The 125522-nt window shown below is 44.8% G+C and overlaps 1 protein-coding gene across 1 annotated transcript; it reads right to left on the bottom strand.

Moving 5' to 3' along the window:
* Positions 1 to 18688: 18688 nt before the first annotated feature.
* On the bottom strand, positions 18689 to 96660 carry PNOC (prepronociceptin). The gene is made up of 3 exons (XM_060755114.2): positions 96391 to 96660; positions 43128 to 43274; positions 18689 to 20992 (listed from the first exon to the last, which is right to left on the bottom strand). Exons 2-3 carry the CDS (start codon positions 43254 to 43256, stop codon positions 20510 to 20512), a joined length of 612 nt encoding a protein of 203 aa, XP_060611097.2. The 5' UTR covers positions 43257 to 43274; positions 96391 to 96660; the 3' UTR covers positions 18689 to 20509.
* Positions 96661 to 125522: the final 28862 nt, after the last annotated feature.

Raw genomic sequence — 125522 nt, 5'->3', positions numbered from 1 at the left:
GTTACACAGTGTCATCACCTCTACTTTTCTGGTAGCCTTTCTACCAGAACATTAACATTAGAAAATGTTGACCATTTCCGCTAGCTTGGCAGCCACCTCTCCATAAAAGTCAATATTGACGCCAATATTCGTTTGAAATGCCAGAATGTCACTGATTTCTCCTTTGGGTGCCAGCTATAAAAACATAGATTCGGAAGGGACCTTAAAGGCCATCTAGTCCATCCCACTCTCATTCCAGTTGTGGAATTAGAATGATACAATCTCAAAGGACCATCTAGTCCATGTAAGTAAGTAGTCCATTAGAAAATGTTGACCATTTCTGCTACCTTGGCAGCCACCCCTCCACCAAAGTCAACACTGACACCAAAATACAACACCGGCTGAGCTCTGCGAGTGCAGCATTTTTCCGAATGAAGCAGAGAGTGTTTGAGGACCGGGACATCCGTAGGGATACCAAGGTGCTTGTTTATAAAGCTATTGTCCTCCCAACCCTGCTATATGCCTGTGAGACGTGGACTATCTACAGACGTCACATGCAATTCCTAGAATGATTCCATGAGTGTTGCCTCTGAAAAATCCCACAAATCTCTTGGGAAGAAAAATGGACAAATGTCAGCGTGCTGGAAGAAGCAAAAACCACCAGCATTGAAGCGATGGTCCTCCACCATCAACTCTGCTGGGCCAGCCATGTACATCTCCCAAAGCAGTTGCTCTACTCCGAACTCAAAAATGGAAAACAGAATGTTGGTGGACAGGAAAAGAGATTTAAAGATGGGCTCAAAGCCAACCTTAAAGACTGTGGTATAGATGCCGAGAACTGGGAAGCCCTGGTCCTTGAGCTCTCCAGCTGGAGGTCAGCTGTGACTAGCAGTGCTGTAGAATTTGAAGAGGCACGAATAGAGGGCGAAAGAGAAACGTTCGAAGAGGAAGGTGCATCAAGCCAACCCTGACCGGGACCGCCTTCCAACTGGAAATCAATGCCCTCACTGCAGGGGAACATGCAGATCAAGAATAGGGCTCCACAGTCACCTACGGACTCATTGCCAGGACATCGCAATTGGAGGACAATCCTACTCGGACAACAAGGGATCACCTAAGTAAAGTAAGCCTTTCTACCTATTTGCTGCCCTCATGTGGCTGTTTGTGAGCACTGCAGACATCTTTTGTAAGTTTTTGGGTCTTGATCCCCCAAAGGGCCAAGTTTGTAGTTGAAACCCCACAGTTATTTTAAGTTGGGTAATGAATGGTATGTGTGCCAAGTTTGGTCCAGATCCATCAAGCCAGCGAGGAACATTTGTGGTACAAACCAACCAACCAACACACATGCCTACCAAAATACTTTGACTTTTATATATAGAGATCACAAAATCGTGTTTGTTTGTATTACTATTGCCACTATATTATGGTTTTTCTTTCTCAAATAAAAATACCATAATAATAATAATAATAATAATAATAATAATAATAATAATAAGTGATGCACAAGGTGCTCCTTAATACTCCACTTTGGCAGAAAAAATGAAATGCAAAGATACAGAATGGGGGACAATGCCTGGCTCGAGAGCAGTACGTGTGAAAAAGATCTTGGAGTCCTCGTGGACAACAAGTTAAACATGAGCCAGGAATGTGATGTGGCGGCAAAAAAAGCCAATGGGATTTTGGCCTGCATCAATAGGAGCATAGTGTCTAGATCTAAGGAAGTAATGCTACCCCTCTATTCTGCTTTGGTTAGACCACACCTGGAATATTGTGTCCAATTCTGGGCACCGCAATTCAAGAGAGATATTGACAAGCTGGAATGTGTCCAGAGGAGGGCGACTAAAATGATCAAGGGTCTGGAGAACAAGCCCTATGAGGAGCGGCTTAGGGAACTGGGCATGTTTAGCCTGAAAAAGAGAAGGCTGAGAGGAGATATGATAGCCATGTGAGAGGAAGCCACAGGGAGGAGTGAGCAAGCTTGTTTTCTGCTTCCTTGGAGACTAGGACAAGGAACAATGGCTTCAAACTACAAGAGAGGAGATTTCATCTGAACATTAGGAAGAACTTCCTGACTGTGAGAGCCGTTCAGCAGTGGAACTCTCTGCCCCGGAGTGTGGTGGAGGCTCCTTTTTTGGAAGCTTTTAAGCAGAGGCTGGATGGCCATTTGTCAAGGGTGATTTGAATGCAATATTCCTGCTTCTTGGCAGAATGGGGTTGGACTGGATGGCCCATGAGGTCTCTTCCAACTCTTTGATTCTATGATTCTATGATTCTAAGTAGGCCTGGGTAACAACACAAAAATTTGTTTCTAAAATCGATTTGTATTTGGGGTTTTTTTTTGTTTCGATATTTAAAATAATTACAAAATTTTCCTTTTAAAAAGTTCAATATTTACGAAATTTCGTAAATGGTAAAAAATTAACGAATCGATTTCCGAAACAATAACGAATCGATTCGTTAATGGCGGACGCGACCGCGAAATACGCTAAAAAACCTCCAAAAACTTCTGAAGCTTCCCTCACCCTCTGTTCTTGACTGTTGGTGTGATATTATAATTTTTTTTCACTAATTAAACAAAAAACTTGCCCCAGACATGCGGAAATAATAACGAAACGACCTCAGAACAATAACGAAATGAATGCAATAACGAAATACGAAGCATTTACAAAACGTGTTTAAAAAATCGTTTTTTTAAAATGATTGCTCTAGAATGGTTCGTTATCGTTTTGTAATTGGAAAAATTAATGAATTATTAACGAATTACGAATTAACGAAACGAAACCGCCCAGGCCTAATTCTAAGTTTGCATTGTAAATGAGCTATCCATGGTGCTGAATCTCTTAGAAGGGCAGGATTTGCAAGCTGTCTTTCTTCTGTATTTCTAATGTGTGGAAATGTAATCAATTTCTGCAAATTTTGGTCCAGTCCAGCAATGGACCTTTTAATAGGGATACCTGGTACTTCTTTGGAGAAAACACTCAGCAGTAGTTGGAATGGATCGTCTTCAGGCTCCTAAAGTTCTGGAGACGTTGGAGTTGGTGCCCGTTGCAAATCTGTGCTCCAAAATCAGTTGCATAACTGGACAAACTGGTACCCAGGGAGGAATGGACTCATATCTCTATCTCGCAAGCCTGTCCTCTCTACAGCTATCCAATTCTCGCATCACACTCTTTCAGTGGATGATGCATTGTGACCTATACACTGACAAGCCAAGCCAGAGGTGGCATTCAGGTTGGTTACAGGTGCACTCAGGAAGGAGCATGGCACACCTGTATTAAGGTCTCTCCATTGGCGGCCAATGAGTTCTGGCCAAAGAACAACTGATAACTTTTTATTTATTTATATTTTAAAAAATAATTTAGGTAGGATTTATTCCTGTTATTGTTAGTAATTTAGTAGAGGGTGGTGAGGAGAGCAGGTAAGGAACCTTTTCAAACACTGTATTGCATTCCATTCCATTTTTGATCTCGCAGTTTGGGAGTGATCCTGGACTCATAGCTGAGCCTGGAACCCCAGGTTTGGGGGTGGTTAGGGGAGGTTTTGCACAATTAAAACTTGTGCACCAGCTGCGCCCGTAACTTGGGAAGTCTGACTTGGCCACGGTGGTCCACGCTCTGGTTACATCCCGTATAGACTACTGCAACGCTCTCTACATGGGGTTGCCTCTGAAGACTGCCCGGAAGCTTCAATTAGTCCAACGAGAGGCAGCCAGATTACTAACAGGAGTGGGGTACAGCGAGCATACTACTCCTCTGTTACGTCAGCTCCACTGGCTGCCAATTAGCTTCCGAGCACAATTCAAAGTGCTGGTGCTGACCTATAAGCACCTAAACGACTCCGACCCTGTCCAAACGGATTCTCCCCTATGAACCATCAAGGTTGTTAAGATCTTCAGGAGGGGCCCTGCTCTTGGTCCCACCACCCTCGCAATCACGTCTGGTGGGGACGAGGGACAGGGCCTTCTCGGTGGTGGCCCCTCGGCTCTGGAACTCTCTCCCGCTGGAGATTAGATCTGCCCCTTCTCTCCCGACTTTTAGAAAGCTGGTAAAATCTTGGCTTTGGAATATGGGATTTGCAGAATGATGACTGAGTCAAATAACTCTTGACCACACTGGCGGATGGTGATGAATTGTGGTTTCACTCTGACGACCTGGCCTTGTGTAATTGTATGATTGTATTTTAATGTATTTTATGTTTTAATGTATTATGAGACTGTGATGTTTTATACTATTGTCTATGAATTTCTGTTGTGAACCGGCCTGAGTCCCTCTTCGGAGGTCGAGAAGACCAGGTTATAAAAGCTCTAAATAAATAAATAAATAAATATTACCTGAACAGTCATTGCTTACACTATGCAGATGACACCCAACTCCATGACTCTTTTCTATCAGCATCCAAGGAAGCCACACGGATACTGGACCAGTGCCTGGCTGCTGTGACGATCTGGATGAGATGGAAGAGACCTCGTGGGCCATCCAGTCCAACCCCATTCTGCCAAGAAGCAGGAATATTGCATTCAAATCACCCCTGACAGATGGCCAACCAGCCTCTGTTTAAAAGCCTCCAAAGAAGGAGCCTCCACCACACTCTGGGGCAGAGAGTTCCACTGCTGAACGACTCTCACAGTCAGAAAGTTCTTCCTCATGTTCAGATGGAATCTCCTCTCTTGTAGTTTGAAGCCATTGTTCTACGTCCTAGTCTCCAGGACGCGGTTTAATCCTGACAAGACAGAGGTCCTCCAGATTAGTTGCTCACCTGACCTGGGTATTGGGTGGCAACCTGTGCTGGACAGGGTTGCACTCCCCCTGAAGTCATTGGTCTGCAGCTTGAGGGTCCTCCTGGACTCAGCGTTGATGCTTAATGCACAGGTGTCGGTGGTGGCTGGGAGGGCCTTCACACAATTAAAACTCATGCACCAGTTGCGACCATACCTTGTGAAGTCTGGCTTGACCACGGTGGTCCATGCCTTAGTTACCTCTAGATTGGACTATTGCAATGCACTCTATGTGGGGCATCCCTTGTTAAGATGTCCCGGAAACTCCAATTGGTCCAACGTTTGGCAGCCAGATTACTAACTGGGGTGAATTACAGGGAGCGGTCAACCCCCCTGTTTAAGGGGCTCCATTGGCTGCTGTTTATTTTCCGGTCCCAATTCAAGGTACAGGTTATCACCTATAAAGCCCTGAACGGTTTGGGACTTGCCTACCTGGGCACCACAATTCAAGAGAGATATTGGCAAGCTGGAATGTGTCCAGAGGAGGGTGACTAAAATGATCAACGGTCTGGAGAACAAGCCCTATGAGGAGCGGCTTAAGGAGCTGGGCATGCTTAGCCTGAAGAAGAGAAGGCTGAGAGGGGATATGATAGCCATGTATAAATATGTGAGAGGAAGCCACAGGGAGGAGGGAGCAAGCTTGTTTTCTGCTTCCCTTGAGACTAGGATGCAATAGAACAATGGCTTCAAACTACAAGAGAGGAGATTCCATCTGAACATGAGGAAGAACGTCCTGACTGTGAGAGCCGTTCAGCAGTGGAACTCTCTGCCCCGGAGTGTGGTGGAGGCTCCTTCTTTGGAAGCTTTTAAACAGGGGCTGGATGGCCATCTGTCAGGGGTGCTTTGAATGCAATATTCCTGCTTCTTGGCAGAATGGGGTTGGACTGGATGGCCCATGAAGCCTCTTCCAACTCTTTGATTCTATGATTCTATGATTCTACCTTTGTGATCACATCTCCTACTACAAACCTGCACGATCCCTCCGATCTTCAGTGGAGGCCTTCCTTTCACCCCTTCCTCCATCACAGCCATGACTTGTGGGAAATAGGGTGAGCGCCTTCTCTGCCGTGGCCCCCAAGCTGAGGAACTCGCTACCTGGTGAGATTAGGCAAGTCCCCACCCTAGCAGCCTTCAAGAAGGATCTAAAAACTTGGCTCGTCTGATGTGCTTTTGGAGAGTGACAATATACTTCTTTCGTATTGTTTCTCCCATATTGCATCTTTCGAAAGGTCTGTCTCCACTGTTCTATCATTTTATGTCATACATTTGGCCTGCCCATTGTGTTTGATTTTTCACCTTGTTATTTTGCACTGTTGTATTTTACTCTTATGTTTTGCTTTCACTGAATCATAGAATCAAAGAGTTGGAAGAGACCTCATGGGCCATCCAGTCCAACCCCATTCTGCCAAGAAGCAGGAATATTGCATTCAAATCACCCCTGACAGATGGCCATCCAGCCTCTGTTTAAAAGCTTCCAAAGAAGGAGCCTCCACCACACTCCGGGGCAGAGAGTTCCACTGCTGAACGGCTCTCACAGTCAGGAAGTTCTTCCTCATGTTCAGATGGAATCTCCTTTCTTTTCACTGATATGATTTGTTTTGTTGTTCTGTATTTATTTTGCTGTTATGCATTACTGGGTTTGGCCTTATGTAAGCCGCCCGAGTCTCCTTTGGGGAGATGGTGGCGGGGTATAAAGAAAGATTATTATTATTATTATTATTATTATTATTATTATTATTATTACACTACCATTTTTTGAAAGTCTTTATCATAGAGCAGTGTCCCTCAACCTTCCTAATGCTGCAACCCCTTAATATAGTACCTCATGCTGTGGCGACCCCCAACCATAACATTATTTTCGTTGCTACTACATTTTGCTCCTGTTATGAATCATAATGTAAATATCTGATATGCAGGATGTATTTTCATTCACTGGATGAAATTTGGCACAAATACCTGATTTGCCCAAATTTGAATACTGGTGGGGTTGGAGGGATTGATTTTGTAATTTGGGAGTTGTAGTTGCTGGGATTTATAGTTCACCTACAATCAAAAAGCATTCTTAACTCCACCAATGATGGAACTGAACCAAATTTGGCACACAGCACTCCCATGACTTGGGTTAGGCTTAGGCTAAATCTCTTGAACAAAAGTGTTGGTGAAAGACCCATTGTGTGTTTGCACAACTCAACAGAAGGTTTCCACTCTTGATCTGATATCGCTGGGCTGGTCCTTATCCTCTGATGGTCTCATTTGAGCAGACAGTTGGCTGGCTGTGGACATGGAAACCCAAAAATATGTGCACACATTGGATTCCTTTATTTGACATCCTAAGCTTGATTACAGAATATCACCACCATTTAATGAGATTCCCTCATCACCAGAGACTCACAATATACATTCAAGTCTGGACCCTTCATTTCAGAGACCTGGTGGATCTGTTCCTTAAACTTCAGGTGTTAGCATAAATGCTCGCCAGGCAGGACCCTCCTTATCTGCAGTCCACAGTCTCAATCCGACCTCAATAGGACATCATTTCAAATATGTAAACAGGGCTTCCATGTCTCTGCTCAGCCTTCTCTTCTCCATGTTAAAGATCCCAGGCTTCCTAAGCAATTCCTCACAGGGATTCATAGTTTTCAAGATATTTGACCATTTTGATGGCCCTTCTCCAGACACCTTCCATACTTGTCCATCTCCTCCTTGAACCGTTCTGCCCAGAACCGGATACAAGGTTATTATTCCAGGTGAGATCAAACCGAAGTAGAAAAGAGTGGGACTCTGACTTTCCTCAGTGTACACATTATATGTATTGATGCAGCCTGTATTTGGCCATCATCATATAGCCAACCAAAACAGAAATCAGAGAATCAGAGAATCATAGAATCAAAGAGTTGGAAGAGACCTCATGGGTCATCCAGTCCAACCCCATTCTGCCAAGAAGCAGGAATATTGCATTCAAATCATCCCTGACAGATGGCCATCCAGTCTCTGTTTAAAAGCTTCCAAAGAAGGAGCCTCCACACTCTGGGCACAGAGAGTTCCACTGCTGAACGGCTCTCACAGTTCTTCAGCATGTTCAGATGGAATCTCCTTTCTTGTAGTTTTAAGCCATTGTTCCGCGTCCTAGTCTCCAAGGAAGCAGAAAACAAGCTTGTTCCCTCCTCCCTGTGGCTTCCTCTCGCATATTTATACATGGCTGTCATATCCCCTCTTAGCCTTCTCTTCTTCAGGCTAAACATGCCCAGCTCCTTAAGCCGCTCCTTATAGGGCTTGTTCTCCAGACCCTTGATCATTTTAGGCATCCTCCTCTGGACACATTCCAGCGTGTCAATATCTCTCTTGAATTGTGGTGCCCAGAATTGGACAAAATATTCCAGGTGTGGTCTAACAAAGCAGAATAGAGGGGTAGCATGATTTTCCTAGATCTAGACACTATGCTCCTATTGATGCAGGCCAAAATCCCATTGGCTTTTTTTGCTGCTACATCACATTGTTGGCTCATGTTTAACTTGTTGTCCACGAGAACTCCAAGATCTTTTTCACACGTACTCCTCTCGGGCCAGGCATCATCGTCCCCCATTCTGTATCTTTGCATTTCATTTTTTCTGCCTAAGTGGAGTATCTTGCATTTGTCACTGTTGAACTTCATTATGTCATCCATGCTTGGGAAAGTTCCTGTTTTGGACTACAACTCCCAGAAATCCCTCATCTTTCATAGCTGTTTGGGGCGACAGTTGTAGTCCAAAACAGGAACTTTCTCAAGCTCCAGTTGAAATATATAGTTCTCTGATATTTATCCATCCATGCACCATACTTTGGGATTCTGGGAGTTGTAGTCCAAAACAGGAATTTTCCCAAGCTCCAGCAGAAATTCATAGTCTTCTCATATCCATACATCCATACACCATCCTTTGGGATTCTGGGTGTTGCAGTCCAAAACAGGAACTTTTCCAAACTCTCACTCGAATTGATGTTGCTCCCATATCTATCCAAATGCTTTCCTGGTTGCCTTCTGACCCATTGCCTCCCCCACCCCCAAAACCTTTGAATCCCTTGGGAGTTAATGCCACTCTGGAAGAAATTGGCAATTACAAAAGTGAGAGGAAGTGCAAAGCTCAATTAAGGGCTTGGTTATTTCTTCAAGCACATGATGCCCTCCGCTGCAATGTACTCATCTCAGGCATTTATTAGAAGTTATCTCCTGGAGGCTGACATTACAGGCTGATAAAGAGCGGGGCCGATGGAAGTGGCTTCCTCTTGAAGCAAGGGAGGCCTCTCTGCTCACATAGAGAGGAAAGTGAAGTTGCCCATGGAAGGAAGGGAGGGGAAAGGCATAAAAGGCATTGAGAGAAAAGGAAAAGGTATGGAAGGAAGGAAGGCAAGAAAGAAAGAAAGAGGAAGGTGGGCGGGCATGGAAGGAAGGAAAAGGAAGGAAGAGAAAAGGCATAGAGGGTATGGAGAGAAGGGGAAAATGCATGGAAGGATAGAAGGGAGGGTAAAGGCATAAAGGAATTGAGAGAAAAGGAAAATGTATGGAAGGAAGGAAGGATGGAGGATGGAAGGCAAGAAAGAAAGAAAGAAAGAAAGAAAGAAAGAAAGAAAGAAAGGAAGGAAGGAAGGAAGGAAGGAAGGAAGGAAGGAAGGAAGGCATGGAAGAAAGGAAAAGGAAGGAAGAGGAAAGGCATAGAGGGTATGGAGAGAAGGGGAAAATGCATGGAAGGATAGAAGGGAGGGTAAAGGCATAAAGGAATTGAGAGAAAAGGAAAAGGTATGGAAGGAAGGAAGGATGGAGGATGGAAGGCAAGAAAGAAAGAAAGGAAGGAAGGAAGGAAGGAAGGAAGGAAGGAAGGAAGGAAGGCATGGAAGAAAGGAAAAGGAAGGAAGAGGAAAGGCATAGAGGGTATGGAGAGAAGGGGAAAATGCATGGAAGGATAGAAGGGAGGGTAAAGGCATAAAGGAATTTAGAGAAAAGAAAAATGTATGGAAGGAAGGAAGGATGGAGGATGGAAGGCAAGAAAGAAAGAAAGAAAGAAAGAAAGAAAGAAAGAAAGGAAGGAAGGAAGGAAGGAAGGAAGGAAGGAAGGCATGGAAGAAAGGAAAAGGAAGGAAGAGGAAAGGCATAGAGGGTATGGAGAGAAGGGGAAAATGCATGGAAGGATGGGAGGGAGGGGAAAGGCATAAAAGGCACTGAGAGAAAAGGAAAAGATAAGGAAGGAAGGAAGGAAGGAAGGAAGGAAGGAAGAAGAGAAGGAAGAAAAGAAGGGCATGGAAGAAAGGAAAGAAGAAAAAGCAAGGAAGGAGAAAGGCATAGAGGGCATGGAGGGAAGGAGAAAAGGCATGGAAGGATAGAAGGGAGGGTAAAGGCATAAAAGGCATTGAGAGAAAAGGAAAAGATATGGAAGGATGGAAGGAAGGAAGGAAGGAAGGAAGGAAGGAAGGAAGGAAGGAAGGAGAAAAGAAAGAAAAGAAAGGCAAGGAAGGAAGAATGGGGAAAGGTATACAAGACATGTAGAGGCTGTTAGGAATTGTGGGAGTTAAAGTCCAAAACACCCAGAGGGCCAAAGTTTGCCCATACATGCGCTAGCTGGAACGAATCATAAGAACATCAGTGATATTTTTAATATGCTTTTAAATATTTACATGAAACCGCTGAGAGAGATTATCCGTAGTCATGGAGCGGGGTGCTATCCTTGCAAGCTCATCACAACTGTTGCTTCCAACACAGAGTTAATTCACCTTTAGTGCAATTCTCCTCTTTCCCCCTATTGCCCTTTACTTTAGCCAAGATTATTGTCTTCTCGGTGAGTCATGTCATCTCATGATACATCCAATGTATAATAGTTGAACCATTTTGACTTTTAGGGAGAGTTCACGCTTGGTTTGCTCTCAGACACATTTATTGTTCTTTCTTTTTTTGCGCTCCACGGGATACAAAGAACTCTTCTCCATCACATTTCAAATGAGTTTTCTTACAGTTGTGTTCTTCTTTGAGAAATTGTAAATACTATCGCGTGGATGATGCTGACCTTGGTATTTAAGTATATCCCCTTGCCCTCAATAACCTGATCTTCTTTAACCCTTTCTATTTTTTCCTTTTCTTCCCTTTCTTCCTTGTCTATTCCTCTTTTTTCCTTTGTTTGTTCCTTTGTTCGTTCGTTGCTTCCTTCCATGCCTTTTCCTTTCCTCCCCTATGCATTTCTCCTTTTATGCATTCCCTTCCTTCCCCTTTTCCCTTGCTTTCTTTCTTCATTCCTTCTTTCTGAGCATCCATCCATGCCTTTCCCCTCTTCTTCCCATATCTTTTCCACAATCTCCTTCCTTCCCACCTTCCTTCCTTCCTCTTCCTTCCTCTTCCTTTCTTTCTCTCCCTTCCTTCCTTCCATCCCTCCCTTCCATTCCTTTTACCCTTCTCCCCATGCCTTTTGTGCCTTTCCCCTTCCTTCCCTCCTTCCTTCCTTCCTTCCTTCCTTCCTTCCTCTTCCTTCCTTCCTTCCTTCCTTCCCTCCCTCCCTCCCTCCTTCCTTTCTCTTCCTTTCTTTCTCTTCATTCCTTCCTCTTCCTTTCTTTCTCTTCCTTCCTTCCTCTTCCTTCCTTCCTTCCTTCCTTCCCTCCCTCCCTTCTTCCTTTCTCTTCCTTCCTTTCTCTTCCTTCCTTCCCTCCCTCCCTCCCTCCCTCCTTCCTTTCTCTTCCTTCCTTCCTTCCTTCCTTCCTTCCTTCCTTCCTTCCTTTCTTTCTCTTCTTTCCTTCCTTCCTTCCTTCCTTCCTTCCTTCCTTCCCTCCCTCCCTCCCTCCCTCCCTCCCTTCCTTCCATGCCTTTTACTCTTCTCCCCATGCCTTCTGTGGTTTTCCCCTTCCTTCTTTCCTTCCTCAAATTCGGTTTACTCTCTATGTGGGCAGGATCATCCAATTCCCTAACCTTTCCAAGAGCCGGCCCTTGCTTCAAGAGGAAGCCACTTCCATCGGCTCTACTCCTTATCAGCCCATAATCTCAGCCTCCAGGAGATAACTTCTAATAAATGCCTGCGATGAGTACATTGCAGCGGAGGGCATCATGTGCTTGAAGAAATAACCAGGCCCTTAATTGAGCGTTGCACTTCCTCTCACTTTTGTAATTGCCAATTTCTTCCAGAGCTGCATTCGTTCCCTCTTCCAGGACCCAAGGGATTCAACCAGGATGGATGTGGGAGCAGCATCAATTCGAGTGTGAATTTGAGACTACAAATCCCAGAATCCCCCAGCCAGGTAGGGTAGCAAAGAAGGTGTGTTTATGGATGGTACTGCTTTGGCGGGATGGTAACGATGCTCCATGCAGTCATGGTGTCTACAGACAAAGCCAGCTCTTTTGCTTAGAAATGGAGATAAGCACCACTCCCCAGAGTCAGACACAACCAGGGGTGGCTCGTCCATTACGCGAAGTAAGCGGTCGCAGAACACTTTTTTTGCCAGGGGCGCAGAGGCGCCTCTGTAAATGCCCCTCGACCGCCACTTGAGGAGTGCCCCCTCGGCTCACAACAGCCCTAGCAGTCCTGGGGGAGCCTCGGCTTTCTTGCCTCGCTGCCAGGCAATCCTCTTCCCAAAGGGGCCGGACCCTTGAGCCTCGCCTAGCCCCTCTCGTTCCTGCTCCACCCGGCCACCGGGTGCGCGAGCAGAGCTGGCGCTCAATCGTTCTCCACATTCTATCCCTTCCCCATGACCGGCTCCCTTTCCCGATCCCCCAGCGCTCCATCCGCCTCCTCTCCTCTCCCCAATCAGCGGGTGGGCCAAGGGGCGGAGCCACCGCACCTGGCCCACTTCGGGTCCGGAGGCGTGTCTGAAGACCCCAGCGTGCGCACCAAAAGTCGCCTCTTCTCCTGACTTTCTCTTCAGCCATTGGGACCAAGAGAGAGAGAGAGAGAGAGAGAGAGAGAGAGCCCCTCCGGCTGGAGGTATCTCCCACCTCCGCTCCCTCCTTTGTTTTTGCGCCTACCTTCAGGAAAGGTGGGCATCTCCACCTCTGTCTCTCTCTCTCTCTCTCTTGGTCCCAATGGCTGAGGAGAAAGTCAGGAGAAGAGGTGACTTGGGTGCACACGCCGGGGTCTTCAGGCACGGCTCCAGACCCAAAGCGGGGCAGGCAAGGGAGCAAGTGAGGCAAGTGTAGTTACTGGGATGTATAGTTCACCTACAATCAAAGAGCATTCTGAACTCCACCAATGATGGAATTGAACCAAATATGGCACACAGAACTCCCACGACAAACAGAAAATATATATATCAATGATTGGTTGGGGGGGGGGGCAAAATACTGTTTGTTTACCGTTGAAAATTACCTAGGGCCGCCTCTGGACACAACTAGACTTAATGTCAAGGGGAAACCTTTACCTATCTATTTTCCAAGTCTGAAATGTGATTTTATACATGTGTAAACTACCTGACTCTTGCCAAAGGCCATTATCCAGGAATGCATTCTCAACCTCAGACAATAGACTTCCTGAAGATGCTCCTTTGTTTGCCTCGAAAAACCCATTTGTTTGCTTCCAGAAGCAGAAGGCTTGAACTGTACCTCTTTTGATGTTTTCTAAAACTCTGCCTTTGTTTAATATAAAACTGGATTAAGATATATTTCCAGGCTGTGCCCTTTCATAGGGGCGGCTCTGCAGCTTCCACTTTAGACCAATCCTGGCATGGATTCCTAGCAGAATCTTTTTCTGGCCAACCAGAGACGGGGATGATTCAAACTTGTAACCTGGTTGTATAAAACTGTTTTGCTTAACACATGTTCTCTTGTGCTTATAATTTTGGGGCAGGAGTCCACAGGCATCACTTCTTGTCCATTCATGCAATGAAATGCGTCTGTCTGTGTCTTCACCACCTGGTGAGTTTTTAATCTGGAACTTTGGTTATCAATTAGGGTTAGCTGTGTTGGCCAGTGTTAGAGTTCAACCTGTGATTGTGTTCCAGGATCAGGGTGCTTTGGATGTGCGGAATGATGTCAATGAGGGTCAAGATGGCAATGGTTTGGTCAACGATATTGATGCAGAGAATGACATGGAGACACCTGTTCATAGAATCATAGAATCAAAGAGTTGGAAGAGACCTCATGGGCCATCCAGTCCAACCCCATTCTGCCAAGAAGCAGGAATATTGCATTCAAATCACCCCTGACAAATGGCCATCGAGCCTCTGCTTAAAAGCTTCCAAAGAAGGAGCCTCCACCACACTCCGGGCAGAGAGTTTCACTGCTGAACGGCTCTCACAGTCAGGAAGTTCTTCCTCATGTTCAGATGGAATCTCCTCTCTTGTAGTTTGAAGCCATTGTTCCGCGTCCTAGTCTCCAAGGAAGCAGAAAAGAAGCTTGCTCCCTCCTCCCTGTGGCTTCCTCTCACATATTTATACATGGCTATCATATCTCCTCTCAGCCTTCTCTTCTTCAGGCTAAACATGCCCAGTTCCCTAAGCCGCTCCTCATAGGGCTTGTTCTCCAGACCCTTGATCATTTTAGTCGCCCTCCTCTGGACACATTCCAGCTTGTTAATATCTCTCTTGAATTGTGGTGCCCAGAATTGGACACAATATTCCAGATGTGGTCTAACCAAAGCAGAATAGAGGGGTAGCATTACTTCCTTAGATCTAGACACTATGCTCCTACTGATGCAGGCCAAAATCCCATTGGCTTTTTTTGCCGCCACATCACATTGTTGGCTCATGTTTAACTTGTTGTCCACGAGGACTCCAAGGTCTTTTTCACACGTACTGCTCTCGAGCCAGGCATCATCATCCCCCATTCTGTATCTTTGCATTTCGTTTTTTTCTGCCTAAGTGGAGTATCTTGCATTTGTCACTGTTGAACTTCATTTTGTTAGTTTTGGCCCATCTCTCTAATCTGTCAAGATCGTTTTGAATTCTGCTCCTGTCCTCTGGACTATTGGCTATACCTCCCAATTTGGTGTCGTCTGCAAACTTGATGATCATGCCTTCTAGCCCTTCATCTAAGTCATTAATAAAGATGTTGAACAGGACCGGGCCCAGGACAGAACCCTGCGGCACTCCACTTGTCACTTCTTTCCAAGATGAAGAGGAAGCATTAGTGAGCACTCTCTGTGTTCACTAATTCTGTTCAAAGTGTAGTTTCCCATGAGAATGTTCCTACAGAGTACAGGCATGATAGTTTGCTCCCAGAGAATACCCAGGATTTGGGGCTTGGGAACAACTTGGCACCTGCAGAAACTAATGAGCATATAGACAGGCGGGTGGAAATTGTCCAAAACAGACAGCGGTTCTCAACCTTTCTAATGCCATGACCCCTAAATAAAGTTCCTCATGTTGTGGTGACCCCCAACCATATTTTCATTGCTACTTCATAAATAATTTTGCTACTCTTATAAATTCTAATGTAAATATCTAATATGTGGGATGTATTTTCATTATTACAAATTGAACCTAATTAAAGCATTAATTAATCACAAAAACAGTATGTTTGGGGGAGTATGGACAACGGATGATGGGATTTGTAGTACCTTCAACCAATTGATCTCTGACTTATGGAAGATGTAGTTCACCTACATCCAAAAAACACCGTGAACCCAAATGACTATGGATCTGGACCAAACTTGGCATGAATACTCAATATGCCCAAATTTGAACAATGGTGGAGTTTGGGGGGAATGGATCTTGACATTTGGGAGTTGCCCTTGCTGGGATTTATAGTTCCTCAGCCATCAAAGAGCATTCTGAACAACAAAATGGAATTGAACAAGCTTGGCATTCAGAACTCCCATAAATAGCAGAAATTACTGGATTTTTTGGGGGTTATTTTCCTGACATTTGGGAGTTGTTGGGAGGTATAGTTCTCTCCCATCCAAAAGCATTCCCAACTCATGCAACCATGGAATGGACTCAAACTTGGCACAGAGAACTTCCATGATCAACAGTCAAGGCAGCTTCGCGACCCCCCGAAAATGGCTGAACGACCCCCCCAGGGGTCACGACCCCCAGGTTGAGAACCGCTGGCTTAACCAATGCCTTCAGCGTTCTGCCAGGCTTGAACAGAAAAAGATAAGAGGCGTTCAGGGAAAACAAAACCAATTTCTGAGCGCTTGGAATGGCTTAACGAAGGGGTATAAAGTTCCAAGCATGGGAAATATAGTCAGATGAAGCATCATTTAGAATCCTGCTAAGTTCTTGTTCTTGTCTCATGGAAGCCTTTGCTGGGAAGATTCATGTTTTTCTTGTTTAGTGGTTTATAGAATCATAGAATCAAAGAGTTGGAAGAGACCTCATGGGCCATCCAGTCCAAAGCCATTCTGCCAAGAAGCAGGAATATTGCATTCAAATCACCCCTGACAGATGGCCATCCAGCCTCTGTTTAAAAGCTTCCAAAGAAGGAGCCTCCACCACACTCCGGGGCAGAGAGTTCCACTGCTGAACGGCTCTCACAGTCAGGAAGTTCTTCCTCATGTTCAGATGGAATCTCCAAGTTTGACTCTGTCTCTTGTGATTACATACTCATGCCTTGGATAAACGTTTCCTGGTTCTTTGGATTTTGTTAGAGAAGTCTGGACTTTGCTTTTGGACTTTTCTGGACCTTAAAAAAGGTAAAGGTAGTCCCCTGACATTAAGTCCAGTCATGTCTGACTCTGGGGTGTGGTGCTCATCTCCATTTCTAAGCCGAAGAGCCGGCGTTGTCCGTAGACACCTCCAAGGTCATGTGGCCGGCATGACTGCATGGAGCGCCGTTACCTTCCCGCCGGAGCGGTACCTATTGATCTACTCACATTTGCATGTTTTTGAACTGCTAGGTTGGCAGAAGCTAGGGCTGACAGCGGAAGCTCACGCCGCTCCCCGGACTCGAACCTGCGACCTTTCAATCAACAAGCTCAGCAGCTCAGAGCTTTAACCCACTGCGCCACCGGGGGCCCTTTCTGGACCTTACCTTGGACTAATTTATTCCTGCTTATCTTCTTACCTAATTGGATTTACCTACTCCTTTAAAGTATTTTTTTTACTTTACTGCTTTTACCTATTTTCAATAAAAAGGATTGTTTTTCCCTGCTCAATGTGTGGTGTTTTAAAGTCAGAAGGTTATTCCTGTCCTGGAGTGCAACAGCCAGGCAGTTCCCTCCCGCTTTACTGCGGTCCAAATTCCATATCAATATGGGGTTGTAGTACGTATTGATGAACAAATGGACCAATTCTGGGTTAAGAAAGAACAAGGCACCTGGGAGTGTTGCAGGGTAACAACCTCAGATCCGTTGACGGTGCGCCGACCACAATGCGACAGTCGAAATAGAAAACTAATTTATTCATCTTTTCTCTTTGTTTTTTTCTGTTTTGCTATGTACAAGTTTAATGGAGGGATTTGTTTTGGGTCGGAAACAATGAAAAAGAGCAGGGCACATCTTCCATTCCCCCACCCACCCCCAACCCCCATTAAACATTCAACAGTTAACAGAAGAAATAGGTAGCCGAGACCATGGTGGTGGGGGCAAAAGGTATTATTACATTATTTGAAAAAAGGAATGGTGCCGAGACGGCAATTTGGACCAAAGGCATGCCATGGAGAGAGAGAGAAAGAAAGGATTGCAGGGGTCAAGGAAACCAGCAACAGAAACCCACAAACACCAAAGCTCTGCCGTTCTGAAGACGTCCCAACCCCGTTTGGGAAGATACCTGGATCCGCACTGCATCACCATATATAACTTTGATACCACTTTAGATGCAAGAGTTTCGTAATAGGACTGGGACACACCATCCTCATGTTGGAAAATGGGGTTCCATCCTGACCATTGAGGAACCCCATTAAGATTAGAGAGAACCTGGTGCAATTTTCTCCATGGCGGTTGAAGTGATATGGAATTGGTACGGTTCTGCAGTGCGGATGCAGCCATGGATCTTGATTCCAATGAAAAGAAACTTTTCCAAGCTCTGGGTAGAATTCTATATTGGGTAAAGATAGCTCAGGCATGGGCAAACTTGGGCCCTCCAGGTGTTTTGGATGTCAACTCCCACAATTCCTAACAACTCCCATATTGTATTGTCAAAGGCTTTCATGGCCGGAATCACTGGGTTGTTGTAGGTTTTTCCGGGCTATATGGCCATGTTCTGGAGGCAATTTTTCTCCTGACGTTTCGCCTGCATCTATGGCAAGCATCCTCAGAGGTAGTGAGGTGACCTCACTACCTCTGAGGATGCTTGCCATAGATGCAGGCGAAACGTCAGGAGAAAAATTGCCTCCAGAACATGGCCATATAGCCCGGAAAAACCTACAACAACCCAACTCCCATATTCCTACTAACTGTTAGGAATTGTGGGAGTTGAAGGCCAAAACACCTGGAGGGCCCAAGTTTGCCCATGCCTGAGACAGCTCATTCACAGACTTTTGGGATTTAAAACGATGCATACTTCCCCACATGGAGAAGACTAGCATGTGAAAGAGAAAGTGCTAGCTTACTATCAGAAGGGATATTCCAGCAATCATTTTTTTTATTGTTTATAGACAATATGTATAAGCCACCAAGGAAAGTGCTGGATGGCTCACAATACCAGCACAACACGCCTAGCTACAAATGGTGACATATAAAAGCCCAACATAAGATCAGGGTGCATCTACACTACAGAAGGTAAGTAGTTTGACACCACTTTAATGGGAGTTTTGTAGTTTGTAAGGGTCTTGAGCCTTCTCTGTCAAAGAGTTTGGTTGCCTCGTCAAACTACAAAGCCCAGGATCCCATAAAGTGGCATCGGACTGCGTTAATTCTACAGCGTAGATGCGTGCCAATATATATATACGAGAATGTGATGCAAAACAGGGTCATGTTCCTGAAATTCTATATCCCATTTCCTACACTTTGTTCTTTGTAATGTATAGACTGGCTCTCAGTCTTACCAAATCTTCGGATAAATAATGCTCTGCCCAAACGTGAGCAGAGATATTCAATCCATTGGGTTCATCCACACATTGACTCCGGTTTCATCCGCACTGCAGAATTATAGCCATTTGACACCACATTAGTTGCCATGGCTCCATACTGTGGAATTATGGAATGTGTAGTTTTGTCAGACATTTACCCTTCTCTATCAGATATGTCTGGTGCCGTCAAAAATTACAAACCAGAAGATCCCATAGGATAGAGCTATTGCAAGAGGTGTTTTTTAAGGAATCATTCTGCAGTATGGATTATGTTCTAATATTCAGTAATTAATTTGGGAGGCCCTCCACATTTGGTGGGGTTAGGAAACCCTTCCAAAAGTGGATAAACCATGAATAAAAGAAATTCTATTTGTTTCACCTGAGAATACACCTCTTTAGGATATCTAGTATTATTCCATGGTCCGTTTCTACTAGAAGTGGGCCAGAGTATTGCTCTGGAAGAACTGGACATTCCTAGAAATGCTCGGACTCCAGGTCTTCTAGTGCAGATCTGTGGCCAGTTTTGGCCAGAGGTTGACCACAAAATTGAATCAGAAGACCTAGAAATTATTTTTAGGACTCTTTAAGTCCTCCAGTGTGACTTTATGGCTGGTTTTGGAGAGAGGTTGACCACAGAATTGAACCAGAAAAATTAGAAATTATCTTTAGAACTTTTTAGGTCCTTCAGTGTGATTTTATGGCCCGTTTTAGCCAGAGGTTGACCACAGAATTGAACCAGAAATATTAGAAATTGTTTTTAAGACTCTTTAGGTCCTCCAGTGTGACTTTATGGCTGGTTTTGGCCAGAGGTTGACCACAGAATTGAACCAGAAATATTAGAAATTATTATTAGGACTCTTTAGGTCCTTCAGCATGACTTTATGGCCCGTTTTAGCCAGAGGTTGACCACAGAATTGAACCAGAAAATTAGAAATTATTTTTAGGATTCTTTAGGTCCTCCAGTGTGACTTTATGGCTGGTTTTGGCCAAAGGTTGACCACAGAATTGAACCAGAAGAATTAGAAACTATCTTTAGGACTCTTTAGGTCCTTCAGTGTGACTTTATGGCCCATTTTAGCCAGAGGTTGACCACAGAATTGAACCAGAAATATTAGAAATTATTATTAGGACTCTTTAGGTCCTCCAGTGTGACTTTATGGCCAGTTTTGGCCAGAGGTTGACCACAGAATTGAACCAGAAGAATTAGAAATTATCTTTAGGACTCTTTAGGTCCTTCAGTGTGACTTTATGGCCAGTTTTGGCCAGATGTTGGCCATAAAATCGCATTGGAGAACCTAGACATTCCTACAGGTATTCTTTGTAGGCTCTCCAAGTCTTCTAGGGTGATTGTATGGTCAGATTCCACCAGACACTGACCATTGAAGTGCACTGGCAGACCTAGATATTCCTAGAGGTGTTCTCTCTCGGACCTTTGCATGGTCTGCTTCTGCCAGAGGTGGGCCATATAATTGTATTGTTAGACTTAGACATTTCTAGAGGCGTTTTCTCTAGTTCCTCCAATGGGAGTCCTAGAAATTTTAACTAAACCTGCAAAATTAAACCTGCAAAGATGGAGGGCCCAGTGTATTTTGAGCTGTGACGAATCAACTAGAATATAATCTGTGTATAAGTTGGGTTGTAATGATGGAGGAGAATGATTATCAACTGGAGCAATTTTGAGTTGCTTTTTTCTGAAGAGCAGCTGGACTTTCCTTTCAATGGGTTATGGACTTTGTTTCTTTTTTGGACACTGTGGGTTGGAACGGGGTTGGTCCCTTGGGCCACGGCAGGCCGGCAACCAATTCACGATGTGTTGGTGGTACGAGAAATAAAGGGGAGCGACAACCCGAAGGAAAGTCCGTGTGGGCCTAGACCTCGTTCTGTTCCTTCAGGTCACCATCGGCCAAGCCATCGTACTCCACCGAACGCGGGGACATCCCCAGGTATTGCTTCAGGAACTCGCTGAACCGTTTCTGGTTGTGCCACTTCCGAGCTGACTTCCGAACCCCGATGAACCCCCCGAAACGCTTCTGGAGGTCTTGCACGCCTGGATCACTCAGGAGGTCCCCTAAGAGATCTGGTTGGCTGCTGTGGCTTGGCCCATCTTCCAAATCTGGTCGACGCATGACTTGTTTCTCATCTTCAACAGCCCGGGGGAAGTCACCGAAGCGTTTCAGGGTGCCTCGGCCTCTTGGCGAGGCGACGTCCCAAAACTCGAAGGGCCAGGTGACTTCGTCATCTAGGCCTTCGAAGCCCAGCAGCCAAGAAGAAGGCTTCCTACTGATCGCTTTGTGGCAGAGATCCCAAGTGGCTCTGGACAACAGCTTCTTCTCACACTCCATGACGCAGATCTGCAAAGACAGAAGCAGAATAATACACTGAAGGTCAAGGCAGCCATTGTGCATCAACTATCATGCCAGATGAAACATCTCTCATTTTTGAGTTACAAACCTGGTAGATCAGTGTTTCTCAACCTGGGGGTCGGGACCCCTGTGGGGGTCACGAGAGGGTGTCAGAGGGGTCACAAAAGACCATCAGAAAACATAGTATTTTCTCTTTGTCATAGGTGTTCTGCGTGGGAAGTTTGGTCCAATTCTATCATTGGTGGGGTTCAGAATGCTATTTCATTCATAGAATCATAGAATCATAGAATCATAGAGTTGGAAGAGACCTCATGGGCCATCCAGTCCAACCCCATTCTGCCAAGAAGCAGGAATATTGCATTCAAATCACCCCTGACAAATGGCCATCCAGCCTCTGTTTAAAAGCTTCCAAAGAAGGAGCCTCCACCACACTCCGGGGCAGAGAGTTCCACTGCTGAACGGCTCTCACAGTCAGGAAGTTCTTCCTAATGTTCAGATGGAATCTCCTCTCTTGTAGTTTGAAGCCATTGTTCCGTGTCCTAGTCTCCAAGGAAGCAGAAAACAAGCTTGCTCCCTCCTCCCTGTGGCTTCCTCTCACATTGTGGGTGAACTATGAATCCCAGCAACTACAATGCCCAAATGGCAAGGTCTATTTTCTCCAAACTCTACCAGTGTTCACATTTGGGTATATTGAGTATCTGAGCCAAGTTTGATCCAGATCCATCACTATTTGAGTCCATAGTGTTCTATGGATGTAGGTGAACTACAACTCCAAAAACTCAAGGTCAGTGTCCACCAGACTCTCCCAGTATTTCTCTTGGCCATGGGAATTCTGTGTGCCAAGTTTGATTCAATTCCATCATTGATGGAGTTCAGAAGGCTCTTTGATTTTAGGTGAACTATAAATCCCAGCAATTCCAACATTCCCAAATGACAAAATCAATCCCCTCCAACCCCACTAGTATTCAAATTTGGGCGTTTTGGGTATTTGTGCCAAATTTGGTCCAGTGAATGAAAATACATCCTGCATATCCAATATTTATATTACGATTCACAACAGCAGCAAAATTAAAGAAGTTGCAACGAAAATAACATTATGGTTGGGGGCCACCACAACTGGGAACCTGTTCTAAGGGGTCGCGGCATTAGGAAGGTTGAGAACCACTGTGGTAGATGAAGGGAACACTGAGGATGTGGCCAATCTCAATTTCGGTTAGGGTTTTATGAGGATTTCCCCATGACATTCTCACAAAGAAGCTAATAAAACGTGGACTGGGCAAAGCTACTCTTATATGAATTATTAATTGGTTGACTTGCTAAACTTAAAAGGTGCTTCTCAATGGTTCCTCTTCGTCTTGGAAAGGAGTTTTGTCGAGTCACAGCACACCCCCCCCCCCCCAATAGTTATAGATCATCAAGAGACTCCAAACAAAATATATGCTTTGTTATTTTGAATTTGTCACCACAATTCAAGAGAGATATTGACAAGCTGGAATGTGTCCAGAGGAGGGCGACTAAAATGATCAAGGGTCTGGAGAACAAGCCCTATGAGGAGCGGCTAAGGGAACTGGGCATGTTTAGCCTGAAGAAGAGAAGGCTGAGAGGAGATATGATAGCCATGTATAAATATGTGAGAGGAAGCCACAGGGAGGAGGGAGCAAGCTTGTTTTCTGCTTCCTTGGAGACTAGGACGCGGAACAATGGCTTCAAACTACAAGAGAGGAGATTCCATCTGAACATTAGGAAGAACTTCCTGACTGTGAGAGCTGTTCAGCAGTGGAACTCTCTGCCCCGGAGTGTGGTGGAGGCTCCTTCTTTGGAAGCTTTTAAGCAGAGGCTGGATGGCCATCTGTCAGGGGTGATTTGAATGCAATATTCCTGCTTCTTGGCAGAATGGGGTTGGACTGGATGGCCCATGAGGTCTCTTCCAACTCTTTAATTCTATGATTCTATGATTCTATGATTCTATGATTTATTGTTAAATATTTTCCACAGCTCCGAAGTTGTGAAATGTAAAACGCAAGAGGCTCTGGAATGGACTTAGCAGCATCTGCACCCCACAAACTTTATCAAATCTAATCTTTTAATAAAATATAACAATTTGATGATTTTTGAATACCTTGTATGTTTTACATCCTGTGTCAATTCCTAAAAGTACAAATGTGTAAACTGTATCAAATGGAATGTATCAAAATCTAGAAGGCAGCTACCTCTCCATATCCCCAGTTGGCATAATTCCTTGGGAAAGGAAATCACAGCCAGGATCCCTCCAGCTATTTCCCAAGCCACATCAATACCAAAATCTTTGTGTGTATGCAGATAGATGATCCTTTTTGTCACCAGGATAAGCTGAATCATAGAATCAAAGAGTTGGAAGAGACCTCATGGGCCATCCAGTCCAACCCCCTGCCAAGAAGCAGGAATATTGCATTCAAATCACCCCTGACAGATGGCCATCCAGCCTCTGCTTAAAAGCTTCCAAAGAAAGAGCCTCCACCACACTCCGGGGGCAGAGAGTTCCGCTGCTGAACGGCTCTCACAGTCAGGAAGTTCTTCCTAATGTTCAGATGGAATCTCCTCTCTTGTAGTTTGAAGCCATTGTTCCGCGTCCTAGTCTCCAAGGAAGCAGAAAACAAGCTTGCTCCCTCCTCCCTGTGGCTTCCTCTCACATATTTATACATGGCTATCATATCTCCTCTCAGCCTTCTCTTCTTCAGGCTAAACATGCCCAGTTCCCTAAGCCGCTCCTCATAGGGCTTGTTCTCCAGACCCTTGATCATTTGAGTCGCCCTCCTCTGGACACATTCCAGCTTGTCAGTATCTCTTCAGTTGTGGTGCCCAGATGTTTGTTCATTCAGCTTGAGGCTGAGAGTCTGCTGCTCCCCCGAAAGAAGGGGCTCAGCAAACATTAATCCATGAACTCTTGATAGGCGCAGCCAAGCCTTTGCTTGTTTGGAATCACCACCTTTGTCTTTTGGTTTTTGTTTCACGTGGAACTAGACACTTGATTAGGGATTATATAATAACAGTTTGATGTATTTCTCAAAAGTAAAAGAGAGATGTAACTGAAATAAAGTACTGTGTAAAAAATATGCTTCATGTGCATAAGAATTCATAAATAAATATTTCTTTGTTTCAACTAATATATTAAAGACTCGTGTCAAGTTACAGGATTGAAGTTACATTTCTAAAAGTTGGCTGGAGATTACTTTACTTAGGCAATCCCTCGATGTTCGAGTAGGATTGTCTTCCAATGTCAACATTCTGGTGGGTCCGTAGGTGACTGTGGAGCCCTTTCTTGATCTGCATGTTATCCTGCCATGAAGGTATTGGTTTCCCGGTGGAAGGTGGTCCCGGTTGGGGTTGGCTTGACGTGCCTTCCTCTTGGGACATTTCTCTCTTTTGCCTTCCATTAGTGCTCCTTCAAATTCTACAGCACTGCTGGTCACAGCTGACTCCCAGTTAGAGTGCTCAAGGGCTAGAGCTTCCCAGCTCTCAGTGTCTATGCCAGAGTTTTTAAGGTTGGCTTTGAGCCCATCTTTCAATCTCTTTTCCTGTCCACCAACATTCCGTTTTCCATTCTTGAGTTCAGAGTAGAGCAACTGCTTTGGGAGATGGTGGTCGGGCATCCGGACAACGTGGCCAGTCCAGCGGAGTTCATGGCAGAGGACCATTGCTTCAATGCTGGTGGTTTTTGCTTCTTCCAGCATGCTGACATTTGTTAGCCTGTCTTCCCAAGAGATTTGCAGGATTTTCCAGATACAGCACTGATGGAATTGTTCCAGGAGTTGAATGTGACATCTGTAGACAGTCCACGTCTCGCAGGCGTATAGCAGGGTTGGGAGGACAATAGCTTTATAAACAAGCACCTTGTTATCCCTACAGATGTCCCGGTCCTCAAACACTCTTTGCTTCATTCAGAAAAATGCTGCACTCGCAGAGCTCAGCCGGTGTTGTATTTCAGTGTCAATGTTGACTTTTGTGGAGAGGTGGCTGCCAAGGTAGCGGAAATGGTCAACAGTTACTAATGTTACACTATTAAGCAACAGTAAGAACTGACCACGGAACAACAGACTGGTTCAAGATTGGGAAAGGCGTCCGGCAAGGCTGCATACTCTCACCCAACCTTTTTAACTTGTATGCAGAACACATCATGCGAGGATGTGCGGGGCTGGATGAATGCAAAGCTGGGGTGAAAATTGCTGGAAGAAACGTTAACAACCTCAGATATGCAGATGACACCACACTGATGGCCGAAAGCGAGGAGGAGCTGAGGAGCCTTCTAATCAAGGTGAAAGAAGAAAGCGCAAAAGCTGGGTTGCAGCTAAATGTCAAAAAAACCAAGATTATGGCAACAAGAATGATTGACAACTGGAAAATAGAGGGAGAAAACGTGGAGGCCGTGACAGACTTTGTATTTCTAGGAGCAAAGATTACTGCAGACGCAGACTGTGGCCAGGAAATCAGAAGACGCTTACTTCTTGGGAGGAGAGCAATGTCCAGTCTCGATAAAATAGTAAAGAGTAGAGACATCAGACTGGCAACCAAGATCCATTGCCTAGTCAAAGCCATGGTCTTCCCTGTAGTCACCTACGGATGGGAGAGCTGGACCTTAGGGAAGGCTGAGCGAAGGAAGAGAGATGCTTTTGAACTGTGGTGTTGGAGGAAAGTGCTGAGAGTGCCTTGGACTGCGAGAAGATCCAACCAGTCCATCCTCCAGGAAATAAAGCCCTCCGATTGGAGGGAAGGATACTAGAGACAAAGTTGAAGTACTTTGGCCACATCATGAGGAGACAGGAAAGCCTAGAGAAGACAATGATGCTGGGGAAAGTGGAAGGCAAAAGGAAGAGGGGCCGACCAAGGGCAAGATGGATGGATGGCATCCTTGAAGTGACTGGACTGACCTTGAAGGAGCTGGGGGTGGTGACGGCCGACAGGGAGCTCTGGCGTGGGCTGGTCCATGAGGACACAAAGAGTCGGAGATGACTGAATGAATGAACAACAACACACTATTAAGCTGTATTTCTGGCTGGAGATTATATTGATGTAACCTGTGAGGGGAAGTTGGAAGCTACACACTAACTACAGTATTGGGTTACACATTAAAGAGACATAAACAGACATTTAAAATCCAATCCTGTAACAAACATATAAAGAAAGGGTGTCTGGCTTCACAAACGTGAACTACACGTGGTTTATTTTACATTACGCCACAATCCATTAGTAGGAACCGACTTGAAGGCATGTAACACCAACAAGCAGACATGTTCTTTCAATGGACATCTTTAAGCAAAGGAATGCATTATAGTTGTGGATCCTGCACTGGTCGAGGGTGGGACTAGATGACCTCTAGTTGTCCCTTCCAATTCCATTCTTCAAAAAACAGGTCTTCCACATTTATTTTCCGGCTCCTGCTAGTTTACTGGAGGAAAATCAACAGAGCTAAAAGAGAAGTTTATTTTCACTGAGTAGGCGTTCAAATATCCGGGAATGAGATGTCTAGTATACCCATAGAGACATACCCCCAGTGTCGAATTAGCCGCCCATCCAGCTGCTAAAAATTACAAAACAATTCCCCTTGGCAACGCTGCTGCGGTGACGGTGATGGGAAAGCGAATGGTTTTGCCATCTGAGCATGAACAAAAGAGCGAGGTTCATCACACTTGACTTTTAATGGCCTCTCACTGTGAATTCAATTCCCTTTCGACAAAAGAGACACAAAGAAGGTTCAGGCTGTTGAACCCCAGCTGATGGAAGCCAGGGACTGCGACCCCATTTACGGCAAATTGGCTACAAGAGAGCAAGGCCTTACGGACAAGGAATGGCCGGGGTCGGAAATGGCTCCCACCTCAACAATCACCAGCTGGAAAAAGGAGTAAGAGGCCTGGCTTTTTGGACCCAGAGAGCGAGATGAGCGTTCGTTTGAAATGCCAGAATGTCACTGATTTGTCCTATCTAAAAACATAGATTAGGAAAGGAACTTAAAGGCCATCTAGTCCATCCCACTCTCATTCCAGTTGTGGAATTAGAATGATACAATCCCAAAGGGCTATCTAGTCCATGTAAGTAAGTAGTCCATTAGAAAATATTGACCATTTCCGCTACCTTGGCAGCCACCTCTCCACCAAAGTCAACATCGACACCAAAATACAACACCGGCTGAGCTCTGCGAGTGCAGCATTTTTCCGAATGAAGCAGAGAGTGTTTGAGGACTGGGACATCCGTAGGGATACCAAGGTGCTTGTTTATAAAGCTATTGTCCTCCCAACCCTGCTATACGCCTGCGAAACGTGGACTGTGTACATCGCTATGATACCTCATCTTGTTGATGGGAAGCTTCCCACTGGAGTGGAAATCATCTATTGGACAGATGGCAAGCTATTTAACCTCAGCAGACTGAAAGCCAAAACCAAGGTTACAACAACGTCTGTTATAGAACTCCAGTATGCTGATGACAATGTCGTCTGTGCGCATTCAGAAGAAAACCTACAAGCCACTCTAAACACCTTCGCAGAAGGATACGAGAAGCTCGGCCTGTCACTGAACATCGAGAAAACCAAAGTGCTCTTCTAGCAGTCACCAGCCAATCTCTCTCCAAGGCCAGAAATACAGCTTAATAGTGTAACATTAGAAAATGTTGATCATTTCTGCTACCTTGGCAGTCCCCTCTCCACCAAAGTCAACATCGACACCAAAATACAACACCGCCTGAGCTCTGCGAGTGCAGTTTCCCCCCCGAATGAAGCAGAGAATGTTTGAGGACTGGGACATCCGTAGGGATACCAAGGTGCTTGTCTATAAAGCTATTGTCCTCCCAATCCTCCTCTATGCCTGCGAAACGTGGACTGTCTTCAGATGTCACATGCAACTCGTGGAACGATTCCCTCAGCGCTGCCTCTGGAAAATCCTGCAAATCTCTTGGGAAGGGAGGAGGACAAACATCAGTGTGCTGGAAGAAGCAAAGACCACCAGCATTGAAACGATGGGCCTCTGCCATCAACTTCGCTGGACCGGCCACGTTGTCCGGATGCCCGACCACCGTCTCCCAAAGCAGTTGCTCTACTCCGAACTCAAGAATGGAAAATGGAATGTTTGGTGGACAGGAAAAGAGATTTAAAGATGAGCTCAAAGCCAACCTTGAAAACTCTGGCATAGACACAGAGAACTGGGAAGCCCTGGCCCTTGAGCGCTCCAGCTGGAGGTCAGCTGTGACCAGCAGTGTTGCAGAATTTGAAGAGGCACGAATGGAGGGTGAAAGAGAAACGTGAGAAGAGGAAGGTGCGTCAAGCCAACCCATACCAAGACTGCCTTCCACCTGGAAACCAATGCCCTCACTGCGGGAGAAGATGTAGATCAAGAATAGGGCTCCAAAGTCTCCTATGGATCCACCAGAATACTGATACTGAAAGACTATCCTACTCAGCCAATGAGGGATCACCTAAGTAAGTAAGTAAGTAGTCCATCTCCCTGACATTCCACCCTTGGAATTATACTTATGAGACTAATTCCAAAGATGGAATGGCAGGGGGATGGACAGGATGGTCTTTTGGACCCCCACGATTCTATCATTGTAATTGGAAGGGACCTTAAGGCAATCTGGTCCAATCCCTTGCCATTTCACCTGTGGAATTAGAGCCGTAGAGTCAGAAAGGGATCCTAAAGATCATCTAGTCCAACATCTTGCCATTCTGTCCATGGGATTGGAAAGGGAGCGGAAAGGTCCTGTAGTCCAGGGCTTCTGCAGTATTAGAACCATAGCTGGAATCTTGCTTTTGCCTTTAGGAGTGTTGCTACAAAGACTCTCATCAAAATATCTGAAAGGAGGACAAATGGAGCCAGATGGAGAAAGCCAGATGCTTTGGAGACCAGGAGACAACAGCAATGGATTCAAACTCCAGGAAAAGATATTCCACTTAGCCATTAGGAAGAACCTTTTGATGGTAAGATCTGTTTAGTTATGAGATGTGATGCTGGCATCTCCTTCTCCTTAAGCAGGGACTGGGTGGCCATCTGTCAGGAGGGTTTGGATTGTGTTTTCCCAACTCACAGAACGGAGTTGAGATGAATTGCCCTTGCAATCTTCCCCAATGCTGCGATGCTCTGTTTCCAAACTTGCCACCACATTGCTTTGCCTGGACCAGTGATCCCGAAAGTGGCCAGCTGTTCCTGCCCTTTCGGCATGACGCTCACGTCCCACCTCTGGATGGAACGGAGCTGGGCAGCTTGCGGGAAGGCTGTTCTTTCTGCAGCGACCTTGCGTCAAGGTGGAGGCAGTTGTGGAGGATTTGTCATGTGTCATGTAAGGGAGTCTCCGTGCAGCACAGAATGGAACATGCCGGCCTTGCTAATGAGTCTGAATGACTGGACCGTTGGGGACACGCATTGTGCCGCGGGGTTTCCGTCTGCACCATGCGGAGGAAATGGGTCTATCTAACCGGAGCTAGGTTCATTCATTTCGTTTGAGCATTCATTCCTTTCATTCATTCATAGAACCACAGATCCCTAAAGGGTCACCCATTCTAACCCCTTCAAAGCTCTCCGAATAGATAGCTATACCGACTACAGAAAACCTACACACACAAATAGTACGAGGGGTATTTTTAAAGTAAGGTCCGTTTTGTTGTAGACACTAGTAGTTTGCGTGCATACTGCAACGAGAGTGTGCGTCGTGTACTGGCATGCCTCGGGAACAACTGTGCTCTGTTTCCGCTCTGTAGCTCACCTGTACGGTTCTGTTCTGTGCTTTAAAAATGTTTAAGACTATCAAGAGAACAAGCCCTATGAGGAGCGGCTTAAGGAGCTGGGCATGTTTAGCCTGAAGAAGAGAAGGCTGAGAGGGGATATGATAGCCATGTATAAATATGTGAGAGGAAGCTACAGGGAGGAGGGAGCAAGCTTGTTTTCCGCTTCCCTGGAGACTAGGACACGGAACAATGGCTTCAAACTACAAGAGAGGAGATTCCATCTGAACATGAGGAAGAACTTCCTGAGTGTGAGAGCCGTTCAGCAGTGGAACTCTCTGCCCCAGAGTGTGGTGGAGGCTCCTTCTTTGGAAGCTTTTAAACAGAGGCTGGATGGCCATCTGTCAGGGGTGATTTGAATGCAATATTCCTGCTTCTTGGCAGAATGGGGTTGGACTGGATGGCCCATGAGATCTCTTCCAACTCTTTGATTCTATGATTCTATGATTCAAATTCACCCTCTGCATGTCAGGTTCGCTCAGTGATATGGTTTTTGTCAGCAAGTAACCTGCCTGCTGCAGAAATTCATCGACAGATTTGTGAAGTGTACGGTGATACTGTTATGAGTGAAAGCAAAGTGCGTAAGTGGGTACGACAATTCAAAGATGGCCGTGACAACGTTCATGATTAGGACCTATCCGGTCACCCTTCTTTGATTACAGACGATTTGGTGGCGGCAAGTTTTTATGAAGAGGGTATTTTAAAATTGGTTCAGAGGTATGATAAGTGTTTGAACAAACTTGGCAACTATGTCAAAAAATAGAGTGAAGTATGTACTTTCTGAAAATAAATAAATACTTTTTTGAAATAAAATTTCGTTGTGTACTTATGTTCCAACGGACCTTACTTAAAAAATACCTCTCGTACCTACATAACAACTCTAACCATCACCCAAGTCAAAAAAGAAGCACCATTAAAGCCTTGGCAGACAGTGCAAAACGAATCTGTGCAGCCCACCTCCTCCGAGACGAATTGAACCACCTCAACTGGGCTCTCCAGGCCAATGGAGACTCCACCTCAGACATCAGAAGAGCTGCAAGACCGAGAACAAGCCACGAGAGTCAAGACGAAGATCCACTCAGAGGAAAAGTGTTTTTGCCACATATCAAGGGAACCACTGACAGAGGGAAGCTGATGAGGAAACACAACATACAAATTATCTACAGACCCACCAAGAAAATCCAACAAATGCTACGTTCAGCCAAGGACAAGAGGGATCCTCTTGCTTCTGCAGGAGTCTACCGTGTACCATGCAGCTGTGGACAAGTCTACATAGGGACCACCAAACGCAGCATTGCTCAAACACAAATCAAGGAACATGAAAGGCACTGCAGACTACTCCAACCAGAGAAGTCAGCCATAGCAGAGCACCTGATGAACCAACCTGGACACAGCATATTGTTTGAGAACACAGAAATGCTGGATCACTCTCACAACCACCATGTCAGGCGATACAGAGAAGTCATTGAAATCTACAAGCATGTGAACAATTTCAACAGAAAGGAGGAAACCATGAAAATGAACAAAATCTGGCTAGTGCTACCGGTATTAAAAAACTCCAAAATTATAACAGGGAGAGGTCAACCCTCCTGTTCAAGGAGCTCCATTGGCTGCCGTTCATTTTCCGGGCCCAATTCAAGGTGCAGGTGCTTAACTACAAAGCCCTAAACGGTTTGGGATCCATCTACCTGCGTGACCGCATTTCCGTATACGAACCCACACGATCTCTTCGTTCATCTGGAGAGGCCCTGCTCACGATCCCACCTGCATCACAAGCACGATTGGTGGGAACGAGGGACAGGGCCTTCTCGGTGGTGGCCGCACAACTCTGGAACTCCCTCCCCAAGGACATCAGGCAGGCCCCAACGTTGGCAGTCTTTAGAATGAGCTTGAAAACGTGGATGTTCCAGTGTGCCTTCCCAGAATAAGGAATCCTAAGCAATATGTCCCAAATGCACTTTATGAGAGACTTAGACGTATCTGCATGTCCACCTATCCCTAAATATCCATCCTATTTCCCTTGGACATGCCCAGCATTTTAAAATTTTAATCCTTACATTTGGCCCTGCCACAGGTTTTTAAAATGTATCGCGTCATTATTGTATTGTTTGCTTTGTATGATTTATTTATTGTTTTTGTTGTTGTTGTTGTTATGTTTTATGATGTATTTGGGCTCGGCCTCTTGTAAGCCACACCGAGTCCAGCGGGAGATGGTAGCGGGGTATAAATAAAGGTTTATTATTATTATATACAATAAATACAAAACTCAACTCAAACACAGGGGAACTCCAGACAAGAAACAAGCAGGAACACCTAATCCCCATGCAACAAAGGATTCTCCCAGGCAGTAACAAGCTACACCTAAAAACTGCCAGCCCATCAAATGGTAATCAAGGTGGCCAATTGAAACATTCACACCTACCTCCAACAGACAAAAGTTCTTCCTCCCACCCTAGATTTTTCACAGATATTTAAACCCAAATTTCCTAGTTTCCAACAGACCTCACAACCTCTGAGGATGCCTGCCACAGATGCAGGTGAAACGTCAGGAGGGAATGCTTCTAGAACATGGCCATATAGCCCAAAAAACCTACAACAACCCAGTGATTCCAGCCATGAAAGTCTTCGACAATACATACCTCCTCTGTTTAAAAACCTCCAGAGAAGGAGACTCTTTCACACTTCAAGGTAGCATACTGTATTATCAAACAGTGCTTACTGTCAAGCAGTTTTTCCTAATCTCTTTTCCTGCAGTTGGAATCCATGGTTCCATTGTGTCCTAGGATTTCATCGGATGAGTTTTTGGTAGCATCGTAGTAGGACATTTTTGCCTTATTTGAGCCACGGAGCCCCACGCCACCCGTCACACAATGCAGGCTCATTTTTGGTGAGGCTCTGTGGCTCAACTGGGGCACAAGCAACCTGTGACACTGTGCCCAGAAAATGGAAGGCTTCCCATGTTCTCTTGAAAACAGCAGGTGGAAGTCACACAGCGACACTTCTCCATGTACGATGGGGAAGTGTCATTGTGGGTGATTGCTCCGCTGCCCCGCTGATTTGCCACAGAGGCTGGCAATTTGCTCCGTGGGGCCTCATCAATGTGATGTGCTCTTAGTCTCTAGAGCAGCAGAGAACTAGTTCTTCAACGTGACATCCTCTCAAATGGGTTGTTGTAGGTTTTTCCGGGCTATATGGCCATGTTCTGGAGGTAAAATTGCCTCCAGAACATGGCCATATAGCCCGGAAAAACCTACAACAACCCATGGATTCCGGCCATGAAAGCCTTCGACAATACATCCTCTCAAATATTTAAATATGGGTGTCATGCCTTCTTTTCTCCAAGCTAAACATCCCTCTATTAGGGTATTAGTGAAGGTCACATCAACACCTGAACTGCCTTTGGAAGTGCATTCAGGCCTGACGCACCTCCATCTGCTGCTCCTGGCAGGAGAATAAGTTAGTTACAGACTTAGGGAACAGATTCATAGAAGTCAAACGGACTCCAAAGGTAATCTAGACCACTGTCCCAACCCCAAATGGGGTCCCTTTAGCTCAGTGTTGGGGTCCTCAAAAATCTGGCAGCAATAACCTAGTGACTGTTTTAGATATTTACACAAATCTGCTGTGCAGTGTTTATAGTAGACTCTGCTGAAGATGCTTCAGCTGTACTTCCTAAAAAGGAAAATCAGTCTCTTTAGCACGTCTTGCAAATGTTTCTTTGGTATTGGTATGCGGTCCCTTTAGCTCAGTGTTGGGGTCCTCAAACATCTGGCAACAATAATCTAGATACAGTATTTGCACAAATCTGTACAGTGCTTAGACTCTGCTGAAGATGCTGCAGCTGTACTTCCTAAAAAGGAAAATCAGTCTCTTTAGCAAGTCCTGCAAATGTTTCTTTGTTATTGGTATGCGGCCCTTTAGCTCAATGTTGGGGTCCTCAAACATCTGGCAACAATAATCTAGATACAGTATTTGCACAAATCTGTACAGCACTTATAATACACTCTGCTGAAGATGCTGCAGCTGTACTTCCTAAAAAGGAAAATCAGTCTCTTTAGCAAGTCCTGCAAATGTTTCTTTGGTATTGGTATGCGGTCCCTTTAGCTCAATGTTGGGGTCCTCAAACATCTGGCAACAATAATCTAGATACAGTATTTGCACAAATCTGTACAGCGCTTATAATAGACTCTGCTGAAGATGCTGCAGCTGTACTTCCTAAAAAGGAAAATCAGTCTCTTTAGCAAGTCCTACAAATGTTTCTTTGGTATTGGTATGCGGCCCTTTAGCTCAATGTTGGGGTCCTCAAACATCTGGCAACAATAATCTAGATACAGTATTTGCACATCTGCTGTGCAGTGTTTATAGTAGACTCTGCTGAAGATGCTTCAGCTGTACTTCCTAAAAAGGAAAATCAGTCTCTTTAGCAAGTCCTGCAAATGTTTCTTTGTTATTGGTATGCGGTCCCTTTAGCTCAATGTTGGGGTCCTCAAACATCTGGCAACAATAATCTAGATACAGTATTTGCACAAATCTGTACAGCGCTTATAGTAGACTCTGCTGAAGATGCTGCAGCTGTACTTCCTAAAAAGGAAAATCAGTCTCTTTAGCAAGTCTTTCAAATGTTTCTTTGTTATTGGTATGCGGTCTCTTTAGCTCAATGTTGGGGTCCTCAAACATCTGGCAATAATAATCTAGATACAGTATTTGCACAAATCTGTACAGCGCTTATAGTAGACTCTGCTGAAGATGCTGCAGCTGTACTTCCTAAAAAGGAAAATCAGTCTCTTTAGCAAGTCTTTCAAATGTTTCTTTGTTATTGGTATGCGGTCTCTTTAGCTCAATGTTGGGGTCCTCAAACATCTGGCAATAATAATCTAGATACAGTATTTGCACAAATCTGTACTTTGCTTATAGTAGACTCTGCTGAAGATGCTTCAGCTGTACTTCCTAAAAAGGAAAATCAGTCTCTTTAGCAAGTCTTGCAAATGTTTCTTTGTTATTGGTATGCAATCCCTTTAGCTCAATGTTGGGGTCCTCAAACATCTGGCAACATGAATCTAGATACAGTGTTTGCACAAATCTGTACAGTGCTTATAGTAGACTCTGCTGAAGATGCTTCAACTGTACTTCCTAAAAAGGAAAATCATTCTCTTTAGCAAATGTTTCTTTGTTATTGGTATGCAATCCCTTTAGCTCAATGTTGGGGTCCTCAAATATCTGGCAACAATAACCTAGTGACTGTTTTAGATATTTGCACAGATCTGCTGTGTAGTGTTTATTATAGCGGACTCTGCTGAAGATGCTTCAGCTGTACTTCCTAAAAAGGAAAATCAGCCTCTTTAGCAAGTCTCGCAAATGTTCATTGGTTGTTGGTAAATATCATAGAATCATAGAATCAAAGAGTTGGAAGAGACCTCATGGGCCATCCAGTCCAATCCCCTGCCAAGAAGCAGGAATATTGCATTCAAAGCACCCCTGACAGATGGCCATCCAGCCTCTGCTTAAAAGCCTCCAAAGAAGGAGCCTCCACCACACTCCGGGGCAGAGAGTTCCACTGCTGAATGGCTCTCACAGTCAGGAAGTTCTTCCTCATGTTCAGATGGAATCTCCTCTCTTGCAGTTTGAAGCCATTGTTCCATTGCATCCTAGTCTCCAAGGAAGCAGAAAACAAGCTTGCTCCCTCCTCCCTGTGGCTTCCTCTCACATATTTATACATGGCTATCATATCCCCTCTCAGCCTTCTCTTCTTCAGGCTAAACATGCCCAGCTCCTTAAGCCGCTCCTCATAGGGCTTGTTCTCCAGACCTTTTATCATTTTAGTCGCTCTCCTCTGGACACATTCCAGCTTGTCAATATCTCTCTTGAATAAATATCTGGCTTCTATACCTATTTTATATCTCAATATCCTGGGAATCACGTAAAAATTTCTCATGCCCAAATTGGTAATGAGTGAAAAAGTTTAAGAAGCTCTGATCTAATACAAACTCTATGCCATGCAAGAATGCAAACAATAACATCCCATCTAACCTCTGTTTCAAGACTTCTACTAGAGAAGATTCCATCAGATGCCGAGATAGCAGCATATTTCACTGCTCTGAACATCAGGAAGATTTTCCTAATGCTTAGGTGGAACTTCTTTCCTGCAAAATGAATCCATTAATCCATGTTGTCCTAATCTCCAGAGCAGCAGAAAACAAGTTTGCCCCTTCCTCAATATGATATCTCATCAGATATTTGAGTATGGCTATCATGTTACTTCTCAGCCTTCTTATCTCCAAGCTAAACATACCCAGATCTCTAAGTCGTTCCTCATAGGGCTTGGCTTCCAGACCATTGACTATTTTGGTTGCCCTTCTCTGGACATGTTCCATCTGGACACAGTGTCATTCCAGGTGGGATCTGGCCAAAGCAGAAGAGAGTGGAACTATTGCTTCCCTTGATCTAATCATCGAAGTACAATGATGGCACAACATGTGAAGTCCATTTCCATAATATTGAACCAAACATGGCTTTTCCGTATTGGAAATGTCCAATAGTGTCTGTAGGGAATCCTATGAATCCATACGCTGCCAAAAAGATCTTATGCTGTATTATCCCACTATATACATTTTAATTATGATGCAGTGAAAATTAAATCCTACTCATGTTGTATCCCCTTCCTCTCCTCTCCCCTTTCTGAGTTAATTCAGTACAAACGACTTTTGGGCTTTGCCATTTTTAGTGACGGAAGTGAACAAAAATGGGACATTTTAAAAGCAGCTGAAAAAGTGGAAGACAGAGGGTTAAAAGGGTCTCTCCCTGCCAAATCGGGAAGGACTGAGAGTATGCCAACACGCTTTGCAGAAAGTCCATTTTGTACAAGCGTGTTGCGTTTTGCCAATAAAAGCAATGTTTTATCCTCAACTCTCTTCCGTCATTGCATGTTAGCAAGTTCCCAAATGGCAAAGCAATCAGTGCACTCCAAAACAAACTCTCATATTCTTGCCCCGAAGCAAGAAAACATATGGATTCCTTTCATTCAGGCATGCAATGTACAATTTTGCTTATGCCTTCAGTTTGTGATTTTTAAAAGTCTAAAGGGAGGGAATGCGATTGTTGTTGAATCAGAACTTGGATCTTTACTTTTTTGGACTGCAACTGTAAGCTACTGGATGGTATATGTTCTATATAAGAAACTAGAGCTGATGTTGTCTACCCAATGCAATTTTCTGAATCAGCAACCCAAATAACTAAACCAAAGCTAAAGTTGACCAAAAACTGATTCATAAACCTTTTGGTATTAATGTTGGAAAGTGGTCTCTAGTCAAAGTGGTCCCTAGTCAAAGTGGTCCCTGGTCAAAGTGGTCCCTGGTCAAAGTGCTCTCTGGTCAAAGTGGTTCCTGGTTACGTAGTCTCTGGTCAGAGTGATCCTGGTCAAGTGGTCCCAGGTCAAAGTGGTCCTTGGTCAAGTGGTCCCTGGTCAAAGTGGTCCCTGGTCAAAGTAGTCCTTGGTCGAAGTGGTCCCTGGTCACAGTGGTCCCTGGTCAAAGTGGTCCCTGGTCAAAGTGGTCCCTGGTCAAAGTAGTCCTTGGTCGAAGTGGTCCCTAGTCACAGTGGTCCCTGGTCAAAGTTGTCCCTGGTCAAATGGTCCCTGGTCAAAATGGCCCTTGGTCAAGTGGTTCCTAGCCAAGTGGTCCCTGCTCAAGTGGACCCTGGTCAAAGTAGTCCTTGGTCGAAGTGGTCCCTGGTCACAGTGGTCCCTGGTCAAAGTGGTCCCTGGTCAAATGGTCCCTGGTCAAAGTGGCCCTTGGTCAAGTGGTTCCTAGTCAAGTGGTCCCTGGTCAAGTGGTCCCTGGTCAAAGTAGTCCTTGGTCGAAGTGGTCCCTGGTCACAGTGGTCCCTGGTCACAGTGGTCCCTGATCAAAGTTGTCCCTGGTCAAAGTGGTCCCTGGTCAAAGTGGTCCCTGGTCAAGAGGTCCCTGGTCAAACTGGTCCCTGTTCAAAGTGTTCCCTGGTCAAAGTGGTCCCCGGTCAAAGTGGTCCTTGGACGAATTGGTCCCTGGTCACAGTGGTCCCTGGCCAAAGTGGTCCCCGGTCAAAGTGGTCCCTGGTCAAAGTAGTCCTTGGTCAAGTGGGCCTTGGTCAAAGTGGTCCCTGATCAAATGGTCCCTGGTCAAAGTAGCCCCTGGTCGAGTGGGCCCTGGTCAAAGTGATCCCTGGTCAAAGTGGTCCCTGGTCAAGTGGTCCCTGGTCAAAGTGATCCCTGGTCAAAGTAGTCCTTGGTCACAGTGGTCCCTTGTTAAAGTGGTCCCTGGTCAAGAAAAGGTTGGGAACCACTGATCTACACTGTAGAATTAAAGCAGTCTGGTAACACTTTAAATGCCATGGCTCAATAGCTCACATCATCTACTTCAATAGATAGCCATATTCAAACATCTTATAGGAATCAGAGGTTGATTTTCCTTTTTAGGAAGTACAGTTGAAGCATCTTCAGAGGAGTTCACTATAAACACTGCAGAGCAGATTCGTGCAAATAACTAAAACAGTCACTAGGTTAGTGTTGCCAATGTTTGAGAAGCCCAACACTGAGTTAAAGGGTTTGGGAGAGTGGTCTAGATGACCTTGGGAGTCCCTTTCGAATTCTATGACTCTGTTCCCTCCATCAGTAACCAACTTATTCTCCTGCCAGGAGCAGCAGATGGAGGCCCGTCAGGCCTGAATGCACTTCCAAAGGCAGTTCAGGTGTTGATGTGACCTTCGCTAATACGTTTAGTGCCTGCGATGATTTGTCTTTTGGGTTTCGCTCAATGGGAAACAGAGCAAAGCAGGAGAGAGGACGGAAATCAATGGTCATCAAAGGCTCATCCAATGGGAAAAGCAGAAAGCACAAGATGGGAAGGAGGGGAAAAATGGCCCTCACAAAACTGTCAACATTGATCAACAAGATGGAGGATGAAAACAGGAGAAAGGAAAGGGGTTTATTTCATCTTGTGCTTTCAAAAATCCACTTCTCTTTGTGTCTTAGTCATCAGAGGTTGGCCAGAACACCCCTAATTTGCACCCCTTGAGCCATGAAACAAATAGAGTGATCCCCCAAATTTGGCTCTTTTATGAATGGTTTGATGGGCTTTCTTTCACTTACAGATGGATTAAAAATGTGGACGTGGGAGGAAGGTGGACCCCAAATTATGCGCAATCATTAAAATAATTCCAGAGATATATAAACCCTTTTGACTAGTTCCAACAGACCTCACTACCTCTGAGGATGTTTGCCATAGATGCAGGCGAAACTTCAGGAGAGAATGCCTCTAGCTCAGTGTTTCTCAACCTGGGGGTGGGGAACCCTGTGTGGGTCGTGAGGGGGTGTCAGAGGGGTCACCAAAGACCATCAGAAAACATAGTATTTTCTGTTGGCGATGGGGGTTCTGTGTGGAAAGTTTGGTCCAATTCTATCATTGGTGGGGTTCAGGATGCTATTTCATCGTGGGTGAACTATAAATCCCAACAATTACAACTCCCAAATGGCAAGGTCTATTTTCTCCAAACTCTACCAGTGTTCACATTTGGGCATATTGAGTATTTGTGCCAAGTTTGATCCAGATCCATCATTACTTGAGTCCACAATCTGGTGAACTACAACTCCAAAAACTCAAGGTCAATTTCCACCAGACCTTCCCAATATTTTCTCTTGGTCATGGGAATTCTGTGTGCCATGTTTGATTCAATTCCATCATTGATGGAGTTCAGGAGGCTCTTTGATTTAAGGGGAACTATAAATCCCAGCAACTACAACTCCCAAATGACAAAATCAATCCTCTCATCCCAATCCCACCAGGATTCAAATTTGGGCATATCGGGTATTTGTGCCAAATTTGGTCCAGTGAATGAGAATACATCCTGCAGATCAGATATTGACATAACGATTCATAACAGGAGCAAAATTACAGTTATGAAGTAGCTACGAAAATAATTTAATGGTTGGGGGTCACCACAACATGAGGAACTGTATTAAGGGGTCGCGGCATTAGGAAGGTTGAGAAACCCTGCTCTAGATCATGGCCATATAGCCCGAAAAAAACCTACAATGACCCAATGAAAATAATGTCCAAATATTGTGTGATTGTATGGGAAGCCGATTAGAAAATGCTTAGATTAAGCACTATAGACCACAGCGCAGTATGACTATGTAAAACAACTACTCCGTTGATTCCATAGCCTTGAGCCATGATAGTTAAAGTGGTGTCAAACTGCATTAATTCAACAGTGTGGGCGCACTCTCAGAGAGTGATGGTTCCTTCTTCATTGGAAGCCTTTCAACAGAGCTTGGACTGACCTCTCTTAGTTGTGTTTTGGTCCTGCATATTCCTGTCTGGCACAGGGATGGACAAGATGACCCTTAGGATTCCTTCTCGTGAGTCTATGTTTGCATTTTTGGCTCATTAACTTTTGGATTTAGGCATCCTCACCTTCTCGCTGTTAGACCTTCCTAGATTATCTTTGCGTCTGAATCAAATTTACAACTTCTGCAGCCAGGTTCTCGCATCTGGATGAATTTTTAAGAGTGTCGTTTTCCATTTAATCATTTCTTTATTGTTGCTGTTTAGCTTCATTGCTTCTAGTTTAGATAACTCCCATTCTCTTTTCCTACTGGGCATAGAATAATAGTGACACCAAACCACCCTTGTAGGACGGTTTACATTATTTCCTAATCCTTGAGCAACTTTTATCCTCGTAAAAGTGCAACTCCAGGATTTCATTGTGAAAGTGATTGCAAGCTGCATGAACAACAAAAACAATAACATTTTAATCCATGCTGTAATGCAGCCGTCGTCTGGGTGTCCAGCACTGTAACTGAGCAATATATCTCTGAGGCAAATATGTACCTCAGCACTTTGTTGTAGATTTACAGTCTCTTTAGGCTTCTCTGCCAAAGAGTGCTGGTGCCTTCTGATACTACAACTCCTAGGTTTTCCATAGCATTGAGCCCTGGTAGTTAAAGTGGCATCGAATTGCAATGTAGATACACCCTTAAGGAGGTTTTGCAATCTCTTCTTCTTCCCTGAGTCCTCTTTTGACCTTACAAATCTAGAACATGGCCCTATAGCCCAAAAAAACCCACAAGAACCTAATAACATTATTGTGTTATTGAGAAATCAACGTCCCCTCCTCTAATAATAACTATAAATTTATAACATATTTCAGTGACTCATACAAACATATTTTAGCTGGGTTTCAAGCCCCCAGCCCAACACCAAACATCCCTGGTAGGATTAATTTAATCATTTACCAAGCCTAAGAATCTTATTCCACACTAAATTTTCTCCATTGTCTCATGGTCTTTTCACGCTTTTTAAATGAACAAGTGGGGAGAAGAATCATGCACACACACACACACACAAACTGGGGTGCAATCATAGACATATTCCTAGACACCCAAAGAAACTTGATATAATACGAGGGGCATTTTTTAAGTAAGGTCCGTTTTGTTGTAGACACTAGTAGTTTGCGTGCATACCGCAACGAGAGTGTGCGTGGTGTACTGGCGTGCCTCGGGAACAACTGTGCTCAGTTTCCACTCTGTAGCTAACCTGTACGGTTCTGTTCTGTGCTTTAAAAATGTTTAAGACTATCAACTCACCCGCCGCATGTGAGGTTCGCTCAGTAATACAGTTTTTGTCAGCAAGGAGCCTGCCTGCTGCAGAAATTCATCGATAGATTTGTGAAGTGTGCGGTGATACTGTTATGAGTGAAAGCAAAGTGCTTAAGTGGGTACGACAATTCAAAGATGGCTGTGACAACGTCCATGATGAGGACCTCTCCGGTCGCCCTTCTTTGATTACAGACGATTTGGTGGCTTTTTGTGGCGGCCAGTTTTTATGAAGAGGGTATTTTAAAATTGGTTCAGAGGTATGATAAGTGTTTGAACAAACTTGGCAACTATGTCGAAAAATAGAGGGAAGTATATACTTTCTGAAAATAAATTTACTTTTTTGAAATAAACTTTCATTGTGTACTTAACGTTCAAACGGACCTTACTTAAAAATACCCCTTGTATATGAGCTTCTGAAACTGTTGTTGGGGTTGAACACCCAGGATGCCAGCCGGATACCCAGCTGATGGGTACATCCTTAGGGAAGCAAGGCCTCTTTAGCGATGTAATTAAGGCCAGGTTCTGAGAAAACCATCCAAGTGTTTCAGAAATATCCGATAGGAGATGCACCTCAATGAAATCTGTATTGGGTTGTATTGATTGATTGTGTATATTTGCATAAATCTTTGTCTCTGGGGCTGGCACCTATTGTAAACCCCCATAACCCCATCCTGGACTATTTCAGTCCATTTCTCAAATCTAGCCTTGAATGGACAGATAGCAGTTCTCCATTTTTCCCACCACAAGGGAAAATCCACCCACCTCTGACATCAGAGGGAGTCCCCAGCCAATGACAGCTCAGATCCTAGATTAAAAATTCCTGAGTCAATCAGGGGATGGAATGGGTTTTCTGAATGGCTGCCAAAGGGGATAACATGTGTAGTAGTGGATTGTATATGCTTTGATTGTGCTTTTCCTGCATGGCAGGGGGTTGGACTAGGTGGCTCACGGAGTCTCTTCCAACACTCATATGCTATGACTCTATGTTACATTGGTTCTTTGGACAATTACGCTCTTCTGACATCCACCTGGCCAGATGAATAAATTTCCGTTTCTGCCTTTGAACTCAGTCACGTTTTTCCTAGCTTTCAAGGTAGCATCGCGTATTGGACAACGTACCTACACTGACTCCTTGTGGCTTATAGCAAATTTCAGCAAGATAGCTAGGTTAGATTAGTGCCCTGAGTTACTCTCCCATTTTAGAATGGAGTATTTTCCCCCAAGTCATTGGCATGATTGCTCTCTAACCATTACATGCATTTGAACAACTGCGTACCAGAAAAGACCATCTGTTTTGGTCCTCTTTTGCAGTCCAGAGTCAACTTGGCTATTTACAGACTCCAAATTTATTTATTGCCATCCAGAAGCCCTTGAGGAGTCAAGAAGGAATAGGAGATGTTGGACATAAACCTCCCTGTGTTAACTTGTTATCTGCAGGCAAAGCCATGGAACCTAAGTGTGCATCTACACTGTGGGATTATTGCAGTTTAACACCATTTCAACTGTCACTGCTCAATGTGATGAAATCCCAGGAGTCGTCATTTTAGCAGCATTCTCTGCTGGTGTTGAACCAAGCTACAACTCCCAGGATTCCATCACATTGAGCTTTGACAGTTGAAGTGGTGTTAAACTACAATAATCCCACAGTGCAGATGCAACCTCAGGCAAGTCTGAAAGGATGTGGGTGTATTTCCCAGGTTAGCCCAAGTATAGCCCTATAATAGCCTATCCTGGCTGCTTTGGGGCTACTCACAAGGAGGCTGAAATCATCCTGGTGGCTGTACAAATGTCTGTGGCAGCTGAGGCAGTCCTTCCGGCAGTCGCTGCTGAGTGCATAGGCGAAGGCGAGAAACAACAAGGAGCTCCGCAGGAGGATCCACATGGTGCTGCTCTCAAAAGGCTATTGAGGAGGAAAAGAGAAAAAAAAGACAGGTGGGTTACACCAGCATAGGCATTCCCCATCTACCAAAATTTGCAGGAAATGGAAAGTAAACATGAAACTCAATTTTTAAATACACACATCATAAGACGCTGAGTTTGGTTGCCACATATATATGGGTCTGCCAATGGATTGAGGTCTTGGGAAGGGAGAACTCCTTTGTGTGTCCCACCACTGAGACCAATGATTTGGTCACAGTAGTAGAGGTGTCTCAGCTATGATGGTGCAATCATGGAGTGCCATCTCGGTTTCCTGGCCAGATGTTGATTCTTCTTGATTGGTGTTGACAAACACAAGGCTTGTGTTGACTTCCTTCTTAACATAACTGAGAAACTGAGATGGATCCAGGATGGAAGACGTCCATCATTCATTTACAACTTTGGGGCTACATCAGCAGAATATTCCTATAAAAGACTCAGTCTAATAATGCTCAAGTGTGGCAGACCTGAGGAGTCTGTTCCACCCACTATGCTCTGCTCCATGGGAAGAAGAGAGATAGTGTACCTATGGAGAGTGGCAGATTTGCATGGGAGCAGTCTGGCCACTTTGGGGCTTCTTTCTCAAGGGAAGAGGAAGAATTGAGCATTTGGAGTCTTGGATTTCGTGCAGGGAGTCAGGTTCTGCTGTATGGAAAAACAGAGATCTGGTCCTTGGCATTGTGCTTAGGGAAAGAAGTTTTGGCATTTCAACGTTTTGAAGTTTTGGTGTTATGTAAGTTATGGAACTATGCATTGACAGACTGCAGGAAATCAGGGTCTGGCCTAACAGGTGCTTCTCCAAGGAGAGAGAAAATGATATGGTAATATTTGAATGCCTGAGGATGAATGTGTGTACATATGGTGTGAATGCTGAGTGAAAATGTAATTCCCCTTTGTTTGTTTGTTAACCAATGTAATTGTGCTGGCACATCTGTACCAGGAGCTCCAACTTTATTTTCTTTCTATTTTAATGTTTGCATGCATTCCAAAGTTTCAGGGATTCTGCAAAAAAGGTGGCTTCCTTTAGTTTGCAGTCATAGGGGAAGCCACCTGTCTATCATTGTTAAGTTTGGATCCGCCCCTTCTCCCAGGGAGATGGGAAGGGAAGAGGGGGCCATTTTTTAGTTAGTCTTAGTGAGGAAAGCTAAGTTAGAGGACGTGGACAAGCTTCACCTGCAGAAAAGCTTCATTTCTCAAGACATTCTGGGGGAAAATTCCCAAAGCTCTGGCTGGGAGCTTGCAGCCTCTCAGCCTTACAGCATCTGAGGGAAACAGCCCTAAAGTCTTAAGAAATTCTGGAGGGAAAACAGCTTTACAGACCCAAAGAACTCCAGCTGGAGAATCTGCAAGCCTTTACTAGTAGGTCTACTCTGTGCCCAAGACGCAGTTTGGATCCGGTTGTAGTTCCCACATCAGTAAAGCTTAGATAATAGACAGCCTGGGAGAGGTTAAAAAAGGGTATTCCTCTCAAAGTATAAGAAAACTGCAAAATGAAGTTTAACAGTGACAAATGCAAGATACTCCACTTTGGCAGGAAAAACGAAATGCAAAGATGCAGAATGGGGGACAATGCCTGGCTCAAGAGCAGTACGTGTGAAAAAGACCTTGGAGTCCTCGTGGACAACAAGTGAAACATGAGTCAACAATGTGATGTGGTGGCAAAAAAAGCCAATGGGATTTTGGCCTGCATCAATAGGAACCTAGTGTCTAGATCTAAGGAAGTCATGTTCCCCCTCTATTCTGCTCTGGTTAGACCACACCTGGAATATTGTGTCCAGTTCTGGGCACCACAATTCAAGAGAGATATTGAAAGCTGGAATGTGTCCAGAGGAGGGCGACTAAAATGATCAAGGGTCAAGGGTCTGGAGAACAAGCCCTATGAGGAGCGGCTTAAGGAGCTGGGCATGTTTAGCCTGAAGAAGAGAAGGCTGAGAGGAGATATGATAGCCATGTATAAATATGTGAGATGAAGCCACAGGGAGGAGGGAGCAAGCTTGTTTTCTGCTTCCTTGGAGACTAGGATGCAAGGGAACAATGGCTTCAAACTACAAGAGAGGAGATTCCATCTGAACATGAGGAAGAACTTCTTGACTGTGAGAGCCGTTCAGCAGTGGAACTCTCTGCTCCACAGTGTGGTGGAGGCTCCTTCTTTGGAAGCTTTTAAACACCGGCTGGATGGCCAGGGGTGATTTGAATGCAATATTCCTGCTTCTTGGCAGAATGGGGTTGGACTGGATGGCCCATGAGGTCTCTTCCAACTCTTTGATTCTATTATTCTAACATTTAATGAAGACAGTTGCCTGTCCCTTGTGGACAAGATTAAGGAAGCCACCAGTTGATTTAAAGCCTTGAAGCATTTGTTTGACTCATTGAAGATTTGAGAAATATCTGTTTAATTTGTTCAATAATAAAGGACTTTGTTTAACCTTTCAAGCCATCTAAAGACCATTTCTTCAGGAAAATCCTTGAGGGCCTCTTTCGTGGTGACCTGGCTTCCCCCTGGGCACAAGGTGCATGTCCTATTTCAAGAGACAATTATTACAGGCCCAGTGTGTGACAGAACAGTAATTATAAATCCAATGTAGTTGCATAGACTCTGTATGTCTGTATGTCCAATGTCATTCTTTGTCTAAATGTTTTTCTGTAATCTAATGTCCCCTCTCACACTGGAAATTGCAATAAAAAAAACCTATGCTTCAAAGTTATTGCAAAGTCATTCATGACACTACCACATTTTTCTCTGTATTGTTAACAATGAAAAGAATTTTCTTAGTCTTTGTACAGTATTTGTGTTGGCTTCACCACTTTCTATCCATCCCACACAGATCAACCATTTCTCTTCAAGAAACCAAGGTAAAGACTTGGAAAGGCAGCTCCAAAGATCCTCAAATGCAAAGATATCTCACTGAATAATACCAAAGTCAGCCTCATGCATGAAATAGCATTTGGGATTTCTCTGTATGGTTGTCAAAGCCGGACAATGAAGAAAGCTGCTAGGATGAGACTCAACATGTTTGAAATATGATGCTGGGGGAGAGTTCTGCAGAGACCGGATTGTCAAAATAACAAATGAATCTGTCTTAGGGCAAATCAAGGCTGAATTCTCCCTAGAAGCCACAATGACGGAAGTGTTGCTGTTGGGCTTCTGGCACATCATGACTCATTGGAAAAGTCATTCATGCTCAGTTAACCGGAAGACAAAAGGAAGAGAGGGAGACAGGCTGGATTCCATGAATGAAGCTGCGGCTCTGAGTTTCCAAGACCTGTGCAGGAGAGAAGGGGACTGAGGCTGGATCTACACCAAAATTCAGTGCCATTTCAGAATGCAGATTATCTGCATTGAAGTGGATTATATCAGTCTACACCAGGCATGGGCAATCCTTGCTCTTCCAAGTGTTTTGGACTTCAACACCCACAATTCCTAACAGTCAGTAGGCTGTTAGGAATTGTGGGAACTGAAGTCCAAAACACCTGGAGGGGCGAAGTTTGCCCATGCCGGGTATACACCCATTGTGTTTCATAAATGAATGTATTTTTATTTTGTATTTTATTAATCAATTTTATATACCGCCACTCCCCAAAGGCTCGGAGCAGTTCACAATATACACATGTAATACATAACATTAAAATCAAGGAAAAATTCGATCAACAAGGTTCAAATGCCAGCCTAAATAAATAAGTTTTACAAGCTCTACAAAAGGATAGAATCATAGAATCATAGAATCAAAGAGTTGGAAGAGACCTCCTGGGCCATCCAGTCCAACCCCCTGCCAAGAAGCAGGAATATTGCATTCAAATCACCCCTGACAGATGGCCATCCAGCCTCTGCTTAAAAACCTCCAAAGAAGGAGCCTCCACCACACTCCGGGGCAGAGAGTTCCACTGCTGAACAGCTCTCACAGTCAGGAAGTTCTTCCTCATGTTCAGATGGAATCTCCTCTCTTGTAGTTTGAAGCCATTGTTCCGCGTCCTAGTCTCCAAGGAAGCAGAAAACAAGCTTGCTCCCTCCTCCCTGTGGCTTCCTCTCACATATTTATACATGGCTATCATATCTCCTCTCAGCCTTCTCTTCTTCAGGCTAAACATGCCCAGCTCCCCAAGCCGCTTCTCATAGGGCTTGTTCTCCAGACCCTTGATCATTTTAGTCGCCCTCCTCTGGACACATTCCAGCTTGTCAATATCTCTCTTGAATTGTGGTGCCCAGAATTGGACACAATATTCCAGGTGTGGCCTAACCAAAGCAGAATAGAGGGGTAGCATTACTTCCCTAGATCTAGACACTATGCTCCTCTTGATGCAGGCCAAAATCCCATTGGCTTTTTTTGCTGCCACATCACATTGTTGGCTCATGTTTAACTTGTTGTCCACGAGGACTCCAAGATCTTTTTCACACGTACTGCTCTCGAGCCAGGCATCGTCCCCCATTCTGTATCTTTGCATTTCATTTTTTCTGCCAAAGTGGAGAAAAAATGAAATGCAAAAATACAGAATGGGGGACAATGCCTGGCTCGAGAGCAGTACGTGTGAAAAAGATCTTGGAGTCCTCGTGGACAACAAGTTAAACATGAGCTCGTGTCGGAGAGCTCGTGTCCCCGCAGGCAAGGCATTCCACAGGTAAGGAGCCACCACCATAAATGTTCTACACCTAGTAGACATCAGGTGAAAGGTCCTAAAATTGGGAACTTCAAGTAAATTCTGGTCATCTGAACGGAGTGATCTCTAGGGTTTGTAGGGGATGAGGCGGTCCCTCAGGTATTCCGGCCCCAAGCCATATAAGGCCTTGAAGGTAAGAATCAGCACTTTGAATCGGCAACCAGTGCAGTTGCTGCAGGATTGATGTGATATGACACCTTGTTGAGACCCCTGTGAGAAGCCGGGCAGCAGCATTTTGCACTAGTTTAAGTTTCTAGATCACCGATAAAGGCAGGCCTATGTAGAGGGCGTTACAATAGTCCAATCTTGAGATGACCATAGCCTGGATCACCATGGCCAGGTCGTCCCTGGACAGATAGGGAGCCAGTCGCCTAGCCTGATGCAGATAGAAAAATGCGGCTCCGCTCACAGCGGAGGCCGGGGCCTCCATCGTCAGCATAGGGTCTAAAAGGACTCCCAGACTCTTTGTATAAGGGAACATATAACTAGATTGATAGCAATCATGTACTCTCCTAAACTTCTCAAAGCTTAAGCATACCCAGCTGCCCCAACCTAAATTTCCTACTTGACAGATGCAACTGTCTTTCGGGTTGCAAAGGTAGACAACAAGCTACACAATTGGTCAGACGCTCACTCCGACCTGGGCTGGCTTCAAACTCGTGACCTTTTGGTCAGAAGTGATCTTAATGCAGCTGACACTCCTGCATTGAATGTTTGCCATGTATATGTGTATTACAGAATATAAATATTGTAAATAAATAAATAATTTTTGCTCTAGTTTTTCAATTAATATCCTATCATCAGGTCTCAACCAATTCAACATAGTTTTTGGCAGTCACAAAAACAAAGTTTCTGTAGTATATCGATTACTTTCAAAATAAGTTCCGCACAATTAATCAGGAAATAACCATTTCGAACCAGGAACAGAACATTTTTCAAATGTTACGTAGTGTTATTGACCTCAGGACATAGTTTGTCTTCGCTGTGGCACTGACATATTTTAAAGACTGCAATCAGGACTTTGGGTTTCTGTAGGTTTTTTGGGGCTATATGGCCATGGTCTAGAGGCATTTTCTCCTGACGTTTCGCCTGCATCTATGGCAAGCATCCTCAGAGGGAGTGAGGTCTGTTGGAAGTAGGAAAAAGGGTTTATATATCTGTGGAATGACCAGGGTGGAACAAAGGACTCTTGTCTGCTGGAGGTAGGTGTGAATGTTTCAACTTACCACCTTGATTAGCATATAATGGCCTGACAGTGCCTGGAGCAACCTTTTGTTGAAAGGTGATTAGATGTCCTTGTTTGTTTCCTCTCTATTGTTGTGTTGTTGTAATTTTAGAGTTTTTTTTAATACTGATAGTCAGATTTTGTTCATTTTCATGGTTTCCTCCTTTCTGCTGAAATTGTCCACATGCTTGTGGATTTCAATAGCTTCTCTGTGTAGCCTGACATGGTGGTTGTGAGTTAAAAAAACTCTAAAATTACAACAGCACAACAACAGAGAGGAAACAAACAAGGACATCTAATCACCTCTCAACAAAAGTTTGCTCTAGGCACTGTCAGGCCATTATATGCTAATCAAGGTGGTCAGTTGAAACATTGACACCTAGCTCCAGCAGACAAGAGTCCTTTGTCCCACCCTGGTCATTCCACAGATATATAAACCCATTTTCCTAGTTCCACCAGACCTCACAACCTCTGAGGATGCTTGCCATAGATGCAGGCAAGACGTCAGGAGAGAATGCCTCTAGACCATGGAAAAACCTACAACAACCCAGCAATTCAACATAGTTTTTGGCAGCCACAAAAACAAAGTTTCTGGAGCATATCAACTACTTTCAAAATAAGTTCCACACAATTAATCAGGAAATAACCATTTCGAACCAGGAACAGAACATTTTTCAAATGTTGTTACGTAGTGTTATCAACCTCAGGACATAGTTTGTCTTCGCTGTGGCACTGAGTTATTGTAAAGAGTGCAATCAGGACTTGTACTAATGCACGGGAAGAAATGGACGATGTGTCTCTGAGTTAATGGAATCTCAGGGACTGGTACGAAGCCGCCTGTCGCAGCAGGGAGCGTCTCACGGCAAGCTTTTCCCCTTCTGTGCCTTTCCAGTAAAAATTCCTGATTTGTATTTCATTTCACGCAATGATGAGCGATGGCTCCCAACCAGCTCCCTCCCCATCTGACAGATGGAGAGCAGAGAATGAGGCGGCCATTCCTGGCCGGAGGGAAGTTCGTCTGATGACGCACACGCTCCTTGACTACCTCGCCGCCCCAGGGATTGGAGCCGGCACTGGGTAAAAGCTGATACACTCCAGAAAGCATGGCTGCTCCTTCCTTACCCTCAAGGACGATTTCTAAGCAAGCTATACCGGTGCATCTATACCAGTGGTTCTCAACCTTCCCAATGCCGTGACTCCTTAATACAGTTTCTCATAATGGTGACCCCAACCATAACATTATTTTCGTTGCTACCCCTCTATTCTGCTTTGGTTAGACTACACCTGGAATATTGTGTCCAAGTCTGGGCACCACAATTCAAGGGAGATATTGACAAGCTGGAATGTGTCCAGAGGAGGGCGACTAAAATGATCAAGGGTCTGGAGAACAAGCCCTATGAGGAGAGGCTTAAGGAGCTGGGCATGTTTAGCCTGAAGAAGAGAAGGCTGAGAGGGAATATGATAGCCATGTATGTGAGAAATATCTACGAGCCTCGGCTGGTAGGTCTACTTGATACCCAGACGCATTTGGAATCGGTAGTAGGACCCACACCGATGAGGCATAGATAGTAAACAGCCTGGGAGAGGTTAAAAAGGGTTTTTTCCTACAGAGAAAGTACAGTTAATCAGTCAGGTACCAGTCCATTGAGGACTAGACTAAGAAAGCCTTGAAGTGTTGTGTGAACCATTGAAGATTTGTTGTTTGTTCCATAATAAAGACTTTGTTGCATCATTATTTACTCTAAAGACCATCAGTTCAGAAAAATCCCTGAGAACCTCTCTTTGAGGCGCCCTGGCTTCCCGCTGGGCTTAAAGTATACGTCCTATAGAAAAGACAGCTGCTACAGGCCCAGCGCGCGACAGAACAAACAGTATTGTAGCACATTATCCCAAACTTAGAGGGAAATAGTAAACCTCCTTAGAATAAACCTTTGCCAAGACAACCCTATGATAGAGTTGCCATAAAAAGACATGCCCAAGCTCGTAAAGAGTGGAGAAAACTAAGAATGGCATGTAAAATAAACATTAAATTTAAATACAGCTCACGAACACTGGATATAATGTACTGGTAACGTAACAATAGAAGCCCCCAGTTGCCAAATGAGTTAAACCCTTGTGCGGACAGGACAGAAGACCAATAGGTCAGAGGATCTGGGGAAAGTGTGGATGAGCTCCCTCTGTCAGCTCCAGCTCCCCATGCGGGGACATGAGAGAAGCCTCCCACAAGAATGGCAAAACATCAAAAACATCTGGGCATCCCCTGGACAGTGTCTCTGTAGACGGCCAATACCTCTCACACCAGAAGCAACTTGCAGTTTTTCAAGTCACTCATGACAAGTAAAAAAAACCCGTAACTGTTGCGACTCAGCTTGACTCTGAGTCTGAAGCTGAGCTCTGTGGGCCTTATGAGCCAGAATGCCTACAGGATGATGAAGAGGCTGATGGGTTACAGACAGGGGCGGCTCATCCATTATGCGAAGTAAGCGGTCGCAGAACACTTTTTTTTGCCAGGGGGGCAGAGGCGCCTCTGTACATGCCCCTCGTCCGCCACTTGAGGAGCGCCCCCTCAGCTCACAACAGCCCTAGCAGTCCGGGGGGAGACTCGGCTTTCTTGCCTCGCTGCCGGGCGATCCTCTTCCCAAAGGGTGGCTCCACCTGGCCACCGGGTGCGCGAGCAGGGCCGGCGCTCAATCGTTCTCTGCGTTCGATCCCTTCCCCATGACCAGCTCCCTTTCCCAATCCCCCGGCGCTCCACCCACCTCCTTTTCCCAATCCGTGGGTGGGCCAAGGGGCGGAGCCGCCACGCCTGGCCCACTTCGGGTCCGGAGACGTGTCTGAAGACCCCAGCATGCGCACCAAACTTTCTTCTCCTGACTTTCTCTTCAGCCATTGGGACCAAGAAAGAGAGAGAGAGAGCCTCTCCAGCTGGAGGTATCGCCCACCTCCAGTCACTCCTTTGTTTTTGCGCCTACCTTCAGGAAAGGTGGGCACCTCCCCTCTCTCTCTCTCTCTTGGTCCCAATGGCTGAGGAGAAAATCAGGAGAAGAGGTGACTTTTGGTGCACATGCCGGGGTCTTCAGGCATGCCTCCAGACCCAAAGCGGGCCAGGCAAGGGAGCAAGTGCGGCAAGTGTAGTTACTGGGATGTATAGTTCACCTACAATCAAAGAGCATTCTGAACTCCACCAATGATGGAATTGAACCAAATATGGCACACAGAACTCCCACGACAAACAGAAAATATATATCAATGATGGGTTGGGGGGAGGGTGGGTGCCAAAATACTGTTTGCTTACCGTTGAAAATTACCTAGGGCCGCCTCTGGTTACAGATTTTTGTACATGCTTCAGACAGGGCTGACGGTGGGGCTGCTGAAGGGGAAACAGCAAGTCAGTTCCCAGGGGAAAGGAATGTTAGTGAGACTGATAACGAGGGTGAAATCCCACATGGCCTGGTGGAGACGTCTTTGCCTTCCCACAGCGATCCGGTCCAGCTGGACCAAGATAAGGGGTTGCATAGCCTTGAAGATAATGAATTAATGAGCAGACAAGATCGTCTGCAATTAAGGCTCTGGAGAAGCACTCGCTTGGCTAGCAAGCGAGAAGCTAAGGGTGCCAAAGGTCATCGCAATGCATTCATGTCTGCAAAGGGTATTATTTAGCCTTGTAGCTGACAAGCAGGGGCTGTCAGTCCAACACAGCTCTTCTCATTCAAACTTCTGTGGATTAACTTTGACTTTTAGCAGCACGCTTCTAGTTTCCTGAGTCTGGGATTTGAATCTTATTTTCAACTGTTTTCTATGGATTCTTGTTTGACCATTGCTAAGGGATAATGCCTCATGTTTTTGCCTTTGGATCTTGGGAATTTTGTATTTGCATTTAAGCCTTTATATTGCCTATGTGTTGCAACCCAGAGCAGGAAACTGGACCCTCAGACAACAATCCACCACATTTGGCTTCAGGAAAAAACAATCCTTTTATATTGATGAAAGATGAATACAAAATAGAGGGAAAATGCAAAGGTAACAAGTCACAGTAAAAATCAGCAACAAGAAATGTCCATAAACAAGATTATGAAACCCACAGCAAAACTGCTGAATCCTGGAACCTGTTAGCAATCCACTAACCGTACTTAGCACAACTAGAAAACCTCCGAGGAACAAGGCCACTTGAATCAGGAGACCTGCAAATGCTGGCACATGAATCTGGAACGATGCCTGGTCTGAAGCTGTATTCAGACCAGGCACATTTAAGGCCAAGAAATCTATTGCGAGACACGCCTGAAGATTTTGTTTGGATTTCCTTCAATCTGGCTGACCTGCATAAACATTGGGCTTCTCCCCGACTCTGCCAAATCTGCCCCCACCTATCCTCATTAGGCAGGCCAGGTGTCTGATTCTCCGGAGAGCTAAGACTGGGAGGAAAAGGGAGTGAACCGTCTCCGCTCGGCTCGGAATGTATGTTCTCATGGGAATTTTGACTTTCACTTTCCAAGGCTGTAGGATTTTCATTACTCAAACCATCATCATCTAAATTGGCCTCAGAATTCACATTGACATCTACATGGGCATCAGGAAATACAATCAGAGAGTCAGGTTCAAGTTCACACACAGGCTGAACCCCAACACTATGGAACTTTTACATTTCTTTTACTTTGTTTTGATTTTACCTTTTTCTCAATAAACTACAAAACCTACAGCTTTGGTGTGGTGCTCTCTGAAGCAAGGTGAAAACTACCCTGAGTTGCAACAGTTCCCATGGATAATGGGAAGGTATGCGGTTAAAGAGATAGTGACTTGGATTATCTTACAAAAGAAAATTTAATAACACGATATATCTAGCTGGGTATAGAACGCCTACAATACATTGATGGATTAAATGATATAAATTGATTAGAATGTGTAAAGGGATCTCAGGTGCTGGTAAGCAATGAGGAATGAGCGGTAGAAATGTGGATTTAAATACAAAACATTGTTTAGCTGGAAAGAGTCATAGGAAACTATAAATAACTATATGCATTTAAAACCACTAGAAGAAGATCAGAAGGTCTTTAACATTTACTTTTTTCTTTCCGCTATTACTTTTTCTTCCATTTTCTGTTCTTCTTTTCTTTTTTCATTTCCAGACATTTAATATTTTTATTGTATTTTCAAAACCTATAATATAATATTTTCAAAAAGGAATAGACCATCTCCAGCAACGTTAATGGCTTTGAGGAGAGCAGTTTGAAACTATCAAACTGCTAAAAGCTACTAAAAACAGAGAAGCATTTAATACTAGAAATTAAAACCGAGGAGGATTAAAATACCCAGGAAAATAAAACCTAATACATGTTCCATGAAATAAAGGATGTTTTTTTTCCTTCCAGTTCCAGAAAATGAATAGATTTGATACGCAGGTGAGCAGGAAAAGGAAGTTCCACCATGAAAATACATTTTTTTTTCCTGGTAGCCACCTATGTCAAAAAATCAGGGTAGAAAGGGATCTCCAAAGAGCATCTAGTCCAACCCCTTGCCAGGGAAAGATCTTATAGTTAAAGGTCCCTTCCACACAGCTGAATAAAATCCTACATTATCTGCTTTCATAGAATCATAGAATCAAAGAGTTGGAAGAGACCTCATGGGCCATCCAGTCCAACCCCATTCTGCCAAGAAGCAGGAATATTGCATTCAAATCACCCCTGACAAATGGCCATCCAGCCTCTGCTTAAAAGCTTCCAAAGAAGGAGCCTCCACCACACTTCCAAAGCTTGCAAAGAAGGAGCCTCCACCAACTCTCTGCCACACTTCGGGGCAGAGAGTTCCACTGCTGAGCGGCTCTCACACTCAGGAAGTTCTTCCTCATGTTCAGATGGACTCTCCTCTCTTGTAGTTTGAAGCCATTGTTCCGCGTCCTAGTCTCCAAGGAAGCAGAAAACAAGCTTGCTCCCTCCTCCCTGTGGCTTCCTCTCACATATTTATACGTGGCTATCATATCTCCTCTCAGCCTTCTATTCTTCAGGCTAAACATGCCCAGTTCCCTAAGCCGCTCCTCATAGGGCTTGTTCTCCAGACCCTCTGGACACATTCCAGCTTGTCAATATCTCTCTTGAATTGTGGTGCCCAGAACTGGACACAATATTCCAGATGTGGTCTAACCAAAGTAGAATAGAGGGGTAGCATTACTTCCTTAGATCTAGACACTATGCTCCTATTGATGCAGGCCAAAATCCCATTGGCTTTTTTTGCCACCACATCACATTGTTGGCTCATGTTTAACTTGTTGTCCACGAGGACTCCAAGATCTTTTTCACACGTACTGCTCTCGAGCCAGGCGTCACCCATTCTGTATCTTTGCATTTCATTTTTTCTGCCAAAGTGGAGTATCTTGCATTTGTCACTGTTGAACTTCATTTTGTTAGTTTTGGCCCATCTCTCTAATCTGTCAAGATCGTTTTGAATTCTGCTCCTGTCCTCTGGACTATTGGCTATCCCTCCCAATTTGGTGTCGTCTGCAAACTTGATGATCCTGCCTTCTAACCCTTCATCTAAGTCATTAATAAAGATGTTGAACAGGACCGGGCCCAGGACGGAACCCTGCGGCACTCCACTTGTCACTTCTTTCCAAGATGAAGAGGAAGCCTTGGTGAGCACCCTCTGTGTTCGTCCACTTAACCAATTACAGATCCACCTCACCGTAGTTTTGCCTAGCCCACATTGGACTAGTTTCCTTGCCAGAAGGTCATGGGGGACCTTGTCGAAGGCCTTACTGACATCCAGGTACGCCACATCCACGGCATTCCCCGCATCTACCCAGCTTGTAGCTCTATCGAAGAAAGAGATCAGATTAGTCTGGCATGACTTGTTTTTGATAAATCCATGTTGACTATTAGCGATGACTGCATTTGTTTCTAAGTGTTTGCAGACCGCTTCCTTAACAATCTTTTGAACTGGAATATATAGCAGTGTGGACTCAGATAAACTCAGTTCAAAGCAGATATTGTGGATTATTTGCCTTGATATTCTGGGGGGCCGTGCAGACAATTCCTTTACCCAAGGAGCTTCCACAGCAAACAGGAGGGTGACCAGACACCATTCTCTGAAAATGCAGAAACAATTGCTACAAAAGGCAAAAACCGCAAGATTTCCAGGTGCAGGGATATCACGGTTTTGAGCCGAATATCTGCATCTTCACATGTCTGTATGTCCCTACAATTGGAAATCATGGGATTTTTTATCTGGGTTTGTTCCTGGGTTTTAAAGTAATTTTTATTCGTTTTACCAAAAGTAACATAAAACCACAATACAACACAATACACATACTGAAACGAAAACAGAACCATACAAAAATAGAAATTAATAATAATAATAGTTTAAAAAAAGGAAAAAAAAGAGTTGACTTCTGTTCTTCCTCCTTTCACCCGACTAATAAAGAAAAAGTTGGGTTGTTGTAGGGACTCGCTGGCATGAGTCTGCCTCTTGCCTCACATGCTCTTCCTCGCCCGCACATGTGCATCATGCTGCCATGTGCTGAGCACGCTTGCTCTCCCCTCCCTGCTTGGAATCTCAGAAGCCAGCTGAGAAGCTGGCCAATCACAGCAGAGCTTTTGGTGGGAGGATTCACCGTCTTGTTTCCAAAAAGGAAAAGAAGGACAGTGTTGGGGATTCCTCATCTTTGGAAGGGGTGCAGGGAAGTGCTCAGGAATTGGAGGGAGAAGAAGAATCAGACGATGAGGGTTTGCAAGTGCCCACATTTCTAGAGAGACAAAAAGAGACAGCACAGATGGAGGTCAGCCAGAATAGCTGCTAAAAATGCTGAGCTAATTGGGAGATGCCCTAGCATCTCCTGCGTGGGGAATTCAGGGCTCTAAATCAGAGGCAGGAGTAGCAAGCTTTCACTGTTAACAACAATCCTGATACTGATGTTTTCACTCCAACTGAATCTGCTTTGTGTCTGCTGCTAAGAACTTAGTTCATCATCCCTTGTTTGATGGAAGACTGGTATTTCTTTTGGGACTTTGCAAGAGACTTTACTTTGTGTTTGGATTAAGTCTTCCTTGTTTTCTTTTGCACTTTTCAATTGCATTTGCTTATCCTTTGTGTTTGCTGAAGTAAAGCATTTTTCTTTTACTTTCAACATTGTCTAAAGGCTGTTTTTGACAGACAGGCAGAGAGATCTTCAGTCTTCTCTGCCAAAAGGGTGCCTAAGACCATCAGAAATATATGTTTTCTGATGGTCTTTGGTGACCCCTCTTAAACCCCCTCATGACCCCCACAGAGGTCCCAACCCTCAGGTTGAGAAACACTGGTCTATATCGAGGGAAGTCATAGTCCTATTCTATTTTATGTATTGTCGAAGGCTTTCATGGCCGGAATCACTGGGTTGTTGTAGGTTTTTTCGGGCTATATGGCCATGGTCTAAAGGCATTCTCTCCTGATGTTTCGCCTACATCTATGGAAAGCATCCTCAGAGGTAGTGAGGTCTGTTGGAACTAGAAAAAAGGGTTTATATATCTGTGGAATGACCACGTTGGGACAAAGGACTCTTGTCTGCTGGAGCTAGGTGTGAATGTTTCAACTGACCACCTTGATTAGCATATAATGGCCTGACAGTGTCTAGAGCAAACTTTTGTTGAGAGATGATTAGATGTCCTTGTTTGTTTCCTCTCTGTTGTTGTGCTGTTGTAATTTTAGAGTTTTTAAAATACTGGTAGCCAGATTTTGTTCATTTTCATTTCATTATATGCTAATCAAGGTGGTCAGTTGAAACATTCACACCTAGCTCCAGCAGACAAGAGTCCTTTGTCTCACCCTGATCATTCCACAGATATATAAACCCTTTTTCCTAGTTCCAACAGACCTCACTACCTCTGAGGATGCTTGCCATAGATGCAGGCAAAATGTCAGGAGAGAATGCTTTTAGACCATGGCCCGAAAAAATTTACAACAACCTATTCTATTTTGCTTTGGTCAGACATGGTCTGGAATAACTCCCCCTTGGATTGCGGCTTTTGTGGTTGGGTTGCACGATCCACCGATTTCTTTCTGGCACCTCCACCAATATCAGTGGATGGATTTTGCCCTTTGTCTAGCCAAGCAATCTTTTACCAATCATCCTCCCAACTGCTCAGATGAAACCATGGGAGAGACAAGTTCAGAAGGAAAATTGCTTTGGCTGATTAGAAAGGCCTATGCCCTTGACAATCACTTCATCTCTCCTTCTTAGAAAAAGCAACGAAAGCAATTAATCACATTGTGAATGAATGAGTAAACACCAGCGTTTAACAGCTAGCGTTGAGTGGAATTATTGTCATTCCTCTACCTTTGCAGGTTTAGCTTTGTCACATTGGATTATTTTTGGCTTTGATTAATATGTTGTCTCCAGAAATCTCTAGATCAGGCACGGGCAAACTGGCCCTCTGGTAGGCTGTTAGGAATTGTGGGAGTTGAAGTCCAAAACACCTGGATGGCCAAAGTTTGCCATGCCTGCTACAGAGTGACTCTAAGGTCCACATCTGCTGGAAATTGGGCATTGAGTTGTGATAGAAGAATCAGTAAGTTGTAGTTTTGGAATGAGGGAGTTGCAGTTTTACAAGGTCTTTGGCTTTCTCTGCCTAACAGTGGCAATGTCTCACCAAACTGCAGCTCTCGGGATCTCATTGCCTTGAGCTATGGCAGGTAAAGTGGTGCCAAACTCCATTGATATCATGCTGACCTAATGTCAACATATGGCAACCATGTAAATCAGTGGTTCTCAACCTTCCTAATACCACGAACCCTTAATACAGTTCCTCATGTTGTGGTGACCCCCAATCATAAAATTATTTTCGTTACTGCTCCATAACTGTAATTTTGCTCCTGTTATGAATTGTAATGCAAATATCTGATATGCAGGATGTTATTTTCATTCACTGGACCAAATTTGGCACAAATACTTGATATGCCCAAATTTGAATACTGGTGGGGTTGGGGTGTGTGTGCGATAATGATTTTGTCATTTGGGAGTTGTAGTTACTGGGATTTATTGTTCACCTACAATCGAGAGAGCATTATGTACTCCACCAATGATGGAATTGAACCAAACTTGGCACACAGAACTCCCACAACCAACAGTAAATACTGGAAGGATTTGGTGGGCGTTGACCTTGAGTTTTGGAGTTGTAGTTCACTTATATCCAGAGAGCACTGTGGACTCAAACAATGATAGATCTGGACCAAACTTAGCATGAATACTCAATATGCCCAAATGTGAACACTGGTGGAGCTTGGGCAAAATAGACCTTGACATTTGGGAGTTGTAGTTGTTGGGATTTATAGTTCACCTACAATCAAAGAGCATTCTGAACCCCACCAATGATAGAATTGGGCCAAACTTCCCACACAGAGACTCTCATGACCAACAGAAAATACTGGAGGGATTTGGAATGAATTGACAGCGATTCAGGGGAGATGTAGTTCACCTACATCCACAGAGCACTGTGAACCCAAATGACTATGCCAAAGGGGTTCCTAAGACCATCAGAAATGTGTTTTCTAAGGGTCTTTGGTGACCCCTCTGAAACCCCCTCGTGACCCCTCCAGGGTTGAGAAACACTGATGTAAATGGTGGCAAATTCAGCACCATGGCTTCCTCAGTTGAGTCCATCCACCTGCAATGCAGTCTTCATCTTTTCCTGCTCCCTTCCATTTCACAAACATTGGCTTTTCTTTGTGAGTCATGTTTTGTTCATGACGGGATCAAAGTGCGACAGTTGAGTCATGTTCACTTCCGTGCAAAATTCTGACTTCTGTTTCCTCTCGATACTCACTCTTTTGCCTTGTTTGACAGTCAGGTCAGGACTATGAATGCAATTTTGGAGCCAAAACCTGAGCTTTAGGAAGCACATTATGGCGATGGTATATGAATGATGTTACGGAGAGGCAGCTCCTGGCGAGATGATCGAGCACAATATCTTAAGCATCATTCACAGTTGTGCAGAATGTGGCATTCAATAACAAAACACCAGGGCAGTTAACTGTCAAATTTAAGATTTGCAAGCTGCCTTTGGAGGCTTTTTGGCTTGGAGGCAAGGTATAAATATTGTCTCAGTTTTGGCTCTGAAGTCATAGAGACCTGGCAAGAAGGATACATATATATTTTGGGTTGTTGTAGGTTTTTTCGGGCTATATGGCCATGTTCTAGAGGCATTCTCTCCTGACGTTTCGCCTCCATCTATGGCAAGCATCCTCAGAGGTAGTGAGGTCTGTTGGAAGTAGAAAAATTGGGTTTATATATTTGTGGAAAGACCAGGGTGGAAAGACCAGGACCACTCTCACAACCACCATGTCAGACTACACAGAGAAGCCATTGAAATCCACAAGCATGTGGACAATTTCAACAGAAAGGAGGAAACCATGAAAATGAACAAAATCTGGCTACCAGTATTAAAAAAAATCTAAAATTAAAACAGCAAAACAGCAGAGGGAAAACAATCAGGGACATCTAATCACCTCTCAACAAAAGATTGCTCCAGGCACTGCCAGGCTATCAAATGCTAATCAAGGTGGTCAGTTGAAACATTCACACCTAGCTCCAGCAGACAAAAGTCCTTTGTCCCACCTTGGTCTTTCCACAGATATATAAACCCCTTTTCCTACTTCCAACAGACCTCACTACCTCTGAGGATGCTTGCCATAGATGCAGGCAAAATGTCAGGGGAGAATGCCTCTAGAACATGGCCATATAGCCCGAAAAAAACTACAACAACCCAGTGATTCCGGCCATGAAAGCCTTCGACAATACATATATATTTTACTTAATTCTTGCATCCCCTTCTTTTTAGGACTTTTAAAAACATATTTGTGCACCTCTTGGTGTTTTTGTGTTTTGCACCAAACACACCATCACTTTGATCCTGTTTTCAGTCCAGGGAATGGAATCCCATTGGTGTCTTACACATGTATATCAGTGGTTCTCAATCTTCATAATGCCGTGACACCTTAATCCAGTTCCTCATGTTGTGGTGACCCCCAACCATAACATTATTTTTGTTGCTATTTCACAACTGTAATTTTGCTACTGTTATGAGTCACAATGAAAATATCTGATGTACATGATGTATTTTCATTCATTGGTCCACATTTGGCACAAATACCCACATTTGAATACTGGTGGATTGGGGGCCGTGGTTTTATCATTTAGGGGTTGTAGTTGCTGGGATTTATAGTTCACCTACAATCAAAGAGCATTCTGAACTCCACCAACGATGGAATTGAGCCAAACTTGGCACACAGTTCTCCCATGACCAACAGAAAATGCTGGAAGTTTCTGGAGTAGAACAACTACTTTCAATTATTTTGTCATTTGGGAGTTTCTAGTTGCTGGGATTTATAGTTCACCTGCAATCAAAGAACATACGGAACACCACCAACAATGGGATTGAACCAAACTTGGCACACAGGACTCCCAAGATCAACAGAAAATACTGGAAGGGTTTGGTGGGCATTGGCCTTGAGTTTTGGAGTTGTAGTTCGCCTACATCCAGAGAGCACTGTGGACTCAAACAATAATGGATCTGGACCAAACTTGGCACAAATAATATGCCCAAATGTGAACACTGGTGGAGTTTGGGGGAATAGATCTTGACATTTGGGAGTTGTAGTTGCTGGGATTAATAGTTCACCTACAATCAAAGAACATTCTGAACCACACCAATAGAATTGGGCCAGACGTCCCACACAGAACCCCCATGACCAACAGAAAATACTGTGTTCTGATAGTCTTTGGTGACCCCTCTGGCACCCCCCCTTGCAACCCCCCTTGGGGGTCCCAACCCCCAGTTTGAGAAACGCTGATGTATATGTTTCCTTATGTTATTTCTTGACTGACATATAGTGTCCATATTCCACTGAAAGTTAGGAAAATTGAGTTTTTAGATATGAGGCCACTGCACATTGATTATGACTTGTGTATTGATTGCATGACACCACATTACATGCTGCATCTCGGTGCACAACATCCACAACTGATGGTGAAATATCGCAGCCCTCTAATGACATCACGGTGCATTAACTCTATGAGTGTGTAGTCATGGTTCAGCTCTCTCCACTCCTATCATAGATTCATTAGAATCCTAGAGTTGGAAGAGACCCCAAGATCCAACCAGTCCAACCCCATTCTTCCATGAAGGAAGTCACAAATTTGTGTATTTATTTATTTTGGGCCAAGCTCTCTAATCTTTTCTGGTCATTTTGGATTTTGACCCAGTTAAGGGGGAATCAGGTGTAAAACAGGGATGTGTTATTGCCCCAACCTTATTTTCCATCTGCACCGCTTTGATACTTCATCTTGTGTCCAATTCTGGGCACCACAATTCAAGAGCGATATTGACAAGCTGGAATGTGTCCAGAGGAGAGCGACTAAAATGATCAAGGGTCTGGAGAACAAGCCCTATGAGGAGCGGCTTAAGGAGCTGGGCATGTTTAGCCTGAAGAAGAGAAGGCTGAGAGGAGATATGATAGCCATGTATAAATATGTGAGAGGAAGCCACACGGAGGAGGGAGCAAGCTTGTTTTCTGCTTCCCTGGAGACTAGGACGCGGAACAATGGCTTCAAATTACAAGAGAGGAGATTCCATCTGAACATGAGGAAGAACTTCCTGACTGTGAGAGCCGTTCAGCAGTGGAACTCTCTGCCCCGGAGTGTGGTGGAGGCTCCTTCTTTGGAAGCTTTTAAACAGGGGCTGGATGGCCATCTGTCAGGGGTGATTTGAATGCAATATTCCTGCTTCTTGGCAGGGGGTTGGACTGGATGGCCCAGGAGGTCTCTTCCAACTTTTTGATTCTATGATTCTATGATTCTATGTTGATGGGAAACTTTCCCATTGAAGTGGAAATTATCTATCAGACAAATGGCAAGCTATTTAACCTCAGTAGACTGAAAGCCAAAACCAAGGTCACAACAACATCTGTTATAGAACTCCAATATGCTGATGATAACATAGTCTGTGCTCATTCAGAAGAAACACCTTTGCAGAAGCATAGGCCTCTCACTTGCATTGAGAAAACCAAAGTGTTCTTCCAGCAGTTACCAGCCAATCCCTCTGCAATGCCAGAAATATAGCTTAATGTTGTCACAGTAGAAAATGTTGACCATTTCCACTCCCTTGGCAGCCACCTCTCCACAAAAGTCAACATTGACACTGAAATACAACACCACCTGAGCTCTGCGAGTGCAGCATTTTTCCGAATGAAGCAGAGAGTGTTTGAGGACCGGGACATCTGTAGGGAGACCAAGGGGCTTGTTTATAAAGCTATTGTCTTCCTAATTCTGTTATACACCTGCAAAATGTGGACCATCTACAGCAGCGGTTCTCCACCTGGGGGTCGCGACCCCTCGGGGGGTCGTTTGGCCATTTCCTGGGGGTCGCGAAGCCGCATTGGCTGGCCACGCCCCCTCCAAAATGGCGTCCGACCCCCTGAGCCACTGGCGCTCCCACGCAAGAAGCCATCCACCCGTCCCTCACCTCCTTGTGATGGCACCTCCGTGGGCGCCCCTCGCCTGTATTGCTCTCCTGCCGGCAGGCAGGGGTGCGGAGCAGGCGAGGGCTCTTCATTGCAGGTGAACTATAAATCCCAGCAACTGCATCTCCCAAATGTCAAGGTCTATTTTCCCCAAACTCCACCAGTGTTCACGTTGGGGCATATTGAATATCCGTGCCAAGTTTGGTCCAGATCCATCATTGTTTGAGTCTGCAATGCTCCCTGGATGCAGGTGAACTACAACTCTGAAACTCAATGTCAGTGCTCAACAAACCCTTCCTATATTTTTCGTTGGTCGTGGGAGTTCTGAGTGCCAAGTTTGGTCCAATTCCATCATTGGTGGAGTTCAAAATGCTCTTTAATTGTAGGTGAACTATAAATCCCAGCAACTACAACTCCCAAATGACACAATCAATTTTTCCTCCAACCCTACCAATATTCAAATTTGGGCATATTGGGTAAGGTAAGGTAAAAGTTTTCCCCTGACATTAAGTCCAGTCGTGTCCAACTCTGGGAGTTGGTGCTCAATTTCTAGGCCAAAGAGCCGGTGTTGTCCATAGACACTTCCAAGGCCATGTGGCTGACATGACGGCATGGAGCACTGTTGTTGGATATTTGTGCCAAATTTGGTCCAGTGAATGAAAATACATCCTGCATTTCAGATTTTTACATTATGACTCATAACAGTAACACAATTACAATTAGGAAGTAGCAATAATAATAATAATTTTATGGTTGGGGGGTCACCACAACGTGAGGCGCTGTATTAAGGGGTCGCGGCATTAAGAAGGTTGAGAACCACTGATCTACAGACATCACACACAACTCCTGGAACAATTCCATCAGTGTTTCCTCCAAAAAATCCTGCAAATTTCTTGGAAAGACAGGTGGAAAATGTCAGTGTTCTGGAGGAAGCAAAGACCACTAGCATTGAAGCCATGATCCACTGCTAAAAGTCCACTGGACTAATCACATTGTCCGAATGCCATCCTGTGGGAGGCTTCTCTCATGTCCCTGCATGGGAAGCTGGGGCTGACAGACAGGAGCTCACCCCACTCCCCAGATTCAAACCGCTGACCATGCTCCACCAATGGGAATCCTGCCAAACTTTATAGATTTTAATAAATTTCCCTGATATTCTCCCCCCTGATCTACTGTCTTTCGTCTCCTGCTCTAAACCTCGGCATTATTCCTAAGTTCAAATCTTCTGGGGGAAAGAAATCGGTTCACCCACTTTGATGCCAGGAAAAATGATTGCGTTGGCAACATCCGGCGTGTACCGAGCGGCAAAGTAATCCATACCACACAATAAAACAGGTATGGTGTTTCAAATTGAGGTCTTTTATACACGGGAACAACGACAATCTGCCTGTTAAGTGCTTTTCATCATCATTATGCCTTTGTTATCGAAGTTGTTAAAGCATCAACCGCTGGGGCTCTTAATTTTTGGCAAATGTGGAAATATTGAAATGAGAAACAATTATATTTTATAAAAAAGCTCCCAATTCCCTTGAACTACAAAACATGCAAAGGGATGGCAATAAACAGACGTTTTTAACCGTCGGTAAATGGATAAACAAAGCCGTATTTTAAAGCAGATTGACGGAATCTGGGGTTTGCAAAGGGTCCCCGTCGGTTCTAAATCTCTTCGTACCCAAAGTGCGTTTGGCATCCGGAGATTTGTGTATTCCCGTTCCACTTATTGTGCGGATGAGTTTGAGAACTTAACTTTTATTTATTTCATTCGAGGCATTGTGCGTCATCTCTCGGCCCATCTCTCCGCATATATGACGTCAAGCACGGAGCTAAAAACTTTGAAAACAACCTAGCTGGAGAAATGTCAAGAGCCAAAGGCTGGTGTTTAAGGGTGCATTTACAGCAGTCATGGACCATCTTGGGCACTCAAGGTGTTTTGGACTTCAACTCCCACCATTCCTTATGTAATCAGAGGTGGACCCCCTCCCCAGGACTCTGTAAAACAGTGGTTCTCAACCTGGGGTCCCCAGATGTTTTTGGCCTTCAACTCCCAGAAATCCTAACAGCTGGTAAACTGGCTGGGATTTCTGGGAGTTGTAGGCCAAAACTCCTGGGGACCCACAGGTTGAGAACCACTGCTGTAAAAGATAGTTCATAATCAGGGAATTCATAGTTTTGCCAAGGACACCAGGCTGGAATGATGCCACAATCGCCTATCTCCCCCCATGTGGGAACCTAAGGCTCTTTCCACGGCCCCACATGGCAACACCCCTGTAACCCAAACCAGCATCTGACCAATTTGGCTATTATTTATTAATTGGATTCCTTTTTTATGAACGAAACTCCTGCTTTATGAATGGCTCGGTGCTTCAATTAGCTTTGCATCATCTTACTTGAACTCCTGGTGACCAAGATGAATCTTCATCTTCATCAACATCTTTATTAATGACTTAGATGAAGGGTTAGAAGGCAGGATGATCAAGTTTGCAGACGACACCAAATTGGGAGGGAGAGCCAATACTCCAGAGGACAGGAGCAGGATCCAAAACAATCTTGACAGATTAGAGAGATGATGGGCCAAAACGAACAAAATGAAGTTCAACGGTGACAAATGCAAGATACTCCACTTTGGCAGAAAAAATGAAATGCAAAGATACAGAATGGGGGACGATGCCTGGCTCGAGAGCAGTACGTGTGAAAAAGATCTTGGAGTCCTCGTGGGGAGCAAGTTGAACATGAGCCAACAATGTGATGTGGCGGCAAAAAAAGGCCAATGGGATTTTGGCCTGCATCAAGAGGAGCATAGTGCCTCGATCTAGGGAAGTCATGCTACCCCTCTATTCTGCTTTGGTTAGACCACACCTGGAATATAGTGTCCAATTCTGGGCACCACAACTCAAGAGAGATATTGACAAGCTAGAATGTGTCCAGGGGAGGGCGACTAAAATGATCAAGGGTCTGGAGAACAAGCCCTATGAGGAGCGGCTTAAGGAGCTGGGAATGTTTAGCCTGAAGAAGAGAAGGATGAGAATCATAGAATCAAAGAGTTGGAAGAGACCTCATGGGCCATCCAGTCCAACCCCCTGCCAAGAAGCAGGAATATTGCATTCAAATCACCCCTGACAGATGGCCATCCAGCCTCTGTTTAAAAGCTTCCAAAGAAGGAGCCTCCACCACACTCCGGGGCAGAGAGTTCCACTGCTGAACGGCTCTCATGTTCAGATGGAATCTCCTCTCTTGTAGTTTGAAGCCATTGTTCCATTGCGTCCTAGTCTCCAGGGAAGCAGAAAACAAGCTTGCTCCCTCCTCCCTGTGGCTTCCTCTCATATATTTATACATGGCTATCATATCCCCTCTCAGCCTTCTCTTCTTCAGGCTAAACATGAGAGGAGATATGAAAGCCATGTATAAATATGTGAGAAGAAGCCACAGGAAGGAAGGAACAAGCTTGTTTTCTGCTTCCCTGGAGACTAGGACGCAATGGAACAATGGCTTCAAACTACAAGAGAGGAGATTCCATCTGAACATGAGAAAGAACTTCCTGACTGTGAGAGCCGTTCAACAGTGGAACTCTCTGCCCCGGAGTGTGGTGGAGGCTCCTTCTTTGGAAGCTTTGCATCCTGCATATCAGATATTTACATTACGATTCAGAACAGTAGCAAAATGACAGTTGTGAAGTAGCAACGAAAATAATGTTATGGTTGGGGGTCACCACAACAAGAGGAACTCTATGAAAGAGGTCAAGGCATTCGGAAAGTTGAGAACCACTGTTCTAGAGTTTGGTGATGAATTGTACTTGAAAGGCTATTGAACAAGAGTTCTGCAAAAACATTGCAGGGCTTCTGTGAAAAGAATCTTAATCAACATTAAAATGGATTTTCAAATGAAACCAACACCTTTGATTTAAAGTCTCCATCATTTTGAGCTGCAACTTTTTCTACCAGGGATGTAGTTAGTTTTTATTACTGCTTACATCTTTCAACATTTGATAACAAGAGCGACTGGATCCCCCCCCCCCCCCCATTTGGTGGGCATTGGCCTTGAGTTTTGGAGTTGTAGTTCACCTACATCCAGCGAGCACTGTGGAGTCAAACAATGATGGATCTGGACCAAACTTGGCAGGAACACTCAATATGCCCAAATGTGAACACTGGTGGAGTTTTAGGAAAATAGATGTTGACATTTGGGAGTTGTAGTTGCTGGGATTTATAGTTCACCTACAATCAAAGAGCATTCTGAACTCCACTAACAATGGAATTGAACCAAACTTGGTACACACAGCTCCCATGACCAACAGAAAATATTTGGGCATTGGTCTTGAGTTTTGGAGTTGTAGTTCACCTACATCCAGCAAGCATTGTGGAGTCAAACAATGATGGATCTGGACTAAACTTGGCAGGAACACTCAATATGCCCAAATGTGAATAGTGGTGGAATCTGAGGTAAATAGACCTTGACATTTGGGATTTGTAGTTGCTGGGATTTATAGTTCACCTACTATCAAAGAGCATTCTGAACTCCACTAACAATGGAATTGAACCAAACTTGGCACACACAGCTCCCATGACCACCAGAAAATATTTTAAGTGGGCATTGGTCTTGAGTTTGGGAGCTGTAGTTCACCTACATCCAGCGAGCATTGTGGAGTCAAACAATGATTGATCTGGACTAAACTTGGCAGGAACACTCAATATGCCCAAATGTGAACAGTGGTGGAGTTTGAGGAAAATAGACCTTGACATTTGGGATTTGTAGTTGCTGGGATTTATAGTTCACCTACAATCAAAGAACATTCTGAACTCCACCAACAATAGAATTGGGCCAAACTTCCCACATAATGACTTGCTGGCGTGAACCTCCCTCCTGCCTCACACGCTCTCCCTCGCTTTCACATGTGCACCACACTGCCATGCACCGAGCACGCCTGCTCTCCCTTCCCCACTTTGAGTCTCAGAAGCCACCCTCCCCTTGGCTGAGAGGCCAGCCAATGACAGCTGAGGAAGGGTTTTGGTGGGAGGATTTGCCTTCTGTTTCCAAAAAGGAAGAGAAGGACAGGCAGAGATCTTCAGCATTCTCTACTAAAGGGGTTCCTCAGACCATCAGAAATATGTGTTTTCTGATAGTCTACGGCAGGGATCAACAAACTTTTTGAACAGAGGGCCAGGTCACAGTCCCTCAAACTGTTGGAGGGCTAGATTATAATTTTAAAAAAATATGAATTCATAGAATCATAGAATCAAAGAGTTGGAAGAGACCTCATGGGCCATCCAGTCCAACCCCATTCTGCCAAGAAGCAGGAATATTGCATTCAAATCACCCCCGACAGATGGCCATCCAGCCTCTGCTTAAAAGCTTCCAAAGAAGGAGCCTCCACCACACTCCGGGGCAGAGAGTTCCACTGCTGAACGGCAGTGCACACTGCACACTGCACATATCTTATCTGTAGTGCAAAAATCAGTTAAAATAATAAAATAATTAAAATGCAGAACAATTTTAACAATTATAAACTTATTAGTATTTCAATGGGAAGTATGGGCCTGCTTTTGGCTGATGAGATAGGACTGTTGTTGTTGTTGTTGTTGTTGTTGTTGTGTGCTTTCAAGTCGTTTCAGACTTAGGTTGACCCTGAGCGAGGGTCGGGTAAATGACCTTGGAGGGCCGTATCTGGCCCCCGGGCCTTAGTGTGAGGACCCCTGGTCTACGGTGACCCCTTTGAAAGCCCCTCACGACCCCTCCAGGGGTCCCAACCCCCAGATTGAGAAACGTTGATCTAGAAGGATTGCATCTTCCTGAATGGGTTGGAATAGATGACCTTTGGGGTCTCTTCTAACAGGTTGCATGCAAGCAGTCTTCAACCTTCTCTTCTCAGAGGGAAATATATCCAGCTTCATCTGTACTCCATCAGTCTTAGTTTGAAGAACCAAATCATACTCTTACCGTGCAGAATTAATACAGATTGGCATTACTTTAAATGTTATGGGATCTTGGGATGTGGAGTTCGTAGTTGTGGAAGTGCTGTCGAACTCCATTCGTTCTACAGTGAAAATAAATGCACCCTTGGAGTCCAGGAAATATTTGAATGTATGTGTGTATATATATGTGTGTGTATGTGTGTGTATATATGTGTGTGTCTAGTGTTGCATTTGCATACCAATATGCCCAAGAGCACAAAAGTCCATTTATTTGGCGTTCATGCATATTTCATGACGGAATTGTAATTTCGATAATGCACCTTGAAATGGAGCACCTTTCCCCACCTGCGTGAGCGTGAAATGACCATTTGCAGTTGCATTTAAGGCACATCTCATCATCCGAGGCGACGCAGCAGGAGGGAGGAAGCAGCAAAGTGCTTTGTGTCTCTCTGATTCGGAGGGGAGAAAAACTGGAGAAAGCATTCTTGGATTGCAAGGGATCGAAGCCAGTGAGCTGGGAAGTTACTTGTGCAGCTCCATGAGCCGAGGAAGCCGTAACACCATAATAATTGTGCCAAAATTAAGTTGCTTTTCCCTGTTATCCACATCGCTGAGAAACTGGAAAGTATTCAAAGGAAAGGGATAATGTTCTGAAATTATGGGAGTTGTAGTGCAAGACATCAGGAGGGTACTAAAGTCTCACCCCTCAGGGGACTCAGGGTGGATCACAATGCACATATACATGGCAAACATTCAATGCCATAGACACACAACATATATAGACAGACACACAGAGGCTATTTAACTTTCTAGCTTCATGAGGGTATGCCGCATAATGACATGCCACATTATCACGGGTTGTCTGGACCCTACACCACTGGAGAAACTACACTGTCTAGCCGGTATCGCACCACCTGACATCCGCCAGGAAGTAGCAGCAAATAGTGAAAGGACCAAGGCAGAGACATCTCCAGCTCATCCCTTGTTTGGGTATCAGCCAGCACGTCAACGACTTAAATCAAGAAATAGTTTTCAAAGATCTACAGAGACACTCGCTGGAACACCTCAGCAAGCGAGAGTCCAAAAGTGGCAGGCTCAAACCCAGAACCTCAATCCATGGCTGATACCAAATGAGAGACTCCCCCCTGGGCACACAGAAGACTGGGTGACTTGGAAGGTGCTGAACAGACTGCGCTCTGGCACCACGAGATGCAGAGCCAATCTTAAGAAATGGGGCCACAAAGTGGAATCCACGACATGTGAGTGCGGAGAAGAGCAAACTACTGACCACCTGCTGCAATGCACCCTGAGCCCTGCCACATGCACAATGGAGGACCTCCTTGCGGCAACACCAGAGGCACTCCAAGTAGCGAGATACTGCTCAAAGGACATTTAATCAACTACCAAGTTTGCAAATTCTGTGTTTTGTCTGTTTGTTTGTTTGTTTTTGTTAAAAATGTAATACAAATGTCTGGTTGCTGGTGACACGATAAATAAATAAATAAAAAATGAGGATATGCTTTTTGAATTCCAACCACTGGGGGAGCTGTCGCTTCACCATCCACTTGTGACACCGATGGAGTACTTCCTCATTCTTTTGCATTCTGCTGGAGAGTTTTATGGTGTCGTAAATTAGTTAAATGAACCTCTCCACATAAGTGGTACCTAAATCCCCTACTTGACAGATGCAGCTGCCTTTTGGGCTGCAAAGGTCGACAGCAAGCTAGATAAATGGTCGGACCCGGGCTGGCTTAGAACTCATGTAGTGATTTTAGCACAGCTGACTTCCAACCAGCTGTGCCACAACCCGGCCCAACCCAGTGTAGATTCAGCCATAGAATCATCAAGTTGGAAGAGACCTCCAAAAGCCACCCAATTCAATGCAGGAAGACACAATCCAATCCGTAAAAGTCTTATATTATCTTGTGGGTTTTTTCAGGCTATAGAGCCATGTTCTAGAGGCATTCTCTCCTGACATTTCGCCTGCATCTATGGCAAGCATCCTCAGAGGTAGTGAGGTCTGTTGGAATTAGGACAATAGGTTTATATCTGTGGAATGGCTGGGGTGGGGCAAAGAGCTCTTCTCTGCTGGAGCTAGGTGTGAATGTTTCAACTGACCACCTTCATTAGCATTTAAAGGCCTGGCTGAGCCTGGGAAAATCTTATGTTGAGAGGTGTTAAGATGTGCCTGGTTGATGAACCAGCCTGGACACAGCATATTATTTGAGAACACAGAAATGCTGGACCACACCAACAACTACCATGTCAGACTACACAGAGAAGCCATTGAAATCCACAAGCATGTGGACAATTTCAACAGAAAGGAAGAGACCATGAAAATGAACAAAATCTGGCTACCAGTATTAAAAAACTCTAAAATTACAACAGTAAAACAGCAGAGAGGAAACAACCAGGCACATCTTAACACCTCTCAACAAGAGATTTTCCCAGGCTCAGCCAGGCCTTCAAATGCTAATGAAGGTGACCAGTTGAAACATTCACACCTAGCTCCAGCAGGGAAGAGCTCTTTGCCCCACCCCAGCCATTCCACAGATATATAAACCCATTGTCCTAATTCCAACAGACCTCACTACCTCTGAGGATGCTTGCCATAGATGCAGGCGAAACGTCAGGATAAATGCCTCTAGAACATGGCTCTATAGCCCGAAAAAACCCACAAGAACCTAGTGATTCCAGCCACGAAAGCCTTCGACAATACAGTCTTATAGGATTTTTAGGATTCAAAATGATGAATTGCTCTAAACGCATCAGATCCCATCTGATTTTGGAAGCTAAGCAGGGCCATCCCTGGCTAGAATTTGGATGGGAGACCGCCAATGAATCCCAAGTGCTGTAAGCGTTAGTTCAGGAGGAAAGAATGGGCGTATCCATCTCTGAATCTTCCTTCTCGAAGAAGAAGAAGAAGAAGAAGAAGAAGAAGAACAACAACAACAACAACAACAACAACAACAATGAGATTGATAAGGTTGCCATAAGTTAACTGCAACTTTGAAGGCGCTTGTGACGTCAATTCATAAATGCCCAACTAAGTTGGGTCTGAGATGACGAAAGCCGGCTTTGTAAGTGTGGCAATGCCAAGAGATGGAAGAATAAGAAGCTACAGAGAGGGAAAAGATTACAGGATATCGAGACCTACAAAGTGTGATTCAACCATCCCTGCAAAAGGAAAACAACTATGTTTCTGACAGCGATGAGCAATGCCAAACGGATTGACAAAATAACTGAGCACAATTGCAAAACCAAAACCTAATACTTAGATTCTTAGAAGGAATAATATTGATGGACAATCCAAAATACCGGTCGGTAAAGCCAAACCTCAAATAACTATATTCTTAGAAAGAATCAAATTCATTGACTTCCTCTTGCACGAGAGTTTTAAGCACAGGCTAAATGGAATATGATGAAAGTTGTTGTTTATTCGTTTAGTCACTTATGACTCTTGGTGACCTCCTGGACCAGCCCAGGTCAGAGCTCCCTGTCGACCGTGGCCACTCCCAGCTCCTTCAGAGTCAAACCAGTCACTTCGAGGACATCCGAGTGTCCCCTGGGCAACATCCTTGTTGTTGTTCATTCGTTCAGTCATTTCCGACTCTTTGTGACCTCCTGGACCAGCCCACGCCAGAGCTCCCTGTTGGCCGTCACCACCCCTAGCTCCTTCAAGGTCAATCCAGTCACTTCAAGGACCCCATCCATCCATCTTGCCCTTGGTCGGCCCCTCTTCCTTTTTCCTTCCATTTTCCCCAGCATCATTGTCTTCTCCAAGCTTTCCTTTCTTCTCATGATGTGACCAAAGGACTTCCACTTTGTCTCTAGTCTCCTTCCCTCCAGTGAGCAGTCGGGCTTTATTTCCTGGAGGTGGACTGGTTGGATCTTCTCACAGTCCAAGGCACTCTCAGAACTTTCCTCCAACACCACAGCTCAAAAGCATCTCTCTTCCTTCTCTCAGCCTTCCTTTTGGTCCAGCTCTCACATCCATAGGTTACTACAAGGAACACCATTGCTTTGACTATGGCTCGAGAGCAGTACGTGTGAAAAAGATCTTGGAGTCCTCGTGGACAAGTTAAACATGAGCCAATAATGTGATGTGGCGGCAAAAAAAGCCAATGGGATTTTGGCCTGCATCAATAGGAGCCTAGTGTCTAGATCTAGGGAAGTAATGCTCCCCATGCTCTATTCTGCTTTGGTTAGACCACACCTGGAATATTGTGTCCAATTCTGGGCACCACAATTCAAGAGAGATATTGACAAGCTGGAATGTGTCCAGAGGAGGGCGACTAAAATGATCAAGGGTCTGGAGAACAAGCCCTATGAGAAGCGGCTTAAGGACCTGGGCATGTTTAGCCTGAAGAAGAGAAGGCTGAGAGGAGATATGATAGCTATGTATAAATATGTGAGAGGAAGCCACAGGGAGGAGGGAGCAAGCTTGTTTTCTGCTTCCCTGGAGACTAGGATGCGGAACAATGGCTTCAAACTACAAGAGAGGAGATTCCATCTGAACACGAGGAAGAACTTCCTGACTGTGAGAGCCGTTCAGCAGTGGAACTCTCTGCCCCGGAGTGTAGTGGAGGCTCGTTCTTTGGAAGCTTTTAAACAGAGGCTGGATGGTCATCTGTCAGGGGTGATTTGAATGCAATATTCCTGCTTCTTGGCAGAATGGGGTTGGACTGGATGGCCCAGGAGGTCTCTTCCAGCTCTAGGATTCTAGGATTCTATGATTTTCATTGCCAGTGTGATGTCTCTACTCTTAACTATTTTTTTGAGATTGGCTATTGCTCCCCTCTCAAGAAGGATTTCCTGGCTGCAGTCTGCAGTAATCTTCACTCCTAGAAATACAAAGTCATAGAATCATAGAATCAAAGAGTTGGAAGCAACCTCATGGGCCATCCAGTCCAACCCCATTCTGCCAAGAAGCAGGAATATTGCATTCAAATCACCCCTGACAGATGGCCATCCAGCCTCTGTTTAAAAACTTCCAAAGAAGGAGCCTCCACCACACTTTGGGGCAGAGAGTTCCACTGCTGAACGGCTCTCACAGTCAGGAAGTTCTTCCTCATGTTCAGATGGAATCTCCTCTCTTGTAGTTTGAAGCCATTGTTCCGCGTCCTAGTCTCCGGGGAAGCAGAAAACAAGCTTTCTCCCTCCTCCCTGTGGCTTCCTCTCACATATTTATACATGGCTATCATATCTCCTCTCAGCCTTCTCTTCTTCAGGCTAAACATGCCCAGCTCCTTAAGCCGCTCCTCATAGGGCTTGTTCTCCAGACCCTTGATCATTTGAGTCACCCTCCTCTGGACACATTCCAGCTTGTCAATATCTCTCTTGAATTGTGGTGCCCAGAAGTGGACACAATATTCCAGATATTCTACCTTTCGTTTTACTACTCCAGTCTCAATCCACCTGAGCATGAAAAAGGAGGCAAAAGCGCATGAAGGAGAAAACATTGGGAGAAGAAACACATCCTCCTTTACAAGCCGCAATCCATTCGGTTGCACTGAAATCGTTAACACATTTCTTTGTTCTGCGCATCCATCCGCATTTACAAAGCCCGGGTTCAATGGCTTTCCGGAGGGGCATTGAGAAGCCTGTAAAATCTTCTCCCTTGAAAGTCTACATCTTATGCAGAACTGTTTAAAGCAAGAATGTGCACACTTGGGCCCTCCAGGTGTTTTGGACTTCAACTCCCACAATTCCTAAGAGCCAGGCTTCTATTTGGGACCCCTTCTGGTCCAATGCAAACCAAGCAAGGCAGATGGCAACCCCTGATTACTAGCATGGTAATCCTGTGCTATGTTTGAGTATGAACCTAATCAGAATCAGTTCTGCAAAATGGATAGTTCCTTTCAAGTTTGGACTAAAACCCAGACTGGATTCACCAATGCACTAACAAGCATGCACCGGCTACCAACAAAAATATTATATGTGTTGTCAAAGACTTTCATGGCCGGAATCACTGGGTTGTGGTGAGTACTGCGGGTTGTATGGCCATGTTCCAGAATCATTCTCTCCTGACATTTCACCCACATCTATGGCAGGCACATCAGCAAAACGTCAGGAGCGAATGCTTCTGGAACATGGACATACTGCCTGGAATACTCACAGCAACCCTTTGCAAAGTATTGTCAAAGGCCTTCATGGCTGGAATCACTGGGTTGTTGTATGTTTTTCGGGCTATATGGCCATGTTCCAGAAGCATTCTCTCCTGATGTTTCACCCACATCTATGGCAGGCATCCTCAGAGGTTGTGAGGTCTGTTGGAAACTAGGCATGTCAGGTTTATATATCGGTGGCATAACGTCCAGGTGAGAGAATGCTAGGAAGGAACCCCAAAGGTCATTTAGTCCAGCCCCCTTCATGCAGAAATGCACTGCTAAAGCACTCCCAAAAGATGCCCATCTGACCTTTGTTTACAGGAGGCATGGGCAAACTTGGGCCCTCCAGGTGTTTTGGACTGCAACTCCCACAATTCCTAACAGCCTCAGGCCCTTTCCTTAAGCAGCTGAGAGGGAAAAAGAAGGGGCCTGAGGCTGTTAGGAATTGTGGGAGTTGGAGTCCAAAACACCTGGAGAACCCAAGTTCGCCCATGCCTGCTGTAGATGATGAAAGGTTTGGAAATAACTGTTTCTGTAACTTGAACCCATTGCTGCATGTCTCGATTTCCAGAAGCCTTCGCTGCTTTGGCCAATGGTCAAGGATTCTGAAGTCCAAAACACCTGGAAGGTCAGAGTTTGGGAAACGTGTGTATATTATAATGGGGATTAGCAAGTCTATTTATATCCGGTATTTTTCTTAACAATGGGCCTAAAGATGCCCACAGCATTAAAAAGCAGATGCAACAGAGAACTGACAAAGTAATGAAAAAGCAATTATGCAAATCGTCACGTTGAAACAACGGCCAAATTAAAAACACATCGGCCAAGATTCTGGATCAAGCGGAGAGAGCGTGATGCGATGGGAAAGGAAACATGCCCCATGCATGTTATCCAAAAGGAGGAAATATATGTAAAATCCAGAATAACAGATGACAAAGTTGCAACTGGGAAAGGAAATATGTCCAGAATTGCATGCTACTGAAAAGGAGGTTCTTCATATGATATTTCAAGCCATATAGGATTTTAAAGGTTAGGGAAAACACTTTGAATTCTACTTGGAAATGGGTAAACAGCTGGTGAAGCTGTAGCAAGAAACTGGAAGCAAAACTATCATGGAGTTGAAAACGACCAACGATGTGAAACAGAGCATGCATTTGGCTTGGGCATGTCTTTGGATAGTCTTCAAGGGGAGCTCCATGCAGAGTGTTTTGTGGGAGTCAAACCAGGAGTTGGCCAAAGACTACAAGTAGGTAGTCAAGTTCTTAGTCTCCAAGAAAGGAAGCAACTTGTGTTTTAATCCAAATGAAAACGCCCATGGATATGAAACAGAGCATGTATTTGGCTTGGGCAGGTCTTTGGATAGTCTTCAAGAGGAGCTCCATGCAGAGTGTTTTGCGGGAGTCAAACCAGGAGTTGGCCAAAGACTACAATTAGGTAAAGTACTTAGTCTCCAAGAAAGGAAGCAGCTTGTGTTTTAATCCAAATGAAAATGACCATGGATATGAAACAGAGCATGCATTTGGCTTGGGCATGTCTTTGGATAGTCTTCAAGGGCAGCTCCATGCAGAGTGTTTTGCGGGAGTCAAACCAGGAGTTGGCCAAAGACTACAAGTAGGTAGTCAAGTTCTTAGTCTCCAAGAAAGGAAGCAGCTTGTGTTTTAATCCAAATGAAAACGACCATGGATATGAAACAGAGCATGCATTTGGCTTGGGCATGTCTTTGGATAGTCTTCAAGGCCAGCTCCATGCAGAGTGTTTTACAGGAGTCAAACCAGGAGTTGGCCAAAAACCACAAGTAGGTAGTCAAGTTCTTAGCCTCCAAGAAAAGAAGCAGCAAATGAAAATGGAAGCATTGATATACCAAGGAGTAGCTGTTGGCAATGATATCCACACTGAATTTGGCAATGAACATCAGTAAGAGGATGGGAATACTATCTCTCCCAATAGGTTCAGCACTGTGGATAGTGTACTGAAAGTTTAGCTCAGTGTTTCTCAACCTCAGGGTCGGGACCCTTGGGGGGGGGTCATGAGGGGGTGTCAGAGGGGTCGCCAAAGACCATCAGAAAACATAGTATTTTCTGTTGGTCATGGGGATTCTGTGTGGGAAGTTTGGCCCAATTCTATCATTGGTGGGGTTCAGAATGCTCTTTGTAGTTGAACTATAAATCCCAGCAACTACAACTCCCAAATGTCAAAATCAACCCCACCAGTATTAAAATTTGGGCATATCGGGTATTTGTGCCAAATTTGGTCCAGTGAATGAAAATCCATCCTGCATCTATATCTATAAATCTGTAAGGGGTATCCAACGGGACAGCAAAACAAAAAAACCCCAACGAAAATTAACCAAAATTCCCATGCACATACCTCAACCCACAAGGTACAAACATATCGAATCAAAATAAAAAACAACACAACAACACACTCACAAAAGGACAAAACAACTGAGCATGCACAATGGCGCAAAGTCCCCGGTGCGCACACATGGCCAAACGGCCAACGCACCCCTGCAATCCTCCTCCTCCCACCCCCCTCTGCCGAAGCCCCGCCCACACCCACCGAGGCCCCGCCCCTGCACTCCTCCTCCTCCTCCCACCCCCCTCCGTTGAAGCTGCTGGGATTTATAGTTTACCTATAATCAAAGCATTCTGAACTCCACCAATGACGGAATTAAACCAAACGTGGCACACAGGACTCCTATGAGAAGGGTTTGGTAAGCAATGGGAAGGAAGAAAGGAAGGAGGGAAGGCAGGAAAGAAAGAGGTACCGAAGGAAGAAAGAAGAGAAAGTAGAAAGGAAAGAAAAATAAAAGGAAGGAAAGGCAGGAAAGAGGTAAAGAAGGAAGAAGAAAAGGAAATAAAAAGTGAAAGAAGGAAGGAAACATGGAGGGAAGAAAGGAGGCAAAGGAAGAAAGGGGGAGGGAATGGAGGAAAGAGAGAAGGCTGAAACCAAGGAGAGAAAGAAGGAAAGAAAGAAAGAAAGAGGTAGAGAAGGAAGAAAGGAGAGAAAGGGGGAGAAAAAGGGGGAAGGAATATGTAGGTACCTCTCTTTCATAATACGCCAGATATCTACCTCTACTTTGAAAAGATTTACTATAGGCCACAGCAACGCGTGGCAGGGTACAGCTAGTGTCAGATATTTACATGACAATTCATATCAGTAGCAAAATTACAGTTGTGAAGAAGCAATGAAAATATTGTTCTGGTTGGGGGTCACCACAACATAAGGAACTGTATTAAGGGGTAGCAGCATTAGGAAGGTCGAGAACCACTGGTTTGGCTGAAAGCCCTGAGGTGCTTCCCTGTCCAATGATATGAGAAGCCATTTGGATCTCAGGACCTTGGGGTCCTTTGGAGGCCATGGCTTTGATGCCATGTAGGATGTGTGTGGACCTTGTGGGCTCGAAAGGGAGGATGCGATCATGAAGATAGGCAGGTCCTAAACCGCAAAGCAGACAAAAACCATAACTTTGGCCAAATGCTGCACTGCTTTCAGTCTGACTTACTCACAGCTTTGCTTAAGACAGAAATTATTCCAAGGGTCAGTATTTTATGAAGTGAGGCAGGCAATGACAAGGTGCGCATGAGCAATATCTAATGCATACGTGGCAATCCTTTTCTGAGGTCTATGTAACCGGCACAGACTGTATCAAAGCTTATGTGTTGCTTGCAAGGATGTTCTCGACGTAGCCATAACTTTTGGTTGATGATCCTGGGCAGATATTATTGCCGCTAAAGCATTTCCAACGTGCCACAAATAAAAGAGTTCGCAAAACATTACAGGGCATGAGAGACATCGGCTATTCTCAAAATGGAGTTATTTGGGTTTTCTAAAACAGATTGGCATAACAGCTGAATCTATCATTCTTGTGTTACGGCAACCACTTGCCGGCAGCTGCAGGAATTCGTTCTACAAATGGGGCGAAAGGCAGAGTTTCCCTTTCTCTCTCGGCACAGCTCTCTCATTTCTCAGCACTCATTTCCTTTTGCTCCGAGGACAGCCATGCGTTGCCGTCTGCTCCGCGTTCCTTTGCTCATTTCAGGCACTTAAGGAGCAGCAATGGAGCACGTCTTGCTAATGGCCCAGTTAATACAGGCCGGTCACAGCCGTTAAGCAGCCCTTCTAATTGAGTTAGGATTGCCTGACCTGCGTGGTTCCGCCCAACCTTGGGGAAGTTCCTTTGTCTTTGGGTTACGACTACTAACAAAAAAAAACCCCCACACTAAAGACAGTCTCGAGAGACCAGATTGCCAATATCCGCTGGAGAATGGAGAAAGGCAGGGAGTTTCAGAAAAACATCTACTTCTGCTTCATTGACTATTCTAAAGCCTTTGACTGTGTGGATCATAATAAATGGTGGCAAGTTCTTGGTGGGATGGGCATCCCAAGCCCCCTTCCCTCTCTCCTGAGGAATCTGTACAAGGACCAAGGAGCAACAGTCAGGACTGACCACGGAACAACAGACTGGTTCAAGATTGGGAAAGGCGTACGGCAGGGTTGTATACTCTCACCCAACCTTTTTAACTTGTATGCAGAACACATCATGCGAGGATGTGCGGGGCTTGAGGAATGCAAAGCTGGGGTGAAAATTGCTGGAAGAAACATTAACAACCTCAGATATGCAGATGACACCACTCTGATGGCCGAAAGCGAGGAGGAGCTGAGGAGCCTTCTAATCAAGGTGAAAGAAGAAAGCGCAAAAGCCGGGTTGCAGCTAAATGTCAAAAAAACCAAGATTATGGCAACAAGAATGATTGACAACTGGAAAATAGAGGGAGAAAATGTGGAGGCCGTGACAGACTTTGTATTTCTAGGTGCAAAGATGACTGCAGATGCAGACTGTGGCCAGGAAATCAGAAGACGCTTCCTTCTTGGGAGGAGAGCAATGTCCAGTCTCGATAAAATCGTAAAGAGTAGAGACATCAGACTGGCAACAAAGATCCATTGCCTAGTCAAAGCCATGGTCTTCCCTATAGTCACCTACGGATGTGAGAGCTGGACCTTAGGGAAGGCTGAGCGAAGGAAGATTGATGCTTTTGAGCTGTGGTGTTGGAGGAAAGTTCTGAGAGTGCCTTGGACTGCGAGAAGATCCAACCAGTCCATCCTCCAGGAGATAAAGCCCGGCTGCTCATTGGAGGGAAGGAGACTAGAGACAAAGCTGAAGTCCTTTGGCCACATCATGAGGAGACAGCAAAGCCTAGAGAAGACAATGATGCTGGGGAAAGTGGAAGGCAAAAGGAAGAGGGGCCGACCAAGGGCAAGATGGATGGATGGCGTCCTTGAAGTGACTGGACTGACCTTGAAGGATCTGGGGGTGGTGACGGCCGACAGGGAGCTCTGGCGTGGGCTGGTCCATGAGGTCACGAAGAGTCGGAGACGACTGAACGAATGAACAACAACAACATTGCTCATTTATTATTATTATTATTATTATTATTATCTCTATTTATACCCCGCTAACATCTCCCGAAGGACTCGGTGCGGCTTACAAAAGGCCAAGGCCCTCAATAAAACAACAGCATAACAAATACAACAATAAAGTGGTCATGAACACTTTGTTACCTGTGTAACTCCAAAGTCCTATCAAATACTGATGCTTGGCATAAAAGTTACCTCTCTGGACTAGTACTGTGAGTAACTCAGACTGAAAGAAGTCCTGGGCTTGGATAAAGTTACAGCTTGTGTGTCCGTTTGCCTTCCTGCTATTTTGGGGCTGAACCTAGCATTGTGTCAGAAGGATCAATAGTTTGGTCCTATCCAACAATATTGGGTATTTTTCTGTGGTCCTAATGCATTGCTAAATGGTTAACTTCTGGTTGTTGACTCTCTGGGTACATGAGAGTGCAGTTATAGTATTTCTAGCTCAGCACCAAGGACAGGGCTCAGCAAACAATACACGCCATGGCGAGACATCAGGTCAAAACAGAGTAGATCAGGCTCACAAAAACAAATCAGCACACAGCTGCATCTGTAGTTCTGTAGACCTGACACTATGGTCAGTTTGTATTTCTTTCTAACCCAGACTTCTAGGTGATGAGTCTTCCGATGGAATAGGATAATCATGTTGCTTTCCTGGATTTCGGATCCAGTGCCCAAATGTGATCATATCATCTTCTCCTCTTGGCAGAGCCATAAAGACAAAATGCGTTTAAGTCAGGCAAGGGCAAACTTGGGCTCTCCAGGTCTTTTGGACTCCAACTCCCACAATTCCTATCAGCCTACTGGCTTCTTCAGGCTAAACATGCCCAGCTCTTTAAGCCACTCTTCATAGGGATTGTTCTCCAGACTCTTGATGATTTTAGTTGCCCTCCTCTGGACACATCCCAGCTTGTCAATATCTCTGAGCATGTTTGCCATAGATGCAGGCGAAACGTCAGGAGAGAATGCCTCTAGAACATTTATTACTGTGCTTATATACCGCCGTTTCTCAGCCTAAATCGGCAACTCAACGCGGTTTACAACACAACAACAACCAGCAATATTCCATTAAAAAGCATAAAAACACATACACAATACACAATATTATTGGGCCACCAATAATAATCCAATGCATCTCTTAATTGTAGTCGCAATCCAATTTCGTCGTCTGTGATTAACCAATCCTTGTTCATCAGCTTCGTTGCACCAGATTAATCGAATGCTTGTTTAAACATCCATGTCTTCAACCTTTTTCGAAATACCATCAGCGAAGGGGCTGATCTCACCTCTATGGGGAGGGCATTCCAAAGCCGAGGGGCCACCACAGAAAAGGCCCTGTCTCTCGTTCCCGCCAGCCGCACCTGTGAAGCAGGCGGGATAGAGAGCAGGGCCTCCCCAGAAGATCTTAGGGTCCTGGTGGGCTGATAGGCCGAGATACGTTTAGATAGATAAGTTGGGCCAGAACCGTTTAGGGCTTTAAAGGCCAGCGCCAGCACTTTGAATTGGGCCCGGTAGCAAATCGGCAGCCAGTGGAGCTGGTACAGCAGAGGAGTTGTATGCTCCCTGCGCCCCGCTCCGGTTAGTATCATGGCTGCCGCCCGTTGGACTAATTGGAGCTTCCGAGCCGTCTTCAAAGGCAACCCCACATAGAGAGCGTTGCAGTAGTCAAGACGGGATGTAACCAGAGCGTGGACTACCGTGGCCAAGTCAGACTTCCCAAGGTACGGTCGCAGTTGGCGCACAAGTTTTAACTGTGCGAATGCTCCCCTGGTCACCGCCGAAACCTGGGGTTCGAGGCTCAGCGATGAGTCCAGGATCACACCCAAACTGCAACCTGCGTCTTCAGGGGGAGTGCGACCCCGTCTAACACAGACTGTAACCCTATACCCTGTTCGGCCTTGCGACTAACCAGGAGTACCTCTGTCTTTTCTGGATTCAATTTCAATTTGTTCGCCCCCATCCAGACCGTCACAGCGGCCAAGCACCGGTTCAGGACCTCAACAGCCTCCTTAGTAGCAGGTGGGAAGGAGTGACAGAGTTGGACATCATCTGCGTACAGATGACATCGCATTCCGAAACTCCGGATGATCTCGCCCAGCGGCTTCATGTAGATGTTAAACAACATGGGAGACAGTATTGAACCCTGAGGAACCCCACAAGACAAAGGTTGTGGGGTTTATTTATTTTATTTATTTGGTGCACTTGTTAACCGCCATTCTCAGCCCTTTAGGGCGACTCATGGCGGTGTACAACATACATAAAAAGGCAATTTACAAAAAGGCAGTCGCAGAACAACATATTAACAATACAACAATTATAAAGTTACACTAAAAATCCGCTTCGTCTCATAGTGGAATCATAACCAATCTCATATTCCTTGTTCCATTCCAGTCAGCTTTACCACACTATTATAGCACTAATTAAATGCCTTCTCGAACAGGAGTCTCCCAGTAACACCTTCTGAGACTGACCCTCGAGGAATGAGCGGAGCCACTGCAGAACAGTACCTCCAAGACCCATCCCCGCGAGGCGTCCCAGAAGGATACCGTGGTTGATGGTATCGAAGGCCGCTGAGAGGTCCAGCAGCACCAACAGGGACACACTCCCCCTGTCGAGCTCCTGACGCAGATCATCCACTAAGGCGACCAAGGCTGTCTCGATACCATGCCCCGGTCTAAAGCCAGACTGTGCCGGGTCCAGATAATCCGTGTCTACCAAGAATGCCTGGAGTTGTGAGGCCACCACACGTTCCATGACTTTGCCCAAAAAGGGGAGATTGGAAACAGGCCGATAGTTGACGAATTGAGTGGGGTCCAGTGATGGTTTTTTCAACAGCGGTTTTATCACAGCTTGCTTTAAGCTGGCTGGAATTTTGCCTTCCCGAAGGGAGGCATTAACCACCACCTTCACCCACTCGGCCAATCCCCCTCATGGCCATATAGCCCGAAAAAACCTACAACCCAGTGATTCCGGCCATGAACGCCTTCGACAATACAATGATGAGTGGTTTCTGTCTCAGTTTGGCTGTGAATCTACCTTGGGTTTGTCATTGTTGCTATGTTTGGCACCTTTTGAACTGCCATGGCTCAATGCTTTAGAACCACGAGAGTTGCCGTACAAAAATAGCCTTCTCTGCCAAAAAATGCTGGTGCCCTGCCAAACTACAACTCCCAGGATTCTGCAGCAGTTCAAATAGTATCTGTGCTGTTACGGCTGTACCAGGAGCTCCAACTTACTTTTCTTTCTTTGAGTGTTTGCATGTATTCCAAAGTTCCATGAATTTTGCAATAAGGTGGCTTCCCTTGGTATGCAGCCACCTGCCTATCATCGTTGGGTTTTTTAAGTTCTGCCCCTTTCCCCAGGATTCAGGAAGGAAAGGGAGCCATTTTGGCTCAGTCTTACAGTTGAAAGTTTAGCTACAGGACGTGAATCAGCTCCACCTATAGAGAAAATTGGTTTCTTACGAAATTCTGGGGGGAAACAGTTCCAAAGGACTCCAGCTGGAGAATCTACAAAGCCTTGACTGGTAGGTCTACTTGGGACCCAAGAAGCAGTTTGGAGCCGGGAGTAGAGCCCACACCAGCAAAGTCTAGAAAGTAGATTGCCCAAGGAGGGGTTAAAAAAGGTTTTCCTCTTAAAGAAAAGAAACAGTTCACGAAGCCAGTTGCCTGTCGCTTGTGGACAAGATTAAGAAAGCCACCAGTTGATTCAAAGCCTTGAAGTATTTGTTTGACCTGTTGACAATCAGAGAAGTATTTGATTGTTTTATTGAAGACCTAAGCAATAATAAAGGACTTTGTTAATCTTTATAATAATAATAATAATAATAATAATAATAATAATAATAATCCTTTATTTGTACCCCGCTACTATCTCCCGAAGGACTCGGTGCGGCTTACAAGAGGCCGAGCCCAAATACAACAAGGAGGGGGATGGGCATTCAGATATCCTAGATCTCTAATAAAGTGCGTTGGGACATAATGCTAGGAGTTTCCTTATTCTGGAAAGGCACACTGGAACAACCACATTTTCAAGCTCCTCCTAAAGATTGCTAGCGATGGGGCCTGCCTGATGTCCTTAGGGAGAGAGTTCCAGAGCTGAGGGGCCACCACCAAGAAGGCCCTATCCCTCGTCCCCACCAGTCACGCTTGCGATGCTGGTGGGATCATCAGCAGGGCTTCTCCAGATGAACGAAGAGATTGTTTGGGTTCGTACACAGAAATGCGGTCACACAGGTAGGCGGGTCCCAAAGCGTTTAGGGCTTTTCAAGCTTCTAAAGACTTTTCAAGCTTCTAAAGACTTCTAATCAAGGTGAAAGAAGAAAGCGCAAAAGCCGGGTTGCAGCTAAACATCAAAAAAACCAAGATTATGGCAACAAGAATGATTGACAACTGGGAAATAGAGGGAGAAAATGTGGAGGCCGTGACAGACTTTGTATTTCTAGGCGCAAAGATGACTGCAGATGCAGACTGTGGCCAGGAAATCAGAAGACACTTCCTTCTTGGGAGGAGAGCAAGGTCCAGTCTCGATAAAATCGTAAAGAGTAGAGACATCAGACTGGCAACAAAGATCCATTGCCTAGTCAAAGCCATGGTATTCCCTGTAGTAACCTACGGAGGTGAGAGCTGGACCTTAGGGAAGGCTGAGCGAAGGAAGAGAGATGCTTTTGAGCTGTGGTGTTGGAGGAAAGTTCTGAGAGTGCCTTGGACTGTGAGAAGATCCAACCAGTCCATCCTCCAGGAAATAAAGCCCGGCTGCTCACTGGAGGGAAGGACAGTTGAGGCCAAGATGAAGTCCTTTGGCCACATCATGAGGAGACAGCAAAGCCTAGAGAAGACAGTTATGTTGGGGAAAGTGGAAGGCAAAAGGAAGAGGGGCCGACCAAGGGCAAGATGGATGGATGGCATACTTGAAGTGACTGCACTGACCTTGAAGGAGCTGGGGGTGGTGACGGACGACAGGGAGCTCTGGCGTGGGCTGGTCCATGAGGTCACAAAGAGTCGGAAACGACTGAACGAATGAACAACAACAAAGACTTTGTATAGGAAAATCCTTAGGGCCTCTCACCTGAGGCACCCCGGCTTCCCGCTGGGCACAAAGAGCATGTCCTGTTCAAAAGCCAATTGCTATAGTGCATGACAGCACAGTATCATTCTGCATGAATTCAATAGTGTATACGCAGCCCTATTTGAATGCAATATTCCTGCTTCTTGGCAGGGGGTTGGACTGGATGGCCCAGGAGGTCTCTTCCAACTCTTTGATTCTATGATTCTATGATTCTATGACAGTGTAGGTGCGCTCCAAGCCAACTGCAGCAGGCTCCCCTGTGACTACTTGCAGCCGCTGAGCCATGAGTCATATTGCACCATTCAAGCTTTCCTGGACGTCTCCGCTCTCAGTTGGCTTGCAATATTATGAATGAGGATGACAAATGCCTCCTCCTTTCCGAACACTTCCTCAAAATCAGACCATCTCATACACATCGATCATCTGTCTCTTTTCCCTCCCTGATCCTCTCATAGTCAATAAATGAGAGGGAAAGCCTTGATCTGCTCTGGGTTTCGGTCCAAACTTTAACAGACATCTCCTGTTTCAAGGCTAGGGCTCAAAACTTTGGTATGTTCCACAACCTGGATGAAATAAACCCAAGGAAAAGGCAGGGTGCTGAATTGGATGGAGTGTTGCAATAGGGCTGCCACAACCGAGAAGGCCCTGTCTCTCGTCCCCACCAGACGTATTTGCAATGCTGGCGAGAGCACGTGTCAGAGAGTGCTGGTGCCTCACCAAGCTACACATCCACAGCAGTTAAAGTGGTGCCAAACTACATTCCTTCTACAATGTAGATGCATCTGGATGAGAAGCCATGCTTTCCTTCTATTTGGGGGCTCCTATTTGAGATCCCTTCTGCCCTAATTCAAATCAAGCAACTCCTGATTACTGGCATGGTAAATCTGCACTATGTTTGAGTATGAACCTAATCAGAATCAGTTCAGCAAAATGGATAGCTCCTTTCAAGTTTGGACTAAAACCCAGAGTGGATTCTCCGTTGCACTAACAAGCATGCACTGGCTACCAACAAAAATATTATATGTGTTGTCGAAGGCTTTCATGGCCAGAGTCACTGGGTTGTTATGAATTTACGGGGCTGTATGGCCATGTCCCAGAAGCATTCTCTCCTGATGTTTCACCCACATCTATGGCAGGCTTCCTCAGAGGTTGTGAGGTCTGTTGGTAATTAGGCAAGTGAGGTTTATATATCTGTGGAATGTCTAGGGTGGGACACAGAACTCTTGTCTGTGTCCATGTTCCAGAAGCATTCTCTCCTGACGTTTCACCCACATCTATGGCAGGCATCCTCAGAGGTTGTGAGGTCTGTTGGAAACAGGCAACTAAGATTTATATATCTGTGGAATGCCCAGGGTGGGAGAAAGAACTCTTGTCTGTTGGAGTGAAGTGTGAAAGGTTGTGAGGTCTGTTGGAAACTGGGCAACTAAGGTTTATATATCTGTGGAATAATGTCCAGGGTGGGAGAAAGAACTCTTGTCTGTTGGAGGCAAGTGTGAAAGGTGCAATTGTCCACCTTGATTAGCATTGAATGGCCTTGCCTTGCAGCTTCAAAGCCTGGTTGATTGCTGCCTGGGGGAATTCTTTGTTGGGAGGTGTTAGCTGACCCTGATTGATCCTTGTCAGCCGGGCTTTGAAGCTGTAAGGCCATTAAATGCTAATTAAGGTGGCCAATTGAAATATTCACACTTGACTCCAACAGACAAGAGTTCTTTCTCCCACCCTGGACATTATTTTACAGACATATAAACATCACTTGCCTGGTTTCCAGCAGACCTCACAACCTCTGCAGATGCCTGCCACAGATGTGGGTCAAATGTCAGGAGAGAATGCTTCTGGAACATGGCCAGACAGTCCAGAAAACTCACAGCAACCCAAAAATATTATATTCTTTCAGCACAATAAATCATAAAATCATAGAGTTGGAAGACACCTCATAGGCCATCCAGTCCAACCTCCTGCCAAGAAGCAGGAAAATTGCATTCAAAGCACCCCTGACAGATGGCCATCCAGCCTCTGTTTAAAAGCTTCCAGAGAAGGAGCCTCCACCACACTCCGGGGCAGAGAGTTCCACCTCTGAACAGCTCTCACAGTCAAATCATTGTGTTTAGTTCTTCCGTGTTACTAAATATTTGTTAGAGGAGACAAAGGGTGCATCTAGACTGTAGAATTAATGCTGTTTGACACCACTTTAACTGCCATGGCTCAATGCTATGAAATCATGGGATCTATAGTTTGGTGAAGCACCAATCCTCTTTGGTAGAGAAGGCTAAAGGTGGCATAAAAACTACAACTCCCATGATACCAGAGCTTTGAGCCATGGCAGTTAAAGTGATATCAAACTGCATTAATTCTACAATGTAGATGCACCCAAAGAGACAATGGCATTCGGAAAGAAGACTGATCCTGCTAAAATCACATATAGCTTCCTTTTTCATATGCATTGGCACATGGCTAAAGCTAGTTGCTAATATATATTTTAAAATACAAAGCTAGGCAAAGTATTGTCGAAGGCTTCATGGCTGGAATCACTGAGTTGCTGTGAGTTTTTCAGGCTATATGGCCATGTTCCAGAAGCATTCTCTCCTGATGTTTCACCCACATCTATGCCAGGCATCCTCAGAGGTTGTGAGTTCTGTTAGAAACTAGGCAAGTCAGCTTTATATATCTGTGGAATAATGTCCAGGGTGGACATTATTGTCTTTTGGAGGTAAATGTGAATGTTGCAGTTGGCCAGCTTGATTAGTATTGAATGGCCTTGCAGCTTCAAAGCCTGGCTGGTTGCTGTCTGGGGGGATTCCTTCGTTGGGACATACAAAAGGATATGGTATTTACTTGGGCACAATTTCCCCCTTTTTATTCCCAGCAGTGAGTTTTTCCCCTGTATGTTGTTTAGGTAATGAATGCATACCACCGAAGCATTGAACGGCTTTGCAGCTTCAAAGCCTGGTTGCTGCCTGGGGGGAATCCTTTGTTGGGACGTACAAAAGGATATGGTGCCTTTTGGGGTATTTTTTTGGGCACAATTTCCCTCCCTTTTTATTCCTTGCAGTGATTTTTCCCCCCTGTATATTGTTCAAGTAAGGAATGCATACCACCATAACATGTAATGGCCTGGTAACTTCAAAGCCTGGCTAGTTGCTGCCTGGGGGGAATCCTTTGTTGGAACATACAAAAGGATATGACACCTTTTGGGGTATTTATTTGGCACGATTTCCCCCTTTTTTATTCTCTGCAGTGATTTCCCCCCTTTATATTGTTCAGGTAAGGAATGCATAGCACCAAAGCATTTAATGGCCTTGCAGCTTCAAAGCCTGGCTGGTTGCTGTCAGGGAGGAATCCTTTGTTGGAACATATAAAAGGATATGGCACCTTTTGGGGTATTTACCTGGGCACAATTCCCCCCCCCCCTTTTTATTCTCTGCAGTGATTCCCCCCCCCCCCCCCCGTATATTGTACAGGTTAGGAATGCATAGCACTGAAGCATTGAATGGCTTTGCAGCTTCAAAGCCTGGTTGCTGCCGGGGGGGAATCCTTTATTGGGACATACAAAAGGATATGGTGCCTTTCGGGGTATTTTTTGGGCACAGTTTCCTCCCCCTTTTTATTCCCTGCAGTGATTCCCCCCCCCCCCCCCCCCTGTATATTGTTCAGGTAAGGAATGCATACCACCATAACATGTAATGGCCTGGTAACTTCAAAGCCTGGCTAGTTGCTGCCTGGGGGGAATCCTTTGTTGGGACATATGGCAACTTTGTGGGCATTTATTTGGTACGATATCACCTCTTTTTATTCCCTGCAGTGATTCCCCCCCCCCCCCCCCCCTTTATATTGTTCAGGTAATGAATGCATACCACTGAAGCATTTAGTGGTCTTGCAGCTTCAAAGCCTTGCTGGTTGCTGCCTGGGGGAATCCTTTGTTAAGACATACAAAAGGATATGGTGACTTTTGGTCTATTTATTGGGGCACGATTTTCCCTCTTTTTATTCCCTGCAGTGATTCCCCCCCCCCCCTCCCGTATATTGTTCAGGTAATGAATGCATACCACCTAAGCATTGAATAGTTTTGCAGCTTCAAAGTCTGGCTGGTTGCTGCCTGGGTGGGAATCCTTTGTTGGGACATACAGAAGGATATGGTGACTTTGGGGGTATTTATTTGGGCACTATTTCCTTCCCTTTTTATTCCCTGCAGTGATTTATTTCCTCTGTATATTGTTCAGGTAATGAATGCATACCACGTAAGCATTGAATGGCCTTATTCAGGTAATGAATGCATACCACTGAAGCATTTAATGGCCTTGCAGCTTCAAAGCCTGACTGATTGCTGCCTGGGGGTTTCCTTTGTTGGGGCATATGGTGCCTTTTGAGGTGTTTATTTGGAACAATTTCCCTTCCTTTTTATTCCCTGCAATGATTTTTCTGCTTTTATATTGTTCAGGTAATGAATGCATACCACCTAAGCATTGAATGGTCTTGCAGCTTCAAAGCCTGGCTGGTTGCTGCTTGGGGTTATCTTTTGTTGGGACATACAAAAGAATATGGAGACTTTAGGGTATCTATTTTCCTCCCTTTTATTTCCTGCAGTAATTTCCCCCCTGTATATTGTTCAGGTAATAAATGCATACTACCAAAGCACTGAATAGTTTTGCAGCTTCAAAGCCTGGCTGATTGCTGCCTGGGGGAATCCTTTGTTGAGACATACAAAAGGATATGGTGACTTTTGGTCTATTTATTTGGGCACAATTTCCGTTCCTTTTTATTCCCTGCAGTGATTTATTTCCTCTGTATATTGTTCAGGTAATGAATGCATACCACTGAAGCATTTAATGGCCTTGCAGCTTCAAAGCCTGGCTGATTGCTGCCTGGGGGATCCTTTGTTGGGGCATATGGTGCCTTTTGGAGTGTTTATTTGGAACAATTTCCCTTCCTTTTCATTCTCTGCAGTGATTTTCCCCCCTGTATATTGTTCAGGTAAGGAATGCATACCACCGAAGTGTTAATGGCCTTGCAGCTTCAAAGCCTGGCTGATTGCTGCCTGGGGTTATCTTTTGTTGGGACATACAAAAGGCTATGTAGACTTTGGAGTATCTATTTTCCTCCCATTTATTCCCTGCAGTGATTTCGCCCCTGTATATGGTTCAGGTAATGAATGCATGCCACCAAAGCATTGAATGGTTTTGCAGCTTCAAAGCCTGGCTGGTTGCTGTCTGGGGGGGATTCCTTCGTTGGGACATACAAAAGGATACGGCGATTTTTGGGGTATTTACTTGGGCAAGATTTCCACCCTTTTTATTCCCAGCAGTGAGTTTTTCCCCTGTATATTGTTCAGGTAAGGAATGCATACCACCTAAGCATTGAATGGTCTTGCAGCTTCAAAGTCTGGCTGGTTGCTACCTGGGGGGGGGGGGGGAATCCTTTGTTGGGAACATACAAAAGGCTATGGAGACTTTGGGGTATCTATTTTCCTCCCTCTTATTCCCTGCAGTGATTTTCCCCCAGTATATTGTTCAGGTAATAAATGCATACCACCAAAGCACTGAATAGTTTTGCAGCTTCAAAGTCTGGCTGATTGCTGCCTGGGTGGGAATCCTTTGTTGGGGCATACAAAAAGATATGGCGACTTTTGGGTATATATCTGGCATGATTTCCCTCCTTTTTTATTCTCTGCAGTGATTTTTGTTCCTGTATATTGTTCAGATAAGGAATGCATATCACCAAAGCATGTAATGGCTTTGCAGCTTCAAAGCCTGGCTGATTGCTGCCTGGGTGGGAATCCTTTGTTGGGACATACAGAAGGATATGGTGACTTTGGGGGTATTTATTTGGGCACTATTTTCTTCCCTTTTTATTCCCTGCAGTGATTTATTTCCTCTGTATATTGTTCAGGTAATGAATGCATATCACCGAACGCTAACATATTGGTATTTACTTGGATTCTAGCGGGAGATCGTTTTGATTTCCATGGAATGCAAATTCTTTAATCATTCATCCATAATCTATTATGCTTTCCTTCAAAACACACACACAACAATCCTAAAAGAGAAAGGGAATGGAAAAATATAATCATAGTTCTCTGTTTTAGTCTTTGAAGTTCCTTAAAAGTCTCTCCCAAGTCTTATTTTGGGAAGGCAACCCAACAACACACTCTTGGAATATAACAAGCTTATTCTATTCAAATTAAGACGAATAACATATAAATACGATGATATTTTCAGCCACGTTGTAGGACAAAAGAAACCCAAATCGGGGTCCTTTTCCCTGGCGTTTCTCTGCCTTTTCGAATCGCTCCGAAAGCTCCAGCGCCTTTGTCTGGTGCTTTTCCCCGCACCGTATAATTTAGCCAATTATCGTCAATTTTACGATAGGATGCACACGCTGTCGCTTGCGCTTCTGCAGGTGTATGATTACGATGGGGGAGAAATATATCTATATTTCTCATCCAATTCCAGAGTATTGTTTCCCCCTGATAAATGGGGAAATGTGGGTTTGCCAAACGGTTCGGGGAGCATGGAAATGCCACCCAAAAGTTCCTTTTGGTTCGATGCAAACACCACACTTTTGTTTCCATTTACAAGAGAAGGAAACAAAAGCAAGGAGGAGAATGTGAGGATTTGTCTCCACATTTTGAACCCAAAGAAAGCCAGTTTTCTATTAACCAATGAGCTGGAAACGGACCGTCGGAAAGCCAAGAAAGACGGATCGATAGGCTTTTGATCCATCAAAACCCCTCTTTTGAAAGAGAAAGAAGTTCACTGAGCTCTTAGTTAACCGGCACCCATGGAGATTGATTGATGGGTGGATGTCGGATAAATTGAGTTTCTGGTTTCTTGGGAGTTACTATCAAAAACAAGGCTAGTATGACACTCCGTACTATGGGTTGTTGTAGGTTTTTTTCGGGCTATATGGCCACGGTCTAGAGGCATTCTCTCCTGACGTTTCGCCTGCATCTATGGCAAGCATCCTCTGAGGATCCCTGCCATAGATGCAGGCAAAATGTCAGGAGAGAATGCTTCTAGAACATGGCCATATAGCATAAAAAAACCTACAACAGCCCGCTTTCCTATTTCCTCCGACAATACATTCTCCTGTATTGTCGAAGGATTTCATGCCCAGAATCACTGGGTTGTTGTAGGTTTTTTCGAGCTATATGGCCACGGTCTAGAGGCATTCTCTCCTGACGTTTCGCCTGCATCTATGGCAAGCATCCTCAGAGGTTGTAAGGATGCTTGCCATAGATGCAGGCTCTGAGGATCCCTGCCATAGATGCAGGCAAAATGTCAGGAGAGAATGCTTCTAGAACATGGCCATATAGCATAAAAAACCTACAACAGCCCACTTTCCTATTTCCTCCGACAATACATTCTCCTGTATTGTCGAAGTCTTTCATGCCCAGAATCACTGGGTTGTTGTAGGTTTTTTCGGGCTATATGGCCACGGTCTAGAGACATTCTCTCCTGACGTTTTGCCTGCATCTATGGCAAGCATCCTCAGAGGTTGTAAGGATGCTTGCCATAGATGCAGGCTCTGAGGATCCCTGCCATAGATGCAGGCAAAATGTCAGGAGAGAATGCTTCTAGAACATGGCCATATAGCATAAAAAACCTACAACAGCCCACTTTCCTATTTCCTCCGACAATACATTCTCCTGTATTGTCGAAGGCTTTCATGCCCAGAATCTCTGGGTTGTTGTAGGTTTTTTCAGGCTATATGGCCACGGTCTAGAGGCATTCTCTCCTGACATTTCGCCTGCATCTATGGCAAGCATCCTCAGAGGTTGTAAGGATGCTTGCCATAGATGCAGGCTCTGAGGATGCCTGCCATAGATGCAGGCAAAATGTCAGGAGAGAATGCTTCTAGAACATGGCCATATAGCATAAAAAACCTACAACAGCCCACTTTCCTATTTCCTCCGACAATACATTTTCCTGTATTGTCGAAGGATTTCATGCCCAGAATCACTGGGTTGTTGTAGGTATTTTCGGGTTATATGGCCATGGTCCAGAGGCATTCTCTCCTGACATTTTGCCTGCATCTATGGCAAGCATCCTCAGAGGTAGTGAGGTCTGTTGGAACTGGGAAACAGTGTTTATATATTTGTGGAATGACCAGGGTGAGACAAAGAACTCTTGTCTGCTGGAGCTAGGTGTGAACGTTTCAACTGACCACCTTGATTAGCATACAATGGCCTGACAGTGCCTGGAGCAAACTTTTGTTGAGAGGTGATTAGATGTCCTTGTTTGTTTCCTCTCTGTTGTTGTGCTGTTGTAATTTTAGAGTTTTTTTAATACTGGTATTAAATACTCCGTACTATACTACGCCATAAACCCCATATTGGGTTGTTGTGGCTGTATGGCCATGTTCCAGAAGCATTCTCTCCTGACATTTTGCCTGCATTTATGGAAGGCATCCTCAGAGGTTGTGAGGACTGTTGGGAACTCGGATAATGGGGTTTATATATCTGTGGAATAATATACAGAGTGGGAGAAAGAACTCTTGTCTGTTTGAGGTAGGTGTGAATGTTGCAATTCGCCAACTTGATTAGCATTTAATGGCCTGGAAGTTTGACGTCTGGCTTCTCACTGCCTGCAGGAATCCTTTGTTGGGAGGTGATTAGCTGGACCTGATTTATTCTTGTCTGGAATTCCCCTGTTTTGAGTGTCGTTCTTTATTTACTGTTATGATTTTAGAGTTTTTTAATACTGGTAGCCAGATTTTGTTCATTTCCATGGTTTTTTCCTTTCTGTTGAAATTGTCAACACGCTTGTGGATATCAAATGCTTCTCTGTGTAGCCTGATATGATGGTTGTGAGAGTGGTCCAGCATTTCTGTGTTCTCAGATAATATGCTGTGTCCAAGTTGGTTCATCAAGTGAGGAGAACAGCCAAAAAAACTCACAACAACCCAGTGATTCCGGCCATGAAAGCCTTCAACAATACATCAAACCCCATATTGACAACATTCATATTGTTGTCATTCAGAGACCTCACAACCTCTGAGGATGCTTGCCATAGATGCAGGCGAAACGTCAGGAGAGAATGCCTCTAGAACATGGCCATATAGCCTGAAAAAACCTACAACAACCCAGTGATTCCAGCCATGAAACCCTTCGACAATACATTCATATTGAAACACGGTAAATAAGAACAAATGGAGCAAAACTTAAAATAGTTTTGTTATAAAGAAAGCTTTGTGATTTTATTTATTTGATTGATTGATTGATTGATTGATTGATATTGCCCATTGGTTGTTAACTGAGAGTCTATTGCAATTTCTGGTTAACTGAGAGTCTATTGCAATTCTTCCCAAACATGAAAGCACTGGCACATTGATTATATTTTGGTGGATTGAAGCAAATGGTTGGAAATTGTAAGGAAAGTAATTCAAGTCTGTTGCAATTCTTTCCAAACAGAAAAACACTAGCACATTGATTATATTTTGGTGGATTGAAGCAAATGGTTGGAAATTGTAAGAAAATTCAAGTCTGTTGCAATTCTTTCCAAACAGAAAAAACACTAGCACACTGATTATATTTTGGTGGATTGAAGCAAATGGTTGGAAATTGTAAAGAAAGTAATTCAAGTCTGTTGCAATTCTTTCCAAACAGAAACACACTGGCACATTGATTATATTTTGGTGGATTGAAGCAAATGGTTGGAAATTGTAAGAAAAGTAATTCAAGTCTGCTGCAATTCTTTCCAAACACCAAAGCACTAGCAAAGCAATTATATTTTGGTGGATTAAAAGCAAAGGATGAGCATTATAGGAAAAGTAATTCTTTTTCTAGAAAGGAAAGCAAATTATTTCCAAAGCAGTTATTATATTTTGGTAAACAAAAGCGACGCACCGGCATCGTACCACTTAATCTAGGAGAGGAATCCTTCTCTCTCTCTTCAGTTTTCCTGAGATTTCTCTTCTCTAAATTTCCCTAATATTTCCCCAAAATAAACTCCTTAAAGAGGGCATTATCTTTGGAATAATAACAACAATAAGTGGCTAGTTGATTCAAAACTGTCTTGAGCGCAACCTATGAAAACGGATAAGCGTTCGGCCAAGTCGGTGCATCTCGAAAGGTCAGGAGAGAAGAGGGAAAGGGTCACCGGAAAAGCCGACAAAGACAAGCTGTGTAATAGATGACAAACACCATGAGATCTCTCCCCATAATTGCCAAAAATGCTAAAGAGGGTCTTGCATAGACAAAGGGGATGGGAGTCGCAATTGGGCATTCAGTCCCAAGCCGAGGCTTACCTGCCTGTGCACTCCGAGTCCCAAGATATCCTTCCAACGGCGGAGCTTTTTTGCACTGTGTGGCTGTCAGCGTGGGCCCTTATATATATATGGATGCACACACATCCACACCTCCTCCTTCTCCTCCTTTTCCACGCATTGATAGGAGGAGGACCGGGGAGCGCAGCCCTCTCCAAAGAAGACTTGGAGGCTGAAGCTAAAAGCCTGGCATCCCCTTTGGGGGCACTTTCTCCAAGGAAGGGCTTGGTCACACTTGGAGACCCCGGAACAATGAATGGTTTCCACAGGGAAAAGGGGGAGAATGGGAGGGAAGGTGAGTCAGAGACACAGACACACACTCTCTGTGCCATGTTGCCCCCATCATCACAATTGGCAGGCCTCAGGCAAGGCTTGCAAGGCTGAGAATGAGGAAAATGGGAAATTGGCTCACTCAAGCATCCCCAATGCGGTTGGTTCCCTGCATGGAAGACATGAAGCTTCCATCTCATCGGAACTGAGATTTGGAAGGGACCTCCAAAGTCCACCCAGTCCAAGCCTCTACACAATCAAAGCTGGGGTGTTGTGTGGTTTCTGGGCTGTATGGCTGTGCTCTAGCAGCATTTTCTTCTGACGTTTCACCTGCTTGCTATCTAGTTTGCTAATTGCACCTTTTACAATTGCTTAGCAGACAATGGTTCTTTTGATGTATTGTCGAAGGCTTTCATGGCCGGAATTACTGGGTTGTTGTAGGTTTTTCGGGCTGTCTGGCCATGTTCTAGAAGCATTCTCTCCTGACGTTTCACCTGCATCTATGGGAGGAATCCTCAGAGGTTGTGAGACCTCACAAATGACTTTGGAGGTCCCTTTCAACTCTGTTCCTACAGCAACCCAATGGTTCTTTCCTTCCACCCTTGACATTCCAAAAGTATCTATACTCCTCTTGCTTGACCATTGGATGCCAGCCACAGATGTATCCAATCCAATTTTTCATTATCCCCTCTTCCTCCTCCTCCTCTTCTCTTCTTCCTCCTCCTTTGTCTCCCCTCCTCCCATCTCTTCTTTTTCTCTTCTTTCTCTTCTTATTTTTCATTATCTCCTTCTTTCTTCTTTCGTCTTACACCTCATCTTCCTTCTCCTCTTCATCTTCCTTCTCCTTCCTCCTCTTCTCCTTCTTTTTCTTCTCCTTCCTCCTCCTCCTCCTCCTCCTCCTCCGCCCTCCTCTTATTCCTTATTCATCTCTATCTTTATACTTCTTCTATATCTTTATTCATTCAGAATAGAACTCCAGGCATCTTAAGACAGCCATACAGTTGTCTCTCAGTAGCCACAGATTTGTATCCATGGATCTCACTGGAAAATAGTTTTTAAAAAATCCAGAAAGCAAAAGGACACAATTTTATTACAGGACAGACTTTACAGGAGAAGCAATCATACAATCATAGAATCAAAGAGTTGGAAGAGACCTCATGGGCCATCCAGTCCAACCCCATTCTGCCAAGAAGCAGGAATATTGCATTCAAATCACCCCTGACAAATGGCCATCCAGCCTCTGCTTAAAAGCTTCCAAAGAAGGAGCCTCCACCACACTCCGGGGCAGAGAGTTCCACTGCTGAACGGCTCTCACAGTCAGGAAGTTCTTCCTAATGTTCAGATGGAATTTCCTCTCTTGTAGTTTGAAGCCATTGTTCCACGTCCTAGTCTCCAGGGAAGCAGAAAACAAGCTTGCTCCCTCCTCCCTGTGGCTTCCTCTCACATATTTATACATGGCTATCATATCTCCTCTCAGCCTTCTCTTCTTCAGGCTAAACATGCCCAATTTCCTAAGCCGCTCCTCATAGGGCTTGTTCTCCAGACCCTTGACATTTTAGTCGCCCTCCTCTGGACACATTCCAGCTTGTCAATATCTCTCTTGAATTGTGGTGCCCAGAATTGGACACAATATTCCAGATGTGGTCTAACCAAAGCAGAATAGAGGGGTAGCATGACTTCCCTAGATCTAGACACTATGCTCCTATTGATGCAGGCCAAAATCCCATTGGCTTTTTTTGCCGCCACATCACATTGTTGGCTCATGTTTAACTTGTTGTCCACGAGGACTCCAAGATCTTTTTCACACGTACTGCTCTCGAGCCAGGCATCCCCCATTCTGTATCTTTGCATTTCATTTTTTTCTGCCAAAGTGGAGTATCTTACATTTGTCACTGTTGAACTTCATTTTGTTAGTTTTGGCCCATCTCTCTAATCTGCCAAGATCGTTTTGAAATATTTCAGATAATCCCACAGAAACCATCCAGTTCTACCTCTTTCCCTGCAGGGAGGCACAATCAAAGCACTCTCGACAGATGGCCATCTAGCCAGGATTACAACATGACTTGAGCATCCACAGATGTTGGTATCCACGGGGCATCCTGGCACCAAGCCTGTGCAGAGTCCACTCTACTTATAAACATAACAAATACAAGGGGTTAAAAGCAAATCAAAAACATCTTATCTTAAAGTTAAACTAAGAGGAAATAGCCATAAAAAGCAGAGACAACAAACAATTTGTTTTGTTTATTTTTCCTATCTTTCTGCCGATGTAAATAATTTAAGACAGCGTTTCTCAACCTGGGGGTTGGGACCCCAGGGGGCGGTCATAAGAGGGTGTCAGAGGGGTCGCCAAAGACCATCAGAAAATATAGTATTTTCTGTTGGTCATGGGGGTTCTGTTTGGGAAGTTTGGCCCAGTTCTATTGTTGGTGGGATTCAGAATGCTCATTGGTTGTAGGTGAACTATAAATCCCAGCAACTACAACTCCCAAATGTCAAGGTCTATTTTCCCCAAACTCTACCAGTGTTCACATTTGGGCATATTGAGTATTTGTGCCAAGTTTGGTCCAGATCCATCATTGTTTGAGTCCACAGTGCTTTCTGGAAGTAGGTGAACTACAACTCCAAAACTCAAGGTCAATGCCCACCAGACACTTCCAGTATTTTTTGTTGGTCATGGGACTTCTGTGTACCAAGTTTGGTTCAATTCCATCGTTGGTGGAGTTCGGAATGCTCTTTGATTGTAGGTGAACTATAAATCCCAGCAACTACAACTCCCAAATGTCAAGGTCTATTTTCACCAAACTCCACCAGTGTTCATATTTGAGTATATTGAGTATCCATGTCAAGTTTGCTCCAGACCCATCATTGTTTGAGTCCACAGTGCTCTCTGGAAATAGGTGAACTACAACTCCAAAACTCAAGGTCAATGCCCACCAAACCCTTCCAGTATTTTCTGTTGGTCATCGGAGTTCTGTGTGGGAAGTTTGGTTCAATTCCATCACTGGTGGAGTTCAGAATGCTCTTTGATTGTAGGTGAACTATAAATCCCAGCAACTACAACTCCCAAATATCAAGTCCTATTTTCCCCAAACTCTACCAGTGTTCCCATTTGGGCATATTGAGTATTTGTGCCAAGTTTGGTCCAGATCCATCATTGTTTGAGTCCACAGTGCTTTCTGGATGTAGGTGAACTACAACTCCAAAAATCAAGGTCAATGCCCACCAAACACTTCCAGTATTTTCTGTTGGTCATGGGCGTTCTGTGTGCCAAGTTTGGTTTAATTCCATCATTGGTGAAGTTTGAACAATTCCATTGTTGGTGGAGAATGCTCTTTGATTGTAGGCGAACTATAAATCCCAGCAATTACAATTCCCAAATGGCAAAATCAGTGCCGCCTAACCCCACCAGTATTCAAATTTGGGCATATCAGGTTGTTTCCCCTGACATTAAGTCCAGTCGTGTCCGACTCTGGGGGTCGGTGCTCATTTCCATTTCTAAGCTGAAGAGCCGGCGTTGTCCGTAGACACCTCCAAGGTCATGACTGCAAAGAGAAGAGCCGGCGTTGTCCGTAGACACCTCCAAGGTCATGTGGCCAGCATGACTGCAAGGAGCGCCATTATCTTCCTGCTAGAGCGGTACCTATTGATCTCATATTTGCATGTTTTTGAACTGCTAGGTTGGCAGAAGCTGGGACTAACAGCGTATCAGGTAATTGTGCCAAATTTGGTCCAGTGAATGAAAATACATCCTGCATATTGGATATCTTTTGGGAGCGCTTTAGTTGTGCATTCTTGCATGGCAGAAGGGGGTTGGACTAGATGGCCCTTGGGGGTCCCTTCCATGTTTACGTTTCCATGTTTCATCTCTTCTTGCATCCTTTTATTATTAGTTCCAAACTTTGCAAGGTTTCCTTGGAGAGGATTTGCACCAGACGCTTAACTCTTTGGGCTAACTTTTCTTGCACTTGCTCCAATGCTTTTCGGAACGGCGGTGACTAGAATAGGAACCGACACTCCTAGCATGGCTAGACCATTATTGGCGGTTTTAAGGACGCCCGCCTTCTGCAGCCAGCAATGCTGCTGGGTTGTGTATCCTAGCAATGCGGTTCAGCATCTTGCAACCTACAATTTCGGGGCAGAGGTGAACTTGCTGCTAAATGGCACACAGAAATATTCTGCCAAATTGATCGGGCGACGAATGTGCCAAACGGATGTCTTGACCCCGATGATGGATTTCTGGATATTCAGAGTTTGCGGCAACGAAAATAAATGCCATTTGTGATTTCAATATGAGTTTGCCATGAGAACAAATAAGGATGGGAAACACATCTACACTGCAGTTTGGCACAGGCAAACTTCGGCCCTCCGGGTGTTTTGGACTTCAACTCCCACAATTCCTAACAGCCGGTAGGCTGTTAGGAATTGTGGGAGTTGAAGTCCAAAACACCCAGAGGGCCGAAGTTTGCCCGTGCCAAACTACAAACTACAACTCCCAGCAAGTGAGAAAAAGTTATTGAGGGGAAGACTCTGTCCTTTCTTCTCCTTCCAAGTAATATTGCGCTTTGAACTCAAGTTTGCAGCAAATAAATTAAGCCAAAAGCAAAGGAGGAAAAATGGAGGAAGGGAGAGAAACTAGGACACTATCAAAGCAAGAAAGAAAATGGGATGATAGTAGAATAATTGAAGATCTCCTTGCCAACCTAGTAATATTGGGCTTTGAACTCAAGTTTGCAGCAAATAAATTAAGCCAAAAGCAAAGGAGGAAAAATGTAGGAAGAGGGAGGAACTAGGACACTTTCAAAGCAAGAAAGAAAATGGGATGGTAGTAGAATAATAGAAGATCTTGCTAATCTAGAGAAGTTGGAAGGTATCCTATGTAGTCTGACATTCTTTTCCTACCATGGCAGGGACTCAAGCGTTGTGTATTCCTTTGCTTTAGCAAATGTAGGTTAGCTGTGAGTTTTCCGGGCTGTATGGCCAAACTCCAGAAGCATTCTCTCCTGATGTTTGAACCACATCTATGGTAGACATCCTCAGAGGTTGTGAGGTCTGTTGGAAACTAGGCAAGTTAGGTTTATATATTTTTGTTGTCAAAGGTTTTCATGGTCGAAATCATTGGGTTGCTGTGAGTTTTCCAGGCTGTCTGGCCATGTTCCAGAAGCATTCTCTCCTGATGTTTCACCCACATCTATGGTAGACATCCTCAGAGATTGTGAAGTCTGTTGGAAACTAGGCAAGTGGGGTTTATATATCTGTGGAATGATGTCCAGGGAGGGAGAAAGAACTCTTGTCTGCTTGAAGCAAGTGTGAATGTTGCAATGTGCCACCTTGATTAGTATTTAATGGCCTTGCAGCTTCAAAGACTGGCTGCCTGCTGCCTGGGGAATTCATTGTTGGGAGGTATTAGCTGACCCTGATTGATTCTTGTCAGCCAGGCTTTGAAGCTGCAAGGCCATTAAATTTATTTATTTATTTACAGTATTTATATTCTGCCCTTCTCACCCCGCAGGGGACTCAGGGCAGATTACAATGTACATATATATGGCAAACATTCAATGCCAAAGACACACAACAGATATAGACAAATGGTCAGAGGCTATTTTTCTGGCCACCAGGGGAGCTGTCGCTTTCATAGTCCATCTGCGACACTGATGAAGTACTTCCACATTCCCCGCATGCTTTTTGCTGGAGCGCTTTGCTGGAGTCTTTTTTATGGCCTCGTAAATTAGTTAAATTAGCCTCCCCACACATAGGTAGTACCTAATTTTCCTACTTGACAGATACAACTGTCTTTTGGGTTGCAAAGGTTGACAACAAACTACACAATTGGTTGGAAGCTCACTCCGACCCGGGCTGGCTTCGAACTCATGACCTTGTGTTCAGAAGTGATCTTAATGCAGCTGACACTCAGACAGCTGCGCCACAGTCCCGGTGCTAATCAAAGTGGTGTGGAGCCTTTTAAACAGAGGCTGGATGGCCATCTGTCTGGGGTGCTTTGAATGTGATTTTCCTGCTTCTTGGCAGAATGATGTTGGACTGGATGGTCCACCAGGTCTCTTCCTAGTCTAGGATTCTATGATTCTAAGGTGGCCAATTGCAACATTCATACTTGCCAATAGACAAGAGTTCTTTCTCCCTCCCTGGACATCATTCCACAGATATGTAAACCCCACTTGCCTAGTTTCCAACAGACCCCTCAACCTCTGATGATGCTTGCCATAGATGCAGGTGGAACGTCAGAAGAGAATGCTTCTGGAACATGGTCAGACAGCCTGGAAAACTCACAGCGACCCAGTGATTTCGTCCATGAATTGTTTCGACAACACAAATGTAGGGTAACTTGGAAATTGCATAGCATCTGGCTGAGATAGTCCCCTTTAAGTTACCTTTTTGGACAATAGTGTCCCAAATCCCCAGCCAGAATGGATGTTTCCCCAAAGAAATAAATGTAACTTTTTCAAATCGAGATTTTGGACACTTGGCTTGATCACAACTCTGGACTTTATTGAGGAATTTCCATTACCGACCAATACAGAATTAATTTATTTTTCTTCTTTCCACAGGCCTGCCTTATGAAAAAGGATGATGCCTCCCCAGACACAGAAATACGATTCAGGATTTCTTTGTCTTAAAGGGAACTTTTAGAAAGTTGCCTTAAAGTTCTTTAATATCTTACTGAACTACTCCTCTTCCAGCTTGAGGCCGCAGCTGCCTGCAGCTTCTATTAATTTTAGAGGAGAAGGGCAGCATTTTGTGTTAGGGAAAAGCAATCTTCTTGGATACCTCACCCAGCATGGTCACTGGGGATTTTGGGGGTTATAATCCAAAAGTTGAAGTTTTCAAATACTGGGGAAAAGTTGCTCCTTGTGGGGCATGCACTTCTGCAAATCCAGGGCACTTCCAGACAGCATTAAATCACAGGTTTTAGTGAGGAGCAAAAAATCCCAGCACTTCAGGAGAGGTCCACATACAGACTTGTTGGTCCCGGGATTTCTGCCTTCGTTGTCCAGACTTGATGCTTTGTTCCAAGATTTTTAGGCTGCAGGACTTCTGTGTTGCACTCCAGAACAGGAAAAGCCCTCTGACTTTAAACACCACACCACTGAGTAGGGAAACAATCCTTTTATTGAAGATAATTAAAAAGCAGTAAAGTAAAAAGCACTTTAAAGAAATAGGTAAATCCAATTAGGTAAAAAGATAAGCAGGAACCAAGTAGTTCAGGGCAATAGTCCAGCAAAGTCCATAAAAAGAAAGTCAAAACTTCCCAAACAAAATGCAAGAAACGAGGAAACATGATCTTGACTTGATTCCAAATGATGCTTCATCTGACTACATATCCTGTACTTGACACTTTTATCTCCTCGTTAGCTATGTCTCTAGCACTCAGAAATTGGTTTCGCTTTAGCCGAGAGTCTCTTATCTTTTTTTCTCGGAGCCTGGCAGAACGCCGAAGTCACTGTTCCGCTTATCTGTTTTGACGAATCTCCTCCCATCTATCTATCTATCTATTTATTTACTTACTTCACTTGTATACCGCTCTTCTCAGCCCTTAGGCGACTCAGAGGGGTTAACAACAATTCAACAGTATACATAGTACAAACAATAAGTCTTTAAAAACAGTAACGTCACAAATCAATAAACATAACATCAATACAACATTACATCAGTATAACAAATCCATCAGGTCTCATGACTAGAATCAGTATCCAAACTCGTTATCCATTATTCCGTGTTCCAGTAATCAATCAATCAATCACACTGCTTAGCCAAATGCCTGTTCAAACATCTAGGTCTTCAGTTTCCTCCGAAATACCAGTAAGGAGGGGGCCGATCTGCAGGGAGGGCATTCCACAGCCGGGGGGCCCCCACTGAGAAGGCCCTGTCTCTCTTCCCTGCCAGGCGTGCCTGTGAGGCCGGCGGGACCGAGAGCAGGGCCTCCCCATATGATCTTAACGTCCTAACTGGTTCATAGGAGGAGATGCATTTAGACAGGTAGGTCGGGCCAGAACCGTTTAGGGCTTTAAAGGCCAAAGCCAGCACTTTGAATTGTGTTCGGTAGCAAATTGGCAGCCAGTGGAGCTGGCGCAGCAGAGGAGTTGTATACTCCCTGAGTGCCGCTCCTGTTAGCATCCTGGCTGCCGATCGTTGGACCATTTGAAGCTTCTGAGCAGTCTTCAGAGGTAACCCCACCTAGAGAGCGTTGCAGTAGTCTATACGGGATGTGAGTAGAGCGTGGACTACCGTGGCCAAGTCAGACTTCCCAAGGTATGGGCGCAGCTGGCCCGTATTTGCTCATTAATTTCTGCAGGTGCCGAGCTGTTTTCAAGTTCCAAATCATGGGAACTCTCTGGTAGCAATTCAGGGAGCACACCATCATCCCCACACCTTACAGGGACATTCTCATGGGAAACTACACCTTGAACAGGGATCTCCTGGTCATTCTCTGCATCAATATCACTGACCAAACCATTGCCATCTTGAAACTCATCTTGAAACTCATTGACATCACTCCCCACAACCAAAGCACCCCTGATCCTGGAACACAATCACAGGTTGTGCTCCTGAGACCTCACAACCTCTGAGGTGGTCTGCCATAGATGCAGGCAAAACGTCAGGAAAGAATGCTTCCGGGACATGGCCATACAGCCCGAAAAACTTGCAACAACCCAGTCTATGTTTGCCTTTCTGGCCAATTAACTATTGGATATAGGCCTCTATCTCTCCAGCTTCTATCTCTTCGACCTTCCTGGTCTTTCTTATCTTTGCGTCTGGATCAAATTGACAACTTCTGCAGCCAGGTTCCCGCATTTGGATGACTTTTTAAGAGCGTCGTTTTCCATTTAATCATTTCTTTATCGTTGCTGTTTGGCTTCATTGCTTTTCATTTAGATAACCCTCCTTCTCTTTTCCTACCAGGCATATAATAATACAGCGACACCAAGCCACCCCTTTAGGAGGCTTTACATTTTTTCCTAATCCTTGAGTTACTTTTATCAATATTTTCCCCTGATTCTCCTTTAACTCTAGTTCTAATGACCACCATTAACTGTTAATGTTGTTTTAGATTATCAGTAGAGAACAACGAGGCAAGACAAATCCATTTTAAATAAATGCATGGACTGCAAATCTGTCAGAGCCGAGCAGCAATTACTGGATGGCATGTCGGTGGGACAGGGAGTCCACTTTGGGTCTTAGTCCAAACTTTAAAAGAGCGGTCTGTTGCTGTGAGTTTTCTGGGCTGTATGGCCATGTTCCAGAAGCATTCTCTCCTGATGTTTCGCCAACATCTATGGCAGGTATCCTCAGAGGCCGAGACCCCTCAACCCCTGAAGATGCCTGCCATAGATGTGGGTGAAATGTCAGGAGAGAATGCTTCTGGAACATGGCCATACAGCCCGGAAAACTCACAGCAACCCTATCGTACTCCAGAGCAGGAACACCTCTGACACCACAGCAGCTTGGTAAAATCAGCAAGCAGTTTATTGAAGAATATATATAGGCAAAGCAGTAAAAATAGCAAAAACAGCAAAGTTCCAATACATAAAATAGTCCATAAGCTTCAAGAGAAAACAAGATCCATAGGTACATAAAATCCATGAAACTTGACACATGAATCCATGGAAACAAGACAGCAGGAAAACCCCATAAACAAATCTGGAGCTTGGCAAAAACTTGGTACATGAAACTATAAGAGCACATGAAAGCAAGATCTTGATGAAATTCCAACATTGACCCGACTGAGGCACTCTTTCCCATGAATCAATATAAGACTTTACCAGATCCCAAAACTGAAAGGAAAACATTTCTCTTGACCTTACTACCTCATAAAGGTTTGTTTTCTCTCTTTTCCTGCAAACGAACTGATTGCCTTGGCCTCTGAAGACTGTCTCTGTTTACAAAAGCTTTGCTTTATATCTAAGATTTTATTTTCTTGACTCTCATTAACTTCGGCACCTGACAAATCATCTCCAAACAGTTGTTCTGAGAAAAGCTGAGAAGGGTCTCTCCCAAGAATGTGGCCTTGTGAATCTTTCTGAGACTGTTCAGCCCTCTTGTCTGAGCTTAACTCAGGGCTCAGCAAACCCTCATGCCCATTGAATCATAGAATCGTAGAGTTGGAAGAGACCTCATGGGCCATCCAGTCCAACCCCATTCTGCCAAGAAGCAGGAAAATTACATTCAAAACACCCCCGACAGATGGCCATCCAGTCTCTGTTTAAAAGCCTCCAAAGAAGGAGCCTCCACCACACTCCAGGGCAGAGAGTTCCACTGCTGAACGGCTGTCATAGTCAGGAAGTGCTTCCTCATGTTCAGGTGGAATCTCCTTTCTTGTAGTTTGTAGCCATTGTTCCATTCCGTCCTAGTCTTCAGGACAGCAGAAAAGGAAGCTTGCTCCCTCTTCCCTATGGAGCCCGCAGTGGCGCAGTGGGTTAAACCCCTGTGCCAGCAGGACTGAAGACCGACAGGTCGCAGGTTCGAATTTGGGGAGAGGCGGATGAGCTCCCTCTATCAGATCCAGCTCCTCATGCGCGGACATGAGAGAAGCCTCCCACAAGGATGATAAAACATCAAATCATCCGGGCGTCCCCTGGGCAACGTCCTTGCAGACAGCCAATTCTCTCACACCAGAAGCGACTTGCAGTTTCTCAGGTTGCTCCTGCTCTTCCCTATGACTTCCTTTCATGTATTTATACATGGCTATCATGTCTCCTCTCAGCCTTGCGAACCCAATGCGAATAGACTCAGGCCCACTATCAGGAACACCATCCCTATTCCCATCATGAACATCAGCGTGAACATCAGACACAATCATAGGCTGACATACAACATGAAAATCTTTGACAACACATTTAGAGGAACTGGTCAAAGTGCTGTACCTTGTCAGTAAAAATAACTTTGGTGTCTTAAAGGTAAAGTTCACTTTGGGTTTTCCCCTGACATGAAGTCCAGTCGTGTCCAACTCTGGGGTGTGGTGCTCATCTCCATTTCTAAGCTGAAGAGCCAGCGTTGTCCATAGTCACCTCCAAGGTCATGTGACCGGCATGACTGACCTTCCCGCCAGAGCAGTACCTATTGATCTACTCACATTTGCATGTTTTCGAACTGCTAGGTTGGCAGAAGCTGGGGCTGTCAGTGGAAGCTCATTCTGCTCCCCGGATTCAAACCTGTGATCTTTCGGTCAACAAGCTCAGCAGCTCAGTGCTTTAACAGCCACACTATTCAGTAAGTCTTAGTCTTATTCATACTACTAGATTGTCATTTCCATTTCAATTAATGTCTGAGCTGAGGTCTTTCCGGTATTGATTACTGACTGAGCTAAGGTAAGTCAGCTCATCTTATGGTGACTCTATGAATGAGAAACCTCCAAGTCATCTCATCCTCAACAGCCCCATTCAAGTCTTGCAAAGTTAGAGCAGCTTCTTTGATGAAGTCTCCATCTCTAATGCGGCAATTTCAATTTCCTTTCAATTTCCCTTTCCGAGTGTTATTGTCTTTTCTAGTGAGTCATCTCTTCTTATGATATGTCTAAAAGTATGACAACCTCCGTTGAGTCATCTTGGCTTCCATGGAGAGTTTGGTCTTGATTTACTTTGGGACCTATTGGTTTATCTTCTTAGCAGTCCATGGTCATATCCACATCTCCTCCAGTGTCACATCCCAAATGGATTGATTCCCCTCCTATTTGCATTCTCCATTTTTCGCAACCATACAAAGAATATGGATATAAGATGGCATGGACAAACTTGAGTTTGCCACTCAATGGTACATCTTGACACTTGAGATTCTTCTAGTTCCTTCACAGGTCTCCTTTCAAATCCTTGTCTTCTTCTGATCTCTTTATCGTAGTCTCCATTTTGGTCAATGACTAAGCAAAGGAAATCTTTAGCCAGTGGGTGAACCTTCCCAGTAGTCCTACATTATGGGGAAAATTGTGAACCAAAAACCTTCCAAAATTTTGAGAGACCAGGTGACCATTACCTCCTAAGGAATTCCAATTGTATAGGGCTTTCTTGGGAGAGCCCAGACTTGGTTTGTTCTGGGCTGCATTGATTTATCTTTTTAGCACTCCATGGAATCCTATCCACATCTCCTCCAACATCACCACCTCGATCTATCAGTCATTGGTGTATACAGAGATATATGTACGACGCAGATATCAGCAACAGATGTATGGCAAGAAGTGAGAGGATCATGGCAAGAGACAGAAGCCACACTTGCTGCTCGTCACCTCGATCTATCAGTCATTCGTGTATATAGAGATATACCTACGATGCAGATATCAGCAACAGATGTATGGCAAGAAGTGAGAGGATTATAGCAAGAGACAGAAGGCACACTTGCTGCCCTCTTTTATATCCATTGCTCGCTCGTCAGCAATCAGGGACAACAGTGAATGATGCAGCTCTCACCATGACTGTCACATGGTCATCATTACTCAGCTTATTTGCATGTCAATCAAGCAAAACTTTATTTGTATCCCTCCTCCTCTCCCCATGGGGACTCATGGCAGCTAAGTTCCACATCATCATCTACTTAGCCTTTCGGTAGGTGTGTGACCACATGTCCATTAGAACTGTATTTTCCACCAGTTTAGCACAATAGGGTTACAGTCAATGCATTATCTATCTATCAGTATCCACATCTCCCTCAGCATCATATTTCAAATGAGTCAATTCTCCTTCTATCCAATTTCTCTATTGTCCGCCTTTCATAACTATATGTAGAGACTGGGAATATTATGGAACAGACAATCCTGACTTTGAAACTCAGTTACATCTTGACACTCGAGGTTCTTGGGGTTCTTTCGCAGCTGTCCATCCAAGTCCCCAACTTCTGATTTCCTGACTGTCGTCTTCATTTTGATGCATTCCTGAGCCAAGGTAATCTTTTAACTAGAAGGCTGAGCCTTCTTCGTAGTCTGACGTTATGGAAATCATATGGACCACAACCTTTTCAGTCTTCTGGGAGACTGAAAAGACTGGGAGACTGGGAGACTCTTCTGTTGCCTGTGTCGGAAATGGCAAAATAGGTGTGTGATTTATATTTTTAACCTTCCTTAATCACACCCTCCTTATGCTTTGCTCTGGACTGATTGTCTCAGAGGCAAGGTGCTGGTGTTATCCTACAAAGCCCTAAACGGTTCCGGCCCAAAATACCTTGCAGACCGCATCTCGGCCTACGAGCCCACGAGGACCTTGAGATCATCTGGGGAGGCCCTTCTCTCGATCCCGCCTGCCTCACAGGCTCGTCTGGCGGGGACGAGAGAGAGGGCCTTCTCGGTGGTGGCCCCCCGGCTGTGGAACTCCCTCCCTGCTGACATCAGACAGGCGCCCTCCCTCATGGCCTTTCGTAAGGGCCTGAAGACGTGGCTCTTCGAGCAGGCTTTCAACTGAGTGCTATGCTACTGGAAATGACAACCGGAATGAATTACGACTACGAGTTTGACTATGATTCCATAATATGACGGAGCGGATTTTTAGTGTAATTTAGATGTTATGTATTAGTGATGTTAGTTTGGTGACCGGATTCTTTGTAAAGTGTCTTTTTTGTATTGTACACCGCCACGAGTCGCCCTAGGGCTGAGAGCGGCGGTTAATAAATGCAATAAATAAATAAATAAATAAATAAATAAATAAATGAGAGAAGCCTCCCACAAGGATGATAAAACATCAAAAAAATCATCCGGGCATCCCCTGGGCAACGTCCTTGCAGACGGCCAATTCTCTCACAACAGGAGCGGTTGCTCCTGACACGACAAAAAAACAACAACAAAACAACCAGCAATGGATATATCACGAGAAGCAACAGAATCATGGCAAGAGAGAGTGCACATGCTGGCTGCCCACTTTTATATCCATTGCTTCTGATCGTCAATTAGGGACAACAATTAATGATGCAATTCCAGTTATGAATGTCACATAGTCATGACTCAGCTTCTGCATGTCCCTCAAGTTCCACATCACCACCTACTTAAACCGTCAGTGGATGTATGTGACCTCATGTCCATTAGATCTGTATTTTCCAACCAGTTTTGCACAATGGGATTACAGTCAATGCATTCCTATCTAACAGTATATTATGTATCTAACAGTCTGCAAAGAAATTCGGATCACATAGGGCTTTCTTAGGAAAGGTCAGGCTTGGTTTGCTCTGGGAGCCATCTGTTTGTCTTCTCAGTGGTCCATACTATCCATATCTCCTCCAGCATCACAGCTGAAATGAGTTCTTTTCCTCATCAGCTTTCCTCATTATCCACCTTTCACAATTATATGTAGAAAAGGAAATATAACAACATGGACAATCCTAACTTGGGTATGCAATGGTTTAGTTTAATGACTTAAGTTCTTCAAGTTTCCTCATAGCTTCCCTTTCAAACCTTCTTCTGTTTTCTCAACCATTGACTTCATTTAGATCAGCGTTATTCAACTTGAAGGTCGGGACCCCTGGGAGGGTCGCGAGGGCGTGTCTGAGGGGTCACCAAAGACAATGAAAAAACACAGTATTTTCTGTTGCATGGGGGTTCTGTGTGGGAAGTTTGGCCCAATTCTATCGCTGGTGAGATTCAGAATGCTCTTTGATTGTAAGTAAACTATAAATCCCAGCAACTACAACTCCCAAATGTCAAGGTCTATTTCCCCCAAACTCCACCACATTTCAGCATGTTGAGGATTCATGCCAAGTTTGGTCTAGGTACATCACTGTTTGAGTCCACAGTGCTCTCTGGATGTAGGTGAACTACAACTCCAAAACTCAAGGTCAATGTCTACCAAACCCAGTATTTTCTGTTGGTCATGGGAGTTTAGTGTGCCAAGTTTGCTTCAATTCCATCATTGGTGGAGTTCAGAATGTTCTTTGATTGTTGGTGAACTATAAATCCCAGCAATTACAATTCCCAAATGGCAAAACCAATGCCGCCTAACCCCACCAGTATTCCAATTTGGGCATATCAGGTTATTTCCCCTGACATTAAATCCAGTCGTGTCTGACTCTGGGGGTCGGTGCTCTTTGATTGTAGGTGAACACTCTTTGATTGTAGGTGAACTATAATTCCCAGCAACTACAACTCCCGAATGACACCAGTATTCAAATTTGGGCATATTGGGTCTTTGTGCCAAATGTGGTCCAGTGAATGAAAATACATCCTGCACATCAGATATTTACATGACGATTCAGAACAGTGGCAAAACTACAGTTTTGAAGTAGCAAAAAAACCAATGTTATGGTTGGGCGTCACCACAACATGAGGAACTGGATTAAGGGGTCGCAGCATTAGGAAGTTTGAGAAATACTGGTTTACTGCATTGTCGAAGGCTTTTATGGCTGGCATCACTGGGTTGTTGTAGGTTTTTCAGGCCATATGGCCATGTTCTAGAAGCATTTTCTCCTGACGTTTCACCTGCATCGATGGCAAGCATCCTCAGAGGTAGTGAGGTCTGTTGGAACTAGGGGAAAGGGTTTATATCTCTGTGGAATGACCAGATCGGGACAAAGAACTCTTGTCTGCTGGAGTTAGGTGTGAATGTTTGAAATGACCAACTTGATTAGCATTTGATAGCCTGGCTAATCACCTCTCAACAAAAGATTCCCCCAGGCACTATAAAGCCACAAAAAAAACTGTCTGGCCATCAAATGCTAATCAAGGTGGTCAGTTGAAACATTCAGACCTCACTACCTCTGACGACGCTTGCCATAGATGCAGGTGAAACGTCAGGAGAGAATGCCTCTAGAACATGGCCATATAGTCCGAAAAACCTACATCAACCCACTCATCATTGTTTGTTGCTCCTTCAACAATACATTAAACCCCATATTGACAACATTCATATTGTTGTCATTCAGAGACCTCACAACCTCTGAGGATGCTTGCCATAGATGCAGGCGAAACATCAGGAGAGAATGCTTCTAGAACATGACCATATAGCCTGAAAAACCTACAACAACCCAATTCTGATTTAGATGAATGCTTGAACCAAGGAAATCTTTAGCTAGCAAACTGAACCTTTTTGGAAAGGATCTGAGCCACAAACTTTCCAGTCTTCTGAGAGGCTGGAAGTCTGTTGCCGGCAAAGACATTCTCAGATTGCGTTGGGCTTTCTTGTTTGCCTTGACAACCGCAAAGTGTCCACAAAGGACCGCTCCAAATTAACTGCCTATTAAATGCCCCGAGTCCCATTTTTAACCAATACGTCAATGTCAAAAAATCCCCATTTGTTTCAACGGCAGGGATGAGAAAAACAGCAGATGGGTCGGAAACTGCTTCCTCAGCGTAAACGGGTGGAATTGGGCGATAAGATCCCCCCCAGAAACAGGGAGATGTTATCACTGTAATTTCTTGGAACAATACCGAGGGAAGGTGTAGGTGTATTGCATTTGCTGGAGCGCCGCACGCTTTTGTGGGAGGATGCATTGTTCCTGCCTGACGGCTGGACAAGATGGAAACAAGTGGCTCCCATTGTGGATGAGGACGAAAGGAGAGTGGGTGGGAAGCGGAACTGGGGATGATGGCAGATACAGGTCAGAAGGGGATCATGAACCTTTGCAAAAGTAGATCCATTGCAGCCACTGCTTTTACCTATGTTAGTTAGTTAGGCGATCCCTCGTAGCTTGAGGATGATGGTCCTCCAAGTGTAGTGTCTTGACAGTGGGTCCATAGGTGGCTGTGGAGCCCTATTCTTGATCTGCATCTTCTCCCACAGTGAGGACATCGGTTTCCAGGTGGAAGGTGATCCCGATCAGGGTTGGCTTGATGCACCTTCCTCTTGGCACATTTCTCCCTTTTGCTCTTCATTTGTGCCTCTTCAAATTCTGCAGCACTACTGGTCACAGCTGACTTCCAGTTAGATAATAATAATAATAATAATAATAATAATAATAATAATAATTGTGGGCACCACAATTCAAGAGAGATATTGACAAGCTGGAATGTGTCCAGAGGAGGGTGAGTAAAATGATCAAGGGTATGGAGAACAAGCCCTATGAGGAGCGGCTTAAGGAGCTGGGCATGTTTAGCCTGAAGAAGAGAAGGCTGAGAGGAGATATGATAGCCGTGTATAAATATGTGAGAGGAAGCCACAGGGAGGAGGAGGGAGCAAGCTTGTTTTCTGCTTCTCTGGAGACTAGGACACGGAAAAATGGCTTCAAACTACAAGAAAGGAGATTCCACCTGAACATGAGGAAGAACTTCCTGACTGTGAGAACCATTCAGCAGTGGAACTCTCTGCCCTGGAGTGTGGTGGAGGCTCCTTCTTTGGAAGCTTTTAAACAGAGGCTGGATGGCCATCTGTCGGGGGTGATTTGAATGCAATATTCCTGCTTCTTGGCAGAATGGGGTTGGACTGGAGGATGGCCCATGAGGTCTCTTCCAACTCTTTGATTATGATTTGAAGAAGAGGAAGAGGAAGAGGAAGAGGAAGAGGAAGAGGAAGAAGAAGAAGAAGAAGAAGAAGAAGAAGAAGAAGAAGAAGAAAGAAGAAGAACAACTTTATTTTTCTACCCTGCCTCCATCTCCCTGAAGGGACTCGGGGCGGCTTACATGGGGCCCAAGCCCAAGGCAGAATACAATTAAAAACAAGGGCCAGGGCTTCCCAGTTCTCGGTGTCTATGCCACAGTTTTAAAAGTTGGCTTTAAGCCCATCTTTAAATTTCTTTTCCTGTCCTGCAACATTTTGGTTTCCATTCTTGAGTTGGGATTAGAGTAACTGCTTTGGAAGATTGTGATCTTTGTGCATTCAGTCCAGCGGAGTTGATGGCATAGGAGCATGACTTCTATGCTGGTGGTCTTCGCTTCTTCCAGCATGTTGACATTAGTCCACTTGTCTTCCCAAGAGATTTGCAGGATTTTTCGTAGGCAATGCTGATGGAATCATTCCAGGAGTTGAGAGTGACGTCTGTAGACGGTCCACATATCACAGGAGTAGAACAGGGTTGGGAGGTTAGTGAGTTTATAAAAAAGCATCTTAGTTTCTCTATGGATGTCCTGATCCTCAAACACTCTCGGCTTCATTCGGAAAAATGCTGCACTCGCAGAGCTCAGGTGTTGTTGTATTTCAGTCTAAATGTTGACTTTGGTGGAGAGGTGGCTGCCGAGGTGGTAGCCAAGAGAACGGAAATGGCCAACATGTTCTAATGTTACACCATTAAGCTGTATTTCTGGCATTGGGGAAGGGATGGCTGGTGACTGCTGGAAGAGCACTTTGGTTTTCTCGATGTTCAGTGAGAGGCTGAGCTTCTCATATGCTTCTGCAAAGGTGTTTAGAGTGGCTTGAAGGTCATCTTCTGATTTATTTATTTTTTTGTCACGTCAGGAGTGACTTGAGAAACTGCAAGTCACTTCTGGTGTGAGAGAATTGGCTGTCTGCAAGGACGTTGCCCAGGGGATGCCCAGATGTTTTGATGTTTTAACATCCTTGTGGGAGGCTTCTCTCATGTCTCCGCATGGGGAACTGGAGCTGATAGAAGGAGCTCATCTGCGCTCTCCCCGGATTCAAACCTGCACCTGTCGGTCTTCTGATTGCACACAGACTATGCTATCATCAGCATATTAGAGTTCTATAACAGATGTTGTTGTAACCTTGGTTTTGGCTCTCAGTCTGCTTAGGTTGAATAGCTTGCTATCTGTCCGATAGATGATTTCCACTCACCTTCACAAGATGAAGTATCATAGCGATGAAGTGGATACAGCAACCTATGTGTTGATGTAGCAATCAGCTAGAGGTTTTGAAGTCAGTGTAGACTCATATAACCCAGTTCAAAGCAGACAATTTGGATTATGTAATTTGATAATCTGGATTATACAGCAATGTAGAAGGGGCCTCAGTCAGAAACCTGCCAAGTGGGCTAACCACCTTCTCAAACTACAACTCCCAGGGTTCTATAGCATTGAGCTATGGCAACTAGAGTTGTGTCAAACTTGCATTAATTCTACAGTGCAGACCCAGCTGCAGGGCAAAGGGATCAGTAATAGAAATCAGCCATGGCTTTCATTCTTCTTCCGAGTGGCCTCTCTTCTTTCCTTCTATAGATTTTCTCATTTATCTTCATCCCAGTTCTTTAATAGATGGGTGAGTCACCATCGTCCGTTCTAAACAACAGGGCCTGCCGTTAATGGGAGCCGATGATAGGAAAGAAAATAAATCAACCTTCTTATTAGGGGTTCGGGTTTTTGTGCCCTTCTCTTCCTGTTTACGTTAGTCTTTTGGGAAATGGTTCAAGGACCATCACCGTCCTATTTACTCTTTGGCAGATCAACGGATGGCGTGATAAAAGCGCAAGGGCGAGGAGTAAAGTCGAACAAGACCCCCCCCCCCCCATAAGAGAAAGTAACTTGTAGCCAGGGGCGGCTCGTCCATTATGCGAAGTAAGCGGTCGCAGAACACTTTTTTTGCCAGGGGCACAGAGGCGCCTCTGTAAATGCCCCTCGACTGCCACTTGAGGAGCGCCCCTCAGCTCACAACAGCCCTACCAGTCCGGGGGGAGCCTCAGTTTTCTTGCCTCGCTGCCGGGAGATCCTCTTCCTAAAGGGGCCGGGCCCTTGAGCCTCGCCTCGCCCCTCTCGTTCCTGCTCCACTCGGCCACTGGGTGTGCGAGCAGAGCCGGCGCTCGATCCCTTCCCCATGACTGACTCCCTTTCCCGATCCCCCGGCGCTCCACCCGCCTCCTCTCCTCTTCCCAATCAGCGGGTGGGCCAAGGGGTGGAGCCGCCGCGCCTGGCCCACTTTGGGTCCAGAGGCGTGTCTGAAGACCCCAGCGTGCGCACCAAAAGTCACCTCTTCTCCTGACTTTCTCTTCAGCCATTGGGACCAAGAGAGAGAGAGAGAGAGAGAGAGAGAGAGCCCCTCCGGCTGGAGGTATCTCCCACCTCCGCTCCCTCCTTTGTTTTTGTGCCTACCTTCAGGAAAAGTGGGCATTTCCACCTCTGTCTCTCTTTCTCTCTCTCGGCACGCCTCCAGACCCAAAGCGGGCCAGGCAAGGGAGCAAATGTGGCAAGGTGAACTATTACTGGGATGTATAGTTCACCTACAATCAAAGAGCATTCTGAACTCCACCAATGATGGAATAGAACCAAATATGGCACACAGAACTCCCATGACAAACAGAAAATATATATCAATGATTGGTTGGGGGGAGGGGCGCCAAAATACTGTTTGCTTACCATTGAAAATTACCTAGGGCCGCCGCTGCTTATAGCTTTGCTAAAGACAAGGACATCAGGCTGGATAATAGGGGTCAAGTCTTGGTCAATTTGCAAAAACACTAACAACAACAACAACAATAACAAGGACCCTTCCCATGTCAGATAGTGTGTACATTTAATCAAGGTTGTACATTTAATCAGGACAAAGGGCCTTCGGAAAGCCACAATTTGTCCTGATCTGTTCGCTCAGTTATCTTCCATCCACCAAAACTACAGCCAGGATTACCCAATTGTCTCCATATCTCAGTTCAAGAAAAATCCGGATTCTGGCCATCTTGCCAGACATCAACGTTGATTGCCACCCCTCAAGACAATAGGCTGGTCAGCTAGAAGGCCCCCTGAGGACTCGCCGACCACATGGATACCACATCTTTCCATAATCCACTCCAGTTCTCATTGTCTCCCTCTTGTCCCGCCTCCTTATCTCCTGATTGGCCAGGAGGCCAAAGTGGCATGAGCTCACCCATTGGTTAAGGCCCTCAGGAGGCAGCCAAGCCTCCTCCCAGCTGTAGAGCGCCAACCAATCAGACAGCTCTGTATATGTATAAAAAGGCTTTATTTTGTATTAAATGTATGCTTTGTTTGACGAATTATTGCGGCTTTGCATTCTTTCCAGCTGGATTGCAATAAAATCAACTCGGTAGCGCTTCCTTCAGCTTTGGTGAGATTCTTTTGGGAACTTAGGGAAATCTTTTAAACTGCGGCTTCTTTTTCTCACCAAAGTAGCGAGCCCTCTTTGGTGGGTCCACGGGGTCTCTCCTTCAGGGCAAGACCCTTCTAGATTCCTCCTCGACTTCAGGAGGAGGAGGATGCAGGTGGATTGCCTCTTGGAAAGCCAAAGGAAACCCTTTCCAAATGCATCTACACCAGGCATGGGCAAACCTCGGTCCTCCGGGTGTTTTGGACTCCAACTCCCATAATTCCTGGCCTCAGGCCCCTTCCTTTTCTTCTTCAGCCATTTGGGACACAGGCTGTGGCGCAGCTGTCTGGGATTCAACTGCATTACATCACCACTGACCGAAAGGTCACGAGTTTGAAGCCGGCCCAGGGTCGAGTAAGCTTCCAACCATTTGTCTAGCTTGCTGTCGACCTTTGCAGCCCGAAAGACAGTTGCATCTGTCAAGTAGGAAATTTAGATACCATTTTATACAGGGAGGCTAATTTCAAAGGGCTGGCTTTAGCCTATAAAGCCCTAAATGGTTCTGACCCAACTTATCTGTCCGAATGCATCTCTCCTTATGAACCTTCCAGGACTTAAGGTCTGAGGAGGCCTTGCTCTCAGTCCTGCCTTTGTCACAAGCACGTTTTGCGGGGACGAGAGACAGAGCCTTCTCAGTGGTGGCCCCTTGGCTATGAAACACCCTCCCTAAAGATATCGGATTGGCCCCCTCCATTTTGACTTTCCGAAAAAGAGTCAAGACTTGGCTTTTTGAGCAGGTGTTCACAAATACAGTGTAATAGACATAGTATGCTGTCGCGCCTGAGGGCTACAACTCTTAGTGAAAGAGACATAGACGTGACATCTTTCCCCCAGGGGATTGCTTCTTACCTTCCTTTAAAGAACTGGAACTCCCAAGGACCAAAACACTGTAGATAACTCAAAATAGGTTTTATTGTTCAAAAAGTTATCCCTTTAAGGCAAAAAGCTGGAAGTTTCAAAGGGGGTAAAGGAAATATACATTACAGTCTCTGGTTGTCTTGGGTCCAAGGAGATTTCGCAGCTGAGAAGCTTTTCCAGGTTCCCTCTTTTCTCAATGGCTGTGAAGGTCGGAACCAACACAACCCCCAGTCCAATGGCCAATGTTGAAGGCACAGAGTCTTCCTTTTGATGCCAAAGGACCGGTTTGAAGGCGCTTGGGTCTCCTCAACGTTGTCCAGGGCGATCTGGACATGAAGCATTAGTCCCAAGGGTAAAAACCTTAGAATTGGTGCTGAGAGGTAACTTAATCAAGGGCTTTAGAGCCAAGTCCCTTTCTCACATCCATCTGATAGAAAGTTTGATGGTGGAATGGAAAAGGAAACACTGTCCTGCTTTCTAAGAAGAAGTGGGGTCACACAATTGAGCAAGAGGAGCAATTCAACTGGTGCAAACAACATTGATTGACAGCTATAAATAACCAATCAATCCAACTATACATTTACAGGGTAAAAAGGCAAAATCAGGCATAATACAACAGTTCAAATCTTGCAATGTACAGTCCTACATATAGGTGGCGCCACTCGCGCTGTTACACATAGGTAAATGAAAAAGTTGATGACGTAACTGGACAATGTTTTAATAAGGAGACCCTAATGATATGTGTTTTTAATTGACTTTTATTTATTTATTTATTTATTTATTTATTTATTTCGGGTACTTTTACCCCGCCCTTCTCAACCCCTGAAGGAGGACTCAGGGCGGCTTACAAAAAAGGCACAATTCGATGCCTATACAAATTACACATAATATACAAAACCATAGTTAAAAGCAGTTATCACAGTTAAAACAATCAAACAACCAGTACATAACACATCATATAAAACATCATATAAAAGTATTCTCGTGATCAGTGTTTCGTCTTTCAGAGTTCCATAGATCTAATCCATTAATCATTTCCTAGTCATCGTCATTGCTATGGTTTTATATTCTCTGATTGATTTTATGGTATTGAAATAGTATTTTATGGTCTTGGTACCATCTGTACGCTGCCCCAAGTCACCTGTGGGCTGAGAGGGACTGTATATAAATATAGTAAATAAATACATAAATAAACTAATTTATGATGCCATAAAAATCTCCAGCAGCAGGCGAAAGAATGAGGAAGTACTCCATCAAGGACTCAGAGTCCCAAGTGGACAATGAAGCGACAGCTCCCCCGGTGGCCAGAATTCAAACATATTCTCATGAAGCTGGAAAGTTAAATAGCCATCTGTGTGTCTGTCTATATATGTTGGGTGTCTGTTTTGTCACGCACTGGGCCTGTAATAATTGTCTTTTGAAATAGGACGTGCACCTTGTGCCCAGCGGGAAGCCAGGGCGCCACAAAAGAGGCCCTCAAGGATTTTCCTGAAGAAATGGTCTTTAGATGGCTTGAAAGGTTAAACAAAGTCCTTTATTATTGAACAAATTAAACAGATATTTCTCAAATCTTCAATGAGCCAAACAAATGCTTCAAGGCTTTAAATCAACTGGTGGCTTCCTTAATCTTGTCCACAAGGGACAGGCAACTGTCTTCATTAACTGTTCTTATACTTTGAGAGGAAATCCTTTTTTTACCTCTCCCAGGCTATCTGTTATCTAAGTTTTGATGGTGTGGGGTCTACTACCGATTCCAAACTGCGTTTTGGTACCGAGTAAACCTACCAGACAAAGGCTTGTTGTAGGTTTTTTCGGGCTATATGGCCATGGTCTAGAGGCATTCCCTCCTGACGTTTTGCCTGCATCTATGGCAAGCATCCACAGAGGTTGTGAGGACAAAGCTTGTAGATTCTCCAACTGGAGTTCTTTGGGTCTGTAAAGCTGTTTTCCCTCTGGAATTTCTTTAAGACTTTAGGGCTGTTTCCCTCAGATGCTGTAAGGCTGAGAGGCTGCAAGCTCCCAGTCAGAGCTTTGGGAATTTCCCCCCGGAATGTCTTGAAAAATGAAGCTTTTCTGCAGGTGAAGCTTGTCCACGTCCTCTAACTTAGTTTTCCTCACTAAGACTAACTAAAAATGGCCCCCTCTTCCCTTCCCATCTCCCTGGGAGAAGGGGCGGATCTAAACTTAACAATGATAGGCAGGTGGCTTGCCCTATGACTGCAAACCAAAAGAAGCCACCTTTTTGCAGAATCCCTGAAACTTTGGAATGCATGCAAACACTTAATAGAAAGAAAATAAAGCTCCTGGTACAGATGTACCAGCACAGTGTCTATGGCAGTGGTTCTCAACCTTCCTAATGCCGTGACCCCTTAGTACAGGTTCTCACATTGTGGTGACCCCCAACCATAATGTTATTTTCATTGCTACTTCTTTAATTTTGCTACTGTTATGAATCGTAATATAAATATCTGAAATGCAGCATGTATTTTCATTCACTGGTGACTGGATCAAATTTGGCACAAATATCTGATACGGCCAAATTTGAATACTGGTGGGGTTGGAGGGGATTGATTTTGTCATTTGGGAATGTTGGAATTGCTGGGATTTATAGTTCACCTAAAATCAAAGAGCCTTTTGAACTCCATCAATGAGGGAATTGAATCAAACTTGGCACACAGAATTCACATGGCCAAGAGAAATACTGGGAGAGTCTGGTGGACACTGACCTTGGGTTTTTGGAGTTGTAGTTCACCTACATCCATAGAACACTGTGGACTCAAACAGTGATGGATCTGGATCAAACTTGGCACAGATAATCAATATGCCCAAATGTGAACACTGGTAAGAGTTTGGAGAAAATAGACCTTGCCATTTGGGAGTTGTAGTTGCTGGGATTCATAGTTCATCCACAATGAAATAGCATTCTGAACCCCACCAATGATAGAACTGGACCAAACTTCCCACACGGAACACCCATGACAAAGAGAAAATACCATGTTTTCTGATGGTCTTTGGTGACCCCTCTAACACCCCCTCATGACCCCCACAGGGGTCCCGACCCCCAGGTTGAGAACCACTGGTCTATGGCATTGAATGTTGGCCATGTATATGTGCATTGTAATCTGCCCTGAGAATATACTGTCAATAAATAAATCAATAAATGCCTGATCTACACTACAGAATTAATGCGTGTTGCATCATGTTCGGCTTGTAGCCTACCAAGACTCCTACGTCCCTTTTCCATGGGCTCTTCTCAAGCCAAGTGCCACCCATCTATATTCTATCTGTGCATTTATTTTTTTATTTCGTGTAATCCCTTACCTTTTCTCCTGCTGAAATTCACTCTGTTAGTTTAGGCCCAGCTCTCTAATCTGTTCAGGTCATTTTTTAAGATTCTGGTCCTGTCCTCTTGAGGTATTTGCTATCCCTCCCAATTTGGTGCCATCAGCTTCCTAATCTTTCAAATAGAGCTACCCAGCCATTTTCCTCTTATCGAAGTAGGTAATGTGCCCATTTCAGCCAGTTCAAACACGGCCATTATCCAATCTTCCGGAGATTGGATCTCCATAGTCTGCCGCTCCTTCACCTAGAAGAGTCTGGCCAGCAGTAATCATATAGTTTAGTACTCTCAGACGTTGTTCTCCAGTTGTTTATCTCACCGTTCCCATTAAAAAGAACTCTGGCTTTAGTTGAATTATTGTCTTAAATATCTGTTGGATCAGTGTATCCGTTTCCAATATTTTTTCCCCCTCATCACAAGTTATCACACCACACCATGATAAAATCTTCCCTCTTCTTGTTCGCTTTTCCAACTTGCATTCTTAACCACTTTATTCAAAGTCTCCTTCTTTGGAAGCTTTTAAACAGAGGCTGGATGGCCATCTGTCAGGGGTGATTTGAATGCAATATTCCTGCTTCTTGGCAGAATGGAGTTGGACTGGATGGCCCAGGAGGTCTCTTCCAACTCTTTGATTCTATAATTCTGTGATTCTATTTCCTCCAACTATTCTTCACTCAAATTCCAAGGGACTAGAGAACAAACCCTATGAGGAGCGGCTTAAAGAGCTGGGCATGTTTAGCCTGCAGAAGAGAAGGCTGAGAGGAGACATGATAGGCATGTACAAATATGTGAGAGGAAGTCATAGGGAGGAGGGAGCAAGCTTGTTTTCTGCTATCCTGGAGACTAGGACACAATGGAACAATGGGTTATTGTAGGTTTTTTGGGCTGTATGGCCATGGTCTAGAGGCATTCTCTCCTGACGGTTCGCCTGCATCTACGGCAAACATCCTCACTACCTCTGAGGATGCTTGCCATAGATGCAGGCGAAACGTCAGAAGAGAATGCCTCTAGACCATGGCCATACAGTCCAAAAAAAACCTACAACAACCCGGTGATTCGGGCCATGAAAGCCTTCGACAATACAATGGAACAATGGCTTCAAACTACAAGAAAGGAGATTCCATCTGAACATAAGGAAGAACTTCCTGACTTGAGAACCGTTCAACAGTGGAACTCTCTGCCCCGGAGTGTAGTAGAGGTTCCTTCTTTAGAAGCTTTTAAAGAGTGGCTGGATGGCCATCTGTTGGGGTTGCTTTGAATGCAATTTTCCTGCTTCTTGGCAGAATGGGGTTGGACTGGATGGCCCATGAGGTCTCTTCCAACTCTATGATTCTATGATTCTATATGTTACAGCATGTAACACAATTTAGATGAAGGGTTAGAAGGCATGATCATCAAGTTTGCAGACAACACCAAATTGGGAGGGAGAGCCAATACTCCAGAGGGCAGGAGCAGGATTCAAAACGATCTTGACAGATTAGAGAGATGAAGGGCCAAAACTAACAATATGAAGTTCAACAGTGACAAATGCAAGATACTCCAATTTGGCAGGAAAAATGAAATGCAAAGATACAGAATGGGGGACAATGCTTGGCTCGAGAGCAGTACGTGTGAAAAAGATCTTGGAGTCCTCGTGGACAGGAAGGTAAACATGAGCCAACAATGTGATGTGGCGGCAAAAAAAGCCAATGGGATTTTGGCCTGCATCAAGAGTAGCATAGTTTCTAGATCCAGGGAAGTCATGCTCCCCATGCTCTATTCTGCTTTGGTTATACCACATTACCTGGAATATTGTGTCCAATTCTGGACACCACAATTCAAGAGAGATATTGACAAGCTGGAATGTGTCCAGAGGAGGGCGACTAAAATGATCAAGGGTCTGGAGAACAAGCCCTATGAGGAGCGGCTTAAGGAGCTGGGCATGTTTAGCCTGAAGAAGAGAAGGCTGAGAGGAGACATAGAATCATAGAATCAAAGAGTTGGAAGAGAACTCATGGGCCCTCCAGTCCAACCCCATTCTGCCAAGAAGCAGGAATATTGCATTTAAATCACCCCTGACAGATGGCCATCCAGCCTCTGTTTACAAGCTTCCAAAGAAGGAGCCTCCACCACGCTCTGGGGCAGAGAGTTCCACTGCTGAATGGCTCTCACAGTCAGGAAGTTCTTCCTCATGTTCAGATGGAATCTCCTTTCTTGTAGTTTGAAGCCACTGTTCCGCGTCCTAGTCTCCAAGGAAACAGAAAACAAGCTTGCTCCCTCCTCCCTGTGGCTTCCTCTCACATATTTATACATGGCTATCATATCTCCTCTCAGCCTTCTCTTTTTCAGGCTAAACATGCCCAGCTCCTTAAGCTGCTCCTCATAGGGCTTGTTCTCCAGACCCTTGATCATTTTAGTCGCCCTCCTCTGGACACATTCCAGCTTGTCAATATCTCTCTTGAATTGTGGCGCCCAGAATTGGACACAATATTCCAGGTGTGGTCTAACCAAAGCGGAATAGAGCATGGGGAGCATGACTTCCCTAGATCTAGGCACTATGCTCCTATTGATGCAGGCCAAAATCCCATTGGCTTTTTTTGCCACCACATCACATTCCTGGCTCATGTTTAACTTGTTGTCCACGAGGACTCCAAGATCTTTTTCACATGTACTGCTCTCGAGCCAGGCATTGTCCCCTGTTGTCCCCCAAGTCACAGTATTCAAGGTTATAGATTGACACTTGAGTCTCTAGTACACTTTCTGTAACTGCTGTGGAATAGTGGGTTCGTGTGATAAAGTCCTAGTATTCGATACTTACATCTCAACACTTGAGGCTCTTGTCTAGTTCCTTCCTACCTGCCTTTCCAAGTCCTTGTCTTCTTCAGATTTCTTGAGTGCCACCTTCATTGTTATCACTGACTGAGCCAAAACATGGGAAATCAAACTAATTCAGTCTCCGCATTGTCTACTTTAAAATTATGTAAATTGCCTGCGGTCATTATTTTTGTTTTCTTGTTCGTGGTGCGATAAGGAACAAAAGGTGCGCCACGCGTCACCGAAATTGCCTGTCGTGCCTGATGAGGTGACTCCACTGAACGGATGCCTGGCCTTCCCGGCCCCTTCAATCTCTGTCAACGAATACCGGCAGGGTCTTTGTGCTTGCCTTGCGGGCAGCCCATTCCTGTTGGGTCTGCAATGCGCAGTCCATTGTGTGCAGTCCGTTTGTCATGGAGTTTATGGCCCTACTTCCCTCCTCCCTCCTCCACCTTCTTTCCTTCTCTCTGTGTTTTCAAGGGAGGCTCCTGGCTGTGTGATTTGATCCGAAACGTCACCCTCCCTTCTCTCCCCTTGGCTTCTTTTGCCTCCACAGCCACTTGGCAGGGAGTGATGGAGCTCTAATTTCCTCCTGCCACCTCTGGAAGCTCTCCTGCCCCCGTCGCCTCCAAAACAAGCAGGTTTCCAGGCAACGTGGAGCAAGGCTCGGCGGGAGAGCAAGTGCAGGCTCTGAGTAACTCCACCTGACTTTCCAGGACGAAAGAGGCGCAATCTTGGCCTTGCATTGCAATGGAAGAGAGCGCAGCCCAAATGTCCCATTGGCTACACCTCTGCTTCTTAAACTATGGGTTCCAGCCCCAAATGGGGGCCCATTAAAACCCCTGTGCCAGCAGGACTGAAGATCAACAGATCGCAGGTTCGACTCCGGGGAGAGCACGGATGAGCTCCCTCTAAGCTCCAGCTCCTCATGTGGGGACATGAGAGAAGCCTCCCAC

Source organism: Anolis sagrei, chromosome 1 (genome assembly GCF_037176765.1).
Source record: "Anolis sagrei isolate rAnoSag1 chromosome 1, rAnoSag1.mat, whole genome shotgun sequence".
NCBI lineage: Eukaryota > Metazoa > Chordata > Lepidosauria > Squamata > Dactyloidae > Anolis > Anolis sagrei.
The sequence above is the reverse complement of the archived record's forward strand: the minus strand, read 5'-3'. Positions and strand labels throughout refer to the sequence as shown.

Excerpts from the sequence above, each read along its gene's own strand:
- PNOC (XM_060755114.2), bottom strand. The coding sequence starts at position 43,256 with ATGTGGATCCTCCTGCGGAGCTCCTTGTTGTTTCTCGCCTTCGCCTAT. Across the intron at positions 20,993-43,127 it reads AGGATGATTTCAGCCTCCTT|ATCTGCGTCATGGAGTGTGA; the intron begins GTGAGTAGCCCC and ends CTGTCTTTGCAG.